The sequence below is a fragment of the Pezoporus wallicus genome, unplaced genomic scaffold, assembly GCF_028554395.1.
Source record: "Pezoporus wallicus isolate ANWC-B61680 ecotype Strahan unplaced genomic scaffold, APGP_CSIRO_Pwel_v1 contig_8232, whole genome shotgun sequence".
NCBI lineage: Eukaryota > Metazoa > Chordata > Aves > Psittaciformes > Psittacidae > Pezoporus > Pezoporus wallicus.
This window is the reverse complement of record NW_026637105.1, coordinates 14706-151876: the sequence shown is the minus strand read 5'-3', so window position 1 is coordinate 151876 and position 137171 is coordinate 14706. Positions and strand designations below refer to the sequence as shown.

At 49.7% G+C, this 137171-nt stretch overlaps 10 protein-coding genes and 1 long non-coding RNA gene across 24 annotated transcripts in view; 4 read left to right on the top strand and 7 right to left on the bottom strand.

The window, feature by feature from the left end:
- Window positions 1-4990, bottom strand: part of ADGRB2 (adhesion G protein-coupled receptor B2) — an 80811-nt gene extending 75821 nt beyond the window's left edge. Inside the window, exon 1 of the mRNA XM_057403436.1 lies at window positions 4934-4990. Within this exon, the coding sequence (XP_057259419.1) occupies window positions 4934-4975 (42 nt within the window). The 5' untranslated portion in view covers window positions 4976-4990. The remainder of the gene's footprint in view (window positions 1-4933) is intronic.
- LOC130596141 (uncharacterized) lies at window positions 3237-4543 on the bottom strand. Its single transcript, XR_008971467.1, has 2 exons — window positions 4361-4543; window positions 3237-3735 (listed from the first exon to the last, which is right to left on the bottom strand). It is a non-coding gene; the product is annotated as an uncharacterized LOC130596141 (long non-coding RNA).
- A 12224-nt stretch (window positions 4991-17214) lies between the features above and the next one.
- On the bottom strand, window positions 17215-35098 carry PTP4A2 (protein tyrosine phosphatase 4A2). Of its 3 annotated transcripts, none has more exons than XM_057403426.1 (6): window positions 34962-35098; window positions 26048-26739; window positions 24404-24496; window positions 19638-19768; window positions 18735-18809; window positions 17215-17641 (listed from the first exon to the last, which is right to left on the bottom strand). In XM_057403426.1, exons 2-6 carry the CDS (start codon window positions 26141-26143, stop codon window positions 17533-17535), a joined length of 504 nt encoding a protein of 167 aa, XP_057259409.1. In that variant the 5' UTR covers window positions 26144-26739; window positions 34962-35098; the 3' UTR covers window positions 17215-17532. The 3 variants fall into 3 exon arrangements, with proteins under 3 accessions (XP_057259409.1, XP_057259410.1, XP_057259411.1); XM_057403427.1 differs by having other exon boundaries at window positions 34924-35075; XM_057403428.1 differs by lacking the exon at window positions 26048-26739 and having other exon boundaries at window positions 34962-35096.
- A 1113-nt stretch (window positions 35099-36211) lies between these two features.
- On the top strand, window positions 36212-59427 carry KHDRBS1 (KH RNA binding domain containing, signal transduction associated 1). 4 transcript variants are annotated; one of them, XR_008971465.1, is made up of 11 exons: window positions 36212-36545; window positions 43538-43665; window positions 44219-44335; window positions 45393-45539; window positions 47706-47842; window positions 48679-48907; window positions 49815-49882; window positions 50187-50245; window positions 52633-52827; window positions 55438-55499; window positions 59204-59427. XR_008971465.1 is itself a non-coding variant. In XM_057403424.1 (10 exons), exons 2-10 carry the CDS (start codon window positions 40199-40201, stop codon window positions 52728-52730), a joined length of 1065 nt encoding a protein of 354 aa, XP_057259407.1. In that variant the 5' UTR covers window positions 36415-36545; window positions 40183-40198; the 3' UTR covers window positions 52731-53944. The 4 variants fall into 4 exon arrangements, 2 of the variants coding, with proteins under 2 accessions (XP_057259406.1, XP_057259407.1); XR_008971464.1 differs by lacking the exon at window positions 59204-59427 and adding an exon at window positions 56806-57862; XM_057403424.1 differs by lacking the exons at window positions 55438-55499; window positions 59204-59427 and adding an exon at window positions 40183-40280 and having other exon boundaries at window positions 36415-36545; window positions 52633-53944.
- TMEM39B (transmembrane protein 39B) lies at window positions 52753-68459 on the top strand. 5 transcript variants are annotated; one of them, XM_057403418.1, is made up of 10 exons: window positions 52753-52827; window positions 55438-55499; window positions 61635-61843; window positions 63682-63901; window positions 64291-64374; window positions 64998-65152; window positions 65749-66085; window positions 66885-67072; window positions 67497-67617; window positions 68085-68459. In XM_057403418.1, exons 3-10 carry the CDS (start codon window positions 61716-61718, stop codon window positions 68319-68321), a joined length of 1470 nt encoding a protein of 489 aa, XP_057259401.1. In that variant the 5' UTR covers window positions 52753-52827; window positions 55438-55499; window positions 61635-61715; the 3' UTR covers window positions 68322-68459. The 5 variants fall into 5 exon arrangements, with proteins under 5 accessions (XP_057259401.1, XP_057259402.1, XP_057259403.1 ...); XM_057403420.1 differs by lacking the exons at window positions 52753-52827; window positions 55438-55499 and adding exons at window positions 59576-59677; window positions 60796-60904; XM_057403419.1 differs by lacking the exons at window positions 52753-52827; window positions 55438-55499 and adding an exon at window positions 59571-59677.
- A 13522-nt stretch (window positions 68460-81981) lies between these two features.
- MARCKSL1 (MARCKS like 1) lies at window positions 81982-83475 on the top strand. The gene is made up of 2 exons (XM_057403417.1): window positions 81982-82129; window positions 82564-83475. The coding sequence occupies exons 1-2, from the start codon at window positions 82043-82045 to the stop codon at window positions 83098-83100; spliced, it is 624 nt and encodes a 207-aa protein (XP_057259400.1). The 5' UTR covers window positions 81982-82042; the 3' UTR covers window positions 83101-83475.
- Window positions 83476-85745: 2270 nt separating this feature from the next.
- On the bottom strand, window positions 85746-101584 carry HDAC1 (histone deacetylase 1). Of its 2 annotated transcripts, XM_057403416.1 has the most exons (15): window positions 101546-101584; window positions 97146-97258; window positions 96590-96707; window positions 93582-93656; window positions 92261-92399; window positions 91502-91643; window positions 90246-90338; window positions 89842-89950; window positions 89576-89716; window positions 88992-89100; window positions 88756-88886; window positions 87823-87969; window positions 87672-87720; window positions 87254-87325; window positions 85746-85981 (listed from the first exon to the last, which is right to left on the bottom strand). In XM_057403416.1, the coding sequence occupies exons 2-14, from the start codon at window positions 97218-97220 to the stop codon at window positions 87298-87300; spliced, it is 1356 nt and encodes a 451-aa protein (XP_057259399.1). In that variant the 5' UTR covers window positions 97221-97258; window positions 101546-101584; the 3' UTR covers window positions 85746-85981; window positions 87254-87297. The 2 variants fall into 2 exon arrangements, with proteins under 2 accessions (XP_057259399.1, XP_057259398.1); XM_057403415.1 differs by lacking the exon at window positions 85746-85981 and having other exon boundaries at window positions 87160-87325.
- Window positions 101585-101949: 365 nt separating this feature from the next.
- Window positions 101950-108813, bottom strand: LCK (LCK proto-oncogene, Src family tyrosine kinase). Of its 3 annotated transcripts, XM_057403408.1 has the most exons (13): window positions 108583-108812; window positions 105867-105973; window positions 105674-105755; window positions 105490-105580; window positions 105261-105359; window positions 105042-105145; window positions 104810-104959; window positions 104311-104463; window positions 103668-103847; window positions 103407-103483; window positions 103167-103320; window positions 102580-102711; window positions 101950-102278 (listed from the first exon to the last, which is right to left on the bottom strand). In XM_057403408.1, the coding sequence occupies exons 2-13, from the start codon at window positions 105966-105968 to the stop codon at window positions 102076-102078; spliced, it is 1527 nt and encodes a 508-aa protein (XP_057259391.1). In that variant the 5' UTR covers window positions 105969-105973; window positions 108583-108812; the 3' UTR covers window positions 101950-102075. The 3 variants fall into 3 exon arrangements, with proteins under 3 accessions (XP_057259391.1, XP_057259390.1, XP_057259392.1); XM_057403407.1 differs by having other exon boundaries at window positions 105490-105755; window positions 108583-108813; XM_057403409.1 differs by lacking the exon at window positions 103668-103847 and having other exon boundaries at window positions 108583-108813.
- A 1153-nt stretch (window positions 108814-109966) lies between these two features.
- On the bottom strand, window positions 109967-111724 carry FAM167B (family with sequence similarity 167 member B). Of its 2 annotated transcripts, none has more exons than XM_057403412.1 (2): window positions 111323-111724; window positions 109967-110766 (listed from the first exon to the last, which is right to left on the bottom strand). In XM_057403412.1, exons 1-2 carry the CDS (start codon window positions 111611-111613, stop codon window positions 110506-110508), a joined length of 552 nt encoding a protein of 183 aa, XP_057259395.1. In that variant the 5' UTR covers window positions 111614-111724; the 3' UTR covers window positions 109967-110505. The 2 variants fall into 2 exon arrangements, with proteins under 2 accessions (XP_057259395.1, XP_057259394.1); XM_057403411.1 differs by having other exon boundaries at window positions 109988-110769.
- A 1588-nt stretch (window positions 111725-113312) lies between these two features.
- Window positions 113313-117486, top strand: LOC130596123 (myotubularin-related protein 9-like). Its single transcript, XM_057403414.1, is given in 11 exon segments — window positions 113313-113589; window positions 114129-114237; window positions 114495-114620; window positions 114715-114888; window positions 114981-115198; window positions 115332-115493; window positions 115576-115717; window positions 115804-116024; window positions 116170-116321; window positions 116769-116851; window positions 116853-117486. Coding segments are annotated over 11 exon segments (1665 nt in total). The 5' UTR covers window positions 113313-113392; the 3' UTR covers window positions 116934-117486.
- Window positions 117391-121282, bottom strand: EIF3I (eukaryotic translation initiation factor 3 subunit I). The gene is made up of 11 exons (XM_057403410.1): window positions 121261-121282; window positions 120986-121078; window positions 120765-120852; window positions 120012-120077; window positions 119693-119842; window positions 119472-119599; window positions 119040-119150; window positions 118847-118936; window positions 118442-118515; window positions 118140-118232; window positions 117391-117802 (listed from the first exon to the last, which is right to left on the bottom strand). The coding sequence occupies exons 1-11, from the start codon at window positions 121261-121263 to the stop codon at window positions 117721-117723; spliced, it is 978 nt and encodes a 325-aa protein (XP_057259393.1). The 5' UTR covers window positions 121264-121282; the 3' UTR covers window positions 117391-117720.
- Between the last annotated feature and the right edge of the window lie 15889 nt (window positions 121283-137171).

Sequence of the window (137171 nt, the reverse complement as noted above, 5' to 3'; positions counted from 1 at the left end):
TCAATGCAGATAAGAGAACAAAATCATTTTCTGACTGAAATCATTCTCAAAACACGATGCAGACACGCATCTCCCCACACAGCATCACAGCCTCCTCATTAACGGCACAGAGGCACCTCGCTCTTGCATGAGGTGACTATTCAATATGTGCTCTGGCTGAACCAGGAGGGCTGAGGCCATCACCTGCCTGACCAAGGTGTATTTGCCAGTATTTTCATTCCTGCCTATGCCAGCTTGCTTAACTAGTTCATTCCTCACCCTTGCCCCAGCAGAAACCCATGCTGTGCCTAGCAAAGGGGCTGACCCTTTATTAACTCCAGTCCATCTCTAACGGCAGCACAGCATTCCCCGGATGGCAACAACTTGGGAACAAGGTAGGGGAAAAATCATCACTCTGCTAAATTATAAGGTTGTTAAAGTCAAATTCCACACGACAGGAGGGCTCACGTTGCGCAACGGCATTTGGAAGCAGCTGCAGCCTGTGGCAAACACAAGGCAGACTTCTCTCTGCTGTGGATACGCGTCCTTCAGATCTTTCCAGGCCAGCATCGCTGCACGTGGCTCTGGAGATGTGTCCCCCACGCCAGGCATATCCCAGTGATGGGAACGCGAGGCGAGCCCGGACAGGTGCATCCTGGCAGCTCAAAGCACCACGTAGCCCAATTACCCCTAAAAGAACAGAATGCTCCGGGTCAGGAATAAAGGCTTCAGGTGACATCCCAGCAGAGGGGCTGCCATGCAGGAGGATGCTCACCACCTCCATCCGCCTGTTCCATGGGCTGGAAAATTCCTCCTGCTATCACTTAATCTCCCTGAGGAGCAGCGCTACTTTATCTTTTCAGGATTAAGTTCTAATCTGTTCCTAGTGAACCAAGGCACTGTGCTCCAAGACAGGAGTGCTGCTCATCTGCTACCTGGGGAGCTGCAGAGATGCCGCTCGAAATAAAGGGGCAGGGTGCAAGAGACTGGCTCAGGAGCACTGCCAGCGAATGGGCTGACCCCAGGCACTGACACCGACCCCTGTGGGGAGTGCTTCCCCCTGCAGACAGCTCAAATAATGGGAACAACCCACTCTGCACTCAAGGCCATGCAGATGCTCCCATTGATGAAGGTCTGGGTGGTGGTAGCTCCTTCTCTTGCCTGGTGCTCACAGGAGGCCCCACCAAGGCAAGGGACATGAGGCAAAGCTGCAGAGCCAGACTCCAAATCAACATTAATACCCATTTTCCCTGCAGAAGCCAGAGGACAAGGGCAGGGTGGGCTACACTGAAACCGCTTGGCTCACAGCACCTTTACTGTTGGCAATGAGAGGCAGAGCTCGCTCATGAGTGAACAAGAGGCAGTTACAGGGCCACCAGTTGCACCCTCCCCTGCCTACACCAGGCTAATCTACAACCTTGCAGGAGACAGAGGGGTTGAAGAGCAGACAGCTAAACTGCTGCGCTCTCCCAAGATCCATCCCTACACCAAAATCCATCACAGCACAACCCGCCCACAGAAACCTTCATAATCCAACTGCCCCCTTCTTCCCTCTGGATGGTCATAAAAAGAAACTGATGATCCTGATAGCTTGCCAGAAAAAGAGGAGGGCACTTCTCTCAGAGCTATTGCCTTGCAAGGCCGCATGCCCAAATACCACTGCCTCATTCATAAACATTTCATGCTCTGAAAGTTAATACTCCATCTAGAAGGATCACAGGCTGGATCATACCAGCAGCCAGCTTCCCAGACAGTGCACAGTCCTACCAAGACAACAAAGCCTGCTCCCCCTTGGCTCTCTGAGCCAGTGTTGATGGCCTTTACCATCACATCTCCCCTGCAAGCAACTCCTTGCTCAAAGCCCAGCCTCGGTCACTAGGGATACATGAGGCGTCCCCTAGTGCCATATGCCCTAGAGCAGAACCAGGACCACTCCATCCCATCACTGCTGTCCTGCAGAAACAGCTGGGGAACCTCCCCCTGGTAGGCTCAGAGCAGCAGGACCTGACATGGTGAGCACCAAAGGACAGCCGGGGTACCCTGTCCTGCACCCGGAGGACACTGCTGACCTGTGTGCTGGGCCATCTGCCCAACCACATGGGCTGCGAAGGGCTATGAATCATTTTTACAGAGGGATGAACCAGCAGAGCCAGAACCAGACAGGGTTTTGCACCCAAATCCCCATTAAAACAAGATGCATTTTTCCAAGGTCAGTGTCCTAGAAAATTCCCCTTTTAAGGTGACTTCTCAAGCTGTTGAAATCCAACATCTGTAGGATTTTCACTTGTAATAATCCTACTGAGATTTACCTAATCTCCAAGTGACTCATTTGCCTCCCTGTATCCCCTCCTAATCACCACAGCACTCCTCAGCCTCTTGCTCTTAGTATCTCCCTCCACATCCACATTTGGACCATTCCAGATCATTTTGCTGCTTCCCCAGGCAGCACTTCCCCAGGAAACACTCTCTTCCTCCCATTAATACCTCCCAAATACCTGGCTGGTACACAGCACCCTTGTTAAACACAGGGACATCCATCCCCTTGTTGGGCTAGTTCCAGCAGAGCTGGGATTTCCCCGGAAGCTGTGCCATGGTGGTGTGGGGAGCAGCTGATATAGGGCATTGCCCTGTGTCGGATCAAGACCATAGAATGACAGAATGGTTTCGGGCTGGAAGGGACCTTAAAACTCATCCAGTTCCAACCCCCTGTCACAAGCAGGGACACCTTCCACCAGAGCAGCTTGCTCCAAGCCCCAACCTGGCCTTGATGGCCACCTTCCATCTCATGCAGGAGCTAGCAGCTGGAAACCTGATCGACATAGGACCTAGGGAAGATTTGCATGAACTACCATGAGGCAAAGGGCTCATTTATCCACGCTTTGAATCCTTTCTCCATTATTCCGTATTCCCCACTGGGAAGTGACAGCCACATCTTCCACTGTAGATCACCAGCCAATCCCTCCCAGGGTAATGCATCCAGTACCTCCCAGCCCTGCAGCTCAAGTGACTTCTGAGTTCTCCTGCTCAGGGCAACCCCCTCTGCCCCAGGCACCTTCTGCTACAGCAGAAATTGTCAGTGATGAAGCTGTGATGAAGGCAGGAGATGAATGTAAGCAAGGACCAGGCTTCAACCCACAACTCCCCCACAGCCAACCCCTCACGAAGTAATAGGCACTAACGACACTTGTTCACTCGACACGAACCAGACACAGCCAACTCCCAGAAGAAGCTGCGGAAGCCAAGAAATTAGCAGCAACCAAGCAGAAGCATATGTTTATGTGCATAACAGTGAATCATCTTCAAATAGTTAACTGCACATGGGAAAACAAAGGGAAAAACACACTCATCCTTCCTGCTTCGGACAAATATTGGGGATCAGGCAGAAACATGAACAGTGGGGTCTATCTCATGGAGCATCACTTCTGCAGTGACAATCAGAGACCATCTCCATGATGGACAAACTCCTCCCATAGTACCACATGCACTTTTAACACCACGGGATAAGAATCAAGCACCACAAGGATCTACATTTTCCACCATCACCTCCCCACCACATCTTCCTCCTGGAGCATGGGAAGAGGCAGGTCTCACGCCCTCTCAGGCCGGGGCTGGCTCAAATGAACTCTTGTTTATGTAAGGCACTGCCAGGCAGCCTCTTCCCTGTGTCCTCACTTCAACGGTGCCTTTCCAGCCTCATTCTTTCACTGGCAAAACCAGGTCACCATCTGCTCTCCCTCCTGACTCTGGCGCCTGCTTCTGCAAGAGATAAAAGAGCGACTCTGCAAAGAGCTTTCCCTATGGCAGGCTGGGGAGTTCAGAGATTCAGTCTCCAAACCAGATGACCAACAAGGACACCAGGCACAGGGATGATGCCTGTCACAGGGAAGCCCACAGGCTATGAAATAATGACCAGGAACATCTGCCACATTCATCAACATGCCCCCAGGAGACAGGAGATCTATGATTCCCGCCTGGAAGGAATTCAGCCTGCTCCACTTCCAGCTTTTATTTTCCATCCTAAACTCCACAGTGACCTGCTCCTGGCGTACGGACACAAAGCACTCATGCAGGTAGGTGACAGGCACAGACAAGGCCCCCAGCCCCAACAGGCTCTGTGATCACCAGCCTCTGAAGGAGAAACCAGGAGGTTTTAACATGCAGCAAGGTTAAAAAACCTAGGGCCAGAGAAAAGCTGCCTTCCCTCTCTAGAGCCTCAAGGGCCTCACTCAGTCCTGCTGCTCTCCCTGCTATACCCTGGGAAGCGTGGGCAGCTCCAGGCTGGCACCTTTCCACCTCCTGTTGCTTCCCTGACAGCCCTTCCCTGGGAAGAAAGCTGCTCCTAAACCCTTTCCCTGCCTCACAAGGCAAGCCTGTCTCTCACCCAGTGCCTATTTCATTGTGTCAGGATCCCCAGCAATGATATGTTGGGGTCTCATTCACAGGAGGGAGTTGACTCTGCATCCCAGACAAGTGCCTGATGCTCTTGGCTACCTGGAATCAGACAACTGCTCTTGCTCATGAAGATAAGACCTCAAAGTGCTGGGTTTGACCTCAAAGCACCACTGCCTGCAAAAAACACCAAACAAGAAAAGCCAAAGGTCAGCAATGCACATGGGTTGCACAATGTGTGACTGATGAACCAAAGGACCCTCTTCCTCCCTGGACAAAAGGGAACAGAGATCACAACCTCAAGGGTCTGCTCGCAGGTGTCTCATCCCCTGCTCAGCCCTGCAGGGTCCTTCAGGTGTATCCCATGGAAGACAGCAGCCCATGAACCTGCTGACAGGCAGTGGAGCTTTACGAGGCACAACGCTCTCTCCCTCTTCCCTTTAGGACAGGACACAGACAGTGACAGCCTCCACGATGGAAAGAGCTGCTCCACCCAGTGCTGCAAACCCAGCGCCTCGAGCCTCAGCCAACGCTCCCCAGATCAACACCGCGTCCCCGGGCCAACCTGAACCTCTGCCGCCGGGAGCCAGCCGGGGCAGGAGCCCATGAATGCACCACGGTAAAGCCATTTGCTGCCGTCCGCCCCGGAGGCCGCAGCCCGCCCTCCTCTCGGCACCACTCTCCATCCCAGTGTGTCACGCCGGTTGCCATGGCGATGGACCGCTTGGAGGAAGGTTCATTATCAGTTACTCTATTGAATAAAACCTGGGATGAAATTTTGTTTTCTCCCCGCTAATGCAAAATGTCATGGATCTGTTTCCTGACCCTGCTGTATTTATAGACTATCCAGGCCAACTTTCCCCACCCGAGGGGATCTGATGTACACCCAACCCCCTGTCTGAATCCCCATTAACAACTTGCCCAAGCCCTGGGTAAAGCACAGAGCAGCATCCTGAACAGAGCTTGTCTGGACACTTCCTGAAGGCTCAAGAAACATGCAAACTGTTTTTAATTCCATAGCAATCAGCTCTCTCCTTTCCTACAGACAAGGGGTCCCCAAGATGAATCCTGTGGGGTGCAGAGCATGTTGGGCTGAGCTCTTCCACGTGCTCCACAACAGTACTGCAGAGCTACAAGACATCCAGTACCACATGAATTAGGCCCTCAGGCTGAGTACCAGAAATGCAGAGCAGCAGGTTTATGAGTCAGTCCCAGGAATGTGAGAAAAGTGGGGAGGAAACAGCTAAACAAATTGCAGATTTCTTTCTTTTCAAGCTCTCTGTGTTGCAGTGCCAGGGACCCTTCCCACGCAGGCCAGTTCCCCTCCCCTTCCCCTTGCATCAGAAGCTCTGAAAAACATGGTCCCATCACGCTCTCCGGCTGCTGCACTCGTCAGCGTGTCCTCCAAAGCACAAGGATGTGACTTGAGAAAGACTCCAGTGTTTTTAACAGGTTTTTTTAAGTCAGTTGGGAAGTGGGAACAGGGAAAGAAGAGAGCTGCAGCACCCTGCAGCGACACCGGCCAGTTGGGCTCCTCTCTCCCAGGACAGGAGATTCCCAGAAACAGGTTAGCCCGAACATCCCATTTCACTGCAGCTCAGCGAGCCCTGCCTTGGCCATGAGCCCTGCCTAGAAACACAAGGAGAGCGTCATAAAATCCTCAGGTTTCATCCCTGCGGCGCTTCGCAAAGCATTCCACTGGAGCACATCGGAGCAGCCTGGCCTGCCTCAGATGGGGCTTAGGAAACACAGCCCACATGTTGTGACCGGTGGTGCACGTGCTAGGGACGGAGGGGGCTTGCAGCCTGGCCATGACAATGCCAGGGCCACCACTGGCACAGCACACACGAGCCTTCCCCTTTGCCAGCAGTGAGGGGATGGGAAGCAGAGCAGGGGAGCAGCACCTTGTTGAGCCACAGCACATCACACCCTCCCTATCCCTGCCCTGGGAGCCCAGGCACGTTTGAATCCATCTGGCATGGAGCAGGAGAACCGCTCCACTAGGACACAGCGAGACATCACTCCTGATCCCCTTCCACCCCCTGGGATGACTCAGTCCCTGTCTCTCCCAGTGCCGTCACGATAAATCCCAGGGTACTGCACCACAGGAAATCTGCTCTTCACTCCTTGGCAAGGCAAAGGCAGGTGCTCTACCAGATGGCTGAACTTTAAGGATGTATCCAGCATCAAAACCAAAGGCGTCTGAGCTCACAAGCCTCTCGAAGTGATATACACCATTCTGGACCATAACCAAGAAAGGAAGTTATTCATGGAACTTGCTGTTTTTCAGCCAGGAACCCACCCATGCTAGGCTCTGCCACCCCTACATCTGCCTCACTCTTAGTTAGCAAAGACATTCCACTAAGGGATGCAGAAGACCTCAAGGGTCCGGACCGTCATGCTCAGCCATGTGACAAATACATCCTGTCTCCCTCTGGGATTGTGTTCAGATTGTGCGAGGCAGACAGCAGATGGGGAAGTCAGGGAACCGGGAACAGCAGCTCCAGTGCTGGTAATCACAAAATATAGCTGTGGAATTCAGACAGGCTGGGATGGCACCGGTGTACAGGGGATGGACTGTATTTCTAATTACACTTTAAGGGCAACAGAGGCAGCCAAGTTGAAGCACCTTTTGATCTTCCACGTGGCTCCCATGGCTCCTAAGGGGAGGTTTACAAAGCTGGAGGCGTGGAGAAGTCACCACCCTGGAGTCATGAGGAAACAGCCTCTGAAACCTCTCCTCTAACAGCAATGACATCTGGCTCTGGGGCCACCCCGGGATGATCTCACCAATACAGGAATGAGCTGATGCCATTTGAAGAGGCAAATCTTGCACTTTGCAGGCTTCTGACAGAGCAACTGAGGGTCCCACTGCCTCAGCTGATGGGAATTATTCTCACTCCCAGATGAGATTCCCAAAGAGCCCTGCCATGCATAGCCTGGCACTGGCAGAGCATCTCACCCCAGCCCACAACCAGGACCCCACAAGCAACAGGGCCACGGCCTTGGTCCATCATCGTGAACAACAGGATGAGGAGATGCCCAGCTGCGCAGCCCCAGTGCTGCAGAGCAAGGAGCCAGAGCTCCTCATGAGAGTAACTGATGTGGATCTCCAGGGCTGCTCATACTTGAGATTATAGTGCAGATTTAGAAGGTCACTGTCCTCAGCATCACTGTCTGCCCTTGAAACTTCCCTGTCAAGGGAACAAAGATCATCTCCTTCCTGCATTCTGCCAAGGAATCTATCTAAAATCCCTTCTTTCTCTCACACCAAAAGCAAAACGTGCATTAAATCAACACCCCTGGTGTTTTATGACCCTTTTCTCACTAGAGCTGGAGACATTCCCCCAGCCTTCAGCTCCCAGTGCTGTTCTCATCTGTCTTCTGCCTCAGCTACACAGCAAATGTGAGGGAGATTGGAGCTTAGAATCAGGTTTTGTGAAGCACAGAGATCTGACGTAACAATGGAAACGTGGGGGCGGGACAGGACTGGGAAGGCAGTGCTGCAGAGCCCCACAGAGACATGTGGCCCTGTCAGTCTCCAGCTGGGAAATCACTTTCTGAGGCTGGAAATATTCCTTGCACTTCTCATGGGAGGTCCTGGGAAGGAACAGATTTAATGCTGCTCCATTTCTACCCCATATTGATCACATACTGGTGTTCTGGAGCAACACAGAGCTCTCATCAATTATGACAATGCTCCCTGCTGCATTAAGCCCAGCAGCAGACATAAGTCAGAAGCCCTCAAGGGCTGACTCAAAGAGGAATTGCTTTCTATATTATTGCATTTTCAATATGAGACTGATCTCTAAGAGGTTACATCTATTCCCATCAAAAATGGCTCACTGGACGAATGACAGCCCCAGCAGTCAGACAGCAAGAGCACCACAGGGATATCTGCAAGTAATCCCAGGAAAACGGGGCAGGGCAGCAGGGAGACATTGGCTTGCTGTAAGGAGGGAAGGGAGAGAAGAGGCCCCTCTCCAGGGAGCTGCCAGATGCCAAGTTACAAAGCACAGGATAAAACCAGCCAGATAATTCCTGAAGAGGTGTCAAGAGAAGATGATGGACCGAAGGAAGCTCTTGCATCCTGTGCGGCATGACTGGCTCCCATCAAAGAGCATCTCCCAAAGAACCCACTCCCATCTCATGCCAAAATTCAGACTGGGGGAAGCTGGTTCACATGGTACTCAGGAGGCCTCCATCTGCCTGGACCGAGCATTTCCCATTGCTGGGATCTTGCAGGCATATTGCAAGGAGTAAAAGGCCCAGGAAAGGGAAGGATGTAACTTGTGTAAGCAGAGACGGTGCTTTTGCAGGAAAGGGTGCAGACAGCCAGAGCCCCTGAGGAAAGGCTGTGACATTCTCGCCTTGTCTCACAGCTCGCTGTTACCAGCACAGACCACAGCTCTGCTGAGAGCAACGATCCCCCAGCACCAAGCTAGGGGCTCTCACACCTCCTGCCCGCTCCTCCTGTGGAGCAGGGGTGCACACAGGGCTCAGAGCTGCTGGAAAAGATGGGCAGCCATCCCCTCCATCTGTCAGGGACATCATAATCCCCTGTGGAACTGCACCATAACTGAATCATTCCCATTTGGCTTCAGTTTGGAAGCAGGACCCAAGCTGAGGCCATTAAGGAGATCAAGGCAAGAGCTGCAAAGGGCAGCAGACCTCACCAGCCCGCAGCAGCATCCAGCCAGGATTTTGTGCCTGGCACCCAAATGCTGGTGCTTCAAGAGGAAAGGAAAAAGCTCCCTGCTCATGTGGGCTGTTCCACACGCTGCTTCCAAACAAACACATTTCCAGAGCTCCAAGAGCCGAGCTGGAAGAGGCAGGAGGCGGCAGAGTTGAAATCTTCTGGGGTGCTTGCTGACACCTTCATCTACCGAGGCAAGCACACAGATCGCAGGCACAAACTAACCTGCTCCTTGCTGCCTAGCTGAGTGGCATTTCTTTCATGCTACAGCAACTGCTTCCTGTAATCAATTCACTGCTGAGGCCATGAGACAACAGATCATGTATTTTCCCCCAAACAAGGTGCTGATTTCAATTGATCTGAAGGTGGAAACAGCCTCCCATTATCCCAGAGAGGCCAGGAGCCTGGGAATTGCCAGGGACACCTTGGAGCCTCTCCTGCCCAGGGCCAGTTTTCTCTAGCCTGCATGTTTCTCAACCAAGAAGGAGCTGGCAGCAAGCACTGCTGCCTGAGGGAAAGCTGGCCAGGAACCTGCTGAGTGAGCAGAGCCCTGGCTGGGTGTGAGGGAAAGCATAAGCGTGCTGCAGGATGCCCGTGCCGAAGCCCAGATCCATTTGTATTCCACAGGATCCTCTCCTCTGCCTGTTCGTACAACAGCCAACGGGGTCCCCCTGCAGAAGCTGAGGCTGTGATGAATGCTCAGAGCTTGCTCTGCTCTGCTCCTGTTCGAGCTCCTGCTGAGGATGGGTTTGCCCCAGAGCTGGTTTGTTAGGTTGTGGTGAGCAGTCTTCCCAAGGCTCATCACGAGGCAGGGGCTTCACGAGCATCCCTGATGGAGGGCACAGTACTGCTCTGCAGATGGCAAGACCAAGGGCTCGGAGGCAGCCAGGCAGCAGCCAACAGCTGGTCATGTTATGATATGATATTGCAGCAGAGCCAGGTAGAGGTTTCTTGTCAGAAAAGCTTGAAGAAATTGATTTTTAAGTCCCTCCAGTTTTGAACTGATCTGGTTATTTGAACCCCGCCACAATCCTCTGCCACACAGGACTGGTAATTTCTTCTTCAATTTCTCAGCAATCCCTCTAGAACAGAGCACAGCAGAGTTCCCTAATTCACATAATCAGCACCATTTGCCTCATGAACAACAGAAGGACCACCTGAGATTAAAAGCAAAGCTGCTGCCTTTTGGGTCTTCCCCTCTCATAAAGCTACACGACATCTCTGCTTTTAGCCTCCTGCCCCAAAAGGCATGCAGAGTTTCAATCCTCTGTCCAGAAAATGAATGGTAGATGCAGAACCTCTCAAAGAGCAGAAATTCTGTTCCCTTCCTAGGCTGCTAGACAGCAGGGATAATTGATACATGACTCCATGAGAGAAAGAAATAAACCATTCTTCCTTCTGGAGGCCCCTTCTGCCTCCGAGGCTCAGAGCGGGGTAGCCTTTGACCTTGAGTCCCTGCATTAATGCCAGTGTAGCCAGAACGGGGCTATAGCACATGCACTCAGCTCATCCCCTGGGGTTTCACTTTCTTCTGCCCCTGAATAATGGCAGCTTTGTCCTCTGGAAAACGAAGGAGCAGCCAGTTTATCGCAGGCCCAGCTTGTCCTCAAAGATAAACCCAGTGAAAAATGTCACCTGCTGATGCAATCCGCCCTATGTGCCACTTCAGCAGCTGCTCCATCCCAAACACCCATTATCACCAAACAGGTGGAATACTGGAAACGTATACAGCATATATGCACAAACATGAGAGCTGGGGGGCATTTAGTCTCTCAGTCCTGCAGGCCTGGCTTAGAGAGCTGCTTTGTTTAGCAGCAACAACAGCCTGGATTCACAATGAAGCTCTGTCACTGCCCTGCTGGCACTGCAGCATCCAGGGCAGAATTCCCTCCCCTGCAGACCACCCAGCTCAGGGCATAAAGCAGGACCCTTAGCAGCAATGGGCTCAGCAGGGAAGTGCCCTGGCAGCACAGTGGAGCTGCCCTGGATGTCACTCCAGAGGAGTTTAATGCATGTCTGCAGTAAGAGAAGCTCTGGTGCTGTATCAATTATTACTGATGTATCATGATTTTATTATCACTATCAGTCATGACACAGCTGCAGGTCTGGGAAAGGCAGCAAAGTGCAAAACAGCTGCCTAGAACTGCCTCCCATCCCAACTATCACTGGCAGACTCAGCTCTGTGAGCACCAGAATTAGTATCTAGAGCCACATCCAAGCAAAGGCAAACAGTTTAATTCTGCTGCCCTTTGGCAACCCTGCTTTGATTTCTTACCAAGGTCCCGAAATAAATTGGAAGGTTTGGATTCAGCTTTGCAGAACACGAACAGGAAAGCCATATGATAAATCACCTTTGCAGGCATGAGGGGTTCACCTGGGACAGTGTTATTACTTAGTAACCAGGAAACAACTGCAGGTTACCAGAATCCAATCAGCTTTTGACAGCGCAGCTTTGCCCTGTGATGTGAGTGTGTGGGAGCCTCTCTCATTACTCCTGAGTGAAGCAGCTCCAGAAGCCTCACCCATGGGGTGATGTTAAAGGAGCTGTAGCAGCAGCAGCTCCCGCAGCCCTCCCAGGCTGTTTAAATTTACTGTCATCATTAAGGACAAAGATGCAGATGTCAAAATGAGCCATCCTGTAACGGATTTAAGGCAGGCTGGAGAGGAGCTCACTGAAATGCAGTGCATTCGTCTTGCTTTAAGTAATTACCCTTGTAGGCAGAACAGTGCTACCAAAAGCAAGGCTGCTGTAATTCCCTGTCACCTTCCTCCTGACCCCTTCTCCTATTTAAAATATCTGGCTAGCTTTACAGAACGAGCAAGCATGGCTGGCTCATTAACCAGGGCACAAAGAGTAACTACAGTAGGCTGGGATGGAGTCCACACGGTAATCAAAACAAGGCTTTGTAGCTAGCACTGAATTCCTGCTGTCTCAATTACGTCTGTGGAGCCGCCCCATGCCGCACACTGCCGTGGGGAGGCTGCTCTGTGCGGTGCTGCCGCCGAGCAGTTTCCTTGACAACATTTGCTTTTAAATAGCAGCTCTTATTCCCCTTGCCCCACTCCATGGCTGTGAGACAAGGCCTGACTTTGAACCCCGACTGCAAAGACACCATGAGTAGCAGTCTTCTAATACCAAAAGGGGCCTGCAAGAAACCTGGAGAGGGGCTTGGGACAAGGGCCTGTAAGGACAGGCCAAGGGGAATGGCTTTAACCTGCCAGAGGGGAGACTGAGCTGAGCTCTTAGGCAGAAGCTCTTCCCTGTGAGGGTGCTGAGGCGCTGGCACAGGGTGCCCAGAGAAGCTGTGGCTGCCCCATCCCTGGCAGTGTTCAAGGCCAGGTTGGACACAGGGGCTTGGAGCAAGCTGCTCTAGTGGAAGGGGTCCCTGCCCGTGGCAGGGGTTGGAGCTGGGTGAGCTTTAAGGTCCCTTCAACCCAAACCAGGCTGGGATTCTGGGATTCTATGAGTACAAATTAGCATTCCACAAAAAGGAACACCACAGATGCCAGTCTGCAATGTAAGGTCCCAGTCCCACACAGCTTGCAGTGGCACAGGAGCTGAAGAAAATTGAGAAGCTAGTGATTATCATGAAGTTGTGCATCCCCCAGTTCTGCCTCCAGGTTTTTCCTGCTACCCTGACAACACTGTGTTACCCTTCATCTTGTTTTCATTGTCTAGGGACAAAGAGAGAAAGCTATGGCTTATACCCACCACAGCACAAGCTGCTCTAGCCCAAGTCGCACAGCCAGTGCTCTGCAGTACAACACATCCCAGCTGACTCCTCCAAAGCACCAGCCAACCCCTCTGTCCCCAGGGAGCCCATCAAATCTTTAGTTTACCTCTCCAGTGCCTGGTCTGATAGTAAGAAACCCACTGACTCACTCGCTGGCCCCCAGCAACAGAAACACAAAAGTGAGGCTCATTATTAGGAACAGTCAAAGATCTCCCAGCAAAACAGAAGCTCCCCTTCCTGCCAAATGTGGAAACAATGGGATCGAAGATCCATCATAGATCTCAAAGAAGCAGGAGGCTTTTTTGCCTGCACTTCAAGCACAGGCAGCAAGGCTGAGCAGCAGCAAGGGTTAGATGCCAACAAGCTGCTGCAACTAACATTTCCCCCTCAACCCCACTCAGCTCCAGCCTGATAAGCCCCACTGTCCTTTCTCTAGGAAAATTTCTTACTTCAGTCCTAAAGCCATTTCTATTCCATGCAAGAATTCCTCTTCCCTTTTATTGTTGGAAACTGAAATTTGAAATGGCAATAAATCGCCAAGTAGCACAAGCCTTGCCTTCATACAGAGTCACCCGCAGCAAAAGGCAGCCCAAGCACCAAGTCCAGTCAACTGAAATAACCAGCTCAGCCAGCCCACAACACCCAGCACACCCATGATCCAGCAGCCCCCTGGATAACAAGGACAACAAACAGAAACAAAACAGTAGTCCAGGAAAGTCAGGAGCTTCACACGAACACGGCCTTGCCAAAGACAACCCAAGCGCTTGATGAGTACTATTACAGTGGAGGGCCCATGCTGTGCTCTCCGTTCTCTGCAGGAGCTTGCAGATGTTCCCAGCGCCAGCCTCCAGCTTCTCTGAGAGCAGGGGGCCTTTCACAACCTCCCACCCTTCAACTCTCAGCATGTGCATCCCCTCAGGGTGCTTGTCAGTGAGGGAACTGATTCAGTGAAGGACTCCAGTCATTAACATTCAGCCCAGCTTCCCAGCAAAGTGGCTTCAGGAACCACAGAGGACATCCCACATTTAGGACCAGATTCCCTCCCTCTGTTGACTTTGTGCAGCCCTAAAGGAGTCACGTTATTACTCAGTGCTTGTTTTCCCTTGCTGGACAGAGCCAAAGTGATTCCTTACTTGGTGCTTTTCCCTTCTTGAGCTGGCTTCATCCATCCACAGAATTACATCAAGGATTTTCCTCTGGCATTGGCTCAGGGTGTCCCTCGTTTGTCTCCATCTACAGAGTTAAGCCCTGTAAGAAAGGACACAGACATAGCCCTCAAACTCCAGGTCTGCTGCAGTTGTTCCAGCAGCCTCTAAACCTCACCCAGATGTTTCACCAAGAGGCAAGCTCCTTGCCAGTCACACCACGACCCTCCCAAAGTACTGTTACCTGGTACCAACCACAGCCCCCAAACGAGGGTCTGCCCAGTGATCCACAAAGCCCAGGAAGAGAAGCTCCTGTCCTGGGTGGTCCAACAGCTTTGTCAGCCTGTAACTTCGTGACAGCACCCAGTTTTCTTTGTGGTGGTGTCCCACCAGTCTGATAGCAAGACTATATAGCAGAATCTAGACTGACTATATGGCATGAAAAACAAGACTCCAGTTATGTCACATCCATTCACTGATGATGGTGATTCAGGTTCTCATGAAACGAGTGGTCAAAACAAGAGAAGGTCACAAGATTTAGCTTCATACCAAAGGTTTTGGGTTTTGATAGTTTGATGTTAAATATTTTTGCAAGGTAACGATGTCTGCATAGCCCTTGGACAGCCTAAAGCATAAGCTGTTCCAGACACACTTGGGAAAAGCATTACCTGTTGTGTCCCTTTGGGTAGATTTACATCAGATATGAGGAAGAAATTCTTCACTTCAAATTCAACCTAGTTGGAAAAATCTGATGCATGTTAGGAACACAACACTGATTCCCAAGTCATATTTCTTTGATGGCAGCAAAGCAGAGCTGATTGGGCTGTTATCTGTGAAGCCCAGTAAATAGCATCTTGCTGTTATTTAAATGAATTACACAGATGGAGGCATTGACATTCCAATGCCAAGCAAGGGTAATTTCCTGGGATCCAAGGCTCCAGGAACTTGCTTGCCACCCCAGGCCTGTGGCTCAATAGTAGGTTCTGCAACAGACCCTTGAAAGTTCTTGGGAAAGTTCAGAGCTGGTGCTTGGGTTGGGGGCTGTTTTGGTTCTTTGAAGGTAAGTTTACATGTTTGAAGGGAAGGGAATTGTTCCTGCCTCCAGGGCTGTACCCTCTCTCCAAGGCAGAGCTGCCTTTCCCACCAGCAAACCCAAGCATAGAACCCAGTGGCCACTAGTAACACAAAGGGCATGAACAAACTTACCAAGGGCCTTTACAAAGCAGATTAAAGAGCATTTAACATTAATTAGCTGCAATAAATTCATCAGGAGCCAGAGGGAAGACATTTTACTGCAAGAACTTTATTGCACTATGCTCAAGTGCTGAACCAAGTCTTGTGCTACTGGACATGGGTCACAGTTACACCCCCCTTTGTGTCTACACTCCATGACAGTCTGCACTTTCCACTATTTTTCCTCAATTAAGGCTGCAGAATCATAGTATAGGATACTTAGTACGGTAAAAATCAAGAGCAAAACTAGGGGGAAGAATGCAGTTATACATATAGCATGTAAAAATTGATTTTATTGTTCTTCAGAAGGGCTTAGGGTTTGGTTTTTAATCCATCAACACCTTCCCCTCCAACCTGACTTCCATCATCTGCCAACCCAGCTTTAACTACCTGTATTTCATTTTACTAGAAACATCCATTTTACTTTGCAGAAACAGTTAGAACATTAGGTTTCTAGTTTGCAAGGGGAGGGTAAAGCCCCTTTCAGCATCATCTACCTTTCATATGGACTCAAACACAACCAGATATGTTATTTCCCTAATGAAGGCATCGACATCACAAACACTTCTGTGTCTTCATCTATTAATCAGAAACGTTACACATCTTAAAGGGAGGAAGGAACTCGGTACACCACCACAGCTTGAGTTAGGCTCAGAACAAGCTCTGTGGAGCTTGGTGTTTTCTAGCCATGGACCTTAAACAGGTCTGCCAGCAGCTCTGGGAGGGGAGGGGCTTCACAAGTGCCATTATTTTTAGCTTAAATTTATAAATCCAGGAATAGAATTGTAAAAGGCCATTACCTGTGTTCTGAAAACATGTGCCCAGTTAACCTGAAGTCTAAAAGCAGAAATCTGGAATAGGAAGAAATCCTATGAAGCAGCTCACATCACCCGAAGCTGAAGCATAGGTAGAGACAGATACCAATCTACTGCCACAGATCCAGACCAACAAGAACCTTTGGTACTTCACAGCAGATCACAGGAGAGTAGGACACTAAACCTGTATTCAGAGCACTCAGTGGCTCAATATTACAGATATAATGTCAAGTTCAAAGCATATGAGGTCACTCCTAGGGCAGGGCACAAAGTTAACATGTGTTTGGTAGAAGCAGCCTGGTTGAAACTACTTATTAGAGGCTGTAACATGACTTGTCTTAATTCACTGACAACACCAACGGCCTACAAAGAGAACATGGTGCCATCACACTCCAAAAATGGGTGCGTTTCTAGCCTGCCAATGGTGAACGAGAGGCATGTTGTTGGGTAACAAGAGATTTTCCCTCCAAAAGAGCCTAATAAAAAAACAAGGAAATCAGTGGCTAAATGGAGCTGTACATGAGAGCTAGTCTGGGAAAAGACCCATACAAGGCATTTATTCATGGACCACCTTTCTATGTGCATCCCACCTTTACCTCAGATGCGATACAAATGAGACCCTCCCCCAAAATCCTCATTTACTGTGTTCAGCAAGGCAGAGAATCTGGACAGCAGCGAAAAGCCTTTTCTTCTTTCTTATGACAGCTCAATTCATTTTAAGTCCTTGTCTGAATCACCCCTTGGACATCGGTCTTCTGCCAGGATAGATTTTCTAACAACAGAAAGACAATTAACATCTCAGCCAAATGTTTTGGAAAAGTAAGACAGAGACACACATGTGCTACACACACTCAGTTAAAGCACAACCTTGTACCCATCAGAAAAGGCCTTTAGCAGAGTCACCAGAAGTATCAGGCAGAGAATCTTCTGTTCAAGCCCACAGGAAGGTTTCTCACACCTGCAGAGCCTGAACACCATGTACACATACAACAGACATCACCTAGTCTCTAGAATTTGCCCAGGCTGGGCTTAAGGCTGCAGGACTGCTCCCATCCAGCACCAAATGCTCCTCCTGTGCCTCAACCAGGGCCCAGCAAGGTGAAAAACAAGGCAACTCCATTTCAAAGAGTCCTTTTAAACAGGAATTAATTTATCAGGCCCTAATCTTGGGAAATTTCCTCCAATCAAGAAAATAGTTTCTGCAAAAGCCAATGCTCTGCTGGTTTTCCTTAGACATAAAATTTACTTTATTTCTTTTCTTAAAAAGTTAAAAATACAGAAGATTCAGAAACTGATTTTCTCCCTGCAGATGTTCCAACTGCAGCTCAAGGAGAAAACAATCCTTCACTGAAATGTTGCTCTTAGGTTTGTGTTTTAATTTTTATTGTATTTCAATCATCACCACCATTAGGACAGAGGCTGAGGTCATTGACTGACGCCCCCCAATCTGATGACGTAGTTTGATTCCAGATTCACATTTCCAGGTGCCAAGAGTCCAGAAAAGAGCCATGCTAACTTCTGCCTTCGTTTGGGATTATGCTTTATTGAACACAGCAGTGACCGTTGGCATCTTTGAAGCGTAATCGCATCTTAGGCCGGTATTTTTCAAGGTAAAGCAGCTGTTTGGAATTGAAAGCTCCCCTCCTTTTCCTAAAACAAAGAGAACGAAGGCTAATATCAATGGAAAAAGTACTGCTTCAATCGCCACACCCCCCAAGGCAGATCAGTCCTCTGTTCAAAGCCTTCCTGTAGCTACAAACCAGCATTTGTCTCAGTTCTATATCCACCGACTCTCTGAGGAGGGATAAACCAGGCCAGTTCATTGCCTACATGTCAGAATATTAAAATCCAGGTAACAAATTTCAGTCTGTTTTCTTGGACTGGAGAGTTTATTTCCATCACCAGCAGCAGCTGAACATCAAGGTTACTCTTTCCTTGCAGGTGCGTGGGCTACTCATATCAGCTAAGCAAGGCCATGACTTTCAGATACAAACATGTAAGAGGTTCTCAGGAAAGAGCTTCTTGGGATAAAGGCATCATCCCCAAGACGAGAAAAATGGAATTTAAGTAAGTTAAAATTCAGGAAAATCTCTCAACCGCAATACAGTTCACAGAGGGAACTGAGGACCCTGGGAGTCTGTAAAAGGATGAACTGTTTCTTTGGCAAAGCTCATTCAACATAAATCGCACCTGCTGGGCTTCATTTCAAAATGTGATGTTATCACTAAACCAGCAGAGCTCTGCAGTCTCATCCTTCATCACATCTGTCAATTTTCCAGACATTTCCTGGGTGGGTAACACTCCCCACAGGACACATAGGGGCACTGGTACTCATGTGCTGGCCCACCCACGCTACCATTTATGTCAGTTTCATTAGGAGCAACTAGCCCATGGTCAGGTCATCCATGATTTTTACAGCCCCAGCCTGGACATTTTTTCCTCCCAAGTTCAAAATCTTTGAGTCGCAAGTCAATGGCTTAATACATAAGCCCAGGTTTAATGCATATATACATATATATATAATAACAATAAAAGAGAGGGAGAGAGAGAGAGACCACATTTTAATCCTCATCTCTAAACACAGGAAAGGACACAAGCCTCAATATTTACATCAAAGTCATGCCGATCATGTCAGGATATAAGTACTAGAAATGAAATCAGAAATCTAATGAATTCTGCTGCAGATACTGTTCAAATACAACATAAATGAGAGATTTCTTGCGCAAAGGGAAGTTTAACTTACTGCCTTATAAACTGAACTGCATCTTCGTACTTCATTCCACATTCAATGAGAGCAAGTGCAACCAGTACAGGAGCCCTAAGGGAGAGGTATCAGTATTTCAGGAAGATCTAGAGAAACAATACATTGAACCCCTCAAAATACATCAAGTTAATCTTAAACAGCTTCAGTACTTTCTCTGTAAGCATTATCTATAGAACAACATTTGCCTGCTGAGTACCTAAGTAGACAGCACCATTTCCTCCTAGCTCACAGAATAAACAGAACATTCAGAGGTTACATTTGGGAATATGAATTTATCATTGAGCTCCCCTGAATCAGTCTTTTTAAATTATTACTTCATCTTGAAAGGAAGTTCTTTGCAAAGAAGGAAGTTGAGTGGCAAGGAGAGAAACATCAGTCCTCATGTGAGCAAGAAATACAAGCCTAACTCCTCCTGAAACTGAAGTGATGTCACTTTATAGAGTAAGAAAGCCATTGAATTGGTTTTTCTAAATGCCTTTTATTATTGTTCTCACATCCTTACTAGTACATCAGTTGAAAAGGAGGAAATTAAAAACTGTACAGCCTTAGAAATTGTACCACACGTGTCAAGAAGCCCAGGAGATTTTCAGCAAAAAGACACCTTCAAATGAACAGCACCTCCAACTGCCTGTGTCACTCCTGACAGGAGCGTTCTCAACAATCTCACCATGTTTTTCCTTCCATCCTTGATAAGAGTTATGAAACCACTCAAGATTAAGTTGCAGTAAGTCTCTCCTGCTTTAATGGCACAAACTTGCTGCTGCTTTAAAGTGTTACTTGTGAGAAAACAGAGGAATTGGCACTTACTTAACACCCTCCCTGACCTTCCACACAAGGGAACTAATTTTTAAGTCCAGTACAAAAAGAAACCAGAACACCAACCTTCCCAACCCTGCAACACAGTGAACAGCAATACAGCAGCCAGGCTCCTCACGGAATTTGGATTTCAACAGGTTGAGCCAGTCATCAACTATTTGATTGGGGGGTGGTGCTCCATCATCAAATGGCCAGTCCTTTGAAGGAAAGAAAAAGGCATTAGTGGCATGGATTTCAAACCACAGTCAACAGCAAGGTAACCGGAACTGGGAGAAACAAAATACTGCATCAGCAAGAAGTGCGTACTATAAACAGATCTATTTTTCTGGCTGCACGGAAGCTGGAAAGTCAATATAATGGAACACTAAATGTTTAACAACCATTAAACTGCGCTTTCCAATAACATTTCAGTAAAACTCTACCGACTCTTATGTGGTATAGAATTATTAGAAAAATGGCTGCCTTGGAAATCCATTTTATTAAAAATACATGAAAATTATGACAGTTCAAATAAACATCTGAGAAATGAGAACTCTGCAGACTTTTGCCTGTGGTTCTGTCAATCTTTTAAAGTGCTATTTGTACTTCCGACTGTACAAAGAAGCTACTTCCTAAAAATTCAAGGGGATCAGCAGAGGAGAAGGTTCTTCATAACAACTCAAAAGGATCACCTTGTCCAGCTGCCATGAATCCAGTCAGCAAGACAGTTCAAGTGCAAATCCCCCAGCCCATTCACAAGCAAGAATAGTGCTCAGACATCAGCCAAGTCACCAAACAAGCAGCATTTACAGTTTTCTCCCTACTAAAGGGGCAGCCACCATTTCACTAGCCAAATCACATCTGATAGCATCACCATGCCTGTCAATCAAAACTGCACGTCAGAAGCTTCCCATTTCCCTGAAGTCACAAGCACTCTCCTGGAACTTGCACTAAGTGTAGTACATGTCCTACATTTCAGGACCATCATGTGCTTCATAATCTTCTCAAGACAACACAAAGTGCTGCAGAAAGAGCACTCCCAGATGCAAGGGGAAAAATAATACTTAGTAGTTATTTAGCACTTTTCATTAGACTGCAATGCATTTTACAAGAGAGACTCATAGCCAGAGCTTTGTATTATTCAGCCACCTCTCCAAGTGGCAGGGAAATGGCTTTGAAAGGAGCCGTCTTCTTCCCTCACTGGCTAGAAACAGGTCTTTCATGTAGTGTCTTGAGAACAGCTTAATATGAAGTAATATTCTGTGAAGCCTTAAAGAAGCACGCAGAAACTGAGCAAGTACAGCCAAAGGTAAAAAAAAAACCACAGGTTTTTGCAGGCTTTCCCTTTTGAAATACAATCACTGCTACCCTGATAATTCCTGAACAGCAAATACAACTTGGCACAACCCTCTGCCTGAGAGCACCCAAGCGATGTGCTGGCACTTACAAAAGCTGCAAGGTGGAAATTGTCTTGGAACTATCAAATCAAAAAGTTTTTAGTTCCTGAAATGACACTGTATGTGATGAATTCAGAAAGACACACAAAGTCTGAGGGGCATAGAGAACTCCTTTTCTAAGGCAAATGGGAAATTAAAAGTATCTGGGACAACAAGGCTATAGAAACAAGATCATAAAGTGAAACTCGCTCTTTCTAATTAAAGGCTTTTACCAGATTTTCCACCCCATCACACATGGCTAGCTCTATTATTTTAGACCTAGTATTATGCACTGTCCCAGGAAGAGAAGTATGGGCTGCCAAGAGAAGATGCACTGCCCACTGCAAGGTGCTTTCTTCTGAAACTGCCTTGCAAAGAACAGGATTTGCATGTCAGTTCTGCTTCCTGGTTTTCCATTAAACTAAACCCTTTCCTTCAAACTAAACACAGGAGCTTATTACACTGCTTGAGCTTATATATTAAACATCACATCCACACAGCTCTTGTGCTGGCCCGAATTAATCACAACCTCACGCAAGCATCACCTTCCCAGGAACAGTATAGCCCTGACACTGAACAGGCACTGATAAAACCCTGCCCAGGACAAGGAACAAGAACACTTCTGAGACTGGAGGAGTGAATGCAGCAAAGTTTTGCAAGTCTTTTCCTGCTGAGGAGTTCTGCCAGCATCACCTCTGAGCTTCTGTCAGACAGGATAAAACCCAACTGCTAAGCTCCCCAACCAAACCAGTCATTTAATAACCAGGATGATGCACCGAGATTGAAAAAACAGAATACACAGCTCTTCTGTGCCACTCTGCAGGATCTGGGAAGGATGATAGGAAAGAAGGGGTTATTCTTATCTATCCTTCAGCTGGAGCAGCGTTGCTTAGCAGAACAGCTCTGGGTTTGTCAGTTGGCAACGACTGCAGGATTGGCAATGCAGAACTGAGACAAGCAAGAAGCAGTAACAGGACTTTAAGGTGACAAGAATCCCATGTTCAAAACCCACATGAAAGACGAACAATGATATCTGTCTTTGATCCTGAAGACGAACAAACCCCCTACAGCCTCCTTGGTTACCAGCCAGTGCAAAACTATTTCCAGAAAACCACCAGTTTTTGTGATGTAACATTTCTGTGTTAAAAGACCTGACGCATGAACCCAAGAACTGCAGAAACCCACAGAAACTAAACCCATTCCCACCTCCTGGATTTAATCTCTGTTGATAAACACACGCATGTAATAGTACTACTTCAAACACAGAACATCCAATTCTCTACTTTCTCACTATGCCATCTGCCAAAGCAGCTCTAGAGCTGCCAGTTCTACCCACCCTTCCAGTGCAGCCTGACAGCAGGCTCTGCTCAAGTGCTCTCATTTTGAGAGGTTTCACTATGCTTTTGACCTCAACAGTTTTAAAATAGACACTAATCTCTGTCAGGCTGGTTTTAATCTTAATGTTATTTTTGCAAGCAAATATTAGCTTTAAATAGTGACGTGTTATTTTCTAAGCCAGCTGGTAATTCAATATCAATTCTGAACAGCAACAGGACTCTGCTTTGAAAAAGGAAGTGCTCCTAGGAAAGCAAAGCTGGTCATGCTGGTAACTAGTTAAAGCTTATCTGAAATAGAAAACACTACTGCAATACAGTGAATTACTAAGACAACCCCATGACTGGGATAATCAGGATCAGGGATAACATTAGCAGCAAACCTTCCCTGTTACCTTCTGCTTTCTGTTATCCTTAACATATGCCTGGTAGATTTATGCTCTCTCCTGTTTGTCCTTCTGCAGCAATGGAACACTAAGATCTCGTATGTACCCAATACAAAGAGGCTTGTTAGCTGAGACAAACTTGTGGACACAAGACTCTCACATCTGTTACTTAGAGTGAAAGGATCTCTCAGCACAGCTGCAGAAAAAACATTTCCAGTTTTTACAAAAAGCTTTTACAAAAGCTTTTTACAAAAGCTTCCTCAAAAACCTGCTTTCAGTTCAAACCAAGCCAACACCAAGTTCCTAAAGTTTCCTGAGAACCAAAATCCCCAAACTATTTCAGAAGCAGAGGCTGCAGAGGACACTGCACTTCCAGCTCCTGCAGCTGCCCCAGGGGGCATGGACTGCAGGAGGTGGATCTGGCTCCCAGCTGCAGACGCCAAGGTCTCACAGGGTAGAGCTGGACACCTGCAAAACTGTCCCAAGCCTTCTAGGAAGAACCCAGTTCTTGAGCTAGCACAGGAACACAAACTCTTAAACCCCAGCTTAAATCAGGGCTCCGAGTCCTTTGGCACCAGAAGTTTAATCCTTCCAGCCTCTGGCAACCACAGGAATATCACAGCTGGAAGCTTCACAGCAGCGTTATGAGAATGCTTGTCATGTCCCAGTCCAAGACAGCTCCAGAGAGAACAAAAAGGCTCTGGGAGCACAGCTAACCCTATAATGACTGATTTTTGCAACAACATTGAGGCACATGTGGCTGCCTGGAACTGGAGTAAATGCTTACCAGGGCCAGAAGCCAAGAAACCCAATCAACTTGTACAGGAGTGTTCACAGATATGCCAGGATACAAGTTTTTCTCCTAATGGAAAACTCAAAAGTTTTTCTCCGCCTGAGCCATAAAAATCAAGGGGTAAAGGAAGGCTGACTACCTGCACCAAGAAGGTAAGATCCATTTTCTGGCCTCAGAACAGAGTATTATTCACTCCAGTAAAATAAACTGATTACATCTGACACACTGTGATGATTCAGAAGTACTGCCTGGAAAAATACCGCCTGCAAGCTTCGTGTGAGCACACACCTACTAAAACAACCTCCCCATAACCACCGAGCAACACCAGACCATACAGTCAGACAGTCACTGCATAATGGTAGCTGTGAGCAGCAGTTATGGAATTCCACCTGCTGAAGAGGGGAGCCACCAGCAGTCAGGCTCCATTTGGAGATGAGCAGTGATGAGGCTGTCGACCAATATCCTGCCACAGTCAGTATCAACATGTCAGAAAGTCCCAAAAGGTGGCACTTTCTGAAGGATAGACTTTTATCTGCACCCTGAGAAGGTCCAACAGTAAAGCCAAGAAGTGCTGAAAAGCAGTGAGCTGTATGAACCACAAGGCTGAACACTGGGTTAGTATCAAACTAGTCACTAAAAGGCAATCAAGTATCTCAAGAAACCCAGAAATCCAGGAATAGGCATTTCTACTCCAACTAAAGAGCTCTGGCAATAGTAATAAACAAGCAAGTACCTCTTACAAAAGTACAGTGAGCTTCTCAAAACCAGCATCAGCTGATGCTGGAGATCACATCGCTTTTGGCCAGTCTGAAACAGTCACAACTGCTTGCCCAAAGCCTGGGGCATCCCCACCACTTCTGCCCATGGTGGGTTTCATTTATAGACAGTTTTAAAGGCAACTCACTATAACCTGGATTCCTTCTTTTTCGATGGGAGCTTGATCGTAAGTGGCTTCACAAACTCGCACCAAGGTTCTCACTCCATACTTCTTGAGCTCCTTTAGGGAAAAGGAACACAGGTGAGCACATGACACAGGGACCAACACAAGCACTTTCCCAGCAGCTGCAGAACTAAACAGTCAGTGGTGCCACCACTACTGTACAGCTCCAAGGTGACTATACAGGGAAGGAGCAAATGCCAGCACAGGAAGGGAGGCTATGGCCTATAAGAGGACAAGGGCTACAAATGACAGGAATAAATGTAAAACACTCTGAATCCTCCTTATCCAGGGGAATGCCAAGGTGGGGAAAAAAATGTATATATATGAGCCAAATTAAAATAACCACTTATATTCTCCAAGCAGCTGCTTCTTCTCTTTAAATAGAAGCCTGGAACTGTTTGCTTCGGACAGTGTTGACATTTTGAGGGAGCGAGGAACAGAACACACACACCATCATACTCTAGCCTCCTTGTAATGCACTATAAGTAGCACATTGTGCTAGATAAATAATCAGAAGATCAAACAAAAGCTGTTCCAGTTCACTTTGAAGGTTCATACAGCAAGCAGAATTTCCTCTCATGCTTGGAATGAATCACTGTAACTTCTAACAATTAGCAGTAACACCTATTCCAGAGTCAGGACTCCTGAAAAAGGAAGACAATCCATGTTAATGGGGAAAATATATATAAAGACCAAAAGAATGTGGCTTTCAAAATTAACCAATAATATCTGAGCAGCTCCATGGCGAATGACCACTGCTGAATGACAGAAGTCAATAGCCACAGTCCGACATCAGTATCAGATGACAGGATCTCTCTGGAAGAAACAGACCTGCACACGCAACATGAAAATCCTCTAGATATGAGGCCACAAAGATACTGTGCTTGCAGTGACCCAGGACACAGAAATACACCGTCCTGCCACTCCTCTGATGATACCATCATCGGTTCCTTTTCAGAAAGGCGAATGTTAGGTTTTGCTGTATTTAAGTTCTGATTGTGTCAGTGACAATGCAACCCACTGCCCATGTAACTTACTCTTCCCAGCACTCAGACCCAGCAGATGTCATGTCTCACAGATACATTCTAGCACCCGAACTCTTGGGCTGTTCTGGATCAGGGTGGTTTGGTAACACAGTCTGTGAACTACAGCATGGGTTTAAGTATCATGCTTACCCCTAGTCTAAGGGAGAAGACAGGTCAGAAACCAGTTACAATTCTGTCAATTATTTTAAAAGCCAAAAGGTGAGCCATAGATTGATATACTGGAAGCACTGCATTGTTTAATGAAAGATAACATTTAGAACCACAGAACATGCAGACCTTCAGAAACCAGGCCAAGAACACGGCGAGGGGAGTGTATTCTACAACAGAAGCTCATTCGGCCTCTTGCAATTAAAGAAATGCAGGACTTAGGAAAAACCAATCAATGGATTCTCTTCTCATCCTGTCAGGAGAATGTGACCAATATATTAAAGATAAAAACACCTTAAGTTTCAGGTAACACATAATATACAGCCAAAGTATTGAGCCACAGGTGTGAAGAGTGACTGTCCAGTGCTTCCACAGAAGCATGAGCATGCCAGGAAGCTTTATCTGGTTGCCTTACCTCTGTGAACCTGTTGAGGGTTGTGTTGGTTGGGTTGTGAGTGATCAGGAAACGCATGTTCTCATAAGTGATTTCCACGGGGGCTGGACGGTTCATAATGGCAACTGAAGTGTGTAAGGGGCCAAAAGATTGAGGAAAATAATAAAAAAAAAAAAAAATCAAAAAAAAAATCAATAACCTTGGAAAGGTTTCACAGCAGAAAACATTAAAGAGACCACTAAAATGCCTTGGACAGATCAGAGCTTGCTTTGACGTGTTTGTTCCTTAAAGAATTCACTGCTAGAAAAGCTGGTTTGCTTCAGAATCCACTTGAATTCAACTTCAGCCTCAACTGCTGCAGGTGGTACCCTTCAGACTCCAAAACTCTGACTACATGCAAGACTAGGCAGCCTGTTCTACATTTAGGCACTGGTGAGGCAAAAAAAGTAAGGGCAGATTTTCTCTCCACTTTGTTTTCTTGATGCTTAGTTTTGCTAGAGTCAGTAAAAGGAAAATGCTTCCAATGTGCAGAAGATATCCCATATATCTGAGTATCTACTGTGTCCGGAGTCTTCAAGGCAAAGTAATTATGGCACGTGGAAGCCACTGCACTCAGCTCACTTGTCAGCCAGGATGCTGTGCTGGGCCTGGCAGAATTCTGCCCTCACACTCAGAATCGCCATAAATGTGCAGCGTATGCTCCAACAGAACACCTGAGAGAAGAGAAAGATCAGGTAAGAGGATTTGTTGCTTCTACTTCCAGAAACACTGAACACTGACCCTCCCAGAGAAACTTGAGTTAGACTAGAGAATGTTTAAAAAATAAACAAAAACCAATTGTCATTGGACTCCTCGTAGTTGCAATCCCAAATATTCTGTGGGTACTGAGACATGGACTTCTGGTTAAGTGCTGCTCCTGGCAGGCACCGGAACTGAGAACAAGGAAACCTTTCTATGCCCTCTGCAGCCTTTCCCTCCCATCCAGGTGCCTCAAAAGAGAAGAAAATAGCACAAAGCCAAGTACGCGCTCCAAAGTGGCTGTTGGTACAGTCATACCTGCTTGGCTTAAGGCCAAATATGGTAAAAATACTGTTGGTATAGCTTTTTTTTTCTGAGCAAAATAAGTAGCACAAGCAGAAATAAGAGTGTACCTAAAGTGCCATGTGTTTGAGCTTTTGCTAGCAGATAAATTTCACCCACAGCACTGTATCCACAATCTCCTACAGCACCAGGGAGATACCCTCCAGAAATCAGCCATTTCAACAGCAACTAAATGGTCACTTAACTGTAATAACTGTAAGTTATTCTAGTCTTACCTGTGTTCACAGACTAGGGCATTAAAAGCCTGTGGCAGATTCCAGTCCTAACACATAGGCTTCAAAATACAGACGTTTTGGCAATAGCAATAAAAGATGGAACCATGCAATTCAACCATGAATGTTAGGCAGACAAAAATGGAGCTAAAAGAGCTCAGCTCATTTAAGGCTGAAACACTAAAAAAGCAATATGGCTTTTCACTGCATTTAAAAAGCCAAAGAGTCACTACTGACACTTTAGGGTTTTTAAGGAAAAAGCTTGAAATCTGTTGAATCAAATCTAAACTAACAGCCAGAAGTCACAAACCTGCAACTCAAGTGGAAAGGTCAATGCTCAGTGAATGCCATCAGGGAAACACACACACGGAAGTTCATCCCCCAAACTTCTGGTGCACCCAACATTTTAATGAGATTCTCACTTGAAAATAGTCAAATTAAGTCCTACAGAATCACCTTCCTCACTTGACATGAAGTCAGAACTCACCCACAGAACAGCAAGTGTTTCCTTAAAGAACAGCTCTCAGTGCCAAAAAAAATCCATGGATTAGGTTGCCAGAGGCAAGAACAGAGATGCTGTCAATGACCTGCCCTGGCCTTAGCACAGCTCCATTGAGTGACTCAAATACACATTTCAAAAATGAATCCAGGAATATTTCAGCAGTGTCATGACTACAGGATCCACTTTCACCCCAGCTGGAAGAATTCCATCTAAGCACATCACACTCAAGTCCGTACACGTGTCAATTCTTGCACATTTGTCACACACATACTACCCAATACAATACCCAATTTGTCTCCTATATAATACCCAATCTCAAAGGGTAGAGGTTGCTAAAATCAATTCCAGCCTGCTGTAGCCGTAATGCACCAGGAACAGAATGACCAAAGTCACAGCGTCCACATGTGCAACACCTGTAAAACTTGATGCAAGAAAGTCTCTTTTCAGGCCAACTCTTACCTGTTTTCCCGGCTTTGAACACAGCCCCGTCATCTGGCACGTCCTGAGAGTGACCCACACACCTATGCTACACAGTGGTTCCAAAACTAACTTTTTAGGACCCAAAAAGGTCATTTAAATAAAATCAATGGTCAACAGATCTTGGCATATGAGATCAGAACTTGGATCCTGCACATCAGAGGCTTGCAGCATTACAAAGTACACTGTCATGAGGGGAAGAGCTGTTGCATCATATTTAAACAAATCCTTTAGACATTCTTCTTTTCAGCACCAATAATTTCATTGGAAAAGCCTCATGCAGTGCTATTTGCACTGTGAGTTGTATCAGCCCAGATCATTATAGTTACACTTCACCTCCCTCAAGCAAATCAAAGAAGGAATTTCAACCCAATTATTTTATGTCTTGTAAAACTGATTTATCAAGTCATTGAGAAAGGACACATGGAGATGTCATGTTCCAGTGAATCCAGAGCGGCAGGGGAGGCACCAGCTACAGTTCTGCTCTGATCTGCAGCTACTCGTGGTCTGACCCTGGCCAAGCCACTTTCAGTAGCTCAACTCATCCTGTAGAGCAAGAATGACACAATTTACCTTCCCCAAAGGAGTATGACTGAAGTATTTAATCAGCTAATAGCTAAGGAGTGATTAAAAACAGAGTGCTGTATTTAAGGCTGAAAAACAATTTCCAAAAGGATAAGAAGTTCATGTAGTACAGGAAACTATTTGTAGAAGTTGGGTTACTGACACATACATCCCTTCCTCCCTCGATTTTCAGCTGCTAACTGTTAAGCTGAAGTTTAAAAAGAAAAACTAGGCTCCTCATTAAGAAAATAAAACCCAGGAAAACCCCTGTTGTCTGCAACTTCTGATCTCCCCAAGCAAATACTTTATAATTTCTTCCACCCTGTGCTAGCAAGAAAATCTGCGCTTCAAAAATCCCAAGAGAACAGAGCGCTACCAAACCAACAAGAGTAACTAGAAACCAGGTCTATGCACAACATAAAAAAGGAATAATTTCTCAGCCAATTAATCTTCAACTTTTTATATTTAGAAAGTGAGATAGTACATGGAGAGAAACCAAAAGATGACACCGCGTCTTGCATGGCTGGCCTCAGAAAGGGAGCAGAGGTATCCAACATGTCAACACCATGAATGAAGTGCAAGAGCTCTATCAGGATCCAGAGGAGGAGAAAAAGCAGAGGGAGCAGGACAAACAAGCCAAGCAATAGCCATACATGCATCTGAAAAGAACTAAATATGCTTGGGAGCCAGATCATGATGCTGTTTAACTTAATTATAGGGAATCACCATCAATGAAGGTGTGCATCTATACAACTGAGTTTTGCAAGCTGTGCCAGTGCACCTACGGCCAGTGTAGTGAGCTCCCCACCTCATGCTCACACAAAGCCACACATGCCAAGAGAGCTTAGTGAAGCCTAAGGAGAGCAATTTGAGAAGACTGTATTTTAAACTACTATGAACATGGAAGAATATGCTTGAAACATCAGCAGGGGGCAATGTATTAACTAACATAAATAAATCAGGATGATTAACTAATTAAGAGAACAGGTAAATGAACTCCTGACTGGACAGAAGCTTCACCTGAGACTGCCTTAAGCAAAAACCCAGCACACCTACACCGCTCACCTCCAGAGCCTGGAGCCTCAGTCATTACACCAACACCTCAATTAGATGCTTCAATAGGACAAGCTGCTGCTCTTCCCTGTTGAGCCCATGCAAAGCAGGAAGACAGGGCTAATGAAAAAAAAGTAATAACATCATCAGGAATTCCCAGTTCCACCATCTCCTTCAAAACACACTGGCAGAAGAGCTGCCTTAGCTACACCGAGGCAGCAAAGAGCCTGCAACAGCTGCAGCTTCCAGATTGCAGAACACCGGTACCTGTGGAAAGGTCACTTGGATCCCCTTTCAAAACAACCCGGCAACAGGATGTGCATCAGAGCCCTCTAATTTGTGAGGCTGTAGTGAAGAACACTGCTGTGTTCTGGAGTCCAGTATTTTCAAACCATCTCAGCTGGTTTTGTTCCTGTAAGTGGGAATCTGCATTCGATGTTAACAGAGTCAGGTCATGTGGTGCTTCATTTTCGTTTTCTATAAAACCTCATTCTTGGGGTTAGCATTTCCACACGTGAAATCAACATCACGGCATGCTGAGGGTGCCCAGCTGATCCCATAAAAATTCCCATCCATACGAGGCTGCAGCCAGCCAGGCTTTTCCTGACACACTGTGTACGTCAGATTTCACCTCCCCTTTCTGCGCTGCCCCGCTAAGTGACCCACATTCTGTCCATACACCCTTAAAACGTCCTGTTTCATCTGAGTGCTTCCCAGGTGAAAGAATTCACCAAGTCCTCCAAACTAAGCCTTAAACCAGCAGAAACACACACTATCAAGAAGCAAAGCACTATCTTTTCTAAAATACACTCTCCTAGTACAAAGGGGAAAGCAACTCTGGAACATTCTTGGAAGGAGTTCTTGAACCGTCTCTGAAGGAAGCTTGCTTGGAACGACACATGCCTAGAGAGGGGTGAGGTCAAACTTTTACTGTCCCACCCTCCCCTCCCAGCCTGCAGACAAACTCTGCGGGTGACTCACACGTTTCCTTTCACACCAACCCCAGCCCAGGCTGTAAAACCCACCCGTAGAAGCCACAGCAGCATAGAGCAAGAGAGGGAAAGTAAGTACAGATTAAGTAACTCACAAGTGACACATAAGGAAACTGCAAGAACTGTCAAGTGTGCTGTACAAAACTACTCAGGGAGAGAAGAATCCTGCAGCACAACTCAGTTCTGAGTACTACACAGGAAAGGTTTAGCTGCCATCCCCAAATTTGAGTGAGGTCAAACCACAACATCCAACACAGGCATTGATGCACAGAGCCCATGATTCTGCAAGCTGGGAGTGGGAAGCAATGAGACACCACTGGAGCTCTTTCCAAGGCCCAACAGGCACGTGTGCTTTGCGACTCAGAACTTTTCTTTCTGGAGAGGGGCTTCTGACAAGGGCCTGTAGGGGCAGGACAAGGGGAATGGCTTTAACCTGCCAGAGGGGAGACTGAGATAAGCTCTTAGGCAGAAGCTCTTCCCCGTGAGGGTGCTGAGGCGCTGGCAGAGGGTGCCCAGAGAAGTTGTGGCTGCCCCATCCCTGGCAGTGTTCAAGGCCAGGTTGGACACAGGGGCGTGGATCAAGCTGCTCCAGTGGAAGGTGTCCCTGCCCGTGGCAGGGGTTGGAACTGGATGAGCTTTAAGGTCCCTACCAACACAAACCAGACTGGGTTTCTGTGATTCCTTCCTGCAAAACAGAAGCTGCTTCATCGCGAAAAATCCTGTTTTGACACTGGCTCTTTTGAACACTTTCCCCACCCACCATTTACATACTAAAAACCCTTCAGAAGACACATTCGAATGCTATTTACATACCATGCCTCGAATAGTCTACAGTTGCTAGAAGTCTTTGAAAGTCAAAAGCAAAAGACCCTGCTACAAAAAAGAAACTTAAGCTCTTATCCCATTTAACTCACAGAACTGTATTTCAGTAAAATTAAAAATCACTTTCATGAGGATGTGACACTAAGAACTCATCCTGAAAAACCTAAATGCTGAGTGCTCTGAGCTGTATCAACTGCTGGTCTTTGAAAACACGGCCCTGCAAGGTCAGCAGCTCCCCAACAACTCAAACTAAATATTCTCACACTTTCAGATGATGGAGCAAAAAAATAAACAACCCAGAAAAAAGCCCTTAACAAGTCAAGCAGGACTTTCACACCACAGCAATGGAGACTTTACCCTGCAGAGGTACTGAGTTACTTGCATCTTACTCATCTCACTCATCTGAATTTGTGTGTGCCTCGGCCAGAAAAATGACTGAGTGGAGAGCTGGCTCCTTCTCCCTGCTCCTGCGGCAGTTAAATTCAGCCTGACAACACAAACTGAAGCTTACTGATAAATCTCATTGCACCTCCACTAAGTCTCAATTGTCAGAATCCACAGTCCATTATTTTGAGCAGAGCTAAATTTCAGTGTAAGAGACAGAATTTATCTTTTTAGTGTGGAACAGAGAAACAAGAGTTGACAAAAAAGTATACCTAACAGTGACCTGAATAGAAACAGCACCACAGTGTCTCCTGTCTTAGAGCTGAAAAAAAGGATCAGGAGATTTAAGACTCTTTCAGCCCTTCTCAATTAGAAAAATGAGCCCCAAGATGATACCAAAGTCAATACCCACTCTAAAGGTACTTTATACTCTTTGATGATAGGCATCAACCAGATACCGGCCTGAAGAGGTGCCTGCCTAACCCAGCTTCAAAAAGAGAAGTAACTTTTAGCCTAGATCCTCAAGCCATCAGGTCTGTTTTTCAGTGTCAGACACAGCTAGTTTACATCTCCAGCTCCTTACCAGGCAAAGAAGCTGTCAAACTAATCCAAATGCAACAAACACCCCAGAGCTCCTCTCTGCTAGTTCAGTAATGGTGCAGCACTGACGTGTTTTCTCCTCCAAGGTACTATCAAAATACACAACCTACACTACTTAATGACGTGATCTGTTTGCACTGCAGGATCTCAAGAGCTATGTTTTGAGCTGTGGATCACTATCCTCCTTCAAGCGAGGACAGAAATGTGCCTTTCCACAAGCGACAACTCTCCCTCCCAGGCCTCACCAGAGTCAACCAACAGGACATGCCACCACAGGGCGAAGTCTAGCAGCAGGAGTGAGGTGAGCTACTGTGATCTCAGCTCAGCTCTGCTCAAGGAAGGACATCTGAGTACAGCTGCGTGCAACAGAATGCTGACTACCTGCAGGTAATTAAACCTGAAGTCAATCATCTACATTTATGAGAGATTCCATTAAAAAGATGGCAGCTAGCCCCTATGCAAGGCCACCTACATTTCTGGCTCGGCAGCCATACATATGCAGATACCTACTCCTACCTTAACTCTGACCAATCTTTTCTTTCCAGCAGTTGGGTTCATTAAATCGAAGTATTTCTACGTGTTGAGTCATACGGAGATAGAGGTTTTTGGCTGCTGCTACTAGTGGGTTTATCTTTTTTTTTGTCTTCTTTAAATACTAACTGCAGTTCTGAGTCAGAACCTGACTGGTTCATTTGGGGAGTTTTGAAGCGAGTTTCCATTTATACAGTAGCCTTTAAAAGCCAACTTTCTGCCTTACTCCTCCTCACACTGAAACCAAGGAGCACACAGCTGCCCCGAGAGACAAAGCAGATTGTGACTAATCACACCAAGGAACCACGAGGAACCATCACCGCAGCTGAGTGGAAGCCACATCTACAATCATCCCCATCCCATAACACCTCCCAACCTCCAAATCCCAAACTTCCAGCTCTCAGTAACTAGGGCTCCTCACCCACTAAAGCAGCAAACCCCAGACATGCCCAGTAAGGACAGCACTTCCTGTCTCAGGCCTTCCTGCAGGTCACTCAGCACCCTCAGCAACATCAGCACTGGCTTTTAGCTGCTGCCCTGGCCAAGCTTCATCAGCTCCCTCCTTCCAACCCAGGCAGCTCCAAGTCCCACAGGGCAGCCCTCTGCATTCACAACCCTGCTCCCACTCAAACCCCAGGAAAACCACCACATCCTGGACACCCTTCCTTTCCAGCTCCACATGCTCCCCTTGAGCCTGAGAAAGATTGCACACATACACTGCTCCCAGCCTTTTCCCTCCAGTTTCCAGCCCTGATCCCAGGAAAAAATTCTTACCCGTTACAGACCTTCTCCAGGCCTAACCCCTTCCCCCAAAACAATTCGCCCATCCTTTCTCTATCCATACATACACACAGAGGAAGTAACACCCCCTCCCCTCAAACCAACCCTTACAAATACTCCCCTTTTCAGATACAAGCAAGATCCCCCATTCACGCACACCAGCCCCTTTGCAGCCTCCGTATCCTCTCACTGCTGCAACCCTACAGTCCCTCAAGCCCAAGCAGAAAGCAGAAAGCAGTTCTCTCCCCTAAGCCATTTATTTGGGGCCCACTCCCCCTCAGCACCACTGTTGAAGGGGGACCCACACTAACCAGCCGCACAGTCCTGGTGGATGGGGGCTGGAAGTTAACCCCATCCCACCAACGAGCAAGATCCCTCGAAACCAGCCTCGCAGGTGGGACACCTCACAAAGCACCCAACGCTGCAGGCAAGGGCTCCTATTCTAGGCGAGCCTTCCCGGCCATGGGGGCCCCTCACACCATCCCACCCCACAGGCAGAGGGGTAATCCCCTACAACGAGTCCTGAAGCAGAGCAGGGACCCCAGGGTCAGAGGCGCCCCACGCCTGCCCACGCAGCTCCTAATGCCCGGAAGGGTTCCCCAAACAGGCCTCAGAGATCAGGAAACACCCCCAAGACCAGGATGCCCCCCCTCAAGCCAACCCGGCGGAGCAGGCAAGGGGCCCTGGGCACAAAAGGCGGTTCCAAACCGTCCGCAGGGGCCGAAGGAGTCTCCTCAGGCCAAAGAAGCCCCAGACCTGCCCCGCCGGCCACGGAATCCCCCCAAAACCTCCTCAGCAGCCGAAGGAAGGACCCCACAGGCCTCCCCAGAGCCATTATCTCCAGCACCGGGGACCAGCCTCCCGCGAGCCCCTCCTCACCCGAAGCCCCCCAGTTCCTCCTCGCCGCAGACCCTCACCCTGGGCATTGAGCGCGTCAGCGTTCTTCCGAGCGGGCCCGGCTCCTCCCAGACACCGGGCCGGGCACTGGTAAGGAGCGGAGGGAACAGAGGGGGACCGGTAGCGGCGGGGCTGGGGCTATGCTGGACCGGTCCGGCCCGGAGACACCCGAGAGCCCTCGCGCCGCCACACGGCTCCTCGCTCACAGGCCCGCCCCTGCGCGTGGGAGGTAGCATTAGTACGGTTCCCTTCTCTTCCCTTTGAGCAGTGGTGCGGCCCGCCCTGCCGGCGCTGAGCATAGCACGAAGCGAAACGCACCGCCCTGCTACCCCCTCTCACACTTGGTACGTCCCGGCCTCGCCCTCCCGCCGCCGCTGCGTCGCGCTTGGACTGTCCCTCTGGCCGCATGTGCGCGCGGCTGCATCCGCACCAACACGTAGCGCACAGAGGCAGTGGTACAGCGCGCTCGTTCTCAGCCCCGCCGAGTGGTTCGGCCCGCCCGGTGATTCCCACGGCTCTAGCTTCCACCGGTGGCACCGGAACCGCGGCTCCCGAGCGCCCGGCGGGCACAGCGCTGCTGCTGCCATCTCCGGAACGGCCAGCACATGAGCAGGACGCCGCCACAACCGAAATAAAGGAGCACGGTGGCTCAGAGATCGGAATTCCAGCCGGAGCGCACCCCCTGGTGACAGTCCCACCTCGTTATGTAAGGTAACGACAAAGGAAGGTCTCAGCCCCTTTACACCCTCAGTAAGCAAGACAATAAGATAAAAGACAATAAAAGTGACTTAAGTTACAAATAGTGACCCAACTCGTTGAGCAAAGAGTCCAGGTTCACTCCAGAAACCTAGGGAGTGATGGAAACTGGTCCCGGGTTTCCGAGTTTCCAGTCCAGAGCCCCATTCCACAGCTTTCCTCTAAAAAACTGAAACACTCCCAAGGAGCCACATGCATCTCGCTTTGTGCTGAAGTTCCTTGAGGAACCCCTAGACACCTGCCCTGCAGAGTGCAGCAGAGGTTGTGGAGGACAGGAGCTGATAGCTCTGTGCGAATGAGGAGGGAGTTGGTGAAGGAGGAGCAGAGCAGGCTCACGTATCGGGACACACACAACTCTGAAGCCATCCCTAGCAGGAGCTCTATGCAGGCACGATGGTTTTGTGCAGAAGTGTTGAGCGCAGCACAAAAGGTTTGTGCAGGTTCAGGAGAGGTTGTTTGTCGCCGTGGCGGTCGGTGTGGCCGCTGCGGAGTGCTCCGCCCCCCTTTCCTTGCCATGCAGCGCCGCGACGACCCCGCCGCTCGCATGGGCCGCGGGCCTGGCCCCGGCGGTGCCCGGCAAGGGGGTGCCCCGTCGCGGCGGCCGCCCCGAGGCGGGGGGGGGCGTGGGGCCGGTAGCGGGGCGCAGCCGCCGCCGCCGCTCCTGCAGTCCAATGCCGCTGCGGCCGGCGCCTCTAACGCACCGGCCCCCGCCGCCGGCACCCCCGCCCCGCTGCTGTCCGGCGGCTCTGCCAAGATGGAGCCCGAGAACAAGTACCTCCCCGAGCTGATGGCCGAGAAGGACAGCCTGGACCCGTCCTTCACGCACGCCATGCAGCTCCTCACCGCAGGTACCGGGGGCTGGGCAGGCTGGGACCCCCGGGGTTCGGTGGGGCGCGCAGGGGAGAATGCAGCTCCCGGTGAGCGCCCTGTGTGGAGGGATAGGGGAGCGGGAGACTCCCGGGTGGCCGATGCTGCCGGCGCCGGGGCATCGGCGAGGGGCCGCCGCTGACCGACCCTGTTCAGTGTGACCGCGAGGGTTTGAAGTTCAGGTATTTCTCTTATTTAATCTCTGTTAGCCCTGTGCTTAATCCGTGGCCTGGACCGGATTAAACGCAGAGCCACAATTTTCTTTCTAAACATGGTGTGTGGTCGCGTTGGCTCTTTTCATCCCTGGGGAAAGAGGGGACCAGAGAGCACGATAAAACCCGGGGTTTCCCCATGCAGCGCCTATTCGAGCCTCTGCGAGCCATGGTTTGTGATCTCTTTTGATTATCCATTCTGGTAACCTGTGTTCGAGTTTATTTCGTGTTCCTGGTGAAGCTGAACAGGGAATGGAAATGGCAGCCTTTGTTCTGGGCCTGACTGGCTCCTCTCCGTCCCCATCACTGGTGGCTCTGATTTCTTCATGTCTCCACGGAGCAGCTGCTGGTGCCTCTGCCGAGCAGATTCTGCTGCTTTGAGACTCTGTGGCTAGCTTAAAAGTGAGAATGAGTCAAAATAGCTGCCACTGACAGCATTACGTGCAGGTAGTGGAGGCACCCAGCGCAAGGATATGATCTGGTTTAATCTTCACATGAGCAGAGCGCTTAGCTCTGTTGCTTATTCTTCTTTTGAATTGGTTCATTTTATTTTTTTAAGGTCTTTAAAATATATAGTATTGTTGTGGCTGGTGCAGTGCTTGGGATTTTATTAGCTCCTCCTTTAACATAGGAAATGATCCTTAGGAATCACTGCCTCTCATTGTGCGAGTAGCCGAGGTCTGTCATCGAGGTGTGTCATCGTGGGGACCTTGGCATCACTCTCTGACATCTTGATCTAAATAAATTACTTTTATAATCTGATCTGACATCAATTTGATACTTTTCATTAATAAACCCTTTTAGCCAGCTGATGCCTAGCAGCTCAGGATAATGCCTCCTAGAGAAATGAAACCTAAGGAGTTTGCTCATTCTGGCACAGAGCCGTGTTCTCAGCCCACTTAGTAAAGGTTTGGTCACTCAAGTGGTGTAACTTATGAGGGTTTTTTTTCCATTAAATTAAAAATTGCTTGTAGTAGACTGCAGCTTTGTGGGGCTTAAAATTGAGAATTGGAAGGGCTCCAGATGCTTCATGCTTGCGTTGGATGTTTGAAAAATTGGTGACCTTTAGGAGCATTCACAAGCAGCCCAAATTCAGGGCGGTCTGAGCAGGGAGCTTGTGAGAGAGAATCTGAACTAAAACAGTGGGTTTAGGTGACTGAATGACAGATGACCCCAAACTGATCTGCATTGCTCAGAATTTCTTTTCTGCTGTGGCACCCTTTGGTGATGTCATGTTGGAGAACCTGCTATAAAGCTTACTTAGGAATTTAGGTCTGAGCTAAAGCACAACTTAAGCAAAATGACTTCCAGACAAAAAAGTGACTGATTATTGAACGTCAGCAGTATTCCTATCCCAGCCTGTTTTCAGGAATGGAAGTTGCTTGTCCTGCCTGCGTCTGGGAGGAAACCCTGAGAAGCTCTGCCTTGAACCCTGGCAGTGTTCAAGGCCAGGTTGGACACAGGGGCTTGGAGCAACCTGCCCTAGTGGAAGGTGTCCTGATCTGTGGCAGGGGATTGGAACTGGATGAGCTTTAAGGTCCCTTCCAGCACAAACCATTCTATGATTCTGTGAAATTAAGACTTCTTCTTTAAATACAACGTGTAACAGAAGCCTACAATACTTTTGTGGTTCTAAAGCTGCATTTCTAGAGAAAAAGAGCATTTTTGAGCAAAGTGAAGGGCAACACAGTGATGTCATACTGATTCCTGAGAAGTGTCCCGTGTGATGGAAAGGCATGATTCTAAAGAAACTGAAAACTGGGATTTCTTGAACCTTGGAATATGATCCATGTTTCCTCACTTCTGTCATTCAGGGTCTGTGTGATCTTCTGTAGGAACAGAAAACCCTTTTTTTTTTTTTCTTTCCCCCTCTCACTTTGAGTTATGCCCTCCATCTGCTGCAGGGAGAGCAGGAGGAGATGCTGAGGCTTTGGAAGGCACAGTCCTCTCTCCCTACGTGCCTTGGGAGGACAGGAGATGGCCAGCAATGTGTTAGCTAGGCGTAGGGGTGGGGGATTGTCCAAATTCTAGTGGTAATCTTGGCTATTTTTATTTCATGGAGAAATTCCAAGTGAAAAGAGCTGGTCATGTATGAGCTTTCTAAGCCGCAAACAGGTATTGGAGCTGTGTCGTTCCACTAGCAAGGCTCTATATAGCTAGAATCTAGTTGGTCCTCACGTTAAATGCAGCCCTTTCCTTCCCCAGAGGTGTGGGGTGGTGAGGAGTGGATTCACAGCAGTGGGTTGGGTATTGGAGAGGGACCTGTAAAGGGAGGGAGGGCTGAGGATTGGAGTTAGAGCAGCACGTTGTGATGCAGGGAGCAGTGTGAGGTGCTGGAGGACTCCTAAAGCAATCCCCAGTTGACCAGGCTGGTTCCTGTGCCAGGTTCCTTCAGTCTGTGTGTATCCTGAGGAAGGAAAAAGGGCTGCATGGGAAAACTGGCTGCATGGGTGGTGGCCTCGGTGGAGTGACCAGCTAAAGAACCCACCAGTGGGATTGGGGAAGGGCTGAGGTCATGGGCGTGATGAGAAGCTGTGTGTAACCCAAAGCAGTCCAGTCTGCTGGAGCTTTCTTCGTGTGGGGTTAAAGCTGTCCTGAAATGCGGACAGTCGTACAGGTTCCTGGGCTTCCATGTGCATGCCCAGCTCCACAGGAGTTGTAACTGCAGCCTTACACTAGTGCCCAGATGTTTCAGGCTGTGATGCGCTCAGAGCATTTCCTTGTTCCATTTACCAATGTATTATGTGCTGCTGAGCGTGCCAATATGATGGGGCGTTGCTCGGCGCTGCCTCCCAGGAGCCTCCACTACCTGTGTGTTCCTCAGAGCTCACCTACAGGCTTTCTCCCTGCCTCAGCTTGAGCCTGGTTCCTTTTCTTCCCCACGTCCCTGAGCTAGTGGCAGTTCCTTCCCTTCTCAGCAGTGCTGTTTGTGTGTGATCCCAGCATATGCACGTGTGTGGGGGTGTTGTGGCAGAAAGCGGGAGGGAAATAATGGGAACTGCCAAACCCTGCAGCTTCCACTCGTAAAGGAGTCTGTCCCAGAGCAGGTCCTTGCTTCCTCTCCTGTGGAATCAAATGAGCCTGGGAGCAGTAGTGTAGGAGAGAGGTGGCTCTGCTTTCTTCCAGCGGATCCCATCCCTAAACTCTTGGGGTTTTCATGGGGTTTTCCTGGGGTTTTTTGGATGTGGGGTCAGTATTGTTATACTGTTAATACTGATAATACTCTCAGTATTGTGAATAAACAGAATGGCTCTCTGCTTACAGAGCACAAATGTGCTGTGGAACAGTGTTTAATGTGTTTTTTATTAAGGAAGAGCTTGGGTTTAGATCAGGAGTAGCACTGTGGCTGCTTAGCCTCCTCCTTGCAAAGCAGCGGTGTTACCAACCCCCTTTACCTACCCCTTAGGATTTCTTCTGAGACAATGCAATCACTGCCCCACATGAAGTCCTGGAAACCACTGCCACACATGCCGCCAGCCTGCTACCATTCCCCATGGCAAGAAGGTAACCTTCTGCTGCACCTCTGACACGGCTTTAAAATATCAGCACTGAAATGAGGCATGCTTAATCCCTCCAGGTATACGTACGCTCCTCCTTCCTATCAGTAAGTGGTCTGACAAACTGCTACCACTCATCAGTTCATTCAGTCCTGCTTCGTGTTGTATAGCCAGAATGCAGACAGATGACGCTGGAATCCGGAGCCATAAGACATGTCACAAGTGGAATGTTTTGAGTCCTTCTTCACACCTATTTCCAGGCTCAGAGTTTGCTCTGCAGGTGTAAAGGGAGCTGCTGGGTCACCACAATGACCTGAACCACAAAACCTAGAGAAGAACTTAGAGTCATTCTGCTGTGCAGGGTTTCCCCTTCTCCTTTGTTTTATACCTGAGCTGGAGACGTGGTGGTGGTGCTGGATCGGATGAGGGTTTTTAGCCAACAGTTTGTTACCTGTTGCCCTCATAGACTGGTTCCCAGTTCCGCCAGGAGGCAGAGTGCATCTAGCTGTGGGGTTGGTGGGAGCTGTGATTCACTGCTTTGCAGAGCCTGACGTCTGATTGTGTTGTAGTTTGACAAGGTAGAATATGCCTCTAGGTACTTTAATTTACGTCAAGAAAGGATTAGGGTGCCTTTATTGCTGATGTGGGCATAGAAAACACTCCTTATTAACATGCAGAATGCATTTTTAGGAATTCATCTAGTGTTTTTGGAGAAACAGAACACTTGAGAAGTCACCGTGGTGCATTACAGGGTCTAAAGCTGCTCCCAACCAGGGATAAGGCCACCAGAGCAATCTTCAGTTTCCAAATCCCGATTCTCCGATCTGTTCTTAAAGCTAAAATTAAAAACTACGTAGAACTCCCCACAGCAGCAGCTCTTTTTCTTATTTTATACATTTGCCAGTGCTTGAACTCTTGTTTTTTTTTTTTTATTTTTGAGTAGTATCTTCAGAAAATCATCTCTTAAAACAAAAACCAAGCTTTTCCAAAGCAATTAGAGCTGGTTATTTATCTTTTTTAGATAAGATAGTCACGGTAACACTTTTGTAAGAGAGCCAAGATGTTTTTGCCAGTAGAAATAATGATATTCAGGCTTTTTCTTTTATTTTTTTGCCATAATTTTGCAATACAAATCTCCAAGTTCCATGTTGAGAACCTGAAACTAAACCCCAGTATATATTACTGTGTCCAGAACTGAAAGGTTAAAATATTGATCATTGGATGATGTTTTCCTAAAGGTTTGGGATTTTTCTTGACTGCACATGTTGTTGGACGACTTCCTTGTGGAAAGGGGCTTCATGAGCCCACTAGACTGTGTTTGCCTGTGCAGTCAGGAGGATGCTGTTATCTCATTATACCTATTTCTGTTTGGATGACATGGGAGCATGACCAGGTGGATAATACGTCAAGTATCTGATACACCAAGTTGTAAACATGAACATTTAATCTAAAGCTTATTGTTTCTGACATGGGCAGAAGTTACAGGAAACACCAGATACTAAAATTCTGCTGGAACTCGGGTGATGACTAAGTAAGCCTCAGTTTTGTCTTTCAGCTTCAATCCAGTTACAGGTGTAACCTGGTGAAAGTATCTCTCTTCTCCCGAGATGTGAGAATTTGTATTTAGAGCACTTTCAACGCAGAAAAGGTATTTATCATTCTTGAGTTTGCTGATGAAATGGCACCATTTAGGTTTAAGGCAGGGCCATGCTCCTCTCCTGATCAGCATCTGTAAATAGATATTTGGGATGGCTATGCATGGTGTGACCAATTTTGGTTTTGGTTGGTCCAAAGAGTGTGTAATGGTTCGTCAGTGATTTGGGGTTGTTCATAATGGATTGGCTTCAGATCTGTGGGAACTTGTCTTCTAATTGGTGGCCGTTGAATAAAATTTGTACCTAAATGGACATTCCTGGAAAAGAAAAGCCAGTCAGCTCTGGGCTGCAGGCTTTGGGGAGATGTTGAGTGTCCTGCACAAGGGAAGGTGTGTTAATGACTATTAAGAACCTGTGCTAGAAATGCCTGCCTTGTAGATGGTCCGTAATCTCCATTTGGTTTGTCTTTTGAGGTGATCATCTCCTACCATCTCCACGTGAGTTTAATTTCTAGCTGGATTTGAGAAGGTGTTTGTGTGCTAGTTCCCAGTTGGCCTGCCTTAACCATCTGCTTCCAGAAGGTTATTTGGTCTTTGTTCCAGATTCCCCTTGGGCTGCAACATGCCTTCAGTTCAGTCAGGCTACCTCAGTGTTTTTCCAAGACGCTGGAATTCACAATATACAATTAAAAATCAGAATCTTAATTTGAGAAACAAAAATTTGTCCTTGCATTGCCTGCCAGAGGGGAGACCGAGATGAGCTCTTAGGCAGAAGCTCTTCCCTGGGAGGGTGCTGAAGCGCTGGCACAGGGTGCCCAGAGAAGCTGTGGCTGCCCCATCCCTGGCAGTGTTCAAGGCCAGGTTGGACACAGGGGCTTGGAGCAAGCTGCTCCAGTGGAAGGGGTCCCTGCCCATGGCTGGATGAGCCTTGAGATCCCTTCCAACCCAAACCAGGCTGGGATTCTATGAATCAAGTTAAGGACTTGACACTCACTTTTACAGCTGGATGCCTGAGGCTTACAACCAAGTTACGAATTGGGTGTTTAGAATTAATTTAATGGAATGAAGCTTGTAAGAATTTCCTAAAGCAGACCACACTCTAGTGTGTCATGCATTCAGGCTTCTGTTTATTAGGAATCCTTGCAACTCACCAGAACTCCATGGTCTCAGTGTGTGGTGGCACCACTCATTAAATTACAGGTTTAAAATAGTGCATCAGCTTGAATTATAAGAACTTCCTTGGTTTGCTTCTGGCTGCTGTGTTACAGTGAGCATTAACACATAGTGTAGCTGGTGTCCTTGGAGGTTTGAGTGTCTGCATGGATTACTGCATTCATGGTGGAGGTGTGAGGCTGAGCGCTGGCAGAGGAAGGCACAGCAGAAGTGATACACAGAACTGTGCGTAGTTTCCTACTCTGATGTGTTGAAGTTATTTGTAGGGCATTCTCTGCTGTTCTTTCTTAGGTTTATTCATTACCCCATTATTGGCCTTCTGGAGTCCCTAGGTGTGAAGGGAGGAAGAGCCTAGCACTGTCTGTCCAGACTCCATCAGTACAATTCTGAGTGTTCATGTATTCACAGAGAATGAGGGTTGTCTGTCCTGTTGTAATTCCAACTCTAAATGATGCTTGTTTGAGGAATATAAGCAGCCCTATTTTTATCTTGTTTAGAAATTGAAAAAATTCAGAAGGGTGAAACAACAAAGAAGGATGATGAGGAGAACTACCTGGATTTATTTTCCCACAAGAATATGAAACTGAAAGAACGAGTTCTGATACCAGTCAAACAGTACCCCAAGGTGAGGGCCAGGAAACAGCTTATTGAATCTCTGTGATTTGCTTGTTTTCTATGAATTTTATGGCTGACTTTTGGCGATAGGAGCTGTCAAAGTGTCACCAGGAGTTATGCCATTGTTCCATTATTGCTATGGATTTTTTCCTATGCAAGCTTGCAGGGTCTTATTCCTAATATGTTACATTTCTAGAATGCCTTGGGATAAAGCTAAATGGTGATGCATAGCAGATATTTTATTATTAGAATAGACACTTTGATATGTAGAGCTTTTTGTTTTACAGTTAAGAACTCATTTAACTCTTCAGACTTGCTGCCTGTAAAACTGCTGTAGAGTAGATGTTAGAATTAAACACTTTACATGAGTTGATTTCGCTTGATTTTCTGGTGGAGCGTTTTTTCATGAAAAGAATTTTCTGGAACTTAAATTTTCCTGTGCATTTTTTGGTGAGGTGCAGAGAAAAAGGAGCGGTTAATTTTCTTGTCAGCCAGCATAACATTCAGAAAAGCTTTTGTTACTGAGATCTGGAGCTAAGGTTTTTTTAATTCTTCATTTACAGTTCAACTTTGTTGGAAAGATTTTGGGACCTCAAGGCAATACCATCAAGAGGCTTCAGGAAGAAACTGGTGCTAAAATATCTGTCCTAGGGAAGGGTTCAATGCGAGATAAAGCAAAGGTAAGGGCATCACCCTTGAAAACATGTACACATTAATGCCTTTCATGTGGCCGTGAGGCAGAGTGCATTTGAAAGCATTTCATAAAACATTAAACCATTAAAATCCATAAGCAAAGGCAGTCAGAAGTCCCCATGTTTAGGAAATCATGTTTCCTAAAGTGTTCGGTGCTTATTGGAAGCAGTCTTGGATGGGGCAGAAGCGTGAGATATGTTTTCTTTATGAACATGACTTTGAGGCCAGTCATCTTTTAATTCCCTGTGCCCTTGGATGCAGGGATAGTTTATTTGAAAGGTGAAGTACCAAGTTTATAAAAAGAATTAATCCCAGCTACTCTGACAAGTCATTCACAAAAGGAATATTTTTCACCTCCAGGAAATAAATAAAATCCTTTTTCCAGAGATTCCCTCTGAAATTCTGAAATTCCAGTGGTTCACTGAAGATGCTGGAGCAGAATGTTCCAGGGACTCTTTACTGGATGAGAAAGTGCCAAGAGGGGGTTTTTTTGACAGAAAAAAAAAATTGGAAATATTTTTTTTCTTCCTTCTTATTCCTAAAACTGAGCCAGCAGTCGACAGAGCTATAACTTAATTCAGCTTTTTACTTCAGCAGCACAAAAAGCTTTTCTACTTCTAGCTTATTTGTAGCTTCTTCAAACCATCTGTATAACACAGATATCTGAAAGGCAAGTTAAAGAGCAAGCATGTTTGTGTTGTTAGGTAGTAAAGAGCACCTTGGGCAGAAAGGTGGTGTGGAAGAGGGATAGTGCAGCTTGCGTATGCCTAATCTGGGCGGAAAAAGGGGCCGGCATCACTGTGTTAGCAAAAATATCAGTCACCTGCAAAAGCAGCTGTAAAGAGATGGAAAGTGTAAATTGTGTGTGGCTTTTTATAGAGCTCTGTGCTCATATCTGTCCTATGTTACCATGATCTGTGTCCAGACGTGACCAAAATGCCTTCACAGACATCTCCTGCTAAGGCTTAGAAGACAGGTAAAAGAAAAAAATAGTTTCTCTGTATCTTATTTAGCTTTAGGAATCTCTAATCTGCTTTGTTTCAGGAGGAAGAACTGCGTAAAGGGGGAGATCCTAAATATGCTCATCTAAACATGGATTTGCATGTCTTCATTGAGGTTTTTGGCCCCCCCTGTGAAGCGTACGCTCTGATGGCTCACGCCATGGAAGAAGTCAAGAAGTTCCTTGTTCCAGTATGTATCCTGGTGTTCTTTTCTTTTTGAAGGAGGTGGATGGGTTGTGACTCTGGCTATAAGGATGGGGTAAGGTCTGCACAGTGCAAGGCTCATGTTGCAGGAATTGGTGTCGCTGAAGAGCCCTGGAGTATTAAAGTGTGTGTGTGGCATTTGAAGATGACCCCATTAATCTTGCATGAAGGCATGTATCATTCCTCTAGCCATAATTATAAAGACATACACTTACAGAGCAATTGTTTAGAGCACTTGGAGTAGGTATTTCTCTCCCAGGACTAGCTGTGTCCATTTAGCAGGAGGATTAAGTTTAGCAGTGCCTGGCATGGAGTCCTGACTGGCTTCCTCTGAATTGGGGCTGTAGTGTAGAAATCTGGCTAGAAAACTTCATCAGTCAAATGAGAAACTAGGTACAGAGGTGTTTGCTCTGCCCTGAAGGGGTGGCGAGAGGATGAGGAGGGAGATTGCCCAGGCAGCTGGGTATTAGTATTCAACGTTGTAGTTGTTTTGTGAGACAAAACTGTCAAATCAATATTTCTCCTGATTTAAATGCAAGTGATATGAAGGAACCTCTAATTTTGCTACCCAGCATTTATACAGATGACACTTGTCGGTTTGGGGATGCCTTTTACTGGTGAACCTTGTAAGATGTTTGTGGTCAGTTTTGTGCCAGTATGTAATGCAAAAGTGCTAGAGTATTGCGTCCAAGAACTGCAGAGCTTGGAAGAGTCTTTCATGTATTAAAATGATAATGCCGCTCGTTAAATTAGGATAAAACACAGTGGGGAAAGAAGCAGGTTCTTATCCTTTGTGTCTGGCTTGCTCAGCCTGTAACTCAGACATGTAAGGGAATATAAGGGAAAAGTTCTTTCTGAATATAAGGGAAAAGTTCTTTCCTGTGAGGGTGCTGAGGCGCTGGCACAGGGTGCCCAGAGAAGCTGTGGCTGCCCCATCCCTGGCAGTGCTCAAGGCCAGGTTGGACACAGGGGCTTGGAGCAAGCTGCTCTAGTGGAAGGTGTCCCCGCCTGTGGCAGGGGTTGGAACTGGATGAGCATTACAGTCCCTTTGAACACAAACCAGTCTGGGATTCCATGAATGTCAGGCCCTGGTGCTGCTCTGTAGCTGTGCTTGGAGAGTTCAGATGTGCTTCCTGAAACACCAGGGGCAGGTGGAACCCAAGAACTGTGGGTAGTAGGGAAGAATGAACGAAAAGCTTATGGGTACTGTGTGATTTCTGTGAGAGCCATGGAGAGGAGAGAGATCGCTGTGTGAAGGAAAGAGGTCATCTTCAAGGAGCCCCTGGGATGTACAAAGCCTCAGCTCGCTAAAGCAAGCGTGCTCCTTGCTATTTAAAGTGTCTTAAGTACTTCTGCCTTCAGACAATGTGTGAAACTTGTGAGAATTGACAGAGAAGTCATTATGGAAGCCAGCAGTGCTGTGAAGACACATCTGGTAGGAGACTCCTTGCTCTGTGGTGTTGCCATGGCACTGTGAAGATCCCTGGTGCAAGGCTCAGCCTGCCTGTGTGTTGAGGAGAGATGTGGCTTACTGTGACTTCTGCAGGGTCATCAGGCATCTGTGCTAATTCCAGGAGCTACATCCCCCAGGGTGATAAAATGCGCAGAGCCAGAAGCATGCTACATTCCTAAGAATTTAAAAAGGCAGCCTGGATTTGTACATGGGTGTTTGCTCTTTGTCAGGCTGCGTCTTACCCAGTTCCTTTAGTGTGTCAGGATTGCAGCAAGGTGTTGTTACCTCACATGGGCTCATTGCCAGTCACTCCTTAAATGTAAGGTGCTTGAGGTGAGATATGTCTTGGCATGACTTTACCTCTGAACTCCCTGGTGCTTGCAAATAAATCTTGCTGACATCCCTGGGATGCTGAACATCGCACAGCTCCAGAACAGCTGTGAGAGGCCCTCTTCCCCGGTTCCAGTGGTTGGGCTCACCACAGGTCCTCAGTCCGTGCAGGTCATGTGCCCTTCCTGGCCAGTTTGGAGAAAGGTGTAGTTGTGCACTGCTGATCCCAGGACATCCCAGTAAACCTAACCCATGGATTTTCGTTTAGGACTATGAGGTTGTTTTATTCCAGCATGGTAGCCTGTGATATCCTGGAGCGCAGACTGGCTAGTTAACTGTTCTCTGGAGTTCACTCTTTCCCCTTTTTAGGATATGATGGATGATATCTGTCAGGAGCAATTTTTGGAGCTGTCCTATCTGAACGGTGTACCAGACCCAGCCCGAGGCCGGGGAGTCCCTGTGCGGGGAAGGGGAGCAGCTCCACCACCGCCTCCACCTGTCCCAAGGTATCTTTCCCAAAAGCACAAGACGTGGAAATGCTGCATCTTGCTCAAGAGTTGTCCTGCCAGATGAGGTTAATGCACATCAGCTATTAACTTGACCTTGGCTTTTCCAAGGCTTTCTGACCTTGCGTTGCAGGCTTGCTTTTGGCAAGTTAGCATTAAATGCTTTGTGGTTTGAGATGTGATCAAGCACAGTGGGTATATTCTATATAATTTTTGATATCTGAAATCAGTAGCTTCATAAAGTAACCTTTCAAAACCAGGTGTACAAAATCATGTGTAGATAGATGTTGTGTTTGCTTCTGTAGCCTTCAGCAGAATAAGCATTTTCAGTTTAAACTGACCATCTTTTGAAAGTTACAACATTATTCTGTCATTGCTGTCAAGGCATGGGGATAAATTGGTGATAAAACTGTTACTAGAGTTCTTGCTTCAGTAGCTGTTTCATGAAGGGGAAGTCTTTGCTTCTGAGTGTTTAGCCCAGAAGTGCCCCTGCTCATCTCATCATTGATCTGTAACTTCTGGAGGTCTGGCAGTCGTTGCAGGTTAATGACAGAGGGTTGTTTAAAATGAACTCTGAGAAATTACTAGCCCAAAGCTCTGTATCAGATTTATTTCACTGTCTGTACCACATCTAATACAGTAGAGTTCCCATCCCAGAAGAAGTTTTTGTAAATCCAGCAGTAACATAACAATTTTTGTGCTAAAGAAGTCATAGTTTGGTTAATGGTAACTCTATTTATCAAGCTATTGCATTTTAAAGTAGGTCTAAGAAGCACATGTGCTGCATTCAGCACTTGACCTGTAGCTCTTCACAATCCTTCTCATCTCCTTCCCAGGGGACGTGGGGTTGGTGTCCCCCCCCTGCCTCCTCCTCCTCCTCGAGGGGCCCTCGTGCGAGGAGCCCCAGTGCGAGGTGCCATTGCCCGGGGAGCTGCTGTAGCCCGTGGGGTACCTCCCCCCCCAGCAGTCCGGGGGGCTCCTGCACCCAGAGCACGAGCAGCCGGCATTCAGAGAATACCGCTTCCTCCTCCTCCTCCTCCCGCACCAGAAGCCTATGAGGAATATGTGAGTAACTCTATATCTTTGGTTTAATTCCAGCTTAGCTGACCATGTATCAGATGCTCCACATTATTGAAATAAGATTGCTCTGGAGACATGACCAGCAGCACAAATGTTGGGATGGGGCTGGGTGACCTGCTTTGTGTCTTACTTCTCAAAGGAGGGAGCTGCTCATGTCCAAAATAAAGGGCAAGGCATGGTTTTGGTAAAACAGAAATGTTCCCCAAAGGCTGAAGTTGGCCAACTATTAGTGCATGGTAGAAAAACTACATCACGAAGATTGATGTAGTTCACATTCTGCAAGGGAATTCTTTAAGGAAGAAACACCAAAGATTTCCTGCTTCCCCTAAAATCCTGAGAGTGAATATGTGAATGAGCATGGTGATGTTTCATGCAATGTAACTAAGCACCACCCTCCCTCCAAGCTTCTCTTGGCATCTCTGCTCTTGGTATTCTAAAGGGAGAAAAAGGTTTTGATGCACAATAGCATTTTTGGAAGTCATCACAAATATTCATGCATCTAAAAAGTCTGTTTATCCTCTCAGTTGAACTTAATTTTGCACTGAAACCAATCAGAAGTTATTAGGTTGTGTTTGTCTACCTGTAAATCTGTGGTTTTGACAGCACAATTACAGGCTTCCTGGCATGAGGATTTGTAGCACAGACAAATGGCAACCTTGGATGTGTAAATGACTTTCAAATACATTGTAAACATTAGTGTGGTTCGTTCTTCTGAAACCAGAGGACACAAGCAGATCTCAGCTACCTGTCTTACAGCTGAGCCCCTTCCCTGCAGCAGGCAAGGATTCACAGCTTCCCCTGGAAGCTGAATTCAGTTTTGCCATTACTCTTGGTCAGGCATTAACCATCCAGTCCTTCCATTAACACTGTTCTACATCATCGTCCATTTCAGGGCTATGATGATGCGTATGCAGACCAGAGCTATGAGGGGTATGAAGGCTACTACGGCCAGGGCCAAGGGTAAGTCTGCTTGTCTCCTGTTACTGAGCAAGTTATACATGGTCCTCTCTTTTCTTTTAAGGGAATGGCAATGCTCAGTTCAGAGTTTGAGCTGTAGGGAAAGTGCCCTATTCTGCTGAAACACAGGAGAGCCTGGGTAATAATTTTTGGGAGTGTCCCAGTGTCCTTGATAAATCCATAAAAGCAGCGATCAGACTTGCCAGAGTCATGAGTGACATTGGGCATCTTTTGCTTTTCAAGTGTTTGTGCAAGTTGTGTCAGTTTGATTTCAGCCTGTATGTAACCAACACAATTACTCTTCCAGGAACACAGAATACTATGATTATGGACACGGGGAGGCACAGGAAACCTATGAAGCTTATGGTATGTCTGGGAATACTGTTCTCTTGACAGGGAAGGGGCTGCACATAGTTGGAAATTGCCTGCAGCAGTTGCACATAGTTGGGAATTGCTTGTGGTCAGCCAGCTGTTTTCTAGTGCCATTCCATTCTGTAAGCAAAATCTTACTGAGGAGAACCGCAAGTAGTTTTCATGGTAGGGCATTTATGCCCTACAGATTATGCAGGTCTGAACAACCAAAGGCATCCTGTGGATTTTAGATTCTTATCTAAGTGAGTTGTCTCAAAGATGATGCTTTCAAAATTCTGTTTCTTAACTATGGAAATATTTTTTAATTTCCTTATAGCTTTAGAATATTTTAAGAGCTCTGGATTTCCACCCACAGCACTACTTTTGCTGCAGTCTGGTTTTCACAGATTGTATTTTGTTGAGTTGGATGAGTGCATGGTTCCATCTGCTTCCTTATCCTCAAAAACCTGCTGGCTGATACTGACTCTGCATATACATTTGATTGAAAAATGGATTTAAATGTCATCTGAAGGCCTCCCTTTGACTAGGTGAAACAGTTTTGGTCAATATGACTTTTAAGTAGTCTGTGAAGTTTAGCTAATTACATAAGGCTGTAAACTTAGGCTAGACTGAGGGGTGGGGGAGACCAGTTTAACCACAACTGCACATCACCAGCTGTCAAAAACAGTAAGCCTTATATCTGAGGTGCTGGCAATAAAGGACTGGGTGACAACTGCATTTTTTTAAGCTAGTTCATATATCCAAGCTTATGAATGGCATCTGCATGTGGCAGTGAGTAAGATGCATTTTCCTCTCTCTGTAAACAAGCTATAAACAAGTTATGAAAGCCACACAGCATGCTGCTTAACGGCATGGAAATAGTCTGTATTGTAAACAGTCCCTTTAGCAGAGCATCAGCCTGAAGGCTTCAGTGAATGCAGGTAGTGAGGGTAATGACCAACTGGAGGGGATTTCTGGGATCCTTGGGAACTGGGAATCCCTTGTCATGTATTAGGGAAGCAGAGCTGTTAATGAGGTGGCTGTTTCCTGCCCCAGGGCATTCCTTGCTCTGGATTTAAACTGTGTGAAGTTCAAATTCAGGTGCCTTTCAGGGATGTGTTTCCAGTCTTTTCCAGTCTGAGATGCATTTCAATAGACAGCTGCTGTCAGGAGCTCCTCTCTTTCCTGCCTTCAGTGGCTTGGTTTGTTGCCTGTGTTTAGTCACACAGTACAAAGAGGCTTTTGTGCCTCCTACTTGGTAGGAGAGTGGTGGTGCTGCCTGGGATATGATGGCCAAAATGCTCACTGTACACTTGGTGTCAGGTTGCCACAGCTAATCTGTTTATCCACAGTAATTTCCTTTGGTCTCTGCTTTCATAAAAATAGAATTAGAGAAATAAATTGTTGAGCCAAGCTGGAGAGTTCTGAGAAAATGGGAACGTGCTCTGAGGTGGTAGGAACCAGCTTGGCTGGCCCCAGGCTTCATACACTTGATTTCATAAACCAGTCACCCTGGAGAGAGTGACAGGCATGCAAGTGTAAATGTTGCAAGCACAAGCCATAATGAAAGCTGATCTTTGATATCTGAGGCTTGAGCGAGCTCAGAGACAATGGGATGTGAACTTCACTTGTTCGAGCTGTGTGCAGCAGGAGGGTTAGGGCTGTCCTGGCGAGTGCTTTGTTCATCAGCAGTTAACACTGGTACAGCAAGCAGATGCTTTCCTGTATTTGTGGAGGGGAAGGAACAGCATGTCACAGTCAGAAAGCAGACTGGTGTCTGGAAGTTGTCCTATGCTACAGCAGCGTAGGGACTTAATTATTTTGGCACAGTTATCCAGGACCTGTCTTACCTGGTGCCTGGGAAGGAGGGAAGTGCTACCTGTAGCTGTCCCCCCAGCCAGACCCCAGGTTAGAGATGCTGCTGGCCACCAGCCTGAGGGGCTGTGGATGTTGCCACCTTTGCCACAGCCAGCTGCCAGTGCTGCCCTGTGAACTGGCTTTGGCTCTGCTGGAGGTAATGACCTCTAAAAGGCACTGGGTTTGTCCAAGTTGGTACTGAGCTGGGCTGTCAGGGCTGCAGGCTTCCCAGGATCCCACACAAGTGCCTTTTTTCCCACAGTGTCAGAAGGAATGTGGTTTAGTGATGGACTTGGCAGTGCTGGGTTAGTGGTTGGACTCAAGGGTACTTTCCAACCTGAATGATTTTGTGTGCTGCGAACAAGAGGTTTTGGTGGACCACAGGGTACTTTGCAGACTAATTTTGGGGTGAAACCACTCTGAAGATGCCCCATGCTGCTGTATCGACTCTGGAGGAAAGCCCGTCCATCCAGCACCACAGCTCCCTCCACGCCCTTGACTCACAGCACTCCACCATCCTTGACATATCCCTCTCTTTTCCACAGGGCAAGATGACTGGAATGGAACGAGGCCCTCCCTGAAGGCCCCGCCGGCCAGGCCAGTGAAGGGGGCCTACAGAGAGCACCCATACGGACGTTATTAAAAAGCAAACATGAGGGAAAAATATCAGTTATGAGCAAACAGTTGTTACTGATTCTTGTATCTCCCAGGATTCCCGTTGCTTTACCCACACCAGACAAGTAATTGTCTAACTGTTTTTCTTCGTGGCCCTTTTTCTCCCACTCCATCCTCACCCTGCATTCTGGCTTCTGTACGTAGTATTTTAAAATGAGTTAAATAGATTTAGAGGAGCAACTTCCAGTTCTTTTTGTTTTGTCCTTTTTTTAAGTGTGTAGGTGGCTTTTCTTTCTTTGTTGTTTAGCTAAAACACAAACTGTAACTTTTTTTAAGAAAAAGAAAAAAGTTGAGTTAAAAATGTTAGTTTCAGAAGTGACATGCTTTGCTTAGCAGTTACAAAATTAAGGTTTTGTTAACCCCTTCACTTTGGTTTTAAGGAACCCATAAAAGTTGTAGTTGCAGAATCCCAAAGTAGGCTACATTTCAAAATTCAGGGCTGTTTTTAAGAACTAATAGCATAATGTAACGGTAGTAGCTGCCACCGTTTAAAAGTAACCTCAGATGTCAGAATTTCCTTAAAAGCAGATTGCTGGTGAATTCTAAGTTTAAATTTTAATATGAAGGATCCTCAAACAAATTAAATAGTTGGGGTTTTTTTATTATTAATTTATTTTAAGGTAATTGACTTAAAAAAAAAAACCAACCAAATTAGGTTTATAAAATTGACTTTTCTTATGTGGGTTTTGAAATCTAGCCCCGAACGTGCGGTGTTGAGAGATGCTTGGGAAGCAGATTTTCCAGTGTAAAGGGGTTCTTAGTTTGGTTCTGTATGAAGAGCTTGGAAGGGAAAACCAAATCAAAGCATGGATCTAATTGCCCAGTGTTTGATTAGAAAGCAGAGTAAAAGTGCCGTTTTATTCCTCTAGTTCTTGGGGCAGATAAATCAGCTCTAGTTTAAAACCGACATAAGTGTTGATGTTAGCGATCCATTGCGTTGTTCAAGTGTATCTCAACACTAGCTTTGCATAAAAAGGGACACTGCAGCTGAAAAAAAAATGAGGAAAAGCTTCACTTTGTACATAGGATAAAGTCCTAATTGGATTTGTACACTGTCCTCCCACTCTGTTCCTGAAGATTAAATGCTACATGTGTAAGTCTGCCTAACTAGGTAGCTAAAACTTGTCAAAATGTCTGCCTCAGTTTGTCAATAAAGTTTAGTCCTTTTTTAATCAAAGTAAATGTGATGAATTGTCATTTTTTTGGTTGAGAGCTAAAATAGCTATTTATATTTTTTTCATTCAGATAAATTTAAATTAACACTAAAGCTAATTGTCTTTTTAAAACCTGGAGACATTCTAAACCACGGTCGTTTGTGTAATCCTCACAAAAAAAATCTCACCAAGCCCATTGAGCTTCAGTTAAAAAGGAGAGGAAAAAAAAAAAGGCAAAAGAAAAGCAAATTTGTTTTTCACCCCCTGGAAGTTGTTGCAATCAGTTTGATCCTGGGCTATGGCAGGAATCTGTCCTTAGGAAAGTAGTCATGGTTCTTTGCTGAATTACCAATTCAGATTTCAGCCTCACCAGGCTATTCCATGCTGCAGACTCCAGATTGAGTCTGAAATGGCTGGTTTAAACGTAGCGTGACAAAATGAGCGCTGAAAATTCCAAGGCTCAGCTGCCACCAGGAGGAGAAGGAAGGTTGCTTTCTGCTTCATGTTAACACCCCTACCCCCCTTGGCTAAGCCCTTCCGTCTTACAGTGGCCTTTCTTTGGAAAGCCACATAAAAATGTAGCTTTTTGTTTGAGAAGGTGCTCCAGTTGCTGCTCATATCTTTCTGCAAGGGTGTGTCTGTCTAGAGATAGAATAGAATAGCTTAAACTGCTGCTTATATATGAAAAAGGGTTTGTATTTCCCATCTGCAAAATGAATCTGGCATTCCAGGGGGAGAGAATTAAACTGCTCGGGGGTGAAAAATAGAGCATTAGGAACCAAACTGCCTGTAGTAGTGCATGATTGAGGGGAATACTTTAAAACAAAAAGTTGTATTTGTAGATTGTTATTAAAGTGTAAATAACGGCATTTTCAACACTGGTTTGGAGTCAGCTTTCAGGGCATAATGTCTTGCTTGATGAAAAGATCACCCTATGCCCCCCTTTTAAAGGAAAATTATCGCAGGAGAATCAGGATGTGTAAAGCTAACATGCATCGCAAAGCCCAAAAGGTAACCTAAATGTCTGATTTTAATAGCACATTTCTCTTTTACATAAACTGCGACGGCAACTTGCATAAACTTTATTGAACCAATTCTTCAGATGTTAATTTTAGTGTAAAAAAAAATGGCAAAAAATTGTTTAAAATAAACATTAAAAACACCCAAACCACGTGCTTCTGCATAAATCAGCAATAACTTTAATAACATGCCCTTTGAAACTGTAACGTAATGTGGGCAAAAAGGAATCGGCAAGCTTAAATCTCAAGGGATGTAAAATGACAGCGGATATAGATAGTCCTGCTACTGCCAACAACAAAATTCTGCTCAGTTACTTAAACATGTAAAATGATGGCCCTTTTTAGACCCCGATATTGCTATTTACTGCAAAATGCCCAAAGCTCAGCTTAAGTTGCATGTTTTCCTTCCTGTGTAATTGCATGCAGGAATCTCTCTGGGTTTTTTATCTTCTTTTGATTTGTGCTTGCCTTTGGGACACTCACAAATGTCTTCAATTTACAGGAGTCAAGAGTGCACCGTGCCGAATCACTTGGGTGAGGGCGAGCAGGGGCACCATGAAGTGGGTGAGTTTATTTATTTTTGCAACCCATTGCAAGCTGCTAATGTGTTCTGTGTGGGAACGGGGTGGGGGTAGGGAGGGCACCATCTGAGCTGTGAAATCAAAGCCATTCTTGCTATATGCATAAATAAATTACTCTGGAAGGCTGGTTACATGACTGATGCTCTTGCAGAGGTCACAGTGTGGAGGAAGCTTTGGTACATACCTGTGTAAAGCTCTCCCACTGAGATTCCGGAGAGAAGGAGGTTTAGGTGTGTTTGAAGAGATGGAAATGTGGGGAGATGTGTGTCTTAGAGCCAGTTCCTAGCTGAGATACCTCCAGGAGGGTGCTGTCAGCATCAGGGGCTGTTGAAATTGTTATCCAATGCTCTAGAAACAGAGCAGCCTGATAGGAATTCTTATGTGAACCCATAATGTATTAAAATTGCAAACTGCAGGTTTTCGATCGGATGCTGCCCAGCTAGATCTTGCTAGTTCTACCCCATCTATGTCTCCATCACTTCTGGAATGGGATCTGGCTACTGGCTTTTGTCCGATATCATTGCCAGAGATGGTTCCATCAGTGGTCCTGCCAGACTGACTGGGACACGTTTAGCTCAGAGCCCTGCAGGGCTGCACACCTGTTGTCAGTGGGTAACATCATGAGCCTTCAGGAGGAATGCTGGACCCCCATCACCTTTGGGTGCTGGTGCTGAAGAGCACTCACAGCAGTGGGGCTCCCTCTGTCGGCTGCTCTGGCCTCACTGATGTGCTAAATCTCCAATAAATACCTTAATAACTGCATACAAGTGCTCCCATACCAAGTGGCACCTTGCACCATGCACGAGTAGAGAGACCTGCACACACAGCAAGGGCACATCTCCCCAGGGCCCAAAGGCAGAAGCTGGAAGCATTTCCTTTCTAGACAGCTCATCGCTTTCTGTCCAAGCTCAAGGTCCATAAATAAAAGAACAAAGAATCAAGTCCTTGCCATGTTGAAGAAGTCAAATGGCTTCAAAAGACAACTGTGAAAAGCCTTGGGCATAGGACAGAGAAGGACATAAGTCTTATATGGAAATTTAAAGCTACCAAATGAGCTTCTCTTATCTTAGGAACATGAGGAAAGAGGATAGCAGAGGATAGTGGAAATGCAAGAGTGAAATTACCCTTAAGTTTTCAACTCAAAAATTGAATCTGTAGTTTTCTGCTAGGGAAAATTATAACACGTCTGGATTTGTGGCCTGTTTATTGAATGCATCTTCATTTACAATGTAATTGGAACATCAATTTGTATGGTGGTGTACCAATCTTTCCCATTTCTTTCTTAATAGGCACAGCTTTTATATCAAGTGGAAAAGATTTGATAGAGATCATCTATTATGATGCAGTTTTTTACCAGTAGAAGTGGATCTTGTGACACTGCCTTTGGAGTAGCACAGCTTGGTTGTGCATTGCATTTGTTGCATGTTTATGTAGAAGACTTTCATGTTATGGAGGAACGTAAATCTTAATCTACTGAAATAACTCTATATGGGAAAAGTTTTTTGAAAACATGCCCTGCATCAGACGTCTTCCTCCCTCTCATAGCATTCCTGCATTTAGATTTTAGCCTGGAGTCTGCAGATGCTAATTTGAGGTCCCAAAATAGCCATTGGCACTTGATGTGTCTCTTGGAGGTAATCCAATTAGCCAGGCATTCCAAGGGTGATCCAGGACTGAAATTAGTCAGAGGTAGAGATTCCTTTGAGTGCTGAAGGCTGAGTCACTTAAATAACCTTCCTGTTTCTACTGGCAGGTACCTGCTGGAGGTGGTAATCTGGCTCTGAGCTCACGAGCACCAGTGATCTTTCATTTCCTGCTTTCCCCAAAGGGCTAATCCATATCTTATTATTTGTAGGATTTTGGTAAAGACCATAAACAAGATGAAGGCCGCAACTGTACTTGGTGCTGTGGGGTGTGATGTGCAGCAATGGTCACCTCTCCTCTCTGGAGGGGTTTCCCAACAATTCTGTTGTTTCCAAGAGTCACATAGCTCTAGAAACACTCTCTTGCAGTGACTGCTCTGTGCCTCCACAGTCCCATCTCCTCTGGTCCATGCTTCCAGCTCTTTGGTGTAAACACTCAGGCTGGCCTTGCTTGGAGCTGCCACAGACTTGGACTTGACTCTTCCTTGGTGATATCTCACCATGCACAGTGGTTCATAGTCAGTATGTTGGGCAGCAGCAAGAGTGGGAACCAGAGCTTTCAGGGAAAAACACTCCGACTGGTATCACAGAGATATCTCCCAGTGGCTTTTCCTGCACGGAGGCTGTCATTCCCTGCCCGTTCCTTATGCCTGGTTTCAAGTTGCTGTTTGGATTATTAAATAAAGCAAATTGCTATGAGCTTGCTTTTATAACTTAGGGTATTCTAATGTTTAACTTAAACCACTGTTCTTTCAGTAAGGCTAAGGCATTATCTTGACACAGCCCTGTCAAACTCTCTGTTTGGTAGATGGGGTTTGAGAGCACAGCTGGATTCCCCACTCGGCTGTTGAAGCAAATGATTCCTTTAGTACAGAAAGAAGGTTTAAATTTGTACGAGAGCATCTGTCACAAGCAGAGCCAAGAGGAAGAGTTCAGATGTGTGCATCTTCCTTCCCTCACCCCATGCCAGTGCCCTCCTCCAGAACACCAGGGCTGAGGGTGATTCCTGCAGCCAGTGATCAACCTTCTGAGCAGCCCTGGAGGAGGAGGGTTACAAGGAACAAGTACATATGGTGTTCTTGGGGAGGAAGATGGGGCTTAGGGAAATACTTTAATTGATAAGCCTCTACCATCTTGGGTGAGATGTTGGACACATGCCCCGTTTGTAAGCTTTGAGGGGAAGGAATTCCTGCAGGTTACCCTGGGCCCGTGGGAGCTCCCATCTCTGATGTAGATGTTACTCCTTTCTACTCAGGAAATTCAGTTACTGTGAGCACAGAGCAGAAACCTTTGCTGTTACTGCTCAGTTGAGGCTTCTATTGCTACCATATGTTTTACTGAAAGTGTTTGTCTCTGTGCTCATTTTGTTCCTTTTGCAAAGTCGGATGAATCTCCTGATGAGATGATTACAGATCTGATAAAGGAAGGTTAAGATGCTGTTTGCTCTGCTGCGGCTGGGAAATAGGAACCTGCCAGCTCTTGGTGAGTGTTGGAGAACACCAGAGTGTTGGAGAGCTTCTTGGCAGCCACAGATGCTGGAGAGCACCAGCATGCAGGAGTACTGACATAGAAAGTGTTTTCCAGCAAAGCTGCTGCTTTACTGCTGGCTTCAGAACCAAATACTGCAACCAACAGCTCAGATGCAGTGTTACAGATGCAAACCTGGCATCAGTACAGGTTTGCCTTTATAGAGTTGTCAGTACTGTTGCCTTTAGAGTTGTTCCTGGAGGACTTTGACAGCCTCAGGTGTCTGGATGCTCAGTTTTTTTGATGGCTTTGCATGATAAGAGGTTTCAAAACCAGTAAGAAATGAAAGACTGTCCTGATGAAAGGTCTTTAACTGCAGAGATGGACAGGGTTTGGAGCAAGATGGCACAGGGTTGGAGCTGGATGAGCTTTAAGGTCTCTTCCAACCCAAACCATTCCATGATTCTATGAAAGGGCAAGAACTGCAGAGATTTCCCCATGAAAGCTCATTAATCAGTAGAGGTGGCCCTGTGAAAGTTCATTAATTGCCTCCAGCCCAGACGCAGGTGATTCTCAGGGTTGTATAATGCTCCATCTGCACTCAAGCGTCAAAACACCCACGACTTAAGGAAATCAGTGGAAAACACCACACGTGGCTGGTGGAGATGGTGAAAGCTGATCAAGGTGAATCACAGCATTAAAATAACTCACAGAGGAGATGGCTGGCAGAGTGGGGAGCTGGGGCAGATGTTGGAAGTGATTAGTCATCCCCTCAATAAAGGCCTAATGAGGTTTATTGCCCTGAGGTCTCTCTCTTGTGTCTCTTCCCACCGCGGAGCTGCCGTTCCCGTTCCGTCTGGGGGATGGAGTCGGGGGGGGTCCCAAATCCCCCCCCGAGGTGGGGGGGGGGGGGGGGGGGGGGGGGCGGGCGGGGTTTAGGGGCGGGGGCGTGGCCATGCGGGCGCGCACGCAGGAGGCTTGTCCGCTGCCGGCCGCCATCGCCCCGCCCGCCATATTGTGCCCGGCGCAGGCTGAGCGCGGCCGGAGATGGGTGAGGGGGGCGAGCGGCGGCGGGACTGGGACCGGCACCGGGGCGGGGAGGAGGGAGGACGGGGGTGAACCGGGAGCTGGGGGAAGGGCCGGGCTGCCCGCGGGCCGCTGCAGAGCCCGCAGTTCGCCCCGCCCCGCTGCCGCCGCGAGGGGGGCGGCTCCCGGGCCGCGGCCTGGTCCGGAGTCAGCGGCGCTGCTTCGGAGCCGCGCTCGTCCCTGCAGCCCAGGTGCGTGCTCCTGTAGCTCCTCTGGAGTCCCCTTCCGGAGCCGCTAGTGCTGCTGTGCAGGTTTATCGTGCCCCGGTGCAGTCACCGGAGCCCCCCGGTACTCTCCCGTGGCCTGTGCTGTGAGCCTGTAGCTCTCACTGCAGCCCTGCCTGCTCCCCGAGGCCTTTATAGCCCCCACTGCTCTCTCATCGCCCCTACTACTCCCCGTGTGCCCCCCGCTGCTCTCTTGTGGTCTCTGCTTGTGCCCGCAGATTTCCCCTTTCTACCCTGCAGCCTCTGCCTGCATCCTTGGAGTGTTTGTGGCTCCTGCCTGCACCCCTCTAGACGTTACAGCCCCTGTCCTCTGCCCTCACAGCCGCCACTGCCCCTTCAGAGCCCACAGTGAGCTCCTAGAGCCCCTGACCTGCACTCCTGCACCTCCCAAGTGTCTCCCCCAGCTCTCTACTCAGGCCCAGCACTTGCATCCTACAGCCTTCCCCTCTCAGACTCTCTTGTCGTGGTGTTGTGGGTGTCGAACTCACTGTTTTGAGGTCCTGTGCCCCACCCCCACCCCCCCCCCAGCCTGTGTATTGTATCCCTGTGCACAGCCCATCCTGTTCACCGGCATCCCCAGCTCACAAGGACTCTGTGTGCCATGGCACGTACTGGGGTTTCTGCACTTCACTCTGTACTCGCAGCCCTGCAGCCCCCTCTGTGCCCCTGTGATGACACCCACCTTGGGGTGTCTTTGCTTCGCTCAGGTCTGGCTCCAGGCACAACTCCTTTGTGCTCTGTCCCTCATTGTTCAGGACTAGTGCATCACTTGCTGGAGGACTGGAGCTCATCCTAAGCTTTAGACCTTGTTTAAGAGCAATCTCTAATCCTTCAGCAGTTATGTTTTTCCTTTCCCCAGATGCTCAGTGATGCAAACCGGAAATCAGCAGTCAGTAAAAGAAAGGTTGAGCAATTGCTACGGCCTGATCTGGGTTTCTTCACAGCTCAGATTTCACTTGCAGTAGCTGGTGTGTTATCACCTGGCCTTTTGCTATGGTCTGTAGATCTAAGGTTAAACAGGATCTAGAGGGAGGGCCTTGTTATGGGTGTTATGGTTTACACTGACAAGAAAGCACTAGAAAAGCTAACACTGGACTGACGTCTTCTTGAGCTCCGTGCCATCCAAACATACAACAAAATACAGCTGTAAAAGTGCTAGTTATTTTTTTCCCTCTTAAAGGAGCAAAGCAGGAAGAAGCCCCTTTGTGTGCTCTTCTGGTATCCCTTTAAAAGACTTGTGAATCTTTTGATTCCAGAACAAAAATGGGCAAAAGGGGACCTAGGTAGAACCCCCAGTTTACTCAATCCTTTGGGCAAATTATTTAGCATCTCCATAAGTGTATTTGCTCTGCCTGTAAAACAGGGATAACACCACAGCCATGCAGATTGAGTTCCTTGTAAACTGCTTTGGGTTGGGAGAGAGGCATGAAAAGCTGCTTCCTGCTCCCCTGGAAGCCTGCATACACTAGGCTTTAGACTCAGTGAATTCGCAGCACCTTGACAAGCTGCTGCATGTCCAGGAGTCAGGAGCTATCTGGAGCTGCATCTATAGCCTGTGGCAAATACAGGAGGTGTAGAAAGGGGCTGAGCAAAGTGATCCTGCTTTTTCCTGCAAGGCAGCAGTGTGAGCGATGGGTTATGGCTGACACTGGGGGCGGGAAGCAGGTGAGCCTTAAATGATAAACCTTTTCCATTCAGTTCTAAGGCCTGCAGACGTCACCAGGCGGTGAAGAGCAGAGAAGGCACCTGGCAGAAGAGCCCTGTGCTCCCTCTGTTATTATGGCAGGGGGAAGACGGGGCCCCAACCGGACGTCCTACTGCCGGAATCCCCTCTGTGATCCCGGTGCCGCTGGCAGCTCTGGCCACGCCACGAGTTCCTCTGTCACGGGCGTGCGCTCACGCACCAGGTACATCCAGCTCGCATGTCCTCACACCAGCTGCTCCTCAGCAAGCTGTGAGACCACCTCTGTGTCCCCATATCACACACTGCTGCTTCTCCTGGGGCTCAGCATCTGTTGCCTCCCAGTGTCTAGCTGGGATCCTCTTTCTCCGGTAGCAGTGTCCATGCTACGTGTTCTAACTGGGATAATGTGAGTTCTGATTTCCCTGAGTGCTTTATCAGAGTGTGACAGGCTGCCAGGAGACAAATCTTTCTTCAAAGCCTTACTCTGGAGTTCAGGCTGTTACATCTCTTGAGCCCTGAAGTTAACATCAGTCTAGGGTAGAATTTAGCCAGGTCAGGTGATGTGTAGGCTGTGTTTGGGTTTTTTTGCAGGTTATAACCTAGCTGGTTCGTTGCATTTCTGCAACTGAAGTAGAGAGGAGGAAGGAGAAGCAGAGTGCCAACAGCAGTGCATAAGCAGCAGGTGCCTTTTTATGAACTCTCTGTGAAGAAAATGTGAGATCTGTCTTAACATGCTCCTTGCTTACAGCCCCAGGCCAAGAAATTTATAGGGATACAGTTATTCAAAAAAGCTATTGCAAGGCCACAGACGATGAAGCAATCCACCTTGTACTTACTTTGCTGTGAGAGCACACACAGAGGTCCTTGTCATGAGTAGGTAATGTGGTACAAATCCACACCCCAGTGTGCCTCCAAGGATTCACCTCTGATAGCCATACCCTCTGATACAGTATCAGAGCGTAGCCGTACCCTCTGTGGTAGCCTCCATCACCTACATGGCAGTCCAGGCTGAGAAGTCCCAAAGTGCTTTATATGTGAGTGAGACCGTTGGTGCTGCTTTTGCAAGAGCACCCTTGGGTCTCGTGTGTCTGTTTCAAGCAGAAAAGGCTTTGTGTTTCTATTTAAAGCCCTTTTCTGGGAAAGGGCTTTAAATAGAATTTAAACGGGAATTCATGTTTGTGTACAGGAACAGAGTTTATTGGTGGATTTATCAGTCCTGAAGAGCTGAATCAGTCTGGGCAGCTTGAGAATGTGGGCATCTCAGAGAGGCAGCTCAGGTTCCTAGAGTTTTCCCTTCATGCACGGCCTTACTTTAGGCCATCAGGAGTGATGCACCGTGTCCACCCCTGGGCTCAAAGGCTGTCTGCAGTCATACTCTGAGACTGTTGTGGTTTCATTTTGGAATTTTCAATAGGAGTTTGTGCTCTCTAGTTCCTTTGAAACCCACACCCAGATTCCTTTGACTGTTGTTATTTAGAGATTGCAAATCAGGAGAGATATATCTAGTGTATATTAATTCCCTTCCCTTTGAGTAAAATGGTTGCTGTCTGGGATTGTGTGCATGCTCACACAGGCATATGCACCTCTGACTATACTTGTTTTTCCTCCATAGTTGAATGAAATTGAAGAATGGGAAAGGGCTTGGGTTTAATTGCTCTGGATTTCATGTTCAAGTACTCTTAGAAATGTAAATAGCAACTTGAGGCCATAAAGCTTCCAATTAATTAAGAGGGCCACTGGTTACCTCTTGAATAGCAAAACACAGCTATGGCTTTTGAACCTGATTCAATGCAAGGGATGTAATGTCAAATGACCTGGTGGTGTAGGCTGGCCTGGTTCCAAATGCTCCTCTCGCTGAGAAAATTCCTGCTCACATCTGCTGTAACAGCCGTCTGAGACACCTTTGGGTGCTTATGCCTCTGGTTTGTGGCAGCCAGTGACCATGAGTCAGCTTAGGTTTCACAGTCAGTATTAGAACACTGTACAGTGTGAGCATGTGGGCTGGAGGACAACACTGTGCTGATCTTGAAGTGACTGCTGGCTTTCACTTTACCTTGACAGGAGTGGTTCAGGCACAGGTCTTTCAAGCCCACCCTTGGCAACTCAGACAGTTGTCCCCCTCCGGCACTGTAAGATCCCAGAGCTGCCTGTGGAGAGGAGTGTGTTGTTTGAGCTTCAGCTCTTCTTCTGTCATCTCGTTGCTCTGTTTGTCCACTACATCAACATCTACAAAACGGTGTGGTGGTACCCACCCTCCCATCCTCCTTCCCACACGTCACTGGTAAGCACTGACGGGCAGCTGGTGGTGGGGATACTCATGGGCTGTCTCCTTGGTCCTTAGACATTGAGTTTTCTAGGTATGTTTGATGCATTCTACATGTGACACTACAGCCCTGGCGGGTTGCTCAAATGACTCTTATTTGGGAAATTTTGGTCAGTGACTGTCTGCTTGGCATTTGACATGGTTTAATGGTGACCTTGGCAGTCCTGGGGTAACGGTTGGACTTACGATCTTAAAGGTCCTTTCCAACCTCGTTGATTCTGTGATTCTGTGCTTCTCATCCTGGAAGAGAGAGTCCAAGGAGAAGAGAATAATTGGGAGCTTCTCTGTCGAATGTGGGTTTCTGGTGCCTGATGGAAAGTAGAATCACTTTGGTTTTGTCACAACAGAACTTTCATCTTATCGACTTCAACGTGCTGACGGTGACAACGATTGTCCTGGCACGCCGGCTGATCAGTGCTATTGTGAAGGAGGTAAAGTCTCCAAGCAGATCTCAGACCTATTCTTTCCTCTCGGGTGAAACGTAAAGCTGTTGCAGTTCCAAACTCTTCTGTCCTTTTCTAAAGAACTTTGTGCTACGTCCAAGTCAGAAACTGAAGCATGGGAAGAACAGAGAACAGAAATGAGTGCCCCAAACCATTGCTGTCCTTCTGTGATTGCTTCTGAATTACTGTCTCAACTGGACTGTAGTATTTCTGCTTTCTTCCTTGTGAAGAACAGTCTTTGGCTCTTTTCCTGTTCTCTTAATTACTCCATCTCTTTGCAAGGAAGAACCAGTGTAGGTCAGTTTCTGCTGACTGTGGTGAGCAGGTCCAGGAGAGTGGTCTGGTCACACTGATAGCTACCACACGTTAACGAGAAACTCTGAAAGCTCTCCTCATCCCAGCTTGAGGAATTAGGTCCGGGTTTATGGAGAGTCCAAATTTCAGCCTTGAGAAAGCCTCTCCTTCCTAGTGAAACAGAGCCTTTCACTAGCTCTTCCTTCACTCATATGAAGTTGATTTCACAGATTGAGTGCTGCTCATTTACTGTTTGCTTCCCGTAGGAAGAGTGGATGAGTCTCCCTTCTGCCCAGCTCCCTCTTCTCCCCCTGCAGGCCTCACAGAGTGGGAAAGTCTCCCTGCCACGTTCTGTTTTCCTGGTGGTCACTCGGTTTGCTGTTCTCACTGGCACAGGCTGGAGTTTGTGTCGATCGATAATTCACCTCTTTAGAACCTACTCTTTCCTTAATCTCCTGTTCCTGTGTTACCCGTAAGTATCTCTTCTGTCACTTGTGTGTGATTTCTAATGTTGCTTCGGTGCAGTGGGTGGTGCTCAGTTGAAATGAAGCCTGAGAGTAAATAAGCACTTGATTGCCTGTTAACAGAATTTAAACTACCCTTTTATGTCCTTCTGTGTCACATTTCTTCTTGGTGGTAGGGCATATAACATTTACCCATATTTCAGCTTTAATGTAAGCATTGATTCGTAGATTGCTCTGGAAAGGATTGTCTGCTTTTCTCATGGTAGTTAAAGAACCTGTGTCTTTGGTTTACTTCAGTCATTGGGTGCCTCTGCCAGGCAGTGAATCAAACAGCTTCCCTGCTTCACGTTAACTAACAAAAGGAAGCCTGTTCTATTTCCAGTAGCTCCCTTTTCTCTAGTAGGTACAGGAGGAATTATCTCAAAAAGCTGAGACTCTGCTTGTGTTTGAGATCAGATTGGTGAAGTTCTTTCCTGGAGTTTATCTAGGTACCAGATGCTGTTTGGGAGGGGGATGTGATCATGATGCTGATCTGCCACCAGCGAAGGCATCACACGGGGAGCTTGTAAGGAAGTAACGGCCTTTCTGCACTTTGCTGCCCCAGGTTTGGCATGTACATTCCCTTCCTTCAGCTCAACTGTGACTTTCGGAAGACGGGGCTCTTCTCCCACGTGGCCAACATCAGTCCTAGGGAGACCAGCGAGGTGACCTCCAGGAGCCGAGACTACCTGAGTGTCCTGAAGGAGACGTGGAAGCAGCACACGCGGCAGATGTACGGCATGGAGGCCATGCCCACGCACGCCTGCTGCCTCTCTCCAGATCTCATCCGCAACGAGGTGGAATACCTGAAAATGGACTTTAACTGGCGGATGAAGGAGGTGCTGGTGAGCTCCATGCTCAGTGCCTACTATGTGGCCTTTGTGCCAGTCTGGTTTGTGAAGGTGAGCAAGGGCCAGCACTGCTCTTGTGGATGCTGCTCCTCCAGGACTGGCTGGGGAGGGTTGCGGAGAGGTGGACACAGAGATGAGGTCTGATTCTTGCTTCTCACTTAGCTGGAACCTGGGAGAGGTCAGTCAGGGGGCTGGTCTGCATGCACAGCCAGCCGTATCAAACCCTTTTAGAGAGGCCGTGTGAAAAGCAAGAAGCAAAGCCATCTAGGTTTAGCTTTGCTTCAACTCCAGGTAACAGAGGACAATATTACCCTGATAAAGTGTATTCTGACTGTCAGGAATGTGTGCATCCCTTTACGAAGGAGCTCTGCCTCTTCCTACTTCCCCATGAAGATGGAAGGACTGCAGGCCACCCAGTCCCCCACACACTGACCTTCTGTGAGGACAGAGCCCTGGGACAAGGGGATTGATTTTAGTAAGGGAGGCAGTAAAAAAGGAGCCTGGACCTTATTAGGATTATTAGCTGTTTTATTTAAGTTCTTGATACGTTGTACAGTGAGATAAATGTCTTATAGTAAATACGTCAGACTTCAGGGGTGAGCCCAAGTCCCTTCCCCTGCAGGGTTGATGCTCCCACCCATCATCAGCTGAATGAGGAGCGTATCAGGAGCTGTCTTCCTGCTTTTGTGATAGGGTAACAGCATATTTTCACTATGGTGTGTTCAGAACTTGTACAGCAGCCATCCTGTGTGGGTGCTTCTTTCTGAAACGGGATCAGTAGCTCTGCACAAAGCCCTCATTTTACCTACCTGAGTGCTTTGTATCACACATTCTTCTTGTCCCCCCACAGAATACTCAGTACTATGACAAGCGCTGGTCATGCGAGCTCTTCCTCCTGGTGTCCATCAGCACATCAGTGATCCTGATGCAGTACCTCCTACCTGCGCGCTACTGTGACCTGCTCCATAAAGCTGCAGCGCACTTGGGCTGCTGGCAGAAGGTCGATCCAGCCCTCTGCTCCAATGTGCTGCAGCATCAGTAAGGAAGCAGCTGACTCCTGGGGCTGGGGCTGGAGTTTTCTCTTAGCTGGCAGGCCTGTTGACGTGAACAGGGATGGGATGGGGAGCTCAGCTTTCCAGCCACCTCTCCTCCTCTTCTTGCTTACAAGAAAGAAAAATGAAGGCAGAGTTGTTGGCTGACACATCTGACAGCGTGCAGACACTGTCTGTGCTGTCCACTTCCAAGTGCAGCAAGCAGATCTCATATTTGGAGATATGCCTTCTGCTTGTTGCCACAAGTAACTGCTGCTTGTCACTGCCATAATTCTGAGCCTCGGTGGCCAAACTCTGGTCTCGCAGCTGTGGAAGTGGCTCATATGTTCTCCTATCTGATGGTGGGACAACAGCAGACCCCCTTTCAGCCATGAAGGTAGAAATCAGAGCGCTCTGCTTGCTCCCTGCAGGTGGACAGAGGAGTGCATGTGGCCCCAGGGAGTGTTGGTGAAACACAGCAAGAACGTATACAAAGCTGTGGGTCATTACAACGTGGCGGTGCCCTCGGACGTCTCGCACTTCCGCTTTCATGTAAGGTCACATCTCTTGCAGTCGTAGAATCCCAGTCTGGTTTGGGTTGAAGGGACCTTAAAGCTCCTCCAGCTCCAACCCCTGCCATGGGCAGGGACACCTTCCACTGGAGCAGCTTGCTCCAAGCCCCTGTGTCCAGCCTGGCCTTGAACACTGCCAGAGATGGGGCAGCCACAGCTTCTCTGGGCAACCTCTTGGTCCTGTCTCCTGAGCGCTGAACTGCCTGAGCTGGCTCTGGTGGGAGAGCTGTCCATGGTGTGCAAGGGTGGCGGAACAGGTTGTGTCTGGCATGTATTATTCTCCCATTGGCACTGCCAGTGGGCAGTTGGTCCCTGCAGCCCAGGGCTCTGTCCAGAGCCACTCAATGGTGAATATTAAGGGAAATCCGAGGGGAATCCCCACAGGCCTCTGCTACATGCATCCTGTGGAAAACACAACCCAAAGGGTCTCATTGTGGTCTCCTACAGTTCTTTTTCAGCAACCCCCTGAGGATCCTCAACATCCTGATTCTGCTGGAAGGAGCCGTCATCTTCTACCAGCTTTACTCACTGATTTCTTCAGAGAAGTGGCACCAGACCATCTCGCTGGCTCTGATCCTCTTCAGCAATTACTACGCCTTCTTCAAGCTGTTGCGTGACCGTCTGGTGCTGGGCAAAGCCTACTCCTACTCTGCCAGCAGAGACTCAGAGCAGAAGTTAAGTTAAACCAATTGCACTGGTGCTCAGCTGATGACGAAAAACAAAACGAGATCCTCAGAGCTTTGTATTTTTGTTACCACTGCTTTTTTTTCTTTGATAACTGATGTAATTAAAAGGAAAAAAAACATATTTTTTTACTCCCAACCATTGTTTGTGTGTTTGTTGTCTGGTAAAACTCCTCGGAGAAGCCTCCTCCTGTTTGTATTTGAGAGTAGTGGTTGATGAACAGCTGCACTGAGGTTTGGGAGGCGTGACTGCTGCTGCTTGTGCTGGAGCCAGCTCCAGCTGGTGCTGGGTGTGAGGATGAGAGTTCTGGGGTATCAGAGCTCACACCTTGGGTCCCTTTACCGAGGCTGAGCCCTGACGCCCAACTCCTGCACCCCCGCAGTGGAGTTCTCCATTGCCCCACTGAAATGGGTTAACGGCTGGGGGGAGCTGATGCAACCCACACGCCCCCCCCCCCCCCCCCCAGCAGATGGTTTGGGGTCTGCAGCTCTGTGAGGGGATGGGGGTGGGGGGCGAGGTGGAGCTTTGGGAAGCCCCAGGGGCGGTGCTCCGGCCGCCCCAGCTCTGCCGTGTCAATGCCGGCGTTTCCCCTCCGGATGCACGGGGGGATCGCCAGGGCGAGGAGGGGGGATCCGGTCTTTGTCCCTCTGCGACCCCGCCGCCGCCAGAGGGCGCCGGGGCCCCGCACGCTCCAGCTCCCGGTATCCCGGTCCTGGCAGTTGTCCGGCACCGTTGTGACAGAGAGCGGAGATCGGAGCCGGGCGGGAGCGGGACCGGCCCCTGCGGCACTCGGGGCAGGGCAGCAGCACCGCGCTGGGGCTCCGGTGGGGCGGGAATGCTGTGCCCGGCCGTGCCTGCGGGAGGACCCCGGCAGCCGCGAGGGGACCGAACGTGCCCCGGGGGTCTCGGTGCCCGGCAAGAACCCCACAGGCAGCCCGGGACACGGAAGGGACACGGTGGGGATAAGGCCACGGTGGGGCCAAAGGCCACTGGTATCCTGTTACCGGCTGCCATGTGCCAGCAGAAGGGCACCCCGAGGAACAGGAGGAAAGACGAGAGAATGGGGATCCTGCGGAGCCCCAGGCTGGAGCACAGCTGAGCCCCACAGAGGCCCCCGCATCCATCACCGGCACCAGCACCAGCACCGGGATGGGAACGGGCCGGAGCTGAGCCCACACACCGGGAGGCCGAGGGCAGGGATGCTTCCCTGATTTCTGCTGTAGGAATGCTGCAGGAAGAACCCCCCGAAATCCCCTTGGCGTGATCGTTGGGACTGGGGTTGGGGGTTAGGGTCCAGCCTGTCTCCAGGCTCTCACATTGCCCCAGACTGTTCCAGTCCAGTCCTGGTGGGAATGTCGGGGCGCTGTGGGCAGCTGTGCCTGTGTGCCGACCCCATCCCCAGAGTAGCAAGAGGAAATAGCCATGTCCAGCCTTTCCCAAGGATGAGGATTTCCTTCCTCCCATTGAGCAGGGCCCCTGAGGTTAGCACGCAGCTGTGGGGCGCTCAGCCTGCAGGATGAGGGCCTGGCAGGGAGCTGGGGGGCAGAGGCACCCCCTGACACCCTACATGGGGCAAAGTTCCCAGAAGGACCCCCACTTCCTCCCCTCCCTGGCCAGGACCCCATGCAGCTGCCTGCAGGGGTGAGGGAGCCAGTTTGGTGGGGTCAGGATGGAGACATGGATGTCTCCTTCTCTGCTTCCTCATGGCTCCCCTTTGCCCAGCCTGAGTGTCCAGCAGATATTTTGGGGGCAAAAAAGAAGTTGGATGCAGAGATAATGGATTCCCAGAAAAGGCTCTTCCTGCTTCTGGGAAGTGTGGTCGCAGGGAGCAGGGACACATCTCCTCTCTCATTTCTCTCAAATCCTCTCTGACAGTCCACAGGGGCTTTTCCAGGTGATGACATCCAAGGGGAGATCCCAGGTGGGAATTCCCCTGGGAGCAGCTGTCCTCGAGGTGACTTCACTGGGGACATCACAGTGCAGGCAGTTAGGTCTGATCCCACAGCTGCAACCCATGGGGCTTGGAGCAAGCTGCTCTAGCGGAAGGGGTCCTTGCCTGTGGCAGGGGTTGGAGCTGGATGAGCTTCAAGGTCCCTTCCAACCCAAACCAGGCTGAGATCCTATGAGTCTATGATACATCCTGGGGTGACCCCAAGCATGGGACATCCAGATAAAGGCCATGCTGAGGATCATGGAGCAAAAAGCCAGGCAGGAATTCCCCCCACAGGGCACAGCCAAGCCCTTCCTTGTGCAGACCCAAAAGTGGAGCACAGGGTTTAAGCTTCAGCCTCCCACACCTCTTCAGGAATCCTCTCAGTGCTTCCCAGCAGATACAGATGATGGGAAGTAGCTGTTTTCCCTGCAGAACCCATCCCAACATTCCTGAGAAGCCACATCTGCTGCCTGCACCCCCCTTTCCTGTGACCTACGTGCAGCTGGGAACCTGCTGCTCCCACCCCAGCTGGGCACTGATGGAGCACAGCAGCTGCAGGGCACTCAGCACAGGACCCCTGATCCACAGACCCTCCCTACACCTGCACCCATTGATGTGGGGCAGAAACACGGGAGCACATCTCCCACCCGAGCCTGCAAACCTCCATTCTTCCCCCAATGCAGAGGTGAAGCCACTGCCACCTTCCAGCGTGGGTGCAGCGATGGTTCCCAGGAGGAGCCTGCAACAGTGGTACCCCACTGGGGACCTGACACACATCCCCCAGCTCCTCCTTGTCCCCCACCTAGGGTGGGACAGGAGCACCCCATGAAGCCAAAGATACCCAGCCTAGGCGCATTCTGGCCTGTGTTGTCTGTCTTCTGGAGGCTGGTAGTTTTAATTCTTCCTTAACCGTTCATTAATGAAGCCAAACCCTGAAGGGACTGATGAAGGGCTCGTTTGCCCTCTGCCATCTCACACTATAGAGGGTTTTGTGTGTGATGAAGGGGAAAAAACATCACGGAGGAGTGATGGGACCATCCTCCCAGTGCTGATCCCATCAGCATCCCCAGTCCCAGGGGATGGGGCCTCCCGGGCCCTGCTCTCCCCTGACCCAGACCCATGTGTTCCCTGTGGGCCCCGGGATCCCAAGCACAGGAGCTGCTGATGCAAGCAGAGCCACATCGGCCACCACTGCCACGCCACTGCCTGACCTTGCTCCAGGCTCCCCTGGCCAAAACCAGGGCAGGACATGGCCCAAGAGGCCCCACACTGAGACCTGCCATAATTGGCAGCCCTGAATTAGTGTAACCATACCCTCATTAGCAACTGCACACACACACAGCCTCATTTTCCCGTCTCAACAAGCCCGCAGAGCAGACAAACATGGGGAGGTGCTGCTCAGCCTCTCCTGGTCCACTGCTCATCACCTGAGGCCGCTGAACTCATTGCACTTGTGCAGCAGAGAATGGTGCTGGCACCCTCATTCCCACCACATGGTCCCCATGAGGAGATGATGACTCTCAGCACTGCATTGCATGGAGCAGCCCGGGATCCAGATGGATCAGTGGAGTAGAACTGTCCCCTCCTCCCCTTCTGCTTTTGCTGCCATTTGACCCAGCTGTCCCCAGAAGTGGCTGTAAATGTACAACAGCTCCATCCTCTGCTCCAGCAGGCAAAGGGACATGAGCTGCCACCACTGCTGCTTTCTTGGCACTGTGCTGGGCTGAGAAGCTGCATTACTCTGGGTCTAAATAACCCAGGTGATACAGGCTGGAAACTCGATGACTGAAAGGCCGAGAATGGACTGATCGGAGCCTTTGGAGTATCCAAAGACCAAAGAGGGAGCAGGTCTCCCACCTCCCGGTAGGTGTCAGCCTCTTTGGTGACCCCATCCCAAGCTCTGCGCAGGTTGAGCCCTCCTTTGTGTCCAAGGGACCACAGAGTACCCCCAAACCCACCCCTGAGACCCTGGGGGACATCGCTCCTTGCTCAGACCCCAACCAGGAGACCTGTGGGTAGCAACAGGGGGGACCCAGGGGTGCTGGGCTGTGTGTCCCCAGATGGCTGCAGGATCTCCCACACGTATCTGCAGACCCATGGGCTCACCTGGGGAGAGCTCTTGCTGGCACCAGGAGGGTTTCAGTCCCCCATGAGCCACACGTGCACTGCGGGCCGGCTTCCTCCCTCTGCAGCCCCGAGCCTTTCCACTGCTCTTCCGTCAATCCCAGGGCCGCCGGCTGCCTTCCTGCCCTGCCACCCCATTTCCTGCCCATGCTCCCAGTGTTCCCAGCTTTCCCTGTGGAGCCTTAGCACCTCCATGACCCAGGCAGCCACAATGGAGCATGAGCGAAGAGGGAGGCAAAAAGGATTCCTTTTCCTTCCTCCTGGAGGGATCTGTGTTCCCGCTCCATACCACAGCCCCTGCTGTCCCCCCCCGGGCACCCCTCAGGCTGAGGATAGGGAAGGGCTCCTTATCTCCCTTCCTGGGTGACGTAAGGTTTGCTCATCACCGCTGCTCCTCAGGGCCACCCTGCTGCAGCGTCACTGCCCCGACAGCTTCACCCACCGCTGCAAGGGTGATGGCCCTCACGTTTCATCCCTCCCTGCCCCACAGCTGCCTGGCCAAGCCCGACCAGGGTTTTCCCCCTCCATTTCCAGTGAAGCTGGGGACATCCCAGGGGACAGAGGGGATAGGGGAGGTTCACTGCACAGCAGGCGTTGGAAGCAGGCTGTTGGCAGCCCTGTGCCAGCCAGGAATAAGTGGATTAGGAAACATTATCACTGCCGGCTGCTTCGAGAGGGCTGCGGGATGGGGACAGGGATGGGGACGCAGGGCAGAGTGTGGCTGTGGTGCTTTGGCTGCTGACAGCACTGCAGCACCCAGTTCTAAAGAGCAGGGAGGTTAATTACTCAGTGTTAATTCATGTTAATTAGTCAGTGGAGCTGAGAGACTGATTCCTCCTCTGCCACCTGGCTGGGTTGAGCAGGGCCTGGCTGGTGGATGGCACAATGGTGTGTGTGATGCACCTGCATGTGCATACATGGGTGTCGGTGTCTGCACGTGCACAGACAGCCATGCACCCACATTCCCGTGTCCATGTGCTCACGATGGGACAAGGGACGTGGAGCTCCCTGTGGGTGATTCACGCTCTTTCTCAACTTTGTTGCCCTACACCAAGGGCTGAGAGCCCTGAGGAAGCTGCAAGGATTTCCAGACAGGCTTTGGAAAACTCCCCCACTGGGATTTCCTCCATTCTTCAGGATCCAGACACAGCTCTTTGGGGGTGAAGAAGCCCCATGTGCAGCAGCAGGGACAGGAAGAGCAGCACTGGGCTCTGCTGCAGGGAGGGAAGAGGATGGGAAACATGGCGTGGCTGGATCCAGGCAGGAGTGTGCTCCTCTCTGGGCTGGGGGCTGAGCAAGGGATGAAGCTGCTCCATCTCACACCAGTTTAGTCAATTTGGTCTCACAGCTTGTGCTGCTGTTGGCTTCTGCGGTTTCTTTCTTCCTAAAACAGGATTGCAACCACAAAAATACTAAAAAAAGGCAAAACCTTAATCCTGTAAATCCTATGCTGAAGGCCTGAGTGCAGCGCAGGCTTGGGGTGCCCATGGTCAGATGCAGCTCAGTGTCGTTGTGGGGGTGTTGCAGCCACCAGATCAGCTCTGCAAATGGGACCGAGATTAAATCAGCTGCATGCCAGAGCAATCCGTTACCCCTGCCAGGGCAGCAGGGATGCATCCATCCCACTGGGGCACTGGCCCCACGGTGAAGGCCACACCGGGGCAGGGACACATGGCACACACTGAGGCCTTGGGCTGCCACTAACTGAGGGAAGCAGGGTCTATGTCCCCATGATGGGGCTGAGCTGATGTCGCCCCTGGCTCCCAGCCATCTGGCCGGGCTGTGTTAAAGGCCTGGAGAAGCTGGAGAGAAACGAGGTCAGGGCTGTGATGGCAGCGGGGATGGGGTCATCCTGCACCCACTTTGCCTTCCCTGGTCACCCTCTTGTTTCTCCAGTGGGACCCAATTGTCCAGAGCAGGGACTGCTCTTTGGGATGTCCTTGGAGCCCAAATGGGAGCTCAAAGCAAGCCCCAGCCCTGACTGGTGCCATGTGCTAGGTGGACTTTGCACCACCACAGCATTACAGCAGGCTGGCAGCAACAGCAGAGCTGAGCAGAAGGGATGCACCACACCTTGAGGAAAAGCTGCCCATGCCCTCCGCACTGCTGGGGACACACAGGGCATCCAACACCAGCACAAAGGGAGTTCCAAAGGGAGCCCAGAGCCCCCGAACCCCTGCAGATACCCCGGGATATGGTCAGGAGGCACAGAGTGCATCCAGAGGTGCCACTGCTGCCCAACCCTGGCACATGGTGCAGTGCCAAAACTGTGCCCGCACATGAGCACAACGTGCATGTGCAAGCCTCTGCGGGCAGCTGCCTGCGTGTCATGCATTTTTCAGGAGGACAGGGTTAGTGGGTCACTCCAGCACCCGAGGCTCTGCTCCAGCTGAGCTGCTTTGCTGCCAAACCCAGCACCACAGCACTGACAGGGCTGGGGCAGGCAGCAGCTGAGGCCACGACAAGGTGTTGTGGCTGCGGGTCCCTGGGGCTGCGATGATCTTAATGCCCTCACCAACTCCAGCCATCACACACTGGCATCAAAGAAGCCAGGCCAGTGCCCATCCTGCTGCCAACAGGCAGGAAGCAGTCAGGGAGGACACATGCACCCTCCTGGGGGATAATGCAGCCCCCCACAAGGGCTGTCAGATGCTGGGGCTCTCACAGGCTCTTGGTGAGGCTGAAAAGGAGAAGCTGTGGCAGTTAAAAGTTAACACGGAGACAAAGCAGAGTCGGGCCAGTAACGCCAGCGCAGCCCCACCAATGCAAACAGCGCTGGCTTTATGGCAGCCCAGCCCTGATAAAGGGGTGAGTGGCTCCGTCTCCAGCTGCCCCGCCTCTCCCTGCCGTGCTGCTCCCCTTAGCACTGTCATCCCCACCAGTGCTCATGTCCGTGCTTGCACACACATGTGCAATGCAGCATGAACATGCTGGTGCACTGTGGACTGGGAATGAGGTGAATCCAGACCTGGGGTGAAGACAGACCTGGGTGCAACCCAGTCATGGGGCACACCAGCAGCAACACAGGGCCCATCACCGTGCATCCCTGCACCCGCAGTCACCCGCATCTCGCATCCCGCAGCCGTTGCCATGGCAACGGCCGTGCAAGTCTGGGTCAAATGCATCTTCTGGAGCAGCCGCAAGCCATGGGGGTGGGGAGGGCACCACTGCTCTGCTGCATGCCACTGAAGTATGATGAGTACATTGCAGTGAGGACCCCCCCATGCCAGAGGTTTGCTAGCACTGAGCGAGCTCAGGGGTGGGGGTTTAGAGAGCAACAGCTGACTCCAGCCCATGTGCCCCCCACCAGAGCATCCCACCAGCTCTTGGGAGGCAGAGAGTGGAACCAGCATTCCTGGAAGGCAAAGTGCTCCCCGAGAACCTTAGCACCAGGCTGGGGCATGGAGCAGCCCTTTGAGCCCATCATCACCAGGGTGTCTGGGCTGCCTGACCATCAGGCTCCCGCCCAGCCCAGCTCAGGGGCCACTTTCGGTTTTGCTCCAAGGTAGAGGGGAATTCTGTTCCTGACAATTAAGCAATTCAGGGACAGCAGGGGATGAGGGAGGGGATTTCTGATGGAAAGTTGCAGACAATCCCAATTCTGCATCATTCCCTGCTGAGTTCTGCTCCCAGCTCCCACCCCACATCCCACCCTGTGGGGACTGAGCCCCTGCCCCATCTCACCCGCATGGGAACTTGGGAAGAGGCTTTTCCTGGCACCCCAGGATTTACTGGGAGTGACAGGTACTCCTTGTGGCACAGCCTCAGTATACAGCCAGGATCTCCTGGTAGAAGGAGCAGCAATGAAAGGGTTAATGGCATCAACACAGGTTCTTAATGAGGCTTTAACGTTAATGATCCATTAAGATGAGTGGGGCTGGAGTTTGTATCTCCCTGTTTGGATACCAAAAAATGACACCAACCCTCCCATCTCCCCCATTCCCCCCTCCACCCCTCTGGCTCTCCCTATTCCTCCATCCAGGCCGGGTGTCTGTGTGTCCTTCCTGCTGCCTGTCCATTCATTCCAGTCCCTTCCCCCATGCTGTCCTCTGCACACACTGGCCTCTTCTCTCTGCCTGGGCCCGTCAGATGTTGCTGAAAGGGAACAATGCGACGTATTGTCTCTCCCCGCTCGCAGGCATCAAAATCCAGCAGCGCAACAAAAGGACACATTGACTTGCTGGGAGAAAGAGGCCCACACATCCCCAGCTGCCCCAGAGCATCCCAGCACTGAGCCTCTGGCCTGGGTTTGCCAGCATGGCTGCCCCATGATGTGGTTGGGTGGATGCCACCGGCCCTGGAACTTGGGCAAGAGGGGTCACCAGGATAGGCTGGGGGCCACCAGGATGGGCTTGGGGTCACCATGATGGGATGGGGGTTACCAGGATGGTATGAGGGTTACTGTGATGAGCTGGGGGCCACCATGATGGGATGGGGGTTACCATAATGAGCTGGGGGTCACCATGACAGGATGGGGGTTACCACGATGAGCTGGGGGTTACCACAATAGGCTGGGGGTCACCACGATGGGTTGGTCGTGCCCCATTGCTAGGGTATGTCCTTGGGATCAGCATTGTGGCTGTGCACATATGAGAAGCTCACTGGACTCGCACTGACTTTGCTGCGTCCCCCCCACCATGCACCCACCTCTGCAGCCCCAAGGAAACCTGAGTCTCACCCAGGGTTGTACCCTTTGAGATCAGGGAAGGGCCCAGACATGTTCACCACAGCACAGCCGGGCTCAGGGAGCACTGAGTACTGTGGCAATCCCCAAAACACACGTGCTCTCCGGCTTGCTTCCCACTGGGTGCCCCAGCTGTGGCATGCAGACAGGTCCCATGCACCTCCACAGGCAGCTACGGAGGAAACAGGAAGGGAAAAGCTCCAATTGGACTGAGCAGTGCTTTTGTTACCGTTATAAACTTCCCTTTTGTTGAGGAAGGAGTCTCTGAAACGCAGTCCCTGCTAAGTACCCAACCAGAAACCCTACCAGCAGCCCCGGCCAGGGCAGGAGGGAGCAGAGCACCCATCCACCCTACCATCTCTGGTGCCAGCTGGATGCTGCAGCCTCTTTGTTCTCTGGACACCCACTCACAGCCACCCTGCTCTCCTAACACAGCCGAACCGGCTTGCTCAGGGTCAAGGAGCCCTTTATCAGCACCGAAATGCAGCCTGCGGTGGGATGCAGGAGATAAGGCATGTGGGATGAGCATCCCGCCTGGGCGAGGGATTGTGTTGGGTTCCTGTTCTCCCAGGAACAGCCAAGAGACCAGTGGGGTGGGAATGGGGATGTAGGGGCTCCTCGCAGGGTGTTGATTCCCAGAAACTCCTCCTGCCCATGCCTCACATCCCACCAGTGTCCTAGGGGCAAAGGGGGCTGTGGGCCCAGGGCAGCAGAGTGCAGCTCCTGCTGATGAGCTTGGAGGGGTTCAGGTTTTCAGCTTGGCTTTTTTTGCAAGTGCTCCAGCTGCTGGCCCAGCAGAAGGGGCAAAGGTCGCTGACATAAAGAGCCCAAGGTGATTGCTCTCTTTCCTCTGCCATGACTCCAGCTGCCAACTGCTTCCTGCCCGGTGCGAGGAGGGAAGGGGGTAACTGGAGGAGAAGGGTCCTGGGGTGGAAGCAGGGGTTGGTCCCATGGGGTGGGATGTGGGAGGATGGTACTGGAGGGAAAGGCAAGCCCAGAAATAGCAAACACGGTTACACAAGGCGCCGGTTGCCATGGGATCTTCACACCAAAACTGCCGGGGCTCTGGCAAGCACAAGAACGGCCCTTTCATGTGTTTCTAGGGGAAGTCAGCACCGGGCTGGAGCCTTTCTCAGCACAGGAAGGATTATGGGACCCTGGGTGTGGCACCAGCTTTGTGCCGGCAGCAGCAAGACCCCTGGTGATGTCCCAGGCAGACCCTTGCTTGCGTCCATGATGCTTTTTCCTGGGGCCAGTATCAGAGCACCACTTGGCACCGACTCAGAAGCCAACCCGAGTGACAGCAAAGCCATGAGTGGCTTCAGCAACAACCGACTTCTGCTTAGTTGAAGGACTGGGAAGACCCCTTGGGCACCCCCACAGCCACACTCTTCCTCCTGCCTGCCCGGCCCCATCAACCCTCATCTGCTGCAGAAATCCCCCTCACCTGGCACTTACAGCCCCCCAGCCCCTTCACCCATCCCATCAAGGGCAGCACAGGCAGAGGCAGACCCTCAGCAGCATGTACTATGTTTATGTGAGGGTTGTTTCCCAGGGCTGTTCCCATGCCAGAGCTGCCATGTTGGCAGAAACCATTAGCATCCATCCCTGCATAGAGCACAGCCCCGCCCTGCACTGTCCCTGCTGGAATTCTCTCCCCGGAGAGATCTAATTAGCTAATTCCTTTGCTATTTGTAAATCAATATGGAAATCCCTCTGCTTTATTCTCAGCACCACAGGTTGCCCTGGCTGGGGCCCTGCTAACTCAGTTAAAACCCTCAAGCAGATGATCAGAGGCTTGAGAATGGCTCTAGATACATGAAAAAATAATTGCATTAATTCTTTGTTAAGGGCTGGGGGATACGATAGGTGCCAGGGGCAGGGCAAGGGGCAGGAGGCTGCAGACCCAACCCCATGGGACAGGGGCTGTGTTTGCTGCAGTCTTTCAGCCCTTAACACCTACTAAATTACTAATGAGCATACAGGCTAAGTAGGTCTGGGAAGTGGAAAATAATATCCACAAAGATCTTGGATCTTGGGGGTCTTTCAGGTAGGAGCAGGGCAGACAGATTTGTCTGCCCACCCATCTGCTAGAGGAGCAGACAGAGCCCTAATCTGCCCGTCCGCTGCACCCTGCAAAGCACCATCACTTCCCCATCAGCCACAGCCTTGGGAGCCTGTGGAGATCCCACACAGAGCATCCTCTGCCCTGCTCCAGTCCCCTGTACAGCACCTGGGGATGGACCAGCCCAAACTGCATGTGATAGACCCCATGGCAAGAGGTGGCTCTTCCACTGTGTGGGTTTGGGTTGTTTTTTGGTTTATGGTGTTGCCACAGCATGTGCTCTGTGCCATCAACATCCCTGCAACACACAGAAGAGGAAAACAGCCTCTTCCCAGGTTCAGAGCTGGAACAAACGGGTCTGTCCAGAGATCCATGCTCACTCTGCAGAGCTCCGGGGCTTGGCCACACTAAGCACCACTGAGCCCTCCTGGTGCTGCTGCCACTGGCATGGCAGGATAGACATCTGTAGCAGAGTCAGGGCTCGGAAGGGGAGAAACACTTGGGAATGCATAGGGGAAGGTCTCTATTTATAAACACAGCCCTTACACAGTGCTGCAGAAGAGGGTTTTAGTTAAAAGCTGGGATAAAAAGATGTGGCAACTGGGGATTCCTTTGAGATAAAAGCCACAAGAAAACCATGGGTGAGGTTTCCTGCATCACTTCAGATGGGGACAGGGGCCACCACCGCCCCAGCAAGTCTGCATCTTGACTGATCATGCTGAAGTTTGCCCTTTAGAGCCATCGCATCTGCCTGCCCTCACTTCAGTGCTGCCCACCGATTGCTGTGGCAGGGAGCAGTGGGTATGAAGTGTTTTCTCCCCTCCAGCAAAACATGGAAGAGACCTGGGCTCTGCAAAGGGCTGGTGGATGGGAGGCCCCAGCCCCATAGATCTCCTCTCAAATAAGGAAGCTCAGCCACTCATCCAGCCCATCACTGAAGAAAACATCCTTCCAGCAAGGAGCACTAGGGCTGCCACTGGCACCCCAAAGGCTTCACCCCCAGAGCCCCCAGCTCCAGTACCTGCAGTGGGGATGGTGCAGGAGGGTCTTGGGGTTGTAACATGGATGGACAGACTTGGGTGGGTGAAAGCTGGTGATCTCTCCGGATGCCAGATGTCTTGGTGCAGTGGTGGGGCAGCATGGTGGGGTGGGATGGGATGGACGGGTTGGGACAGGATGCAATGGGGTGGGGTGGGATGGGACAGCATCATGAGGACTACTTGCATTGCTGCAGAGCCAGGACAGAATGAACCTTAGCAGAAAGACAGAAAGTCACTCCCAGAGAGTGGGAAGAAAAGCCCAGACGCCACCAGAGAGCTGGTGGGGTAGAGGAAAGAGCTGTGGCTCTGCTGGGTTTTGCTCCCCAGCAGGTAATGTTTGGGAACATTGGCCTGGAGCTCACCCCCAGGAACAAGTGGCAGAAGACAAAGTGTATTTACTGACTGATCCAGTACACTTTCTTGGACCATTTATCTTCCCAAAGCAAACAGCAAAGCACTTGCTTCCAAACAGGGCACGTCCTCTGTGGCTCCTCTGCAGCCCCGCCGGCTGCTTGGGCAGCTCCATCTTGCTGATGGCCAACTGAATGGCAACTGAAAGTCAATAAGGAAAATGCTGCCTGGTTTAATTAACAGAGAAATCTTGCTCTAACGAGGGTGAGATGATGTGTGTTGAGGGGAGGAGGGAGGACAGAGACAAAACATGACCTTGTTCGTGGAACACACACAGCACCACATTGTTTTCCCCAAGGAGATGATGGCCTTGATGCTGCACAGACTCGGTGGGTGCTGGGGTCCTGCCTACCCCATGGCAGGGTTGGGAGGAATGGGATGCATGGTGCTTTGATGGCACTGGGGCTGTGGGGCTCAGGACCTGGCACTTGGGAGCTGCAGCTCTGGTAGGATGTGGCTAGCCAGGGAGCACCAGTGGCTTGGACAAGCACAAAAGGGTTTTGATTTGGTGACCCCCCCCCCAGTGAAATCAGCTGTGCCTGGGTGGGAAGGGACCCCCATGAGTATCCCATGGCCACTGCTGGTTCCAGACAGCAGCAAGGCTGTGGCCAGTGGCTATGGCACATGGGAAGCTGCAGGCCCTTTGCCAGTGTTAGTGTCCACTTTGGTTTAGTTCCATTTTCTTTTCTCCTGAACTCTCCTTTTCCAGGAAAGCAGGGAGGAGAAAGACCCAGAGGTGAAAAAACACCCTAATGGTCTGCATGTCGGGGTTCACTGCAAGGGGGGAGCTGAGGTGTGAGCCATACCACAACCTGTCCCCTGCAGCAAGACCCATTAGGATCTGATGGGACTGGGGTGAGCAGTACCTCAGGGTAAGTGGTACCCCGGGATGACAAGGCTGAGGCAAGCTGCACCAGGACACTGTCCTGGGGGTGATCGGAGTTGGATGAGTGACATCATGGCACCCTCCTATGGGTGACTGGGATTTGGGGAGCAGCACCCCAGGGGTGTCAGGGCTGGCAGCAGAGGAATCCCAGGGGTGTCAGCGTCAGGATGAGCAGCACCCTAGGGTTGCCGGGACTGGGCATGACAGGGATGGATGGAGGAGCACCCCAGAAATGTCGGGGCTGGGGACAGAGGCACCCCAGGGGTGACCGGGATGGGGTGAGGAACACCCCAGGGGTGTCGCGGCCATGGGGAACACCGCCCGCTCCCTTTGCCGAGCGCCTTGCACCAGCCCCGTCCCCACAGGGACTGTCCCGTCCCCTGGGGTCGCCCAGCGGCAATCCGCCAGCTCGTTCCCGACGGAGCGGCGGCTGCATCCCCGTCCCCCGCCCCCGGGGCGGGCTCGTCATCGTCCCGCCCCCGCCCCGCTCCTTATTACCGGGGCGGCTGGGGGCTTCTTCACTCTCTCTCTCGGTGCCGCTCGCCCGCTGCGGCGCGGTCAGCCCGACGTGCCGCACCATGGGCAGCCAGGGCTCCAAGGCGGGGGGCAGCGCCCCACCGGCCAGCCACGCCGCCTCCACCGAGCCGGCCAAGGCAAACGGGCAGGTAGGTACCCAGTGGGGGAGGACCCCGGAGACCCCGCCGGGGCGGGCGGGCGGGCTCGCAAAGGCGGCCACGGCGGCCGCTCAGCGGAGAAGGGGTGGCGGTGACGGCCCCGGGGGGCCCCTCCTGCCCGGCGGGTACCAAGCGATGCGGCTTCTCCCGCGCCGCGTCCCTGGCTCCCTCCCGGTAGCGGGTGGGGACCTGCCCGGCGCCTCGCCCTGGGACGGGGCGTGAAGCGCGGGCGCCGCCCGGTGGCAGCGCATTGACACCCGCCCCCCGTGTCCGGTGAGTGCGTCCTGGCTTCCCCTTCTGGCTCCAGGTGCCCGGCGGGGTGCGGGGTTGTGGCGGAGAGGGAGTGTGTGTGCGGGGTGCGGTGCTGCCGGGTCCCCGCCGTGCTTGATGCGGTTCTCTACTCCCTCCCCCCCCACCCCCCGCAGGAGAACGGCCATTTGAGGGTGAACGGGGACACGACGGCCCGGACGGGCGGTGAAGCGGCGGTCCCGAAAGGGAACGGCTCGTCCGAGGCCCTCGAGTGCAGCGGGGACGCCATCGAGCCTGTTCCCCCCGCCGAGGCGGGGGATGCTCAGCCCGAGGGGGCTGCGGCCGCCCCCCGGGACACCCCCAAGAAGAAGAAGAAGAAGTTCTCGTTCAAGAAATCCCTCAAGCTGAGCGGGATCTCCTTCAGGAGGAACAAGAAGGAAGCCGGGGACTCCGCGGGCTCCACTCCCTCGGAGGAGCAAGGCCAGGCCGGGGAGAGCGCAGGCAGCGCGGCCGCCGGGACGGAGCCCCCGGCTGCCCCCGGCGAAGCGGCGGCGCGGGGCGGACCCGCGGCGGGCACCGAGCCCGGGGGAAGCGGGGAGGAAAAGCAGCAGCAGCCAGGGGAGCTCCCCGGGGCCATAGCCGAGCCAAGGGAACCCTCAAAACCTGCGGGGCCTGAGCCTACAGCAGCCGCGGCGGAGCAGGAGGTGGAGTAGATCCCGCTTGGAATGTCCCAACCCCGGGAGTGTCACGGACTCACTGCCTTCCCCCACACCTCCGTCCCACCCAAACTGACGCGGCTTTCCAAAACCAGCCCCCTCCCAGGGTGATTCTTTCCCATCTCCGTTAGAGACCTGGTTTGGATTCCCACCACCGCCACTGCAGCTTGGAGTAGTTCTACCGGAATCCTTCACGATGGTGGAGGGAGATTATCCTGGACGTAACTGGAATTTACAGTTTGTGATCGCTGCTGGCTCCTGGCAGTCCTCGAAGCCTAAACTGTTCAGTGGATCCTTTTTCTTCTCTCTTTCAGGTTTACATTCCTGGTTCTGACTTTAAATGAAAGTATTTTGTGGTTTGTTTTTTTTTTTTTCCCCTAGAAATCAATGGGTTAAGAGCTAACCTTGTTAGGTTTTTATAATGGCTTACTCTTGGCTTAAAACCACAAAGCTTGTAAGTCCCCTGTGTTTAATTCTACTGTAGGGGTGTGGGGTGGGCGGGCAGGGACCTGCAGCTGTAAACTGTGAAGCATGTTGGGGTTCTCTGTAAATAATTACTTTTTTTTTTAATGGCCAAAACACTTGATTTGCAATTTTCTAAAAAGAAGGAAAAAAAAAAAGCTGTATGGGCTTTCTTGTAACATTTGAAAGGAATAAATGGTGACCCCTTCATGGGTGAGCTCGACTCCTCCTTGTCCTGGCTGAGGACGGTCCCAGTTGCTTATTTAGTTCACCAGCTGCTGCATTTAATCACTCCAGCCCCATTAATTGACTTGCAGCAGATGTAGAGCTGCAGCCACAAGGGACTTCCTCACACAAGCCTCTTGTCACTGCTTTGGGCCCAGGGTTGAACTGGCTGTTCTGTACCTGTATTCTTTGGGATCTGGTAGGGCAGAAGGAAAAAGCCTTTCCTCGTAAAGAGGAGCCCAGGAGGGCTGCTGGGTGAAATTCCCATTTTTAAGCTTGGTTTCTTTAATTCTAAATATTCTTTAGACTATGATTAACTCCTCTTCCCTGAAGACAGCTTGGAGTACAAGAGCCATGTGCTGGGAGCAGAGATTTACTTGCAAAGAGAAAATGGGTGTTATTATCTCTTGTCCCATTGATCTGCATAGGGACAGAGGTGATGTTTCCCAAGCAGGCAGTAGTACAGACCTTGAGGGTTGTGGCCTCACCTTAGAGCTGCAGCAGCAGCCCCTCCATTTAATGGCCTGCTCCTAATTCCTAACTCCTGGTATTTGGGCTGGCAAAAGAGATAAGAGAAGGGCAAGGACCCTTGTTTGCCCAATGGGATGGTGGGGCCTGGGGTGAGGACTGCCTTCTGTAGCCCTGGAGTAGCTGGAAATAGCCAAACTCTTGGGTTTACATATCACATCCTGCTATCAACAGCTAAAGCAAGTGACCTGATTCCAAATGCAGCCTGATGTTCATCCCTAGTTATCTGGAGGGGCAAAAAAATGGGTATTTTAAATGTACTCACAGGTCTGCAACTGATTTCCAGGATCGCTGGGGGTCTGTGGTGGGAGATGGAGCTGCAGTGAGCCCCAGTGGGATGCAGGGCTCAGCCCACTCCAGTGTGGCAGCCTGGCAGCCATTTTGGGAGACACTGGTTAGAAGAGGGCTGTAGATGCACATCAGGGAGCATGAGCTGGGCAGGGGTCACCTCAATGGGGCACTTGGTTTTGTTCAAGGATGAGGAGATTTCAATTGTCTGCTGTGGTGAAGGGGTAACAGTGTTTCCTAGAGCAGTATTCCAGCAAGGGAAGTCAACTGTGCCATACGGAGCTTTGTTTTGCCGACAGCAAAACCAGAATTAAAATCCTTTGCTTATGAAGCTTGAGTCTTTTGAGCCCATTTCAGGTGTGATGCCTGTTACAGAATTATCCTGCTCTTACTTACATTAAATCATTTTTTTACACTTGAATACCAGATAAAACCCACTCAAGTTGATCCAGAAGATGCTTCCTTCCCCTAACACATTCCTTTTCTGGGTCAGCATTACTTTCAGAGCATCTACTGCATGAAAAACCAACTCCAAACATACCGCAAAGCCAGTGCTGATGGATAAGAACCCAGCTGTAATTGAGGAAGGAGACAAACAACCCCCATGACCCTTAGGAAAGTTGTGAGCACACAGACCCTGTGGTGTTTTGACTTTTTGTGGAGAGAATGGGCATGAGGAAAATTTCAAGGCTATTCTGTAAAGCACAGGGGAAAAGAAAAAACAAACCACAAAACCCCCAAACATCAACCAAAGAAGATGAGGACACCTTTCACCTGCAGCATGGGATGTGCTCCAAATATAATGTTTTGGTGAATGGCATTTAAACCTACACATCCAGCCCTCTTCCTGAAAGAGGGAAAGCAATCCTGCTTCATCTCATCTTTCTTTCCAAAGCTTTGTTACAGCCACTGTGTTTTGTGGCTTGGATCTACATTATACTTCATTATCACGACCAAGCTACCACTCCATTTTCCATCGATGGCTCTGAGAACAAATTAAACCCCAGCCCTTAAGCATTTCCTCTCAGCAGAAAGCAGCACAAACTCACACCACCCATAGAAACGTACCAGTTTTATTACAAAGATTCTCAAAATTCAAAATAAAAGCATCTTTAAAAAAACACACTATATCCCCCCAACCCAAAGGTACACTGATCTCTCTCACTTCACATACAAACACTGAAGAGCTGGAGTGAGGTGTCACTCAGATTCAAAAAGAGACTTAAAAACTCATGGTGGAAAAGGGAAAGAAAGTATTTAAAAAAATAAAACATTTAAAAAATAACCTGTGTGAAGTTAGCAGCATTATTAGAGTTGAAACTGTCAGCAGCGCTCCGTGGGAGGTACAGATCCTCTTAGGGCCAGAGGAATCGCCCTGAGGAAGGAGAGCAGCGAGTCAAAACTGCCTGCAAAACTTCAGCGAAGTATTTCCCCAGAAGCTTATCTAATGATCTGCTGTACACAATGAGATGCAAAAGAAAGGCCAGTTCTGGTCACAAAAAAGACCTCCTCTGCGTGTGAGATAATGTGTGGGAGCAGGAAGAGGAGTAGTTATAAAAACAGAAACCCATCTGCTGTTCCCTGATAAAGATAACAGCTTAGGAGGCTGGTAAGAAGGGTCTCCTTGCTTACTGGCCTTGAGAGCAAGAGAGAGGAAAGGTTTGGTTTGATAATGTTTGTAACTTCACTTCAGAGAAGAGTTTTTCACTGACTGACACACATCAACAAAAGATGTCAGCCAAGTTCTGTTCATGAATGGTGGTTTCAGGGTCAGGACACGGATCAGTACTGAGGAAAGCCCACGATGGCATATGCAGCACGGGCTGAACCAGCAGGGAAAGCAAAGCAGGCAGCCAAATGGGCAGTAACTCAATTCCCTCCCCAAAAAGGGGCGTAGGTGTAGAAAAAAAGGTATAAAAGTTTTATCCCTTCTCTTACTCGAGATGTAGAATGCCACACCAACTGGATCTGCAAGAGCTTGGAAAGTATTAACCACCACATGAGGGTGATTTTCAGTTTGCTTTTTCCAGATCTACACCCTCAGGGCTCTGGGGCTGGTTCACTTTTCAGATTACTTTTAAGCTGCTTCGTCTCTTTCCGCAAGTTTGCTGCAGGGAGGTAGCCAACTCTATTCAAGAACTGCACTATTTGACCCTGAGAAGCGGCACCAGCTTGCAGTTACTTGCCATGATGGAATCAAATTGAAAACCAAAGGAATAATTAGTTTCTCACAGCCTTCATTTAGGAACTTGGATTCTCCCACAAAACAAAAAGGAAATAAAACATGAGAAAGAAAATTCATGGCCATCTCTTTCCACATAATCTGAAATGCAGATACTACTTCTATTTAAATTATTCTTTTCCAAGGGTGGTTATTTCAGAGGAAAGAGTAAACAAAGGAAGTGATTTTTTTCTTAAAGACACACTATAAGGAGGCAGTGGAAGGCAGGAGTGAAACTTCCCAGTCACCAAATCTGGGCAGTGCAGGTCTGTCTACTCCGCAAAATCCTCCCTATCTGCTCCCAGCGGAGTGCAGCAAGGAATAATTTACAGTTCTCAAGTCATTTATATATTTATATAGAAATATATACAGAAACATATATAAAATATAAATCCTATGGAATAGGAGGCAACCAGAGAAGCTAACCTATGACAGCTACACACTGACAGTACTGTCCAGCTGCAGCCATCTCAGGTGGATTTCATCTCTTCCTTCACCCTGTGGAAGCAAGCAGTGAAGAATTTGGTTCAAACAAGCAGCCCAAGCTTTCATAACAAGTCAGGGTTGTTTGTTTAACCCTAAAAATGCTGCTTATATGCCCCATCTTCATCTAAAACTTGCAACATGTTACTAATGAAGGAACAGTATTTTTAAGCCCCTTCCATGGAGGCTCTCACAGTGCCTTATCAGATGTGGGGTTCTACATAGGCAAATTTCTTCCCATTAAGAGCCCATGACAAAGCCACCCAAACCACCATGTCTCTCCTCCAACCCCTCAACTTGTGCAACATTCCACTGGTGGAATGAGTGCTATTTAATCGCAGTGCCAGGAAATGGGGCTCACCCTTTGGGTTCTGCTTTCTCCTCTTTTGCCTTTTCCTCTTCTTTCTCGTCTATGAAAAAAACAAAAAGACTCACAGTAGTGCAGTAGGAATGTACATGTCAGGCAAAGTTGCAGAGCTGTGAGGGCTTCTAGTTCTAGCTCTCATCCTTACCCTTCTTCTCCTCTTCCTCCTTTTCCTCTTCTGTTTTCACACGTTTAGCTTTCTTGAAGTTGGCAATGTTTTTGCGCCCTCCTTCCCCTTCATCTTCAGAGTCAGAGAATTCTTCATCACATGATATTCTCTTATCAGAATTGCGAACTGAGCATGAAGAGGACAAGGAGTTGTTTCAGGAGATTTAGAAGTCAGGAGAGACCAAGCACTAACTTCTCCATGTGCATCTACACAATGGAATGAACTACCAAGCCTATGTAAGTCAGAATTAGGCCATGATAAAGACTTTATCTTTCTATGTGCTGTATCTTTTAGCTCATCACTCCAACTACTCATGCCCAAGATGCCAGATCACATGTATGACTTGGAATAGTCATACTACTTGGAATAGCTACAGTGTGATGTCTAGACTTGACGGTGTAAGAAGGTTAACCAGCCTCACACTGAGAAAATCTGCCTGCCAGATCTAAAGGCCATCAGCCAATCTGGATACAAACTGCCATTTTCACTGTGGAAGACAACCTGTGGGATCAAACCTGACAGTCTCTCAGAAAGCATCCTGTCATAGCACCTCCATCACAGGAACTGTTTAAATTCTCACATTAAAGCCTAGGTTCTTTCATTATGGAAATCATCTGCCAATAGCACTACTTCTCCAAAGGAAAAAAAAAAACCACAACGAATCTATCAGCCCTACAGTGCTGAGCTTCGTCACTTTATCTTACAACATCAGTTGGAAAGATTCCAGCTGAAGGACTGCAGAATCAAGCTGTATCTAAACCATAGCTCCCATAGCCCTTTATGAAGGTAACTCAGTCTGGAGCCTGCATGTTTCTCCAACTAACACATCTTGCCCAGCTTTGACACCCACAGGCTCTGTAACAGTACACTGCTCAGCTGGGCAACACAACCACACCAGAGACAAGCACGTACTTGAAATGCGTTTCTCAGGATCTTCTTCTTCTTCATCCCCACTGTCTTCCTGAACAGCATCCTCAGGAATTGGCTGCATCTGGACACCAGGGGCATGAGGCAGCATGCGCAGATTCTCAAAGAGACGTTGCCTAGAGCCAGCCAGGAAAGGAACACTTCCGTCAGCAAGATGCTATCCGTGGCTGTGAAGCCCTCGGTGGAAGGTGTCAGTCTCGCGAAGAGGAGCAAACACTTACTTGATCTTCTCGAGATACTCATTGGTATTCTGGTTAGTCATGTTTGAGGGACTGATGTGGAGCTTAAAGTCTGGTCCAAAGTACTCAAAATAGTCATTATACGGAAGTTCTGCAGGCAAGTTAAAAAGGAATAAACACCAAATTACCACTGAACTGGTGATGAAATACAATAAACACTTTATACTTCTACAGAAAAACACAACTGCATTTACCTGGGCATAGGAGCCAAAGCTCTCCTAGCCCAAATTCAGATCAAAGCAGACAACTTGGCAACCGTGCAGTCAAAGCTTACTTGGCAATTAAACGCTGTGCACACCTAAGTTTTCAATACAAGGTCATCTCATTTCAGTAAGTTGGCAAGGCTGCTGTGTACCTTTTGCTGGAAGGGGAGAGCTACAGGACTATAAATGCAAACAAGAAGAGCTACTGCAAATGAAGGCATCCAAAAGCTCCTCCGAAGTCACAATCAAGAGCTAATGAAACATCTCAGGGTTGCTACCTCTCCCACAGCACCATCACTGTCCTGTGCTCTGTTACTAGAGTATCCCTTAGTCCTTCAGTCTTTCTTCAAAGGGGAGAATTACCATTGGGAATTTCCGTGTCCAAAGCCACAGCAGTCTCATAGGTCCAGCATCTAGCCACATTGCGGATTGTGTAGCCACCTCCTCCCAGCATCAGCATAGGCAAATTAAAACTTTTTACAAACTCCACACACTTGGCATGACCTGCAGCAAAAGCAGCGGGGGAAAGTGAGGTCACAGCCTCATGGCATAAGAACAGCAAACTTTTCCATGAAATCTCATTTTATCAGTTATGCCCATCCAATAAAGGCACTGCACAGTATTCTTACCTTTGATGGTCAGATTAAAACACCCCAGCCTGTCCCCTGACAGAGAATCTGACCCGCACTGCAAGACAACTGCGCTAGGCTGGAACGTCTCCATCACTTTAGATATAACCTAAACAAGAAACTTACTGTTACACACTCTCCACAGGACAGTGTCACAGCAACACACTAATATCCATGTCAGCAAGTGACATGAAGACATCCTTAGTATTCCCACAGCTGCTGACTCCCCTGTATTGGTAACACTGAGGCTCGTATGAAGAGACGCTTCCTGCTGACAGGCTGCAATTGTTAGAGAGGAACATAGACTGAATCAATCTCCCCAGAAATCGGCTTAATGAGCTACCCAAAGACAAAGTATGAACCACAAGGAATCACTCAGCAAAGTGAGTGATATTCAGACTTACCGGCTTGAATATTGCTTCATAGGACTCATCATCAATTCCGTCCCGGAGGGGATAGTTGACAGCGTAGTACTTGCCTTTGCCTGCACCAATATCCTATTACAGTGGAAGACAGGAGAGACCACAAGTCACCAGAGAACCAACTGCAACACAGAAATTGTTCTCCAAATTAGGAAGGAAAGCCTGGGATTCCATCAGTGTAATCTGAATGTAAACCCAGGATTTGTCTCATGGACAAATATTGTCCTGGCAGAAGGCAGCAGGAGGCAGTTGACTCCAACCGCAGCTTATTGGCAGAAGTGGGTGCACTGGCCCTCAATGCTCAGAGAAGAAAAATCTGCTATTACATGTTGTTCTGTGCACACAGGCTCTCATTTCCCCTGGCAAAGGCACTTTCTTACACAGCAATAAAACTGGCAGCCAAAACTCTAGTTCCAAACCTGTACAGTGCAGAGATGTGCAGCCCAAAATACCAGTCTGGGCTAACTGTGCAGCCTAGTAACTGAGGGAATCTATATTTAAGACTATATATATACATATACATATTTACATTTCCATTATCATTCTCATAACCAAGTGTTTTATTAAAAATAAGGGTTTAATTTATGGTGCAGAGTTGCACCAGGCTGCACCAGGAAAGAAACTTGCAGCTGCATGCAGCTTGGCATTACCACAGACAAACTCTAAGCAGGGCTGAAAAAGTACAACTCAAGTGGAAGAGAAAAGAATTTAAATCAGAAGCATATGAAAAAAAAGTAAAGAACCTTTCACCTCCAAGAACAGCATTCTGGCAATGTCACGAAGTGAACCACACCTACATCTAAACCAAACTAGTGCCATGTTTAACACCACAATTCGTGAACCTGCAGAACTGACTCACAGGAGGAAATGCCAACAAGATAAACCAGCACAGGCGGAAGTACTTCCTCATAAACCTTCACCCCAAAGCTTGCATGTCTGAGCTTAGTTTCCAGGTAGCCACAGAGGACCAACATGCCATCTTCAGAGTCACTTTTCTGAGCATAATCCCACTGGAAGGCCACCAAGAGACTGACAGCAAAAACCTTGGGTTTATTACTATACTGGCCATGATTACAGGGATAAGGCACCCACTCCAAGAGCTGAGCCCTCAGAAAACGGATGCCACTTCGAGAGCAGGAAACTCGAGGAAAACACTGATTTTAGTCAAATTAGTATAACAGCAAACATGGTAGAGACCAAATTCCAGGGTAATTTTTTCACTAAGCCTTCATTCTCACCCGCAGGTCCCCTGTTCCTGGGAAGTATTCACCATACTTATGAAAGGACACGGTCATCACACGGTCTGTGGTATAAAAAGCTTCCTCCACGCCGTCTCCATGGTGGATATCAATGTCAATGTACAGCACTCTCTGGTGATACCTAGGATCAGAAAGAAGTCAAAATACTGCATTTCTTCAGAGCAGAAAATGTCTTCATCAGCACAGCAAATGGGAGGAGAGGAAGGAACCTGGTGCTAACCCGCAGACTGCCAGCTACCAGGCAGCTCCCTCTCCGGGATCTACAAGCAAAAGAGCTGTGAAGAACAGACACGAGCCTTGGTTGCCAGTAGAATAGAACCACAGAGGAAAATGAAGTGGCTTCTGCTGCTGCAATTGATCTTTGAAGGCAGACTCAACTCAGTTTATTCAGATTCAGCCAACAGACTGCATTTTTATGTCAAGCCTCCCACTGAGGTCTGCCTTGAGCCAAAAGCTGTCACATATTAGAGCTGTGGCCCATATTCCAGGGTGGGTGGTAAAGGGAAGGGTCTAAAAGCAAGCACACAATGCTTCAAGCTTCCTGCATAGTGCCACCACTAGACACAGCCCTTGAGAGAGAGGGTGCTGCACCCCAAAAAAATAGCTGATTAAGCCCTCCTGGGAAAACACAGCTTAAAAAAAAGCAATAAAAAGAGAAGACTGGGAAGAAAGCACTAAGGACTCAGAGGAAATGCAGCAGAACAGACAAACAAAAGGGGTAAACAGCAGTGCCCATACTTTAAGAGTTCCAAAATAGCCAAGACGATATCATTGACATAACAGAAGCCAGAAGCCTCTGACTTCTTAGCGTGGTGAAGGCCTCCTGCCCAATTCACTGCAATATCTGTCTGTTGCTTGTTCAGCTTCACAGCACTGGCTGTTGGGAGAAGAATTACACAGCGTTAGCACAAGAGTAAAGGCCCATGACAGAGACCAAAGGGTAAAGCACTGGTCCCTTATGGCTACCTCTCTGCTTATGTGTGTGTTTGTGTACTTCACAAAGCACAAGGCTAAGGGTTTAACACTGGATGCCTCCACAAATGAACAAAAAGCAAGGGAGGAGACATGCAGCTGTGTTTTGTCTGCATACACCTTTCGTAGCTTCCCACTTCTGCCTCAGAGCATGAAAGCTCCACAAATACACAGGATTCTAGCTGGGGTGACAGCTGAAGACAGTTGAGATTTCTCAGTGCCCTGAACAAAAGATTTTAACAAAAGGTCTTATACAACATAAATGTAGGTCATTCACTGAACATGCATTCAGGCAAAGGAAGTTCTATTCCCCCAACCCCTTTCAAAAACATTCTGCAAATCCTGAAAGTTTACCAGATTCAAAACAAATGATGTATTCTGTGGAATTAGGACCAGAGAGCACACAGCTACTTCAAAAGATGCTGCAGGCACCCTGTTTGTACTGCTGAGCTACATTACAGGAAATAGAGACTTCTAGATGCCACTGTGGGAGTAGCAGCCACAAAGTTTTAATACCTTTGCATAGGGATATCAGTCTTTCTGCTACAAAGTACTTGAAAATAGCAAAAGCATTTTAAATGTTGCAGCTTTCAGGGAGCTTACTGAAACCTTGCAGATTCTGTTTTGCCAGGTGTCCATGAGACACTGCCATTTTGTTAAAAACAACAGATAAAGTGGCCCTTGTCTTTCCTTTTCAGGTTCTGCCTGCCCTGAGTCAGAATGTTAACAACTTCTTTTTTTTTTTCTTTCCTGTAAAGCTGACATTGATTTTTTTATTAAATCCTTGTTGCTGCTGTGGTTTTGTTTTAACTATATTGCTGGTGATGTTGTTATACCAGTTACAGAGCTTCACATACTCAGTGAAGTAACCTGGACTAGTGAAGACACACTTAATAAATGTAGAGGGATCTGTCAATACACAAGGCTTGAACTCCCACATGGGAAGAAAGCTGGATCTAATTATTAAGGAAATCAGAAATATGTTCACAGAGCTTCCCCACCACAACCTACAACAATGTATTTCCCAGACAGAATGACATTACACACATCTGTTTAAAAGGAAAGAACATACAACTCATGAGCTTACCAACTGAACCTCCGGCAGAGAGCTGACAGAACTCAAACAGCCCATCAAACACAGGGCAGTCTTCCCCAACATTAACTTAAAAAGAATACAGAAGAGTTAGCAAGACAAAACTTCAAGTGGCAAAGCTTATACCACCACTCATTTAAAAAGCTAGCCAGGTAAGCGAGCAACAGTTTTAAACACTTACAAAACATGAGCATAATCAACCTGACGATGCCTGACAAGGCAAAAAAGGGTTTTGTTGTAGAGAAGATGCTCTTGACTTGCAAGAAAATAGGAAAGCAGGTCCCAAGAGCACGGGTGAGAGCAGCACTCCATCTACTGGGAATCCAGAAACCAGGCAATCGCAGTGGAAAATAAGAGGGCAGGGAGGAGCTCCCAGTGAGAGCTGTGTAATAATACCCATACATGTCCTCAGCTGCAACTCAAGGTGGATTTACAGTACTCTGCTCTGCTCAGGCAGCTCGGTCACCACAGGCACATACAGGCTGTGCAAAATGGGGACCACCACTCCCTGCTACACTGCACAGGCCATGCTGCTGCCTGGGCACCATGTTTTTGTGGGGGTTGAAGGAGGACAGTGTTGTTTGTGACTATAGAGTGACACCAATCTCCATTACACAACCCCCCAGCAAGGGGGAAAGGGTTTTGTTCCTGTTTCCTGCTGTATTGCTGATGAGGAGCTGAGAAAGCAAACAGTGCCAGCACTGCAGGAGAACATGGGGAATGGCAGGGAGTGGTGGGTACTGGATGAGAAGTTCACATCCACATCTCTTTTGTTACACTTCATAAATTCCTTTTACTTCACATTGGGCAACCAGTTTTTAAGTTCTCAGCAGTACTGTAGTTCTGGCCTAGATAAATTTTTTACTCTGAATATTTCCATGATTAAAAATTAAAACAGTAACAACAGACATATTGAATCTAGATTTTGCAAGATTTACTTTTACAAAAAAAAAAAATCTGTATTTTTGTAACAACATCTGTAGAATGTTTTCTTCTGTGTTTAATGAGAAAGGCACCACCAGCACAGCTCTTGCAGCACTGGAAACTCATCACTCCACAGACTCCACAAAGACTGTGTGGTAAGGGAGCCTGAATGGCCCCAGTTTGGGGCAGGGAGACCCAGAATGAAGCAATTGCTCCTGCTTTCCAATTGCTCCAGCAGGGCATGGCAACTGGCAGAGTTTGAATAATCAACTCAAAGAGGCTGGAAACTTTCCCTGTTAAGTGAGGAGAATTTAAATTGTTGATTTCTGCATGCTTCCCATCACAGCAAATTAAACTTCTTGCCCTTTAGGTGACAGAGCAGTTTTCCCAACTCCTCAGGCAGGCAACGGACATGAACAGAATGAAATCAGAGCCTGTTCATTACCTTTACTGCCACTCAGAACTTTGTGGGCAGCACTGACATTACTTGAAGGCATCCCTCTGCTATACCTGACAAAGAAAGGAACTGCTGTGCAAACAGATGCCAGTTGGGCTTTTTCCCACCTGGAGATTCAAAGCAGCCAGGACTGCTAAGGAGGGATTTATTAACAGGGGTCAATCACTGACTGTAGGCATAAATCTCTGGCATAAGACAATGAAGGGCATGGATGCTCCTTTTTCCTTGCAATGGGTGGGTGAGCAGCTTTGTATCTGAGAGAGCACAATCAGATAGAGACCAGCATTAAAGGTGGAAATATTCTCATGGAAATCATAGCAGCTACCCTTCCCTCAAAGGGAAAGCTGAAGCATCAAGCAGGCTAGAGTTCTGCCCCTGGACTTGGGAGCAGTGACCTTGTCTCCTATATCCCTTTCTCTGTTCTGAGCCACCTGTGCTAGTTCTCTAGCTACACAGGCTATTTTGAGGTCCTGTTGAAGCAGAGCTCTGTCTTCTGCGTGTTTTAAGATTAATTTTCATATTTTGCCTCCTCCAGATAAAAATGGTTCTGTGGAAATAGAGTACAGAAAATGCTGACTACCAGAGAGCAGAGTGGGGTTTTTTTGAGCTTTATCTGCTTCAGGAGCAAAGCATTCAGTTTGTGTAAATATGTACTTTGGTACGTTAAGACATACCATTTACTGTAGGGAGTCTTTCAACATACATTACTTATGAACTATGTTACCCATTTTTGCTTATGCCTTAATACCTGTCCCCTTCAGCTCATACCACATTTTCAACTCCTCTACTTCAGACTCAAGACCTACAGCTCCTCCAACTTGCAGACTACACTTACTCCACCTAAATAAAACCCATGGGCTAAGAGCTTTTTTCTGCCCTTGAGGACTGCAGTACACAAGGCCAGAATGCTGTTTAAATTAACTTGGAGCCCTCCCCACTATACATACTTGCTAGAAATCTAGTTTGCCACAGCTATTGCCAAAGAACATCAACTCAGAGTTTCAGAGACCACGAAAAAAGGTTTCTGTAACATTAAAGTCACCTTTAAAGGCCCCTCCGTGGACTGGAGAGGTTGGAACAAGAGATTATCTCACAAAATAAACCATTCTAACACCAAGCGGACATGTATTATTGTGCATCTCAACCTTCCCCCTACTTTCAAACGGTCACTACCCTGAAAATTCTTCAGATTTACTGCAGATTTTGAACACAACTTGTAAGTTGTGAAGGGTTTTTTTTTGTTTGTTTGTTTTAAATTACACAACCCTTTCCCCACCTCAATACCCCTGGTTTAAGGTAAGCAATAACACAAAACACATGCAGCTCATAAATGGAATAGTTCAGTCATCTCTGATTAGAAAGGCAATTTTGAAGAGTTTCCATCAAAACACAAGACCAAAAAAGACAGCCAGGTCAAAGGGTTTTCCTCAGCTCTTTTGGCATATTAGCTAAAGAGAGGGACCCATTCTAAAAATGCATAGTTTAACAGAAAAATCAAACCCAAAGTCAGGATAAAGACAATTTCCTGCAGTTCTTCCTACTCTTTTTTATCACAAACCTCTGAAGCTGGCCTGGGATTCCCAGAACCACAAGTTTTAACAATGGCAGGAATAATGCTTACATCTTTGCATCTGCTTGCTGTACTCAGACATGTTATCTGGGCGAATAGATCTCAGAAATTTTATGTAGTCATCACTGTGGTACTTGGTCATTTCTTCTGCATTTGCCTTGTGAGGGCGCTGCAAGGACAGAAAAAGAGCGAGGCTCATTTTGCAAGACATCTCTCTCCCAATTCCCATTTCCAATCTCAGATTCACTCCCAGGAACAGCAAAAAACTCAAACCAGCATCATTAAACAAGGGAAACTTATTTTCAACAGTTAAGAATGTCACTACCAGAGACTGGCAAGTATTACATATCTAGACAAAGAAAGTATTTAAGTTGCAGGAAGAAAAGCAATTTTCCAGTCTCCAAAGTTTATCTGAAGGAAAGAACATCTCATAAGCAAGCAGAAGAAATACATCAAAAAAACTGGTTCCTTTCCTTTTCCTTTCCCTTCTCTTCCTTTTTGGATTGTCAACAGACAACTTACAAGTCTGAAGCATCAAACGTAAAACCTAACACCTAAACTAAGGTCTTTCACATGAATTTCTCTTCACAACCAGCCCTACACTTACATATATCTCCATCTTCCTGTACAGGCCATAGTTCAGCAGTAGGTTGTGGGTCATCCGGATCCTGTGGGGCTTCATTGGATGTCCCTGGCCATAATAGTAGTTTCCAACATCACCTGGGAGCAGAAAGGATTTTATTATAGCAGGGAAAACTACGAATTCCTTCAATCGGGATCACAGCAGAGCCACAAATCCACCAGGTCATCTGTCATTTTATTTGTCCTTCATCAGCTCTCTGCTCCCAGTGGAATAGGGGCTCCCATCTTGTTCACAAAGGTATCTGCACGGATTCAAAAAAGCTTATCCAAGAGTCAAACAAGACAGACATTTGTAAATTAGGATATGGCCAGACAAGGAATTATTTAATGCCAGTTCTGAAGACAATAATCTAGGAAGAGCCTGAACAACCTGCACAAGAGGAAGGAGCTCCAGATTTCCTGGGCAGGATGAGCTTTGGGCATCACTTCTGCCTTCCTCAAAGCACTCCAGCTCTCCAATGTCCTCTCCAGGTGGTTCAGGCTCACTGTGGTACCTCACATCTACAGCTCACAGGTTTCGCTGTGAAATGCAGCCACGCTCTGAGCAGCACACCAAGAGGTACATGAGTCTAATCCCAGCTCAGACAGTGACTCACCAGTAGGAGCACATAGCCTCTGCCTCAGTTTCTTACTATTTCCCTAACAGAAACAAGATAAAACCCTGCCAATAAGCAAACACCACAGCAGCTATAGTTTTGCCATTTTCAACCCTTATTATTGCTGGAAATCCTGCAGAAGAATCTCAGTCCCACACACAGACACACCTGATGAGCTATCTGTGGGCATCAGCATTAATGAAGTTGGCTTCCTGTCAGTATATCACACAGATAAATCACACAAATTTATCATCCCCGTATGTGGACGTTCTCCTACCTAAGCAAAAGCTAAGCTCATGCTGCACTCTCTCATAGCAGGCACTGCTGGGTCTCCCCCCTTCTCTCCCAGGGTACTTATTTTCATAAAACTTAGAAATTTAATTCACAGATTTCTGCCTCCTGTCTGATTTGGCTGCAAGAGACAGAGTCAAAACTTGTAGAGAGCAGGAAATGCAGACAGCTACACACAGCAGCAGTCTGAGGGTGGTAAGGCCCTGGCACCGGTTTCCCAGAGAAGCTGCGGCTGCCCCATCCCTGGCAGTGTTCAAGGCCAGGTTGGACACAGGGGCTTGGAGCAAACTGCTCTAGTGGAAAGTGTCCTTGCCCCTGGCAGGGGGTTGGAACTGGATGAGCTTTAATGTCCCTTCCACCCCAAAACAGTCTGGGATTCCATGATTCTACGATAGCACCATGCAAGCCCCATTTTACTGGGAAACCAGACTAAGTTGTTCATGTAGTTGTACAACTCCCCATCAGTTTAGGAAGCAGGAGACCCAGTCCAGTCTGTCTGGTGACTCAGATGGGAGTATTAATATTTCATCACCCGTCTTAACATTCAGGAGAAACTGCTTCCCCAGTGCACACATATGTAGTTTTTCCTCCTGTGAACGTGGCTCTATTTTTTAATCAAAGTAGATGCAAACAGTGCAAATCCTACACCCAAGCAACTCTGCTGCTGGAGCTTACCTCTCCTGTGGCACTAAGATGAAACAGGGTGCCCTCTGCATGAAGGTATTATATTGGGGCAACTATCCCTTCAATAAAATCAGGTTAAATCAAGCTTTGGGGAATCCTGTAAGAGATGCGTAAAACCCTATCTAGAAAATACAAGCACAAAACTACATGAAGCTTTGAAAAACCATCATCTTCACCTCAGTCTGCCTGCAAAAGGCCCTAGGCACGCCCATACCTCTTCCAGAGCCTGATGATATTCACTCTGCTAAACACATCCCACCACAGGTCCACCAGAGTAGCAGACTAGCTTGTCTGCTCATGGATGTCAGTGCAGATGAAGTGTGAACTCAACAGGTACCTCTTCCTGTTTGCTAGGGTTAAGCAAGTCCCTACACAGGGAGCCTATAAAGGAGAAGCAACTGTTCAAGCTCAAACCTTTGCATAAACCTCAGCACCCCTCAGGTTTTCCAGGAAGGACCCTTAGGATACCCAATTATCTTTTCCTGCATTGCACCTAGACCCTTCCCTACAGCTTAGGTTCCTTCTCCAGCACAGGATGCCCTCCAACTATCTGGAATTTATGGAACACCCACAAGCCACCCAAAACAGTTCCCAGGGACCTCCTTTCAGGGTGCAACTACCACATTAGATTGCACTGCTCAACCTCCCTATGTGGAAAATAAGACCTTAACAAACTAGCCTCCCTCAACTGCGGATCATGCCTTCCCCAGGAAGCACACTTTTACCGTAGGACACACTGGGGATGCTTGCCAGCCACTTGTAAAAGAGCAGTGGAAAGAAGACCCTAAAACCTCACCACAGAGTGCAGCTATAGATGAGAGCATGTAACGGTAACTTCACATAGCTACCATGCAATAATGACGACAAGGATAGCATCTCTCTTAGCATTTTCAAGCAAAATGCCTAGTAATTTCATATTTAAGACATCACTGTGTGCCTTTAAAGATTATAGCTTGTCCACAAACTGCTGCTTTGTGAGCAAAGTGGCAAGCTGCTTTGTGAACATGTCATATTCCAAATCCAGGGATAACTTTGGACATCATCTTTTACCCAGCATCCAGATCATGTGCACATGTGTGGCATTCTGTCACATCCCACAAGCACTCTAAGTTTAAAACAGGCATTTTAAGGGGCAGGGCTCCAGCACTCCCTTGTATTTTGGTAAGATTGCACAGAGATCAGTTGCATGGTGAAACTGGGCTCAGTTTCACTGCACCTATTGCTCTAAAACAGATTCCTCCTCACCCTGCTCTCCTGGAGGCACTGACTGAGTCAGAGACCCTGCAGACTGTCATTACAGGTTGCAAACCTGCTTAGATTGACTTGTCCAGAGAAATAAAAGCCCTCACTACCTGCCTGACACATGCAGCAGTTTAGAAGAGCCCCACTTCATTGCTGGAACACTGAGCCCATCCACTTTGCCAGAAAAATTAGTGAGGTTTTTATTTGATTTCACAGACTGAACACCATGAGGAAACAGAATTGTACAATACCTTTCACAGCCTCTGTTAAAAACGAGCTTGCCCATCACCAAGGCAGCAGTTCACCCCTCCAAAGGGAGGAGGTTGAGAATGTGCAGATTGTGATTTCTCCCACAGACTATGGGGTAGAAGCCATACATGATACCCAGCTTGGGATTTGGCCAGCCCTAACACCCCATTACTTCCCAACTCCAATGGGATGATTATGTAGGCCCAAAGAAATGGGTCTCAGCCTTGTAACAGAAAACAAAAAGAACCAGTCTACAGTCCAGCCAAGTTCACAGCCAGAAGGAAACAATGTTCCCAGACACAGGAAACTCCCTACAACCAGTCATGCAGTCCTTCTGGCTCCTCACACCTCCATCTTATCCCTTGCTTGACAGCCAATACCACTGTCCCAAACTGGAGCTTCAAAAGAGCCTCTTCATAATGTGGCTTGAGGAAGCTTAATGTCCCCACAATCCATCCTGTCCCCAGCACTTCCCGGAGTCCTCCCCATTCTCCTAGAAACCTTCTTCAGCATGGCTCCCAAAGCCTCTCTTGTACTCATACCCTCCTCTCCATCCTGGACCCTTTACAGCCTTTCCCCACTTTGAAAGTCTCTACATCTCCATACCTCCCCACCCTACACTACTCCTGTCTCTCCCCAGTGCTTCTCCCCTCTCTTCCCCGCACTCTTCCCTTTCTCCACTCCAATGCTTCCCCATATCACCTCCATGCTCCCATGCTTCCTATGCCCGCAAGCATCCTCCATTCTCCAACCCTGCTACAGTCCCCACATAATCCTGTCCATATCCATGCCCTGACCCCCATACCTCTATGCCCCTATCGCTCCCTGCCCTCCAGTGCAGACCCCAGCCCTCCCCTGTCCCTCAGTAGCCCCAATACCCATTCCTGCACCCCCTCATGCAGCCTCTGCCCAGTGACCCCCATTACTCCTCTCACCATCTTCAGTGCAACCCCCAACCCTCCCCTGTCCCTCAGTGCCCCCAATACCCATCTCTCCGCCCCCAGTGACCCCCATTACTCCTCCCACTACCCCTCCCACCACTCTCAGGACAGCCCCCAGCCCCACCACCCTCCCCAATAACACCCCTACTACCCTTACCACCCCTGCGGCCTCCAATGACCCCCATTACCTTCCCCCAGCCAACACCTCACCCCCAAGCCCAATGACCGCAATTACCCCCAGTGCAGCCCCCACTGCCCTCCCCCATTCCCTACCTCCCCTCTCCCCACACCCAGTGCCCCCCTCAGCCCCCCCATCCCGGCGCCCCCTGTGACCGCCCCACCGGTGCCCTGCGGCCCCTCACCGTCGTAGTAATAGCAGACTTTCCGCTTGGTGCCCTGCGTCAGCGTCTCCTCAGAATGGCTCCTGTGAAAACCACAGTGAGAGCAAGCAGCACCACACAGCCAAGGGCTTCATCAGACATCACTTGCGGGGGTTCCTGCCATCACTGGGGCTGAAGGAGCTAGTGAGGCCCATGGGCGAGCATCTGGCATGGGCCTCGGGCAGCCCCTGTGGGCTGGAGGCCGGGTTTGCGCCCAGCAAGTGCAAAGGGACAATGTGGGGGGAACCCAAACGGCCCCACATCACACCGTCAGCCCCCCCCCCCCCCCCCCCCCCCCCCCCCCCCCCAGCCCTCTGCTCTTTGGAGTCATTTGTCGGCTTTACCCATCCATCCCCTCCTGAAGGAGTGAAATCTGCTCCAAAGACTTGAAGTGCTTCAAATCTTTACTGCTGAGGTCCAGGCAGCACTGGCCAGCACCCCAGGTAATGTACATAGAGTCTGTGGGGACCTGGTGCATGGGGAGCAGCTCCGGGCACCCCAACCCATTGTCCTTATGGCTGCTGCTGGTACTGGCCCTCAGTGGCGGTGAAGAAGTCCTCCAGCACGCTCTTCATATACTCAAAGGTGGGACGCTCCTCAGGCTTCTCCTTCCAGCACTGCATCATCAGTTCGTACAACTCTTGCGGGCAGTTGTCTGGCTGCGGCATGCGGTAACCACGCTCCAGGTTCTGTATCACCTCAGGGTTGGTCATTCCTGCGAGGAAAGGCACGCAACACTGCGTCTGGGTCACCCCCATGTTGCAGGTAGCACCCTACACTTGCAAATCCTATGGGAAAGCTTCCTTCTCCCTCTACTGCCACCGAAACCCGCCGTGGCTGGCCACATGCATCAGGAAGTGGTTGAAACCATTGCGGGCTGTCAGGGAAAGGAGCCAGATGGGGCAGCTGGGAGCGTGTGTGCGTGCAGGAGTGCATGAACACACTCCTGGGTGTGCGCTTGCGTTGAGTGCGTGTGTGTGAGCCCTTCTGCTGCACAGCTGCTGGGAAATCCTGACCTGGATACGGGATCCGGCCATAGGTGACGATCTCTGTGAGCAGGATGCCAAAGGACCAGACATCTGACTTGATCGTGAACGTCCCATAATTAATAGCTTCTGGCGCCGTCCACTTGATGGGGAATTTAGCCCCTGAAAAACAGCAGGAGTCAAGGAGAAATAAAACATTACAGCTGAGCTGGAAACATCCCTCTCTGTGTAACTGGATGTGACAACCCTGAGGCTGCTTCTGTCTCTGCTGTATGCCTAGGGACAAGCTGGGTTTGGTGGCAGCCAGCTCACATGGATCCCTGCTGTTTGGCCAGCTACAGAGCCCTGAGGCAGGCCAGCAGCCCTGTTCCTGCAGTAGCCACCAGGCAGAGCTGTCACCCCACCAAAAGCAGGGTTAGGTGGGCATGCAGGGACCCCGCAGCCCTCCTTCAGCTGGGGGGAGAGAGATGGAGGGGAAAGGGTCTCTGCACCCTCCTGCTCGCCTCTCCTGTGGTCACAGGCAGTCCTGTAGCTCCCAAGCCACCTCAGGGACCCCAAAAAGAGGCTGGGGTGGGTGGGGAGTGTTTCTCCTGTAGCCCTGAGCTGTGTGGACAGACCCTCACGAGCCGTGTATTCGTTGTCCTCGATGAGCCGGGCCAGCCCGAAGTCGGCAATTTTGCAGCACAGAGTGTCCGACACAAGGATGTTGGCAGCCCGCAGGTCACGGTGGATGTAGTTCTTGGCCTCTATAAAGGCCATGCCCTCAGCAATCTGCAGTGTAGAGTGATTGCAATTAATCACCACCAGCATGACAGAACCCTCCCCACCACCAGCCCCACAGCTCTGCCTCCCCTCACCTGTGCTGCCATGTCCAGCAGTTTATTGATTCTGAGCTTGATGCCTTCTGAGGTCTTGAGGAAGTCCACAAGGCTGCCTGCAAGGAAGGTGGTAGGTCTCAGCAGCAAGCTCCCAGCTGGTGGGAGAGCTGTGATGCAAGGGCAGAGTGGGGAGGGAGGTGAAGGATGCCAAAAGCAGCTTGAGATCCATAAGCCAGCACCAACCACTGGATGAGAACAGCCGAAAGACCACGGCTCTTCACAGCATCTGGGTGCTCTCACCCTTTTCCATGTACTCTGTGATGATGTAGATGGGCTCCTTTGTCACCACAGCATACAGCCGCACCAGTCGTGGGTGCTGCAGGTTCTTCATGAGGTTGGCCTCTGCCAGGAAGGCACTGGGTGACATGCTGCCCTGCTTCAGGTTTTTGATGGCCACCTTAGTGTGGCCATTGTAGAAGCCTGCAGAGAAATGGGGCAGAAGGTGATGGGAGAGAGGGACTGCTGGGGGATGCATGGCAGGGAAGGAGACAAATAGGAGGGCTACTCTGATGCTCTACAGCATCCCAAACCAAAGCTGCCCAAGCAAGAGATGTTGGAGGAGGCAAAGTTTGGTTGAAGACACGCCATGGACCCTTGTGCCCTGGAGGGCTGTTGGCAGCAGGACCATGCTTGCCACCTCCTGGGCAATAATCTGTAACTGCATTTTAACTCATCAGGCAGATACTTTTACATGTGGCTTTCAAGCTCCAGGAGCAAAGGAAGCTGTTGGTTGCTGGGCTTTAAACAGGGAGGCTGGGGGAGCTGGGCAGCAGTGCTGAAACCAGTCCTGTCCCAAACCATCCCATCCCATCCCATCCTATCCCATCCCAGCCACCACTCATGGGAGCAAAGGCAAGGAATTACCCCAGTGTCACCAACTCACCCATCCAAACTTCTCCGAACTGTCCTGCTCCCAGCTTTTCCACCAGCTTCAGCGACTCCCGTGGAACCTCCCACTCATCCTGCCACCAGGGCTTCTGCGGGCGCTGGGTCCGGCAGGGCTTGCCCAGGCGGGTGCACAGCCCATCTGAGCAGCCTGCAGCGCAGGGCACAGGGCCTGTGTCAGAGCAGGCCGAGGGCACAGGGCACCCAACACAAGCTACTGACTGCTGGGGCACAGGTAGCAGCATGTCCTGCTCATCCCATCCTGTCCTCTCCTATTCTGTCCCATCCCATCCTGTTCCATCCTATCCCATCCTGTCTCATCCCAGCTGGTCCTGTCCCATCCCAATCCATTGCATCCTGTTCCCATCCCACCCTATCCTATCACAAATGGTCCCATCCCATCGCATTTCATCCTGTACCATCCTATCCTATCCTATCCCATTCCAACCCATTCCATTCCCTTCCTGCAGGCAAGACCAGCTCCAGGTAGTACCTACGTGTGTAATACTCCACCAGCTCATGCAGGCTGCTGAAGGCGATGCGGGGGGAGATGTAGTACCCCCCCTTGTCCATGTTGCGGATCTTGTAGTGCTTCACCGTCTCGCCCTGGTTCTGGTCGAAGTCCCTCACCGACAGTGAGTAGGAGCCTGGGAAGTCAGGGACCATGTGGGTCTGGGACCCTGACACTCCTGTGCTTCCCTGTGGCAGGAGATGCCAGCAGGATGGTACCTTTGGAGGTCTCGCTCTCTCGGATGAGGAAGGAGCCGTGTGTGTTGCCCGAGGCCAGGAGCTGCCGCTCTGCATCTTTGCGGCTGATGTTTTTGAAGAACCACCTGAGGACACGCAGGGCAGAGTTAGGGCTGGGAAAGCTCAGGCCACCTTCACCCACCCTGGCTCTTTCCCACTCTGCCAGGACACAGCTCCAGCTGCTTCTCAACCCCTACTCACGGCTCAGGCTCCAGGCTGTTCAGCAGGGCCACAAAGTTGTAGGGGATCAAACCCTCCTGGCCGGTGGTGAGCGACTGAGCCTTCCACCATTCCCCACTCCTGCAAGGACACAGTGAGGTAAGACCCTCCTGGCTGCTGGGATCTGCATGGATGCCCCTGGCAGCACTGGGATGGTGTGCAGTGGGGTGATGCAGATGTGGGTGCTGGGACACCTCTGGCAGTCACTCACTCTTCCAGGATGCGGAGCTTCTCGCCCTTCTGCAGCCCCAGGTCCCCATTGTGCTTGGGCTCATAGTTGTACAGGGCCACCACCAGCTTATCTGGGAGGAGGGGCAGAGGGACAGGGTGGCAGTGGCCAACTGTTAGCCATGGCTGCCCCCGCCATGGACCATAACTTGCAGTGGGGACCATACCTTGCAGTGGGGAGCACGGTGGAGATGTGGCCTTGTAGGACACTAGTGGGTCTTGCACCTCGGAGCCGTTGCGGATCAGCCTCTGCCAAGGGATGAGGAGCCCTGAGAGCTCTCACCTTCCTGGGGTTTGGCCAGCTCTGGAGGTGTTTGGCCACCAGTATGGGGGGTGGGGGGTCTGCTCGCTCCCTCCTACCTGGGGCTTGCTGTCGGGCTCGATGGGGTAGTTGCAGTGCTCACAAATGTCAATGTTCTCGATCCAGTCCTCGTCATAGTCTGAGCTGCAGCAGCAGCCCATGGTGGCTGCAGGGGGTGATAGGTGGTGAAGGAAGCCTTCAGGCCCCCCTTCCACTCCAGCACATCCCCATCTTTGAATCTATACATCTTCCCACATCACATGGCTCATCCCACACACTCTGCAGGTCCTCAGCTGAACTGGAGGCATCCTCTGACTCCCCATATTTCCTCCTAATCATTTTGTTCTGGCTTTGTTAATTAAAAACACCGAATGCAATTAGTCCCCAGTCTGAGGCTCCCATTTCCCACTGCCACAAGCCAGCCAGCTCCTTCAGACTCTGCAGCCCTTGGGCTGGGCCCTGTGTTCTCCATCAGCTAACAATCTAATCATGAGTATCCCATTACCAGTTAATACAATGGCGTGTTTTACCAGACACTTCCCTGGCACCACAAGCAGCTCCTGGTGTAGAGGTAGGTGCGAGCACTCCCCCACCAATGCTGCATCACCTCTGATTTCCTTCCCCACCCTGCAGGTTCCCCTCATGCATTCACCCCATCACTGTACTCCTGTTTCTCTTTCATCAGGGATGTCCTTTAAGTCCTCATACCTGCTCAGGGACCCCTCATCCTTGGCAGGTCACCCTGAAACATCAAGGTCCCCCCAACCTCAAGCCACAGTGATGCCAAGCTGGTGTACCTGACACCACAGTGTGAGCACTGGGGCAGCCTGGCAGTGATGCCATGAGCAGGGTGTGGACTCTGCAAACCAGCCATCAGCTCTTGCCTTGCCATGAAAGCCAATCATGACGCGGGGCCGAGATCGCTGGCAGTGCCTGATGTGCAAACAGCAGCCAAAGCCCTGGAAAAAGCTCTTCCACAGAATCCCTTCTGCCTGCACCACCGTGATTTACCTCCACCAAGACCCAGCCCCCAAACCCTCCTTTCCAGGCTCTGCCCAGGAGCTCTGGGGGCTCTTGGAGACCCCAGCACGGTTTTCACAGGCGCTGGGTGCCAGTGGCAGGTTGGGACCCCCACACCATGCCCCAAAACCAGCACCTGGAAACAGCAGCCACTTTGGAACTCTATCTGGCAGCAGGTGGTGAAGGTGTGAGGGTCCCATCCGTGCCATGCCCTGCAGCAAGCTGGGTCCCCAGGAGACCCAGACTGGCAATGTTTGCTGCTTGATTTCCTACCCAAAGGAGCCATTGCACGGCTGTTTCCAGAAGCACATGCTTAAATCCACCTCTTTCCAAGGTAGCGGGGGGCTTCGTTTGAGTGTGTGCCCCTATGGGTGGCTGGGGACACAGAAAAGAGCCTCATAGGGGGACCCCAAAAATGGTGCAGGGTCCACAAGGTGCCACCAGCCACAGATGGCCATCGGTGATGGGTGATCTGGGAGAGGAGAGGGCAGGTGAGTGAGCTCCTTGCCCATGCTGTGCAACACCACTTTGGGGACTCAAAGGCTAAAAACCACCCTGATGCCTTCAGCTTCTGGTTACAGCTACTTAGGAACCCCTTTGGCACCCAAGGAAAGGGGTTTGGGCGCATTACAGCTCCCTAATGCAGGCAGGAGGAGAAGACCTACCCACAGCCCTTCAAATGCCTTCACTGAAGGCAAGGGTTGCCAGGAGGTATTTTTTCCTCCCTGCACCAGCTGGGGTGAGGAGGGAGGTGCTGCTATTGTGCATTTTTGTCTTAACACACTCAAGCCACAGAAGAATTTCCACTCAGTGGCCATGTCACCTGCACAGTGGAGGGCCTTGCTGGTGAAACACCATGTTTGAACTGGGTGTTTGGTGCCTGCATCTGGTGCAACTGAATTTCTCTGCAAGGGATGTGTAGGTGCCCCAGTCCCATGCTTTGTCATGTCTGCATGTGTGCACGCCTGTGCATGAGTGTCCTTGCATGGCTGTGTATGTGCCTCTCTCCGGAGCATGTCTAGACCCCTGGTTCATGCTGGAGGAGTTGCCCTGTGCCAGCCCTTCTGCATAAACTTCTCCAGCCAGGTCTGGTTGGCCTGTTCACAAGTATGGGCAGGCGTGAGGAGGGCTGAAGGATGGACTGACCTTGTCCCTGACACTCTTCAAGGCTCACTGTGGCAGCCTGGATGTCCCAAAGGCAGCTGTGACCCAGCTGGATGAACCATGGCCCCAGAGCTGCTGTTGCAGCAGGGAGGTGTTCAAACTGAGAGCATCAAAACCAGGCATGTCTCAGTGTCTGAACCCCCAGACTGGGAAGCAGACCCTGATGGACCAGCACTAAATTGCTGCCGGTCCCACACTCCTCTCACCCAGAGCCAGCTAGGTGAGAGCTTGGTCTTGGGACCACAACTCCATCTTTGCCCTGAAAATGAGGCCTTGGGGAGAGTCCTGTGATGGGGATGGAGCTCCCACCGTGGGCAGGACTTTTAGGCAGGCAGAGAGCACGGGGACAGTGCCTTTCACCCTGACTGGGAGGCCATGTAAGAGTGGGGAGCACAGCCTATCTCCCCCATTGCTCGCTTGGGCACCAACGCTCTCACTCCTCCTGCAGCGATGAGCCCAAACCCCCACTTCCATCCCTCCTAGGGGTAACTTCAGAGAGTGCAATGGGACCTCCCACCCTCCACATGCACCCAAGTGCTCTCCAGCTCCCATCCGGACAATGCCAACCCTCTCACCCCACGTCCCCATTACCTGTTGGCAGCGAGGCAAGGACCAGCTGCTCTCAGACTCCCATGGCCCAGCAGCAAGATGAAGACTCTGGCCCTGCTCACATCCTCTCCATGCCCAGCAGGAGTGAGGTGACCCTGTGAGGAGCAGAGACGAGCCCCCTGCTCACTCCTGCTCAGTGCCTGCCCTGGCTTCCTGCCTCATGAGCAAACTCTAGAGAAGCTGGTTCACAGCTTCAAGCACAACCGCAAGAGTTAGCGACAAACCCTGGTGGCTTCCTGCCATCCCCAGCATGCAGGGCTGCTGCTCTGGGTGTCTCTGATCAATAACCCTCAGGGAACGAGTGAGCAAAGGGATGCTGAGCCCCTCAGTCGCTGGGAAGCAGGGTCCTGCAGCTGGGAGATGCCCTGCGAAGGACCAATGATGGGCAGGACGGGATTATCCCCTGCTGCTAGAGCAGTCCTGGCTACCCGAGCCCCCCTGGTCCCCTGCACTGTCCCCTCTCTGGTGCTCAGCATGGGCACGCTGGCACCTTGCACTCACCGTGACCCATCAGACCCTGACATGGGCTGTGGGACTCATCCTGGACCCCGCAGTCCCCACTTTGACCATCACAATGGGGTTACCCCAAACGAGGCACCCCAAGAGCTGTGGTGACAGAGGCTGAAGCCAAGGGGCCACACTGTGACTCAGACAGGCTGCCAGCCCGTGTTTTTGGAGACAGCTTAAGGCAGAGCAATCACCACACTACTGTCTTGGCCTTTGAGATGAAGCCGCAGGTCCCTGCTGCCAGCTCTGCAGAGGCAGGGGCAGGAAGCTCAGCTGTGACAGGGGCATGGTGGTGGCACCTCCAGACGCAGCATCCACTTGGGCAGGGATGTTTCCCAGAGACAGCAACCATCCCCTTCCCATCCTGCTCACCAACCCCAACAGTGCCCCAGGCAAGGGGGTGTGGGGAGCAATGCATGGCCCTGGGGTGCGCCACAGCTAATTGGGGTGCATGTTGGGTTCTTCCTGTGCCCTGCTGCTACCCTGGGAAGGAGAAGCAGCCCCTGCAAATTATCCCCAGGTCAGCCCACACCTTCCCTGGCACTGCTGGCGAAAAGTGTTCTGTGGAAGCCACATTCCCCAAGAAGCAACTTCTTTTGTGAGGGGTTTGCTGTTAATGAAGGAAGGGAAAAAGCTAAAATTAACCCCTCTGGTAAGGGCAGTGTTGTCAGCCCTGGGGGCTGCTACCCTGCTGCCAGTGTAGGGCTGCAGGGGGTTGGAGATGGAGCAGGATGGGAGCATGGGGGCTGAACCCTGAGCACAGCTCCAGCACCTTCTGGCCTCAAGCCCCAAAATCAACCCCTCCATTCGCTGCTGAGTTGGGGACAAGGACAAGCGTTTCCTGCAGCCATGCAGCCCAAGCACCCACTGTGGCCAGGGACACCTGGGGACAGGTTGGCCATGAGGTCTGCAGAGCAGAGACAGTGTCTCCCTGACAGGAACTGGTGAGAAGTTGCTATCCTCTGAGCCAGGTTGGGGAAGGAGTGATGGAAGCACATCCCCCCCCGCTGCCCGCAGGTCCCCCATGTCTGGAGGTTGAGGCAGGTGCCTGGGTGCAACAATGGGAAAAACATCAACTCTCACTTTCTATTCCTCCTCAAAGGGCTGCTTCCTACATTTGCCACTGCAGTTGACCCCACTGTCCTTAAGGACAAGGCAGTGGGTGTCCCAAAATACCCTGTGCCCAATGGGGATAGTGGCATTCCCATGCTGCTGTGGCATGGCATTGTGCTCAGGGCAGGGCTGGCAGAACCAGGGCTCAGCACTGCCTGCTGCTCCACAGTCCCCAAGGGGTTTTAGGAGGGTTCTTGAGCCCTGCCAAGTCTGGATGCACCCATGGGTTCCTCTGAGGCTCCCATCCAGGCTCACTGCTGAGCACTCCATGGAGTGCTGCTACTTTCAGCAGAGGGAGAACCGCCGGGAGCTGATGTTCATGCGGGTGATGCCGATGTGCTTAAGTGGCATGGAGAGCAGGAAGGCGGCCTTGGGTGGGATGTTGCAGAGCAGATCCGAGTCTTCCTCACAGCCCTCAAGGCCAAAGGTAGCATCGTCCAACATCTCCTTGTGCTGGTGGCAGGCCTGCTCCACCTTCAGCTGGTGCAGCTGTGCCCGCAGGTGCATCAACTGCTGTGCCAGGTGCTGGTCCATTGCCTGCATCTCCTGCTGCATGGGGAGATGGGCATCAGGGCTGGAGTGGGACCACTATCTGCCCAGGCAGCAGGGCTGGGGCTTGGCCAGGGCACAAGCCCACTGGGGACCACATGCAGAAGTGGCCCTGGGGTTAGCAGGGAACCCTGGGGTCAGCACAGGGTCTGTGCTGCAATCACAGCTCGTGGTCAGCTCATATTTGTACACACATGGCTGTTGCCACCCAATGGAAACCACCACTGCTGTGCCACCACACCAACAAAATCCACTGCACCAGCAGAGAAGGCAGGAGGGGAGTGACAAGTGCAGGCCAGGACAGAGCCATGACCCCTGGAGTTGTGCTGGGGACACGGGCAGAGCCATACATGCCCTGCAAAAACCCCACGTACACCAGCAGTGCTGGGCAAAGGAGCAAAGCATCGTGTTGCCAATGCAAGTGCCTTGGCCACAGCACATCCTGTTGCTGCTGCATGAGGTCGGGCTGCAGGCACTCTCTCTGTGCCCCATGGCCCCATCCCTGCTTTGGGGTCAGCCCTTTGCCACCCCAGTCTGCCCAGAAGCAACTCACCAGCTCCATCCTGAGCCACTCCAGAGCTGCCTCCATGGTGGCGAACCCACAGATGCCACCATCATGTTGGTCTTCGGGGTGCCCCATGCTCTTCTGTGCTCCCCTCGTTCCCCCGGGGGTCTGAGCGTGCCAGGGCTGGCCCCGCACTCGGGCTTCCCATTCCAGGTAGGAAGGTCTCCGCGTCTGGAGCTTCAGTTTGGCCGCCAGTGCCTTCACGCTGTCCAGGCTCTCTTCCTTCCAGGCAGCCTCCTCCTCACCCAGCTCCTTGAACTTGAGCTGCTCAAGGGCCATGGTGGCACCCACCACAGACCCCCCAGCACTCCGGGGTCACCTCTCTGCACTCAAAGCCTCAGTCCAAGCGGAGCCTCTGCCTCACTGCACCCGCAGGGCAAACGACACGCTGACCACCCGCAGCACCCACGTCCTGGCTATTTATTCACCTCCTGAACCCTGAGGGTTGGGGACGCTGAGGACAATTCCAACGGGAGGGGACTCTCCTTATCTAGAGGAGTGCGAAGGAGGAGGGGTTTGGGTGTGTTTTGTTGTTTTTTTTCCATTGTCTTTCCTTGTTTTACACGATTGTGCCCCCCGGGAGGAGACTCCCGGTTCTTCGGGAAAGCTGCCACTCTCCACTGGCACACCCTGGCGAGGGGCGCCGGGGGGCAGATTCACTCCCAGAGGCAGCGGACAGGGACGGGTGTCCAAAAAAATCCCGAGGAAGGAAAAAGAAACCGGGGAGGGTGGGGGGTGGGGGGTGTCCTGTGGCACGGGAGGGCTTTAAGGTGGAACCAGGTCAGGATGTGCCCACAACTCTCACCGCCATCCCGCCAGCGCGGTTCCCAGCGGCCGAGGGTGACGGGTCTCGCCCTTGTCCCATCACCGGCACGCAACCCCCCCCCCCCAGCACTCCCCATACCCGGTTCCCTACTGCTCCCGGCCCCTCCATCCTCCCTGTGCAGTCCCCAAATCCCCTGCCAGCCCCTGTGTTCCCTCGCTTGTCCCTTCCACGGGCCCACGCCAGGAGCCCCGGTGGCGAGGAGCCTCCGCCCGACCCCCCCCACAACTCCCCGCCCCGTACCCGCTGCCCTCCGGCGGAGCCGCCCCGGGCCCGGGCCACCTTAAACCTGACATCCGCCCTGCACCGAGCCGCCGTTCCGGCTGGGCTTTGCGGTCATCGTCCTCTCCCCACCGCACTCCGATCTTCCGCATTTACACCCACCACTTCCCCATTGGCACCCCTGAGGTCCTCCGCTTGCTCCCCACAGCCTCCCGCTTTCACCCTGTTGTTCTAGCTTGTGTCCTAAGCTCCCCTGCTCACACCACAGGATCACTGCTTGCACGCTGAGCCCCCCAGCTTATGCTGGGTAGTTCCCTGTTGGCACCCGCAGCTCCCCCTCAGGACCCTGCTTGCATCCCAGGATCTGTGATGCACCCCACAGTTGCACCCTGAGATTCTTGCTTGTGCCCTTGGTTCTCTTCTTGCACCCCCTGGTCCCTGCCTGCAGCAGGACCTGAGCAGGTAAGCACTGGGCTGGCTGGAGCAGGCAGCGCTGGCAGCTGCTTATCCTCATCCTCATCATCCTCGCTCAGGGCACCTGCAGCAACTTCTGCTCCATCCCCCAGGCCCAGGGGTGCTTGTGGGTGTAGAGCCTGTGAGAGCCGGGGCTCTGGCAGCACCATCCAGTCCCAGTGCAGGCAGGGAGGGACCTAGAGCTGCTCTCTGTAAGGCAGCAGTTACCAAACATCTCACCCTGCTGCAGCACTGCGAGCAGGTTACTTGGCTTGGGATCTGAGCACTGCTGGGAGCCCAGAGACAGCTCAGCCTTCTCTGCCCTGTGCCTCAGTTTCCCCATCTGCAGTGACAGCATTGCTGGGGAAGCAAATGTCACCCCTCTCTGCAGTGAGGAAGTTCCATATGCTGTAGGTGACAACGTAAACACAAAGAAGGGGGTGAAGTTAGCCCCACGTGACGCAGAGGGAAGAGAGTTTTTCCAGCCCTGGGCTGTGCTACTGCAGGATTTCCCCTTTCTCCCTCCAGCGCCACTGCAGCAGTGGGTGGCACATCCCTCCATGGAGTTCTCAGAGCTGATCAAGACGGCGACGGTGGAGAATGTGTTGCTGTCATGTACGGGGCTGCCGGTGGTGAAGGGCACCCTATGCATCACCAGCCACCACCTTCTCCTCTCCTCCTGTCCCAGGGTGGACAGCCAGGCCAGCACTGAGGAGCTCTGGCTGCTCATCCGCAATGTGAATGCCGTGGAGAAGAGGTGAGTCTCCTCCATGGCTGGCACCATGGTCTCTTTTAGCAGTGTCACCCCTGACTTAGCTGGAGGACATTCCCTACTGCTCTCCCAGTGTCCATGGCTACCCATTGTGCTGCCCACCAAGCCTCGGCCCTCCTCTTCCCCACGGCCCATGCTGGAAGATGCTTGTGGCACACACTGGGCATTAACCTTCTCTTCTCCTCCCTGCCTCAGAATGCAGAATTTAGGCTGGTACGAGCTCCCCTGGACTTACAGCTACGCAAGAGACACCAGGTTTGGTTTTTAATACCCTCTTGGCTCTGCATATCCAGTGCTTGGCTTCGTGTTAACTATCGCGGCACCCACCAGGCCCCGGCCAGGGCAGGGAGAGATGGTGGAAATCGCAGCTTCTGACAGGAGAGCCACCAGTGCTGGATGAGAGCCAGCGATCTGGCACCCACACAGCCCTCATGCTCCATCCCTTGGAAAAGGGCTGCTCAGCCATTTTGTGTGTCTGTGTGTACATGGACCTATAGCCAGCACTCACCTCCTGCCTCCCCCAGGTCCACTGGCTCCTCCGGCACCATCATGCTTCGGTGCAAAGACCTGAAGGTGCTTCAGCTGGAGATCCCAGGCCTGGAGGAGTGTCTCAACATCGCCAGCTCCATCGAGGTGAGCTCCTCCTCACTGTGCCGAGGTGCAAAGGGTTGGCAGGAGAAAGCAGCCACCTGGAGTGTTTGATCTCAGTCTATCATTAATGTGGGTAAACAGCCTGCACACAGCCCTGGCATGGGTGCCCATGGGGTTGGTGGTGCCATAGATGTGGCCAGGAGAGGGGACCAGGTTTGGGGTTTGCAGAGCCCTGGGGTCACAGCAGGGATGTCCTCACCCCCTGCCCATGACCTGCTTCACCTTTGCTCCCACTCTAGGCCCTCTCCTCTGTGGACTCTGTGACGATGATGTACCCATTCTTCTACAGACCCCAGAGCCTGAAGCTCGAGGAAGGCTGGCACCTTTTCCCCCTCGAGCAGTACTTCCAGCAGATCGCCTCACAGGTGAGCCTGCAAGAGAGACCCAGCTGGGCTGGGGAGAGAAGCAACTCTCCCAACCCATGCTGGGCAACCCCACAGTCCCATGTTCCACCCCTAGACGAGCCGGTGGCGGCTGAGCTATGTGAACTGGGACTTCACCACCTGCCCCACGTACCCTCCGGCAGTCATCGTGCCGGCAGCAGTGGATGATGATGCCCTGCGGAAGGCTGCCTGGTTCCGGCAGGGAGGGCGCTTCCCTGTCCTCAGCTATTACCACCCCAAGAATGGCACCGTGAGCCCATCTCCCTGTCCAGCTGCTCTTCCCCTGTCCCACCACTGCCAGCAAAGGTGGCTGGAAGCCCCCAGCTTGGTTTGACCCCACAGGCAATGCTCCGCAGCAGCCAGCCTCTGACAGGTCCCAACCGAAAGCGCTGCCACGAGGATGAGCTGCTTCTGGGGATGGTACTGGACAAGGGGGAGCAGGGTTTTATCATTGACATGAGGTCAGCACAGACTGCAAAGCAAGCTCATATGACTGGCAGGGGCATGGAGCCCAAATTCTCCTATCCGCAGTGGAGGCGGTTGCACCAGCCCCTGGAGAGGTGAGGGGCTGTGCTGAGGCCTGGTGCTGTCGTGACATGGGTGATCACACTGCCCTGCCAATGACATTTGGACTCCAGCCCCCCTCTGCAAAAGCCTTAGCCAGCCCCTAACACTATTTTCCTCCCCTCTCAGAGGCCGCCCGCTGCAGGAAAGCTTTATTAAGCTGGTGGAAGCCTGCAACACCACCTTGACCAACATGGACCACTGGCTGAGTTGCTTGGAGAGCTGCCGCTGGCTGAGCCACATCAAGGCAGCCCTGAGCACGGCCTGCCTGGCAGCACAGTGCATGGACAGGTAATGGGGGGCTGTGGTCCCCACTTTCACCCTCCCAAAGCTCTCAGTGTTGCACAAACTTTGGGCATTGCACTTCCTGCAGCAAAGAAGCCAGTGTGCTGGTGCATGGGGTGGACGGGACGGACACGACACTGCTGGTCACGGCTTTAGCCCAGGTGATCCTGGATCCGTCCTGCCGCATGCTCATAGGCTTCCAGGGGCTGCTGGAGTGGGAGTGGATCCAGGTGAGAGTGGCAGTCCCCAGGGGGATAAGGATCTCAGCACCCCCAAACTTTCTTTCACCCCATTGTTCCCTGTCCGGGTCCCACAGGCTGGGCATCCCTTCCACCTCCGTTGTGCCCGCTCTGCCTCCTCCCATGCCCGGCTGAAGCAGGAGGCACCACTTTTCCTTCTCTTCCTTGACTGCGTGTGGCAGCTGAGCCATCAGTTCCCCTTCTCCCTGGAGTTCAGCGAGCGCCTCCTCCTCACCCTGTTTGACAATGCCTATGCCTCTGTCTATGGCATCTTCCTGTGCAACAACGAGAAGGAGAGGCAAGTAGGGAGGACACCATTATCCCTTGGGAGCAATGCCACAGTCACCCTTGAGACAAAGAAAAGCTCTCATGATCAGAGCTGGGGTCACATGAGGACCCACAACCCCTTGCAGGGGTTGAAGTGCATCTTGACTCTCCCATAGGTGCCTCTGTAAAGTGAAGGAGAGTACACACTCTCTCTGGGCCTGGCTGAACCGGCCTGGAGAGAAGAGGAAGTACCTGAACCCTCTCTACTCCCCCAATGCCCTGGTCATCTGGCCCTCCGTGGAGCCGCAGAGCATCCACCTCTGGCAGGGTGAGCTGGGTCCTGCTCTGAGCTGGGCTGCATGAGGGAAAGCTGCTCTGCTTTTCATAGAATCCCAGCTTGGTTTGGGTTGGAAGGGACCTCAAAGCTCATCCAGTTTCAACCCCCTGCCAGGGGCAGGGACACCTTCCACTAGAGCAGCTTGCTCCAAGCCCCTGTGTCCAACCTGGCCTTGAACACTGCCAGGGATGGGGCAGCCACAGCTTCTCTGGGCACCCTGTGCCAGCGCCTCAGCACCCTCACAGGGAAGAGCTTCTGCCTAAGAGCTCATCTCAGTCTCCCCTCTGCAGGTTAAAGCCATTCCCCTTGGCCTGTCCCTATAGGCCCTTGTCCAAAGCCCCTCTCCAGGTTTCCTGTAGCCCCTTTAGGCACTGGGAGCTGCTCTAAGGTCTCCCCAGAGCCTTCACAGCTGGAATAACCACAGCCCCTTCCTCCTAGGTTTATTCCTCCGATGGATCCGTTCATCCCAGCACCTGGATGAGGCCTGGGGGGAGATCCAGCAGTTAGCAGAGTGTCACAACCCCCCCCGGGAAGGAGAGCACACGGAATAGACTGAGCCAGGCCCTCTCTGACCCCATTGCCTGGACAGAGGATGAAAGATGAACAGTAGCAGGGACAATTCGGTCCCTGTGGGTGGCTGGGCCAAGGTGAGCCAAACCTGTAACACCCTCTCCACAAAGGGCTGCAGCTTGAGCGTTGCGTCAGTCACTTCAAGCTGGGAGCCAGCCAGGGAAATCTGCCCTTGAACCCAGTTTTGAGGAAGGAAAGAGATACAAAGCACCCTCCAGACAGACACCAGGCAAGAGGGCTGGAAGGATGAGGATCCACAACACAAGCATGCTAGTTCAGGAAATAACTGTTCCCTGAGGAAAGTTTGGCTCAGGGTCAGTGCAGCAAATAAACAAAGCACCAGAACTGGGCGCGTGTGTGTCATCTGAAAAACAACATCCGGCTGCAGCACTTCAGCCTGTTCACACATCAGGCCTGGACATGACCCTTGGCTCTGGATCCCTCCTGGGAAGAGTCCCTGTCTACCCAGGGGTGGAGAGCCCAGCACACAACAGCTCAGGTTAACTGTATTGCAGACTGGAAAAAAAGCTCAAACCCCACAGAGGTGATTTTCCTTGTGTTTATAAAAGATTTCTGTTTATTTCCTAATGATGTTTTTCTTCCTCTCCTGATATATAACTATGCCCAGTGTCCCTGGGGAGCCGACCTCTCCTCCTCACCTGTCAAAGCCAGTCCTGCCCTTCCAAGCTGGTTGGGTTTCCAGTTCTCCACACTGAGTTGCTACTGAGTCCTCTGGTGAGACCTTGCAACAATTCAGTGCAGGAGCTGATGGACTGGGCAATGGGCTGGAGGGAAGACCAGTGGAGAGGAAAATCCTCCTTTAGGCTTCAAATTCAAACTCAAAGTACTGGGGATCGAAGTAATGGATGCGAACGTAGCCATCCTCACCCCCGCTGCTGTAACTGTACAGGAGGAGAGACAGGATAAAGTCATTGATGCTATCAGAGAGCGCTGCCTCTAGGTTTAAACCAAACTGTGGTGAAATCTGTTCTCACCCCCCCTGAAATGAACAAAGGAGTCACGAGACAAAAAAGTAAGATCAGTGAGAGAGCAAAAATGTTTGATAGGGAGTAAGTGACCCCTTGGCCAGCCTGGGGGAGGCAGCAGGGCTGAAATGGGAACATCAAGGAAGGTGCTTGCTCTGTTCCCACCAGAGCTGCTGTGAGCCCAACTGTGCCCTAACCACATCATGTGTTTGGCTTCACTGCAGCATGCTGCAAGACCCACAGAGACACTCACCTCTTCCCGTCGGGGTGAAACGCAACGCTGTTTATGGGACCAAAGTGACCCTTCACTCTGCCAAACTCTTCTTCAAAAGCCAAGTGGAAGAACCTGGAAGAAGGAAGATGAATTATTATTATATTATCTATTAGCAGAAGTTGGGAGCCTGGCTAGGGACATAATTAGGGTTTCCTCAAAAAAGCTCTGTGAGTTTAATGACTTCTCTGACACTGGCAGCAGGAAGACACCTTGGGAGCAGCACCCCTGGGCTGTCAGTGCTCCAGGTGAGGACTTGGCCGTGCCAGAGGAAAAGGACCAACCTCGCCTCGAATTTGCCAATCCTGGTGGAGGTTGTGGTCACATCCATGGCCTCCTGCCCACCACCAAGCACCACCTGCAAAGGAGAGAAGCCACAACACTTCAGAGGTGCTTACAAAGTGCACTCTGAGGCAGGCGGAGGAGGACAGGGCCAAACCTTGGGGATGCCTTCACTAACCCACAAACTTGCAAGTGGGCCTGACCCCAACCCCAGAGAAGTTCTCACCTCCCAGACATGCTTGTTTGAGGAGCAGAGGCTTCATTCCCTGCACCAAACCACAGCAAAGTTCCCCAGACCGATTCCACAGCTGTGTTTTTTATCTGGCCTAGTGACACTCTGTCTTCCAGTTACCCAGATGACGTGGCAGTCACAGTAAGCCTGTTACAATGAGTGAGCTCATTCTTACGTGGTCAAAAATAGGGGAAAGTGCAGCAGAGTTCACTGGTCGTTCTGTCCGGAACGTCTTCAGATGCTCAAGTGACGTGCAATCAAAGAGCTAGGAACAAAAAGGAGAGAGTTATTCTTCAAAAGAGCTGTCAGCCCGCAGATCTTGAATGCCAATTTCAAGAATCCACCCCATTTCTGAAAGGAGGCCTCACCTTGGCTGTGTTGTCCTTGGAGGCAGTGATGAACATGGTCATGTCCCTGGAGGTCTGAATATCATTGATTTGCTTGGTGTGCTCCTTGATGTTGGAAAGCTGCTCCCCTGACTAAAGGGTAGAGGAGGCAGTTTTAGCAAGGCAAGTGAGCACACACACAACTTCCCTATTAAAACTAGTTAGGAAATGTTGTTGCCAACGATGGGTCAGATGTTGGTGCATCAGCCTTGGTCAATGGAGCCTCATATTTGGACCTACATGATATTTAAGGTCCTTTCCAACCCAAACCGTTCTATGAATCTAAGATATTTTAAGTATCATTCCATAAGGCTGCTGCATTGAGCCAAAAAGCCCATATTCTGTCTCATGATCACCATACAAACACTGACATCTTCTCCAGGGAGGGAGGATGCTGTTCCTTATCAGACTGACCTTGGCACTGAACTGGTTAAGCTCGCCGCTCTCATGTCCTGCAATGATGAACTCTCCCAGAGGGCCCCACACAGCACTAGTGATTTTAGAGTCACTGCAGGGGATTTTCATGTAAGGCTCATTGTTCTCTGCAGGAAGGAAGGAGACAGACAGAGACACAATGGCTCCAGCGATCATCTTCCCCTTATTCCCTTATCCAGGCATTGGCCCGGATTCCTCACCAATCTGGCTGGGGTCCCGGAGATCAAAGAAGCTCACAAAACACTGATATCCCATCTGCTTGTCTGTGGAAAACATGATGATGTTTCCTCCAAAGTCAAAGCCACATGTCCTCACTGCAGAGCTGGTCTTCACCAGGGCGAGCTGCTTTCCTGCACACAGAGCAGAAATTGTCACTTTACCAGGTATTTTATTGCAAGGCTAATGGAATGGATCAGCTCATGTCCCGCTGCAACCACATCTTGCCACCTTAGCAGAATTCACTGCAGGGCAGAGCTGTGCCTCAAATGCAGCTCCCCTGGAAATGGGAGTGTCTCTTACCTGTTTCGCAGTCCCAGAGCCGACAGCTGTTATCTGCAGAGCCAGTGAGCACGTGTCGTGTGTCCCCTGAGTCACCCGTTAGGGAATATCAGCGTGTTCTCAGCCACTTCCAACTCCCTACCAGGGGCAGGGACACCTTCCACTAGAGCAGCTTGCTAGAAGCCCCTGTGTCCAACCTGGCCTTGAACACTGCCAGGGATGGGGCAGCCACAGCTTCTCTGGGCACCCTGTGCCAGCGCCTCAGCACCCTCACAGGGAAGAGCTTCTGCCTAAGAGCTCATCTCAGTCTCCCCTTGGGCAGGTTAAAGCCATTCCCCTTGGCCTGTCCCTACAGCCCTTGTCCAAAGCCCCTCTCCAGGTTTTCTGTAGCCCCTTTAGGCACTGGGAGCTGCTCTAAGGTCTCCTCTTCAGGAGCCTTCTCTTCAGGCTGAACCAGCCCAGCTCTCTCAGCCTGGCTCCAGAGTAGAGCTGCTCCAGCCCTCTGAAACTGCAAATTTCCTTTTGAAATGCTAAAGAAAGAGGCTCCAGCTCTTGCATTAACACTGCCTTTGCAGGTTTCATCATACACATTATTCCACACAACCCTGAAAGAAAAATACCCAAAAGATGAAGTAAAGGACACAGCAGAAGAGTCAAACACAGAGTATTGCTCTCCTCTAAGAGGAAACAGTGCAGCAGTTTGGAGGAATTGCCTCAACTGAATCATCATAAAGAAAAATACAGTACAAACTAGTTGCTGTGATCAAAGGATACAGTCTGCATCCACGCACCATACAGCTCCCGTGTGGCCATTGTATGTGCCGAGCCGCTCTCCATTCACAGAATACCACACATTGACAATCTAGGGGAAGAAAACAACACAGCACCCTCTTAACAAACGGATTAATTACCTGGACAGATGAACAGTGGGTCAGCTATTGCCGAGGGGCCTGGTTTCCAGTGGGGGGACGGCAGGCAGGCACCGCCACACTCACGGGGTCCTTGGCCACGGTGAAGAGCAGGTCTCCCTCCCGGTTGTACTTGATCTGCGTGATGGAGCGCTCATGGCCCTGCAGCAGGATCGGCTTCTGTGGGGCGGGTCGGGGGGAGGAGACGCCATTATCATCTCGGCGACTGGCGGCCGAGGCCTCCTGGGCCTGCAGGCCGCCACCCGTACCCCCTCCCGAGGCCTGGGGACCCGGACCCGCCCGACCACCGACCGCTGTCCCCAGTCCTGCCCGACCACCAACTCCTTCCCTGGGCCCCTCACCATGGCGGCACCGCGAGGACGGCTGAGATCACTTCCGGGTCAGAGGTTGCGAACAGCGGAAGTACTTTACCGTTACCGTGGCTCCACTGGGTGAGTTCCTACCAGGGCTGAAGCGAGGCCGGGTTATCGCCCATCGACGGGAGGTCAGGTCTACCCGTACTGGGGCTGTCAGGTTTCACTACCGAATTTTAGACAAAGGCCAGCGGTGCTCGGCGCCACAGCGCGGCCCCACGTGCAGTACCGAGATTTAGACACATGATGGCAGCTGCAGCTAAAGCGGGCTGGAGTGGTCTGAACTGAGCTAAACCTGTCTGAACTAGGCTAAACTGTTTTGGGGTATGCTAAACTGGTCTGAACTGTGCTAAACGGTGCTGTACCTGGCTGGGCTGAACTGCGTTTTCCCAAATGGCAGGAGAATATTCTTTGAAACTCAGATTTACGAGAACAGAATTCCCTTGTACAGCAATTCCAAAATTAAAGAGCCCCCCATCATCCAAAGCCTGAATTCCATTAAATACAAAATCCTCTCCCAGGAGCGCTGCTGCGATGGTTCTGGGAGTTGCTAAGAGGAGCGCCCGGCTCTGCTGCGTGCTGGTACACAGCAGCCTGGTTATGGGCTCCTCTTGCCGTTGGAGACCGTGACACTGAGCGGCCGCGGGGAACACGAGTGCCTCCGCCGTGAGAGATGGGAAGGGAGATACCGTCCCCGCTGCATGCCGGGACAGCAGCTCTGCCCCGCCCCGCCTCGACTCCCCCCCCTCTCGCTGCCGGGCTGCCCCAGATGCTCTCGGTGCCCCGGTTCCTCGGTTCTCCCCCGTGCCGAGCCGTGCGGGAAAAATTCTGTCCTTGCTCCATGGCAGGGGGGTTGGAACTGGATGATCTTAAGGTCCTTTCCAACCCTAACCTGTGATTCTGCGGTTCTAATAGAGGGTAATGGGGTGCAATGGGGGGGTAAGGGGGTTAATAGGTGGTAATGGGAGTCTGAGGGCGGCCATATTGGTGAGGCGCCATTGTGTACCCGCCATTCCTCCATATTGAGCCCAGCCCCTCCCTCCTGCCGACTCATGCCCTGACCCATCATGGCGGCCGCGTTGCCGTGGTAACGGCCGCGCCTCGCCTGCGCCGCTGCCATTTTTCGTTCCAAGATGGCGCTGGCGAGCGTGGTGCGGGCGGAGGCTCCGCTCCCGTCCCCATCCCTCCTCCCGGGGCTCGCAGCGCCTCGGGACTCGGCCGGGCACCTTCCCCGGGAGCTGCCGCCGCTGCTGCCCGGGCTCGGTATCCACCTGCACGGCACCACCCCACTGGCGTTCGAGGTACGGACATTGGGGGGGAAGAGAGACACATAGAGACACATAGAGAGACATTGGGGGGGGGGGCTGCGACCCATGGAGAGCACATAGAAACTCCATAGGGACACACTGGGGAGGGGGTATGGACATAGAGATACATTGGGGGGTGCTGGGACCCATAGAGACCCCATAGAAACTCCATAGTGAGACAAGGGGGCACAAAATCACCAAATGAAATATATAAACCCTTCGAATCAGTTTTAAGTAATGTTAAGTTTGAAGCCTTTGTAAGAGTAGCAATGGAAAATGACTGAGGTGCACAATTCACAGAGGAAAAGTATAGAGTACAGCTAGAGGACATCCTGAGAGTCCTTGTATAAAATAAACCGTTGTAGTTGACGTAGTTTTAGGCCCTTATGACCTTAGTACAAGATGAGCGTAAGAAAAAGAGGATAGAAAAACAGGAGGTAAGGTTAAGGAATATCTGGGAATGGCAGGTGTCCAGGATGGGCTGCAGTTAAACTAACTGGTGAGCAGAAGGACAGGATGATTGCTGTGTCTGTGGTGTTAAGGAACCAATTAAGCTGGTATAAATGTCTACTGCGTGTGCTTCCAGGGCTGCCGGGTCCGTGCAGTAGTGGCGGCGGCGGCGGCAGCTCCCGGAGGAGCGGGGCGGCGATGCCAGGGCGGAGGTGCCCGGCCGGGTCCCGAGGCGGTGCGAGCCCCGGGAGGAGGGAACGGGACGAAGCGGAGCCTCCGACCACACCACGCTCGCCAGCGCCATCTTTTGTACTTGCAGGACCAGACTGCTGTTGTGGGCTCCATCGTGGAGCCCCAGCTCCTGCTTCAGCGCCGGCGTCACCCGGTGCTGCTGCACCTCTGTGGGGGTGGAGATGATGAGGAGGATGATGAGGAAGAGCCCGTGGGTCAGGATGAAGATAGATTAACCTTCACCCTGCCGAAACCTCTGCGCATCGAAGGCGGGCACCAGCTCCCTGCGCTGCAGTGGCAGCCCCAAGGTGTGTGGTGCTCAGCAGCGAACCTCCAGCGTTCCTGTCGTCATTGCCATCATCCCGGATTCATCCCGGAGGCGCAGGAAATCTCTCAGTGGGTGATGGCCGGTAGCACCCTGGGGTGCAGCCCAGCAGCAGCCGCCCCACAGTGCCAGTGAGGTCCAGAGGCTGCAGCAGCACCTGAGGCAGCGGCTGCCGGTGCTGATCCCAGCGACATTCCCAGTATTCCTGGCCCTCCATGCCCAGCAGCCCATACTCCCCAGGGGACAGGCGGCCCACCCAACACAGCGAGCCACATAGGGACCCTGAAGTGCCCCACAGGGCCCCCACAGCCCATAAGTACCCCAACACCAGTTGACTCTTTGATGCACTTTCATTTTTATTTACTTTTATTTGCATTTCATTCAGGTTTATTCACTTTTATTCATTTTTTACTTTTTAATTGCTTTATTGACATTTTATTGACTTTTTTTCTTCAGTTTTCTTTCAGTTTTGATTTAGTTTTCTTCTGATTTAGTCACTTTTAGTAACTTTTTTTTTTTCAGTTACCCCAGAGCAACCCGTGGACATCCCGTAGACCCCAGTAGATCCCCTATAGCGACCTCAGAGACTCCCTGCAGACATCCCATAGGGTCCCAGAGCGACCCATAGACACGCCACAGCAACTCTTAGCACACCGTGGACATGTCACAGTGCCCTACAGTGACCCCCAGGCACCACATAGTGACCTGTAGACACCTAGAGCAACCCGTACACAGCCCATAGCCACCCCCATATGGCCCCATGACAGCCCTTGTGACTGACGGTGTCGTGATGTCACCAGGACTGGGATGACATCATCATCAACCCCCAAGGTGCCCCACAGGGCCCCCTCTTCCCACCTGCCCCCCATATGTACCCCAGTTTTTTCATTTGCTTTTATTCATTTTTATGAAATTTCATTCACTTTCATTTGACATTCATTCAGGCTTATTCATTTTTATTCCTCTTTATTTACTTTTTATAATCACTTTATTCACTTGGTTTTTTACTGACTTTACACAGTTTTAGTCAGCTTTATTTGCTGTGCATTCATTTTTGTTCTCCAGATTTATTTACTTTATAGTCCTTTTTAGTTACTTGGTTTTTTTGTGGTTTTTTTTTTGATGCCCCACAGCTACCCAGAGAAACCCATGGACACTGCATAGAGCCCCATATGCCCTATAGACATCCCATGGGCATGTATGGCAACCAATAGACACCTGACAGCAATCCATGGACCCTTCACAGAGACCCATATAGACCTTGTGACCCACAGATGCCTGAAACAACCCCCAGCGACACAAAGAGACCCCAGAGTGACCCCCCACACTGCCCCATAGCAGCCCGTAGCACCCCACGGGCACCCTCCACTTCTCTGTGATGTCCTATAGACCCACAGCTCACACTGCATAAAGTTTTTTATTCTCTTTTGTTCGTTTTTTCCCCCCTCTTCATAATGTGTAATCGCTTCTGTTCACTTTTCTTTGAATTTCTTCAGTTTAATTCACTTTGTATTTGTTTTTTAGTCACTTTTTGCTCACTTTTATTCAAGTTCAATAAAATGATTAAGCTCATTAATTCACCTCATTAATCCATTAAATGGCCTATTCCTAATGCTAATTAGCTTTTTTTTTTTTTTTTCCTCCTCACACCCCTCCCCCCCCCCCAAAGAGGTTAAAAATCTACTTAATCAACTAAGGAAACAATACAATAAGTAGTCAATAAACCTAATTAATTTATTAAGCAAAGTAATTTTAACTATATAAAAATATTTTTTTTTTTTTTTTAAGTTTTGGTGGCATACATACAGGACCAGGAAAATTTTTTTTTTTCTTGAAAAAATGAATCTCAAAAAATTCTGTTATTTAATCAATTAAGTAAACAAATTAATAACTTGATTAATAAAGCTCATTAATCAGTTAACCTAATTAATCCAATGAATAAGCTATTTATTATGCTAATTAGCTAAAATCTTTTTTCACCTAAATTATGCTTCTTGGTCACACATGCAGACACCCCTGCCCCCAGACCAAGCCCCTCCACCAAACACCTCTGTCTGGTCCTCCCCATGCAGCCCAAACTCCTGCCCCCAAATCACTGATAAGGTAAAAAATATAGTTAAAATAATCAACTAAGAACAAAACAATCAGTAGTCATTGAGCCTAATTAATTCAGCAAAATGATTATGCCCCTTACCTAAAAAATATTTTTCGACTTTAAATTTTTTTGTTTTTCCCAACATACACATAGGAGCAGGAAAGTTTTTCTTTCACTGAAAAAATTTATTCTTTCAAGAAAATTACTGAATCAGATAAAAAAATGGGTAGGGGCTGTGCTGTTGACCTGTTCACAGAGTGTGGGTAGGGCGAGAGTAGGGTTAGTAAATGGGGGCTGTGTGTGAGCGTTTGCGTGTATAGGGGGTTGTGTGTGGGGGTGTGTGTTTGTATGGGGAGTGAGTGGCGGTGTGTGCATGGGAGGGATGTTTGTGTGTGGGGGGTGTGTGCGTGTTCATGTGTTTGGGAGGGTGTGTGTCTGGGGCGATTGTGTGTTTTTGGGGGGTGTATGAGTGGAGGGGTGTTTGTGTGGGGAGGTGTGTGTGACTGGGAGGCGTTTGTATGGGGGGGTATGTAGGGGGAGTGTCTGGATGGGGGGTGTTTGTGTCTGGGGTGTGTGCATGTTTGTGTGGGGGTTGTGAGCATGTGTGGTGAGTGGGGGGTGTCTGAGTGGTGTGTGTGTGGGGGGTTGTGCAGGGGGGGTGTGTGAGTGGGGTGTGTGCATATGTGGGAGGGGGTGTCTGGGGGGTTTGAGTGTGGGAGGTGTGTGTGGGTGCGTGTTTGTGTGTATGGAGGGTGTGTGCGGGGTGTGTGAGTAGGGTGGTGGCGTGTATGGAGGGGTGTGTGTGCGTGTTTGTGTGTGAGTGGGGGAGCATGTGTGGTGGGGTGTGCGTGGGGGGTGTGTGTGCGTGCACGCAGGGAGTGAGCAGAGAGGTGTGTGTGTAGGGGGTTTATGTGTGTGGTGTATGTGTGAGGGTGTGTGTGGGGTGGTGTGTGCATGTGAGTGGTGTGTTGGGAGTCTGAGGTGTGTGTCCATGCATGTTTGTATGTATGGTGGGCGTGTGTGTGGTGGCATGTGCATGTTTGTGAGTGAGGGGGATGTGTGTGTGAAGGAGTATGTGGGATGTGTGCCTGTATCGGGGGGGTATGTGAGTGAGTGGGGTTTGGGGGGGTGGTGTATGTGTAGGTGCGTGCGTATTTGTGTGGGTGTGCATGTGGAGTTGTGTGTGAATGGGGAGGCATGTGAGTGGCAGGGTGCATGTGTGGCAGTGTGGGGGGGCGAGTGTGTGTGTCTGGGGGGGACACACGTGTGTGCATGTGTAGGCTGTGTGTGTGATTTGTATGGGTGGGTTCGGGGTGGGTGGTGAGGGTGTGCGAGTGTGGTCACGGCCAGGAGCAGGCTGGCCGGGTGTGCTGGGTATAATTGGGAGGTGTGGCTTGGTTAGGGGCGTGGCCAGAGCTCTGGGCGGGGTTAGTAAAAGGCCATGGGGGTGTCCAGGCTGAGGGCGTCGTTCCAGGAGGGCGGGGCCACGGACAGTGACACCTTTGCAAGGAATGCGGGTGGGGGCTAGTGGGGGGCTGGGGGCGTGGCCACGTGAGAGGATGGGTGGAGCCTCCCTGGAGGTGAGGCAGGCGTGCCTGCAGGGGGCGTGGTGTCAGCTGCTGGGTGGTCCGAGGTGGATCCATGGGGGCCCCTGGGCACACCCCCACCCTGGCCACAGCCTACAGTAGTCTCCACCCACCCTGCCCTTTGAACGCTTTAGCTTCGCCCCATTACCTTGACCACACCTCCACCCCTTACCAGCCCCTTCCCCCCCCCCCCCCAAGCCTAGAGCACACCTGCACCGGAATCTACACCCTTTCTCCAACCTTGGCCTACCCCAACAGAGGCCTCCTCCCCTCCTGCCCCATAGCCTAAACATTCCCACATTAGCCCCGCCTCCAGCAAAGACCACATGGTTAGGACTTTATTATCCCCACACCCAGCCCACCAGCGATCAATCATCATGGGGTCTCTATGAATCTCTAGCAAGTGCTGTGCATCCCTATGGGGTGTTTATAGGGTCTGTGGGGCTCTATGACTTTCTCTGGGTGTCTATGAGGCATTGAAGAAGAAAACATGTTACTGAAGGAGGCCAAAAAGCAAAGACAGCCAAAGAAAGCAGGCTAGTAAGAAACCAAATAAAAAAACCTGTGTAAAGACAATAAAAAACGAAAAAGAATAATGTGACTATAAATTAGTACAAAGCAAATAAGAAGGAATAAAAGTGAACAAGCCTAAACGAATCACAAATAACAGTGAACAAAAGTTCATTAAAAGTCAACTAAAAAAAAATCAATTGGTGTTGGAGTACTTATGGGGCACAACGGGGCAGTGGGGGTCCTATGTAGCACCATGGCAGCTGATGATGATGTCCCTGCAGTTCTGGTGACATCACAACACCTGTCTGTGGGTCACTATGGCGTGTCCATGGCTTGCTCACAGTTGCTGTGGAGTGCCTATGGGTCACTCTGGGATCCTACAGGATGCCTACATGGAGTCTGTGAGCCTGGGGGGGTCTGTCCGGGATCTACTGGGGTCTGTGGGGCATCCATGGGTTGCTCTGCACCCATATGGGATAGCCGAAAAAAAAAATGACTAAATCAAATTTAAAGAACACTGAAAAAAATGCAAGTGAAAAGCACATTAGAGTGAAGAAAGTGCTTAAACCATGAGAAGAAATGAATACAAGCGAACAAGACTGAATAAAATTTGAATAAAACTGAATAGAAGCCAATGAAAATGAATTACAATCCATGAGAAAAAAAAAATCACTTGGTGTTGGGGTACTTATGAGGGGTGGGGGTTGTGGGAGTTCTATGGGGCTCCCTATAGGGCACCATGTCATTAATGATGTCATCACAGTCCAGGTGACATCACAAAACTGTAAGTCAATAAAAGCCATGGCGTGTGTGTTACGTATCTATAAGGAACTATGGGGCAGTGGAGGGTGTCTGCATGGCTCTATGTGTTGTCATGGGGCCATGTGTGGGTCAATAGGTATGTAGCAGTTGCAGTGGGTTTCTGTGGGGTGTTTATAGGTGGTTGTGGCTCACTGTGGAGCTTCCAGAGCTCCCTATAGAGTGTCTGTGGAGTATTGGTAGGTTGCAGTATGTCTCGATTAAACTGGACTGCAGTTAAAACAGGAATAAAGCTGAAAAGTGAATAAACATCACTGAAAGGCAATAAACCTGAATAAAACTGGAAAAAAGTGAATTAAATGTGAATGAAAAAGAATAAAATGGAATAAAGCTGAAAAAATCTCCAAGAAAAGTGACTAAAAGTAAACTGAAGACCACCCAAGGTAACTAAAAACCAAATAAATCTGAATAAAACCATATAAAAGTGAATTAAAAGTGAATCAAAGGAAAGTACATGTGAGTTCAGAACTGAATACAAGTGAATAAAAAGCCTGAAGAAACCTGCATAAAGTTTGTGGACAAAAGCTGTGGCCTTGCCAAAAATACACAACCTGCTGAGAATGGTGAAAAACTACAGAATCTTAAAAAAAAGACCCATGTCAGTTGTCCTGGGTTCAGCAGTAGCAGTCATGTTTCTTCTTCTTGGTAGCTGGTGCAGTGCTGTTTTGACTTTCGGCCTGGGAACAGAACTGATAACAAGGTTGTTTTGGTTTGGCCAAGGACTTTGTGAGGCTCATGCTCTGCCAGGGAGGAGGGGAAGCCAGGAGGAAGCAGAGACAGGACACCTGACCCAAACTGACCAAAGAGGTATTCCATACCACAGCACGTCATGCCCAGGATGTAACTGGGAGTTAGCCGGAAGGGCTGGGAGACTGCAGGGTTGGAGGAGGTATCGGTCGGAGCTTGGTCGGGGTTGGGGGGCGAGTGATCGGTCGGCTGGTGCTGAGGTGTTGTATTCTCTTCCCTTGTTATTTCCTTTATCATTATTATCACTGGTGGTAGCAGTAGTGATTTGTGTTATACCTTAGTTACTAAACTGTTCTTATCTCAACCCATGGGAGTTGCATTCTTTTGATTCTCCTCTCCGTCCCTCCGAGAGCAGGGGGAGGGCAAGAAGGGGGGGGGGGAAGTGAGCGAACGAATTACCTGACTGGGTTTAAACCACGACATCAGTCGCTGTGGGTCTCTATGGGATGTCTATGGGCTGTCTATCAGGCTGAGGGGGGCCCTACTGGGGATCTGAGGGGCCAGTCTATGGGGCTATACGGGGTCTCTTTGAATATCTGTGGAGTGCTGAGGATGGCTATGGGGTGTCTATGAACATAAAGGAAAAAATAAAAGCGAGCAAACTGTGGACAAGCCTGAATAAAATCCGATTAAAAGTGAATGAGAGTTAAAAAGAAAAAATGAATGAAAGAAAGGGAATAAAAAAATCAGGTGGTGCTGGGGTACTTCGGGGTTGCGGGGGAGGGGGGCTGGGGCCCTATGGGGCACTTGGGAGCCCTGCAAGACACTATCTCATTGATGATGCTGATGATGTCATCACGGTCCTGGTGACATCACGATGCCAGGAGTCAATAAAAGCTGTGGGACACGTGTTGTGGGTCTATAGGGCACTATGGGGCTGGTGTTTGGGGTGTCTACCAGTTGCTGTAGGGTACCTACCGAGTGCCACTGGGGCACCATGGGGCAGTGTGGGGATCAGTCTGGGTGTCACCTTTGTGGCGGTCGCTGTGGGTCTCACCTTTGCAGGGGGCTCAGGTCGATGCTGAGACTGGGCTGAGTGCAGTCGCCCCAGCTCGATTAAACTGGATTGCAGTTAAATAAAACAGGAATCAAGCTAAAAAGTGAACAAACACCAATGAAAATCAATAAACCTAAATAAAACTCAATAAAAGTTAATTAAATGTCAAGGAAAAAGAATAGAAGGGAATAAGCCTGAATAAATCTCCAAGAATAGTGACTAAAAGTAAACTGAAGACCACTCAGAGTAACTAAAAAGCCAATAAATCTGAATAAAACCACATAAAAGTGAATTAAAAGCGAATCAAAAGCAGGCACGTGCGAGTTCAAAGCTGAATACAAGTGAATAAAGGTGACTAAAAAGCCTGAATAAAGCTGTGGAGAAAAGCTGTGGCCTTGCCAAAAACACACAACCAGCTGAGAACAGTGAAAAAGTGCAGAATCTTACAAAAGACCTGAGGTTCTATGAAAAAGAAACCACGTAAATAATGCAATAACTTGTTAAGCCTTGCAGGACTTGCTTGGCCTTGTGAAACTCGCCTGTCTCATGGGAACTCTCACTTCTGAAGAGTAGAATGGCTCACAGGACCTGAGGCAAAGGAGCAAGAAGGGACTTTGCAGGCAGGGAACGTATCAAGTAGGTGAATACTGAATGCAAATGCAAAACCCTGAACCAGGTGTGTCTGGTGGAGATTTAGCCTGGAGAAGGCTGTGTGGAGACCTCATAGCAGCCTTCCAGTATCTGAAGGAGGACTATAGGGATGCTGGGAATGACTATTCATTAGGGACTGTAGTGACAGGACAAGGGGTAACAGGTTCAAACTGAAACAGGGGAAGTTTAGATTGGATATAAGGAAGAAATTCTTTCCTGTTAGGGTGGTGAGGCACTTGGATGGGTTGCCCAGGGAGGTTGTGAATGCTCCGTCCCTGGTGGTGTTCAAGGCCAGGCTGGACAGAGCCTTGGGTGATATGGTTTAGTGGGAGGTGTCCCTGCCCACGGCAGGGGGGTTGGAACTGGATGATCTTAAAGTCCTTTCCAACCCAATTCCATGATTCTATTCCATCTCTCTTTATTCAAATAAAGCTTTAAACTTCACTCTGCCTCACGAGCTGTTATCAAAAGCAGGTTTTCCCAACAAAGCTGAATAAAGAGTGATTAAAAGTAAATGAAACTAAACAAAAAAATTGAGCGAAAGTGAGCAAAAGTGAATATACCTCAATAAAAAGTAAATAAATACAAACAGAAGTCATTAATAACTGGAAAACACAAAAACAAAACCTGAGAAGTGTGACCGTAATGTGTGGGGTTTGTTCATCAAGAAGTTTGGGGGGAGGGAGGCTCTCTGTGGCTGTCCTTATGTGAAACAATACTCCTTTTGACTCTGTAACTGCTGTACTCTGTAAGTAACGGGGGGGAGGTCAGTTGTATTGTTGCACAGGATTATGAGAGAGAAAAGGGGGCTGAGTTGCTCGAAGTGCAACGCTTGATGGGAGGGGGCTGCGACGGTGAGGAGGCTGGCAGTGGACGCTTCTCGAAGCCTCCGGGAGCTTCTCGAAACTTCTCAGTAATGAGACCCCTGCAACAAAGGGAACCAATGGGGAAGAGCCATGTCAACATCCGAGTGAGGAGGGGCGACAGGATTGGCTGGGACCTTGAACTGAAAAAGATAAAGGACTGCCTCCCAGGGAACCCGTGTGAGCATCTTGGGCAGAGCAGAAGACTCCCCGGTGCACCCAGCGCTGTTTTATCTGCTATCGCTTACTCAGTTTAATAAAATTTATACTTTAAACCAAAATTGGCTACAATATTGATAACAGTGACTAAAAAGCGAATATAAAGTGAATAAAAAGAGAAAAAATTTAAAGTGGCTAAAAGTCAGTATTAAGTGAATACAACTCAATAAAAAACTGAGTAAGTGAATAAAAGTGAACAGAAGTGTCAAAAACCTTGACTAAAACTCAAAGAAATTTATACAGTCGTATATAAACATGAAGTAAGTAAAATGTGATTAACCAACCTTCGCCGCAGCCGCCTCTGGCACCACCCTTGCCGCTCCTGCTACTGCAGCTCCGGCAGCCGCCGCCGCTGACCTCCGCCCCCCCCCGGCTACTCCCGCCGCTCCTTTACTACCTTGCCACCGCCGTCGCAACAGCCCCTTCCGGCGCTGCCAATGCCTCCCGAAATTCCCCCGAGCCACTCCCGCCCCTACAGGCTCCCCTTTTACTACCTCGCCTGTCGCCTCCCCTGCTCCAGAAGCCGCCGCTACCGAAGCCACCCCTACTCACTCCCCTGCCACTGCCCCCACCCAGCACAGCCCCTTTTATAACCTCGCCCTCTCCCGCCTCCCAGCCAATCACGGCGCCGCTCGCCTCACGGCGAGGGCGGGACATGCAGACGGAGGGTCAGCGTCATCCAATCCCTCGCCGCCTCTCCCTTAGCGACACCGCGCACCTGAGGGGACGCTTTCTCGCCTAGAGACCGGCGGCCAATCAGCGGTGTCCCTCGGTGTGAGGAAGCAATGGCGGCAGCCAGGGATGAAGAGGCGGAGGGACCAGAATTGGGGCGTGAACACCGGGCTCGGCCACATGCCTCCCATTACCCCCTATTAACCCCATTCCCCCACCATTGCCCCTCACTGCCCTGTATTAGAACCATACAATCACAGAATAGTTATGGTTGGAAAGCACCTTAGGATCATGCACTTTCAAGCACCCTCCCATGGAGAGGGCCAGAATTTTTACTGCAGTGATCAGCACAGCACAGCACTACTCGACACAGTATAAATGGGGTACAAATGGGCAAAAATGGATTAGAAATAATAAAAAAAGGCTTAAACCTGGTAAGAAATGGGCAAAAAAGGATAGAAATGGCCATATTTTTTTTTTAGAAATAGCCAAAAAAAGACTTAAAATGGGTTAAAAAAGGGCAAAAATGGGTTAGGAATGGGCAAAAATGGTTCAAATGAAGATAGGAAAAGGCAAAAAAGGGTTAGAAATGGCAAGAAATTGGTAAGAAATGGATAAAAAGGGCTTGGAAATGGCCAAAATGGCTTAAAAACAGTTAGAATTGGGCAAAAAAGGGTTAGAAATAGCCCAAACAGATTTAGAAATAGCTAAGAAAAGCTTAAAACAGGCTGGAAAGGGCAATAAACTGTTCAGAAATAGCCAAAAATGGCTTATAACTGGTAAGAAATGGGAAAAATTAAGATAGAAATGACCGTAAATGGTATAGAAATAGCACAAAGGAGTTAAAATGGGTTAGCAATGGGCAAAAATTTTTCAAACCAAGTCAGGAAAGGGTAAAAATGGGTTAGAAGTGGCATGAACTGGACAAAAAATGGTTTGGGAATGGCCAAAATGGCTTAAAAAGACTTAGATTTGGGCAAAAAAGGGTTAGAAATAGGCCAAGCCAGTTTAGAAAGAGCTAAGAAAAGCTTAAAACAGGCTAGAAATGGCCATAAATTGTTTAGAAATAGCCAAAAAAGACTTAAAAAGGGTAAGAAGTTGGAAAAAAAAAGATAGAAGTGGCCATCAATTGTTTAGCAATAGCAAAAAAAAAAAGACATAAAATGGGTTTGAAATTGCCAATTGTTTAGAAATAGCCAAAAAAAGCTCAAAACTGGTAAGAAATGGGCAAATATGAAATAGAAATGGCCATGAATTGTTAAGAAATAGCCAAAAAAAAACCCTTAAAGTGGGTTAAAAATGGGCAAAAAGGGGTTAGAAATGGCCAAAAATTGGTTAAACCAAGTTAGGAAAAGGCAAAAATGGGTTAGAAATAGCAAGAAATTGCTACAGAGCAAGCAGATTGCTAGTAACACCAGCCTTTTTCACTCTCATCACTACTGTGACTGCATTATGGTCCCTTACAAATACACTAGTAGCCTTGCAGAAAAAGCATAAAGAAAATTGTGCTTCCTTCTGTGAGCAGCATATGCAGAGGAGGAGATTTACCAAGGCAGAAACTGGAGCAAGACAGCGACTGAACCTCCTGAATATCTGTTAACAGATACCAAGTTGAAAGGGCACTTACTAAATGCTACCCACGTTTGCCTCAGCTGCAGGTACACTCTGAAGTCTCTCTGGAATCCAGTATCAGAAACAGTGAGGCCAGACTCCTTCGAGATGGTCGTAACAATGCCACATGCCTGTTAAGAAACAGTCAAGATCAAATGAGTGCTTCTGAAGAGTGCAAAGACCATGCTGGGGTTGTTTTAAACCTTGACAAGTGAAGTGTTTTGCCCTCAGCACGTCAGGTAAGCGAAACCCAACTGCCAGACCAGTCAGCTATAACATCACATCTATAGAAAAGCAAGATTGGTACAAGTGCATGTGGACTAAGCACACCGTGATTGGATAGTTCAGGCTGCTACATGTGGTGCCAAGTATCAGCACAGCTGGGTCCTTACTAAATTTCGCTGCCATTTAAGCCCTTCTCACTTAACTAGGTCTAAACCCAGGCACTAGTTCTCCAACTACAGCATCTAACTGATGTAATCACTTACTTTCCGTGCCCCAAATTAAGCAGTACATAACTCATTAAGCACATAACTCAGGAGCCTTAAGAACTGGTTTGAGACACTCTCCTCTACTGCTGTGGAGTACTTAAGTCATAAAGGATACTTGCCACAATACCACAACCACATGGAAGCATTCCATCACCTCCTGATACATAGAGACCTTGCGAGGACTGTTAACACCAGGCTTGCACAACTGCTTCCCTACCTTTGTACAACCTATGAAACTAAGCCGCTGCAAACTGCTGCTGTAGTTAAACAGTAAGTCGGGGTACCATGTGCCTACCAGAGAGTTCTGAAATCGAACCCTAAAAAGACATAAGTAAAGCAAGAAGAGGAAGGGGCCTGCTGGACACCTGCACAGACAGCACACGGCCAGGAGCCTGTCCACATAGGCAAGGGCAAAAACGGGTTAGAAATGGCAAGAGATTGGTAAGAACAGGACTAAAAAGGTTTGGAAATGGCCAAAAGGGCTTAAAAAAAGTTAGAATTGGGCAGAAAAGGGTTAAAAACAGCTCAAGCCAGTTTAGAAAGAGTTAAGAAAAGCTTAAAACAGGCTAGATATGGCAAGGAAATATACGGAAATAGCTAAAATTGGCTTAAAACTAATAAGAAACAGGCAAAAATAAGATAGATGTGGCCACCAACTGTTTAGAAACAGCCAGATATATCCCCGTTAAAATGGGTTAGCAATGGGAAAAAATGGATTAAAAACAGCCAAAAGAGTCTTAAAACTGGTAAGAAATGGGAGAAAATAAGATAGGACTGACCAGCAATTGTTCAGAAATAGCCAAAAGACTTCAAATGGGTGAGAAAGGGCCAAAAATGGTTTAAACCAAGTCGGGAAAGGGCAAAAAGGGGTTAGAAATGCCAAGAGATTGGTAAGAACAGGACAAAACCGGTTTGGAAACGGCCAAAAGAGCTTAAAAAGACTTAGAATTGGGAAAAAAAGAGTTAGAAACAGGCCAAGCCAGTTTAGAAAGAGCTAAGAGAAGCTTAAAACAGGCTAGAAATGGCAAGGAACTGTTCAGAAATACAGCAAAGTGGCTTAACACTAATAAGAACTGGACAAAAATAAGATCGAACAGGCCATCAATTGTTTAGAAATAGCCAAAAAAAAAAAAAGACTTAAAATGGGTTAGCAATGGGAAAAAATGGGTTAAAAACAGCCAAAAGAGTCTTAAAACTGGTAAGAAATGGGCAAAAGTAAGATAGGACTGACCAGCAATTGTTCAGAAATAGCCAAAAGACTTCAAATGGGTAGAAAGGGCCAAAAATGGTTTAAACCAAGTCGGGAAAGGGCAAAAAGGGGTTAGAAATGGCAAGAGATTGGTAAGAACAGGACAAAAATGGTATAAAATTGGCCATAAAGGCTGAAAAAGACTTAGAATTGAGCAAAAAGGGTTGGAAATAGGCCAAGCCAGTTTAGAAATAGGTAAGAGTAGCTTAAAAGAGGCTAGAAATGGCATGGAACTGTTCAGAAATAGCCCAGAATGGCTTAAGCCTGGCAAGAAATAGGCCAAAATAAGATAGGAATGATCAGCAATTGTTTAGAAATAGCACAACCGAGATAAAATGGGTTAGAAATGGATACAAATCTTTCAAAGGTAGTCAGGATAGGGCAAAAATGGGTTAGAAGTGGCAAGAACTGGACAGAAATGGTTTGGGAATGGCCAAAGTGGCTTAAAAAGACTTAGAACTGGGCAAAAAAAGGGTTGGAAATAGGCCAAGCCAGTTTAGAAATAGCTAAGAAAAGCTTAAAAGAGGCTAGAAATGGCAAGGAACTGTTCAGAAATACAGCAAAATGGCTTACAACTAATCAGAAACAGGCAAAAGAAGATAGAAAGGACAATCAATTGTTTAAAAACAGCCAAAAAAAAAGACTTAAAATAGGTTAGCAATGGGAAAAATGGGTTCGAAACAGCCAAAAGAGTCTTAAAACTGGTAAGAAATGGGCAAAAATAAGATAGGACTGACCAGCAATTGTTCAGAAATAGCCAAAAGACTTCAAATGGGTGAGAAAGGGACAAAAATGGTTTAAACCAAGTCGGGAAAGGGCAAAAAGGGGTTAGAAACGGCAAGAGATTGGTAAGAACAGGACAAAACCGGTTTGGAAATGGCCAAAAGGGCTTAAAAAGACTTCGAATTGGGCAAAAAAGGGTTAGAAGCAGGCCACGCCAGTTTAGAAAGAGCTAAGAAAAGCTTAAAACAGGCTAGAAATGGCAAGGAACTGTTCAGAAATACAGCAAAGTGGCTTACAACTAATAAGAACTGGACAAAAATAAGATTGAACAGGCCATCAATTGTTTAGAA

Excerpts from the sequence above, each read along its gene's own strand:
- PTP4A2 (XM_057403426.1), bottom strand. The coding sequence starts at position 26,143 with ATGAACCGTCCAGCCCCCGTGGAAATCACTTATGAGAACATGCGTTTC. Across the intron at positions 24,497-26,047 it reads CCCTCAACAGGTTCACAGAG|GAGCTCAAGAAGTATGGAGT; the intron begins GTAAGGCAACCA and ends TTTTCCCTAAAG. Across the intron at positions 17,642-18,734 it reads GCAGTTCAGTTTATAAGGCA|GAAAAGGAGGGGAGCTTTCA; the intron begins GTAAGTTAAACT and ends TCTTTGTTTTAG.
- KHDRBS1 (XM_057403423.1), top strand. The coding sequence starts at position 36,212 with ATGCAGCGCCGCGACGACCCCGCCGCTCGCATGGGCCGCGGGCCTGGC. Across the intron at positions 43,666-44,218 it reads CAGTCAAACAGTACCCCAAG|TTCAACTTTGTTGGAAAGAT; the intron begins GTGAGGGCCAGG and ends CTTCATTTACAG. Across the intron at positions 47,843-48,678 it reads CCGCCTCCACCTGTCCCAAG|GGGACGTGGGGTTGGTGTCC; the intron begins GTATCTTTCCCA and ends TCTCCTTCCCAG.
- TMEM39B (XM_057403418.1), top strand. The coding sequence starts at position 61,716 with ATGGCAGGGGGAAGACGGGGCCCCAACCGGACGTCCTACTGCCGGAAT. Across the intron at positions 61,844-63,681 it reads GGCGTGCGCTCACGCACCAG|GAGTGGTTCAGGCACAGGTC; the intron begins GTACATCCAGCT and ends TTACCTTGACAG. Across the intron at positions 63,902-64,290 it reads CTCCTTCCCACACGTCACTG|AACTTTCATCTTATCGACTT; the intron begins GTAAGCACTGAC and ends TTGTCACAACAG.
- MARCKSL1 (XM_057403417.1), top strand. The coding sequence starts at position 82,043 with ATGGGCAGCCAGGGCTCCAAGGCGGGGGGCAGCGCCCCACCGGCCAGC. Across the intron at positions 82,130-82,563 it reads CGGCCAAGGCAAACGGGCAG|GAGAACGGCCATTTGAGGGT; the intron begins GTAGGTACCCAG and ends CACCCCCCGCAG.
- HDAC1 (XM_057403416.1), bottom strand. The coding sequence starts at position 97,220 with ATGAAGCCCCACAGGATCCGGATGACCCACAACCTACTGCTGAACTAT. Across the intron at positions 92,400-93,581 it reads CTCTGCCGGAGGTTCAGTTG|CCAGTGCTGTGAAGCTGAAC; the intron begins GTAAGCTCATGA and ends TTCTCCCAACAG. Across the intron at positions 89,101-89,575 it reads GGACACGGAAATTCCCAATG|AACTTCCGTATAATGACTAT; the intron begins GTAATTCTCCCC and ends ACTTGCCTGCAG.
- LCK (XM_057403407.1), bottom strand. The coding sequence starts at position 105,968 with ATGGGCTGCTGCTGCAGCTCAGACTATGACGAGGACTGGATCGAGAAC. Across the intron at positions 104,960-105,041 it reads AGAGAGCGAGACCTCCAAAG|GCTCCTACTCACTGTCGGTG; the intron begins GTACCATCCTGC and ends CTGACTTCCCAG. Across the intron at positions 104,464-104,809 it reads GCTGGTGGAGTATTACACAC|GCTGCTCAGATGGGCTGTGC; the intron begins GTAGGTACTACC and ends CCTGCGCTGCAG.
- FAM167B (XM_057403411.1), bottom strand. The coding sequence starts at position 111,613 with ATGGCCCTTGAGCAGCTCAAGTTCAAGGAGCTGGGTGAGGAGGAGGCT. Across the intron at positions 110,770-111,322 it reads AGTGGCTCAGGATGGAGCTG|CAGGAGATGCAGGCAATGGA; the intron begins GTGAGTTGCTTC and ends CTCCCCATGCAG.
- EIF3I (XM_057403410.1), bottom strand. Across the intron at positions 119,151-119,471 it reads TTAACCAGTTCAGTGCCAAG|TCAGGGGAGCAGCTTTCCAA; the intron begins GTCAGTCTGATA and ends TCTACCCTTTAG. Across the intron at positions 118,937-119,039 it reads CCAAGGACAACACAGCCAAG|CTCTTTGATTGCACGTCACT; the intron begins GTGAGGCCTCCT and ends TTTTGTTCCTAG.